Source organism: Tachysurus fulvidraco, chromosome 14, assembly GCF_022655615.1.
Source record: "Tachysurus fulvidraco isolate hzauxx_2018 chromosome 14, HZAU_PFXX_2.0, whole genome shotgun sequence".
Taxonomy (NCBI): domain Eukaryota; kingdom Metazoa; phylum Chordata; class Actinopteri; order Siluriformes; family Bagridae; genus Tachysurus; species Tachysurus fulvidraco.
Window position 1 is genome coordinate 16,650,157 of NC_062531.1, and position 144,179 is coordinate 16,794,335.

The 144,179-nt window shown below is 38.9% G+C and overlaps 1 protein-coding gene across 9 annotated transcripts; it reads left to right on the top strand.

Moving 5' to 3' along the window:
* The first annotated feature begins 6,033 nt into the window (after window positions 1-6,033).
* Window positions 6,034-111,519, top strand: pbx3b (pre-B-cell leukemia homeobox 3b). Of its 9 annotated transcripts, none has more exons than XM_027171035.2 (12): window positions 6,036-6,243; window positions 7,256-7,640; window positions 8,271-8,344; window positions 92,432-92,673; window positions 98,176-98,366; window positions 101,773-101,908; window positions 102,615-102,644; window positions 106,630-106,795; window positions 107,272-107,349; window positions 107,767-107,879; window positions 108,797-108,886; window positions 110,653-111,519. In XM_027171035.2, exons 2-12 carry the CDS (start codon window positions 7,444-7,446, stop codon window positions 110,743-110,745), a joined length of 1,410 nt encoding a protein of 469 aa, XP_027026836.1. In that variant the 5' UTR covers window positions 6,036-6,243; window positions 7,256-7,443; the 3' UTR covers window positions 110,746-111,519. The 9 variants fall into 9 exon arrangements, with proteins under 9 accessions (XP_047655694.1, XP_047655693.1, XP_047655692.1 ...); XM_027171034.2 differs by having other exon boundaries at window positions 7,415-7,640; XM_047799737.1 differs by lacking the exon at window positions 107,272-107,349 and having other exon boundaries at window positions 6,035-6,243.
* The last annotated feature ends 32,660 nt before the right edge of the window (window positions 111,520-144,179 follow it).

Genomic DNA, 144,179 nt, shown 5'->3' on the forward strand with positions numbered 1-144,179 from the left:
ACACAAAAAATCTCTTTTACTATTTCTCACCTTTCACCTGCCTGTGCAGTCCTGGATCTTGTGGGGATTTCCAACCCACTCATCAGTGGTATCCAGAGAAATTTTCTCAAAACCACATGCCTGTACAGACCTATTCAGGATAGCTTTGAATCTGGTCATGTGACTTCCACTTACAAATAGCAGTATCGGTGAGATACACACATTCTTCTTCTAGCATACATATCCTATTTCATGCACTTTGCTAATAACTCATCCATTTTTATCACCCTTCCCAGATTCTTTGCGCAAAGTCAACAGCTGCACCCTCCCTGGGGCCACCCTTCCCACAGACCACAAAAATTTTCTAAGCACAGACTTTGAGTATAACAGGTGTCTGCTTACCTTGTTTTAATGTGGCTGTCCTCTGTGCGGTCTGTTGGGGTGAATGGTACCGACAAGCCTTATGCCGACAAGCAAGACGGTCCGGGTTTCGGCACCAATAAAATTTAAATACTGCCTTATTGTGCTACTTGAAACAACAACAACACTTTTTTTCCAGAGGAGCCTATATTTCCGTCTAAGTTGTTTGTGGATTTTACTATACATCCCAAACAATTGTTCTGGCAGTAGTGGGTGAAATCTTTCTTGGTCTACCTGACTGTGGTTTAGTATTAACAGAACCTCTTATTTTCCACCACTTTTTTCAGAGATTGAACAATACTGACTAGCATTTTCAAATGTTGAGTTCTTTCGATATCACTTTCCTGCTTTATAAAGTTTAACTACCTCATTACGCAGGTCCATTGACAATTCTTTAGTCTTTTCCATGGTGCAGTATCCAGCCAAGTCAGTGCATCACCTCATGAGCTGAGAAACTCACTGACTATGCACATACACTAATTACAATTACAATGAGTCACAGGCATGGAAACTTCCCTTTAATGCTCTGTAACAATGTTCTAATAATTTGCACCTGATGTTATACACCTGCAGGTAATTTTATTTATTTTTTAGTACAAATAAATGTATAAATGTAGTAAAATGTCTTTACTTTTTCCTCACAAGAAATTGGATCTTTTTAAAATTACATTTTAAAGATAATTTTAAAAAAGTATTTTCTTTGCTTTGTTTGTTAAATTTCTTGAATCTTCCGATATTAAAATGAAGCTCAAATGCCCATAATAGTTTGAACTATTTTAGTCTTTAGTCTTTTCCATGGTGCAGTATCCAGCCAAGTCAGTGCATCACCTCATGAGCTGAGAAACTCACTGACTATGCACATACACTAATTACAATTACAATGAGTCACAGGCATGGAAACTTCCCTTTAATAGCAAATATTGTGGAACAATATACAATGTAATAATGTGGCCAAACATTCAGGGATATGTAAATTTTTCATCAGGGTTGCTTAGGTGATCATTCAGTTATCATTCGTTTTTAAAAAGGAGTCAAACAACTATGTGATAATAAATTACTTCAATGACCACTATCCTAAATAAGAAAAAAAATATCTTGCATTATCAGTCATATTTTCTAAATAAATGGCAATGATTGTGTTAACATATGTTTAGGATCATTAGTTAGATCATGAGTTAATGTTCTTCATTAAGCAAAACAATGGATAGTTTCCTTTTATACCTTAATAGGGCTAAATATGCCGGGAGATAAAAACATCAAAGTTAAAAACAACAAAGTGCACAATATATCTAAAAATTGTTATTGTGTTGAAAAAAAAGTTACTTAATTTGTTCCTTGCAACTGAATTAAATCATAAGTTAAAAACAGTTAACCATTACAGTTTTTTGTGAATTTATATCCATTTATATTTTATTCATATTGATAGAACATGATATAGTTGGTATTACTTAAAATTAATAATTAATCTAATAATAAGTGTATTTTTATTATTAGGTTTATTAAGTGTAACTAATAAAAAAACATGTAAACATTTAATTTGTGCAACCAACTGACATTAAATTTTTATTACATTCAGAAATCCCTTTGTGCTTACAACTTCTGCCTACAAAAACGAATTTAGGTAGCTAAAGAAATTTCAAAAGACCACTGCAAATGACTCCTGTGCATGTGATGAATAGTGTAATTCCACAATGTCCTATATGACCACATTCACAACTTTGGCTCTTCCCCTCTTGTCTTGACCTGAGTACAACACTTACAAAATGGCAAGAAGATGCTGTTTTGAAGGAACTCAGCACAACCTTGTGGCATATTTGGCTATGACAGTGATGTTCTCTCCTCTTTGTCAAGGGCATCAAGGTTCTCTTTCTCTCTGTCACACGCACACACGCACACACACACCAAAAAGTGTTGAACCGTAATGAAATTATTGGTTGTGGTCTAACACATCAATCCAATATTATTTCAAAATGATTGGTTAATTTTGAGCACAGTCACAAGCCCATTAAAAATTGTTCCCCAAAACATTTTTAACAAAGAGGTGTAGACATTTCATATTTACTGTATGGTGCTATGTTTTAAATACTATGCGACACGAGTTAAAGCAAGCACATTAGAAAATTTTATACCAGTACACTCTGTATATCTTTTGTAACTAAGTTATGATCTGCCATATGCTGTCCTACAAAGATTTACAGTTTGATTAATTTGTGTACAGTAATGTGAAAAAATTAGAACATCTCATTAAATATTAAGTTTTTTATTCAGAAATGTCAACGTCAATTTCTGATCTCGTTTCAATTTGTTTCTTTAAATGAAAATGATATCATTGCTTGTAAACAACAACAAAATAAATCAACAAAACAAATATTTCTACTGAAAAAAGTTGACACCCTATGCAATAAATAGCAATGAGACATTTCTTGTAGCCATCTACCAGTGTCTGAAGAAGGTTTCACCCACCCTTCAATGCAGAATTTTTTATCTGTGCGTTTGAGGGGTTTCTTGCATGCCCAGTCCATTTTAAATCACCCCGCAGGATTTAGATCTGGGCTTTGACTGGACAATTCCAGAATTCTCCATTTTTTACTTTTCAGCCAGTGTACCAATGTATGTACTGGTATGTTTTTGTTATGTTGCAAGGTCCAGTTCCACTTTAGTTTCAATTTCTTTAACAGATGGTCTAACATATTCTGAAAAAATGTAGAATTCATAGTGCAATGCATCCCCAAATCATAACACTTCCACCACCATGTTTCATAGTTGTTATAAGGTTCTTTTCCTGAAATGCTGTATTTAGTTTATGTAAAACATGCCCTCTTTTATAGTCTCTAAATAATTACAATTTATACTCATTTGTTCAAAGCACATTACTCCAGAAGTCTCTGCCTTTGTCTTTGTTTTTTCAAAAACTTCAGTCTTGTTGCACACCTCCCATGATAATTAAAGTTGTGCAGTCTCCTTCTGATTGTAGATTAATTCAAATTGACATCAACTTTAGCAAGAACTTGCTTTAGGTCCCGTGATGATATTTTAGGGTTTTTGGAGACTTTAAGCATCTTGCAGTCTGCTGGGGTGAATTTGCTTGAATAGCCTGACCTGGCCACACTGGCAGTTGTTTTAAATGTTCTCTACTTTTTTGATTTACCAGACAGTAGAATGGCTGATTACAAATTATTTTAAGATTGTTTTATATCCCTTGCCAGACTTACAAGTATTAACAATCTTCTATCTGAAGATCTCAGAGAGCTCTTTGGATTGCACCATGGTGATACCCCTCACTTCAACAATTAAGAGCAAACTAAACTAAATATCTGAGGTTTAAAAAAAATGCAATGCTCTGTAACAATGTTCTAATAATTTGCACCTGATGTTATACACCTGCAGGTAATTTTATTTATTTTTTAGTACAAATAAATGTATAAATGTAGTAAAATGTCTTTACTTTTTCCTCACAAGAAATTGGATCTTTTTAAAATTACATTTTAAAGATAATTTTAAAAAAGTATTTTCTTTGCTTTGTTTGTTAAATTTCTTGAATCTTCCGATATTAAAATGAAGCTCAAATGCCCATAATAGTTTGAACTATTTTAGAAAAAAAAAATTACTATTTATAAAAAAATTAAAAAACACAGGGGGTGTCCTAATTTTTTCACATAACTATAAATACATGTATATACATTTCAAATTGATGATATTCAATACCAGTCAAATGTTTTAAGCCATAAATGTGGAACTTCTTATTTTTTAAAACAGTTCCTTATTATATATATTTCATTACTATACTTTAACTATTACTGCCACATAAACAAAATCCAGAATAGCAGATAAATAAAGAAACTTAAATCTTTGTGGAACTTATTAACTGACATCATGTCATCATCTTCATCTTCATCATCATCATCATCTTAAAAATATGTAGTAATAGTTTAGATTTTCAATTTTTTGTCGAGCTTTATTCATTATTTTCTGTCCACTGATCAAATATTGAATACAAAGGTTATTAGGCTTTGGGCGTTCTTACTTATTTCTCTGAAAGTGTTGGTCTTATTTATTTTTAAATTTGAGTTTTGGCATATCTGATGCTTTGCCCTTTAGTTCTGCAACAGTAATTCTCCTTCATCAGTGATGAAGGCAACCCCATAGGTCATCGGATCCATTATGTTCATTCACAGAGTGGTGTTGATATGCGCTAGAGCGTTGGAGTGGTATCTTTCTAACTGCCTTAGTTTTTCTGTACCCCTTAGTTTTGATCATCAGCCCCATCAGCACATCTGTGATTCTTTGTTTGCTTCAGGGGCGGTTCTAGACCTTTTTTTAGGGTGGCTCCAGCCCCGTCTGTGATCTCAGACACCCTAAAACTATAAGTATAATTTTTACTTAAAAAAAAATGGACATGTCGTTGATGGGAAAGAAAATTATTTATCAGTTTTATCCAAGAGCGAATTTTTTTTACTTTACTTTTACTCGCGTGCGTTGTAGCCTTTCAAAAGTGCGCCATCAGCTGTCTGCTTTATTCGAACGGAGAAGCTCAGGCACATGCAGCGTGCACGCGCATTCAGAGCTGAAGGCATTTATCTATAAGGTTAATCGGCGGAAAGCCGCAAAGACGGCAACCAAAAGCAGTGAAATTTCACTATTCTTATCACCAGAGTTGATAGCACAAACAAAATATTAATGCAAACATTCCATTCAATATTAATTAAAAATAACATTTATTGATTTGGTCTTTGTCTTGTGAATCTTTTTTTTTTATTAATGACTGCATTCATTGTACACACTGTTTGTAGAGAATGCACACATACATGAACAGATTTAATTCAAGACTCTCATCATTACATCATGCATAAAATTTTGGTGTCCACTTTTGCCATTTTAAATAATACCATAACTTTTGGCTTACTATGTAGTCATATAACATAAATCTCTTCTTGTTTTAAATTCTCACTGAGGGCTAAGCCCCCCTAAAGATAAAATCCTAGAACTGCCCCTGGTTTGCTTGTTTGTTTATTCCAAGTGTCTTTTAAACACTCATATATTTTAACATTTTGTGTAGTTGATAAGTATAATTACATAAGAAAAAAAAAGAACACTTAGACTTTAAATGTAAGTATATGTGTGATTTTAAAATGACCCATAAAGCACACACAACATAAATCAATAAACAAATTTAGCTGTAGTAACATTTCACTCTGTTGTATATTATCGTAGGAATGTAATTTGCAGGAGTTACAATGCATATGTTGCAACAGTGATTGCCAAACGGTACTTATTAGTACTATATATTAGTACTAATTTAGCCAGCCTTATTACTTAAGACAGATGTATGTAAAATCATGAATCAGTTGAAATGGGTCAAACGGCAAAACGCATAGAAAGTCGACAAACATCATCTTCGTTTCGGTACAAAAAAGATCACGGTAACCTAAAAACCATGAAGTGTGCAAGAAAAAACCGTCAGTAGCACACCGTCAGATCTCGAGCGCGCCCGGCTCACAGACTAGTCTGCTACCATAGCAACTGCAGAGGAGCTCTGGCCAGAACCGCCTTCTTATGCCGTGCTTGTCATCCTAGCAACGGCCAATCAGAAGTTGCTATCTCACAGAGCAATAGCACCACGGCGCTAAGGGCGGACCCGCGTGGTTTCATTGGACGTTTTGGCCATCACATAGACGGTGAAAACACGAGCATTGGTTCAAAGCGTTTTCTTACCAATGTTATAAACATGTCCTATAGTCTGCAAGCAAGGCTTGGTAGAAGCGACCATACTTTGCTATAGTCAAGAGAAACGGGGAGCTAGAGCAATTTATTATCAGTTTAGCATCAACCAGTGTAAAACTTCGGGTACGTCTTTTCTATATATTATTGCAAATGTTCTTCTCATTCTTGTTGTGAGGGCATCTTGATAGAACGACTGCGCCACGCGCAATGCAGGGACTTCAGTTTTTTTTTATTTTTTTTTTATTTTTCAATATTCTTGAGTATAATTACTGTTATAAAAAGAAACATCGCGCGTTTTGTTTTGTTTGTTTCTGGACAGAAGTGACAAGAACCCAAACCCCTCCCCAGAAGGCGGAGCGTGCATTTGTGTCGATTTTTTTTTGTCTTATATTTTCGTGCAGCTTAAGATATGAGCCATCCACACTTAGAGAATGCCATTGAAACATTGTCAGTCTCGTACTACCGCTGCCATCAACAAACATTAAGCACACACCCCAAGCGCTTGCCTCATAAAATTGAGCAAAATATTTTTGCACAGTTTTTTCCGGGAGTTTTCCCGTTTTCTACACAATAGTCAAAAAAACGACAAACTGTATTTCTTTTAAAATATGATTACTAATTTTTAACTTGCCACACTGTAGGCTTCAATTATTGGTGCCGGTACTAATAATATATTTTCTTATTTTAACCCTAAAATAAAGAGGCAAACATTTTGGAATATTCTCTCATTTTTAGGTATTTTATGTATGTATGTATGTATGTATGTATGTATGTATGTATGTATGTATGTATGTATGTATTTATTCGTTTGTTCAGTCGGTTTACTATTTAACCTATTTGCTTACCGTCAGGTTAAAATTGTTGTTTTTTCTCTCTCTCTCTCACTCACACACACACACGAGCATGTTTTAAGAAGTTAAGAAAAAATCAGTGAAGTAGACTGCTAAAATTTAAGTAATCTCCAAGGGGCTTCAAAGAGAAAAGACAAAGTCAATTTAGCTTGCACTGTTCCGACTGTATTCCACGATCTACCGCTGTCACCCTAATCCTGAAGTTTAAACAATTACGCCGAAATACCACCATTGACTTTTACCGAACGGAACTATTCATCGCGGGCTTTTTTTTTTTTTTGCAGGACCTCACTGGACTAGCAATTCTGCTGTATCGCTGGCGGCGATTCATGCCGTTTACCTTCACGCGAAATTGTTTCACATCTCGGAGCCCATAAAACGCTGCTCACGCTGTAGTCAAGTTGCTTTTTTTTTTCTTTTGCATGTGCTCGTTCCCTTCTCAGAAGCCAATTGATTGTGTTCCGGCGATCTGATGGACGAACAAGCCCAAATCATGCAGACTCTCAGCGGTGTGACTCTGGCTGGCCACACGGTGCAGGGGGGCATGGCAGTTCCGCCTCCACATGGACACGATGGCTCCGAAGGGGACGGAAGGAAGCAAGACATCGGCGACATTCTCCATCAAATCATGACCATAACAGACCAAAGTCTGGACGAGGCGCAGGCAAAGTTGGTGCATTTATTTTAAATTCAGTTAATTCAAATCACATCAGTTCAATTGGCATTATTACATTGACTTTGACTACAAGTTAGACTGTAGCACAATATAGTATATAAAAAAACACTATTATTTAACATTCTAAATACACGGAATCACTTAAACTGACAATTCACTTTGGATTTATATGCTATTTTGTACTATGCTTTCCTAAACATTTTCAACGAATTCTATACAAATACCTTCGACAATAATTATATTACAAATGACTTTTAAACAGTAACTAACAGACAATATGTACATTCGGTTACACTCTCTCTCTCTCTCTCTCTCTCTCTCTCTCACACACACACACACACACACACACACACACACACACACACACACACATATATATATATATATATATATATATATATGAGAGAGAGAGAGAGACTTTTCACAGATGTTTATGCATGTTATTGTTAAAATGACGTTAACTTTCGTTTAAAGAATGTATACAAAAGGCTTCATCTCATAGGTTTAGATTCAGGTCAGAATGATCGCACCTTAAAATCTAAATCATTTAAAATATATGCAGCACAATAATTTATTCCAACTGACCAAATATCAATCTTTTATCCTTTTCAACGCTAAAACAGAAAGCATGGCCTGAACTGCCACAGAATGAAGCCTGCCCTCTTCAGTGTACTCTGCGAGATCAAGGAGAAAACAGGTAAGATTGTGCGCATGTTCAACTAAAGGGAAACATTGCACTCGCGCGTCTCGATAAAAAAATCACCCCTTAGCCACCAAACATTAACACACCGCCATCTTTACAGCTCGTCTTTTCTCGTTTTTTTCTTCTCTGAGCTTTCTTTTGGGTGCCGCTGTATCATTCACGCTGCACAACCTAGCGCTGCATGTACATTGCCAATGTTTCTGTTCTTAAAGAAAGCGCTAATTTGTTGTATTTAGTAACAAGATGCAACCATGCAAAAGCGTGCATTTACCTCTGCTGGTCCATCGATGGTACAAGTTTTGGCATTCACTTTATTTACACCACGTCACTTAAATGTTGCTCTAAATTAACTTCAAATGAAAAGTCCGAAAACACTGCTGGAATACATGGGGTGCATTGTTAGATTGCGCGAGCGATCGATTGGATAGATGCCTTTTTTTTTTTTGCAGACCGTTTGCTTAATTATTATAACCTCCTGGCTTTGGCAGACTTATTGTGCATCTTAAGGTGGTGATGGCAGTCCTGTATATTCTTAACACAGTTATCTGTTGGCGACTAATTATTGACTTATTTTTTCAGAAGGTTGTATTGTGAACGCACATTGGAATTAGTCAGCACACTTGTTAATAGCAGTCAAAGTTATGTCTTGTAGTTAGGAGGTCCAACGGGAAACTTGGTAGTATCAATGGAGTTAATATTTGATGCCACAACGTTCTAAAATGTATTTCTGAAATTGGCCCTCATACACTGTTGTACTAGTACTTGATCATAGTGAAATATATCTTTTTTATTATGTAGTTAATTTCCTATAAATATTACAGCATTTATCAATAGCAATATTATTTATATATTGTAATATTCCCTCACATTCCATGGTTTGCAACAGTGGAAAAATGGCTTTACTCTTTTACTCCATTTGCCTTACTCCGACTGCTTAACAGTAAATTCCGCATTTACAAAGTGACAGCATGATTTTATGCCATTGTGTAAGAAAAATCCCGTAGGTATTACTGTACTAATATATAGAATAAAAGGCTACCCAAGTCAATAATTTGTACAGTTTAATGTCCTTTCCTTGCCCTTTTTCATACGACATTAGAACAGGTGTTATCTTGTGCATAATATAAATAGAATGTCTTTAAATTTGCAAATATATTTCCATGATCTAACAAAAAGTGATGGTACAGAACAACATTTAAAGCCAGTTGAATGAGTTGACCAATAAGACCAAACACAGTGCGTTTTTTGCGGCTGGCATCTAAGTTTTACGTTTGAAATGTTTGCACTATTAAATTTTGGTATTTATTTTGAAATATTTAATTGTAATAATTATTAAGGGTTTTCACAGTTTTAGGGTTTTTACAGTAAATCATAGAAAACAGGTACTATGCCTGAATGTAAAATTTTGCAAGTTTTGCACCAGTGTGGCAATGAACAGTGTGGCAGTGTACTTTGCCAGATTTGGTGGTCTCTGTGTGTTTTTTGTGTGCCACAGACATGACTAAAGGAAGACTGTAAATTTTAATGAACTTCTGTGTGGCTAAAGCATTGCCGTGCTTTTCTTCCCAGTCTGCTTGAGTCACTCTTATGACTGTTCAGTGTAAATAGTGAATGGTGAGCATAAAGGTCTCAGTAGTAGCTTTATAGCATAATCTAAAATATAATAATTTTCTATTTTCTTGTTCTTTACATAAGTGTATACAGGAGATTTATTTATATATTTAGTTCATTTTTTAAATGTTCTTTATGCCTAGTCTATAATATTTGATACAATTATGACTCATATTGCAGCATATATAAAGATAAATATGCATGCAGTATCAAACTAATTATTTAGATGATCTTGCTTGCCATCTTAATTGCTCTAATCTGTGAATTTAATCTTTTGTTCTGCTCTTAACCCACCCAGGCTTCTTTTTATCAATTTGTTTTAAAACTCACAAATGAACATCTGCTTCACATTTGCCCTTGTTTTATTATATCAGAAATGAATCCTCTTGGTCAGAAAATGCTTAGAACTTTAAGGTCTTTGATGTAGACTAGGTTTAAAATGTAAGTGAAATTAAACAACTGGAAATAATAATGTTGTGACAGTGTTGTAATGATTCTGCAATGTAAATGGCTGGGAGAAGAAGCTTCTCTTTGTTTGTTAGAAATTTGTGTTTTCCTCATCAGCTTGTAGAAAGAAATCCTCTCTGGGCCATAATAGAGCATTCTACTGATAAACATTCTACTTTGTCTCCTCTTCTCTGCCAAATTTCCAGTTTCTCTCCACTTTTTAAAATTATATTTATAACTTTTTTTTTTGTTGTTGCAAAGTTCATATTGTCTTTGTTGGGACAGGAGCTGTGTGTTTGTTGTAGGATGCATGGCGATATGGCGATGGTGTGTATGTGTGTGCATGGCATGTGTATGCTATATTAATGAAAATGTACAGTATTTGTCTCGGTGAAATAACATTGTAGAGATAGGTTGGTAGATTTGATGTGTGGATAATGCTGTATAAATATGGAGATGTGATATATTGAAGCACATTTGCTGCCTTTACCCATGTGAGCTGGTGTGAATGTAAAATCCCTTTTGTCTAACTTTTTGCTCATGCACACTTTATCATTGTATGTTTGTGGCTAGTGGTCCAGGGTCACATGATTGCATCATATATTTTACTATGTACCCGGATATTTCAACCAAAATCTGCTTTCCGCGCTTAGCTGTAATGATGGTCCTTCTTGTCTAGCCTGTACTGGAGCTCATCTTGACTGCTTCTCTCTATCCCTCCTGCCTTATTCTCCACAGCTCAAATAGCACCCACTCCTGTTGTTTTAAGTTTGCCATCATCCCTTGCATCCCATCCCAACTTTTTATTTTATTTTGTGAATTAGGTAGATTTAAAAATAATTAATGGAGTAATACTATTTTTTTAAATTATATATATATATATATATAAATTTATATATATATATATATATATATATATATATATATATATATATATAAATTTATTTGTGTTACATGCATTCTCAATTACAGTGGATTCGGTAGATGTGCTGAAAATGTTGTGTAGCATTTAAAGAATATTCTGTGCCCAACAAAAATGATTTATAAGGAAGGTTTCATCCTCAAAAAGATTTAACTCTTTAAATATCCTTTCCTTCATCAGTGTAACTTTAAAATTCTGTCTGCACCATTTTCATGTACAGACCATTGTATCCACCAATTATAGGTTCACAATTGTTGTTGTTATAAAGGCATGTCTAGATTCATTTGTCTTTATTTATGGGTTTGTGTTGGCTCACTTTCTTTTTTTCATATTCTTATGAATTTGTTTTTAAATTAATGCCAATATTATAAAATGACTGCAGTAATAATAGAAATAATATAATAGTATAAAAATGGTAATAATAAAAATACCCCATTTCTGGCTTAGTGAATTTGTACGAGGGTATATTTTGATAGAAACTACAAAGTACTTCTGTTGTCACTTTAGATGTAAGCATCTGCTAGTTACTGAAAAAGTAATAATAAATAAGCAATTAATACTTGAGACAGTGTCATCAATATATAAACGTGCCATCATCCTTGCAGGAGTTGAGATTGCTCAAAGCAAGGTTTACGTTATACTCAAAATCTTTATACTAAATATACATACACCTTCTCCAAAATTAGATGATAAATATCAAATGTCTTGTGATCCTCCTACAAATGTAGGAGACAAATAACACTTTGTTGTTAATGTTCATCCACTACCTATCCAAAATCATGATGATGTAAGTACATTAAAATCTGATAAAAGCCAAATAAATGCTTTATATAATTTGGATAGTTTGGGCCTTGTTTTACTCTATTCTCATTGAGGTGTGCATGTGAATGTTTTTTCCCCCAGATTGAGCTTTTGACTGCAGCTGAATTTGCAACTGCTAAAATGACAGTTCTATTTAATGTAATTCATAGAATGTATAAATAAAAACAAAAAAATAGATTTTTCCACTTTTACCACAGTGATTTGCCAATGGTTATAAATAAAAATAAATATATATTATTAATGATGCATTTTTCATTTGTAGATACAATTTATAGATAATGTTGTAGGAAAAAAAAATCAGATTCAAGACTTCAGCTGTACTATGGTATATTTAATTTAATCAACACATCCTCTGTTAAAAATAGTTACACCAGACCATTCCATATATGGGATATGCCACTTAAAATTTCAGCACCCCACTTTGAGCTCATTTTCATTATTTCATTTCAACTCCAATCTACTGTGGTAGACAACTAAAATAACAATAACTATGTCAATGTCTAAATATTTGTAGCCTGAAAGAACAGTTATTCAAATAGACAAAGCTTGTTGGCACTCCACGAATATTAGAGGCTGGACAGATTTCCCCGTTGCTAAAGCCCTAGAAGTATTAATTCACTTGGATATGCTAATTAGAGGGCATTGTGGAAGAAATTAGATTAAGTGACAGCATGAAATCATTTGGCTGTCAGTAAATTGAGTGTTTTTAGCAGAAGGGATTTGTTTTTTCCCATCCATATTCACATGCTTATTGCATTTAAATGAAAGCATTTAAATTGAAGGGCATGTGCAAGAAAGACTTTATATTATTATGATTTCATACATATTGCTTGCTTGAGTTTTATAATATATATTTTTTTTCTCTTTTTATACATTCCTGGGCCTTGATTCAGAAATATTCTAAGAATAAGCTCAGAGAGCTCCTAATTTAGCTTAAACATTTCTAAGAATTGCTAATTCCAATATGACACATTCTTTCAAAGACTGTGATTGGTTGTTTAAAAAATCTTTTTTTAAATACAGTCTATTAAAAGCTTTCACTTTATTTTAAGATGTTTCAGGCTATATTGTGTAGGGATTACGTTTATGACTGATCATACAAAAGATGCGCTATGTAACAAATGTAAATGTAAACATCTCCGACACAGCACAGAAATACATAGCGGCAAATTACTTACTGTAACTACTGCCACTATGGCATTTCAGCTCAGTTTTTTAGTTGATCTCAAAATAATATATATGGCATTTGTGCATTGTGCCTGAGATCTTATCTGTAATATGATCACACGAAAATTATTTTTATATATATATGTGTGTGTGTGTGAGAGAGAGATCATATTAGAGATAAGCTCTTAGACAATAATAATACAGTGGTGTGAAAAAGTGTTTGCCCCCTTACTGTTTTTTTATTTATTTGCATGTTTGTCCCAATTTAATGTGTCAGAGCATCAAACAAATTTAAATATTAGTCAAAGATAACACAAGTAAACACAACATGCAAGGTTTTTATCATTAAGGGAAAACAAAATCCAAACCTACATGACCCTGTATGAAAAAGTGTTCAAGCATGGCAGAGTTCCAAGATGGAAACCGCTGCTGTGCAATAAGAACATAAAGGCTTGTCTCAGATTTTCCATAAAACATCTTGATGATCCCCAAGACTTTTGGGGAAAATACTCTGTGGACTGACAAGACAAAAATTGAACTTTTTGGAAGGTGTGTGTCCCATTACATCTGGTGTAAAAGTAACACTTCATTTCAGAAAAAAACATCATACCAACAGTAAAATATGGTGGTGGCAGTGTGATGGTCTAGGGACGTTTTTCTGCTTCAGGACCTGGAAGACTTGCTGTGATACATGGAACCATGAATTCTGCTAAAAAAAAAAAATCCTGAAGGAAATATGCAGCCATCTGTTTTTGACCTCAAACTGAAGCGATCTTGGGTTCTGCAGCAGGACAATGACCCAAAACACACCAGCAAGTCCACCTCTGAATGACTGAAGAAAAACAAAATGTATTTTAAAGGGGACACACCCACATTTCTAAGAATTTCTTAGAATTTCATCATAAGAAGCAGCTCTTTTCACTAAGAATTTTAATGAATACTGGCCTTGGTGTATATAAGAAATGTGTCCTTTTCTTAATTACTGCCAGCAAATTTATAAATTATAATTTGTCATTTCTCATCAAAAATATTATTATACTGACCATAAAATTCATTTTGCTACCACACAATTATATATTCCTGCACCCTGAAACAGTGATTTTTTATTTTTATTTTTTTGTCTACTGTTCAATTAGACATTGGCTTATTTATGAAGATAGATAAGATTTATTTTGTAACAGAATAGTGGCAGAATAGTAAAAGCATTTTTAAGTAAATGTGCTATGTAGAAATGTAGGATGAAAGCTGACTTTTAAGTTGCTTCCATGTATCATGACCTCTTATTTTATTGCTGTGCAATACTTGCCATTCACAAATTCAACTGACAAAACAATCCTCTGCTGTTCCTCTGGAGGTCTCCCTATTATGTTGTGTGCCATAATCTCGCTTTTTTTCCCTCTGAATTAATCAGTTTCCCATACTTCCCTCTTGCACAAAATCAGGACTTATTTCACAGCTTTTTTATGTTTCTCTAATTTGTCTCCAGATCCTGTCTTTTTGCTGAATAATGCTTTTCCTTGGTGTAGACTAAAACATTTCTAATAACTTCTAATCTAAATTAGTAATCTAATGTACTTTGCTTTGAATTACAATTAATCAATGTACACATGTATGAAGAAAATCAGCATTATCAAATCAGGTGGTATTTTCTAATTGATAAATACATAAAAGCAACTTTACTAAAGGACTGTTCGATGATGCTCATTGATGTAAAATGGTCACTGAGTGTGTAAGCATTTCTAGAACTATAGGGGAGCATTTATTTACCTTAACAGCAGCAATAATACATTAATTTATATAATTCAAATAAATTTACCTGGAATTTGGCTATATATTGAACACAACCTCACTTGTCACTTTATTAGAACTACTATATTAATACTTGCTAGGATCCCCTTTGGTATAGGAATATCCTCAATTCTCTATGACATGGATTCATGTTGTAATAGCTACAGATTTGTCAGTTACAGTCATACTATGAATCTTTCTTTTCACCACATCCCAACGGTGATCTGGCATAGCCACATGATTGGCTGAATGAATAAATGTATGAATGGACAGAGGTACAGGTGTATCTAATAATGTGACCAGTGAACTGGTGAGCGAATACATACACACTCAAACATTTCTTGTTTGCCTTCTCTTGTTTTTCATTACAGTGTGAATTGAAGATTAAAAATGAGTAGGCTGCAAAGGAAAGACATTCACCAGAAAGCTGACAGTAGAAACGTGAATTAAAGTGTGTTTTGCTTTTGCATCTGCCATCTATAGTCATATGCAGCGTCAGAATCAGAAAGAGCTTCATTGCCAAGTATGCTTGTACATTTAAGGAATTTGTTTTAGTGTCATACGTTTACAGTACACAGAGACAACAAAACGAGAATACAAAAAATACACGTAAAAAATTTAAAAATAAATAAATTGTATGTACCGTTGTGCTATAGATGGTAGAATGGAATAGAATAGGTTGAAATGCAGGGATGTGCTTGAAACTTGTGCCTGGTTGGGCTGGTTTTTTTTAGCTCTGTATCACCGACCAGATGGTAAAAGTTCAAAAAGTGGATGACTTGGAGGTGAGGGATCCGGAATGATTTTCTGAGCCCTTTTCCTCACTCTGGATATATACAGTTCTTGAATGGTGGGAAGGGGAGCACAAATAATCCTTTCAATATCCTGTCATTGGTCAAACATGATGTTTGTCACACAAAAAATTAATGGCACCACAAATAATTATGCTATATAATTATTTAGTTTTTTCTTGATTCTTATATTTAGCCAGTTATATTGTGCCATTTATAGTTAATGTTATGTCTCATTATTTATTCATCTTGATATTCAGCTTTGTTTTTATAGAATTATTGAAATTATTAATTTTGAATTATGCATATTTTATTGAGTTACACAAAGCTCTGTTCTTTTGTGTCAATGCTATATTGCTTGTGCATTTAATAGTAATGTAATCTAGTGATTTGTAGGGCTTAGTGGTTAGCACGTTTGCCTCACACCTCCAGGGTCGGGGTTAGATTCCTGCCTCCGCCTTGTGTGTGTGGAGTTTGCACGTTCTCCCCGTGCCTCGGGGGTTTCCTCCGGGTACTCCGGTTTCCTACCCCGGTCCAAAGACATGCTTGGTAGGTTGATTATCTCTGATTTCCATCTCTGGAAAATTGTCCGTAGTGCGTGAGTGTGAGAGTGTGTGTGTGCCCTGCGATGGGTTGGCTCTCCGTTCAGGGTGTATCCTGCCTCGATGCCCGATGACACCTGAGATCCCCGTGAACGGAGGTAGTTCGGATAAGCAGTAGAAAATGAGTGAGTGAGTAATCTAGTGATTTGTGACTTCTAGATGTGATCAGAAAATGCAATTTTCTTTCCATACTTCCTTTATCAAGTTCCTATATATCATTGTGAATACAGAACACAAGTGGAAAATGTGGAAAAGTCTGCAATGCAATGGATTTTTAATCAATGACTTTCTTCCTCGCTTCCATAATAATTTATACAATAATGAGGGCAATTGAGGGTTAAGAGGCCTTGCTCAGGGGCCCAGCAGTGGGAACCTGGTGGATGTACAGTACTGTGTAAAGCCTTTAGGAAGAAATGCTGTAATGTACGACTGCTTTCAAAAATACATACTTTAATTGTTTCTTTTTTAATCAATTTACAACGTGATCAAACCGAAGAAAATTTGGTGTGACCACCATTTAGCTTTAGGGGTTGGACAAAATAATGTGAACACCCTTTGTTGTAAGGGATAATATTATTTGTATAGGCTACTGTGAAAAAAATAAATGTTGTCATTTATTTCTTTTTCATAGTTATATATTGTTTGTTTTGCATTATAGTATAAACCAAGTTTAAGACATTGTTGAAATAGGTGACTTGTCAGACTTTCAAAGGGGCAAGCCTGTTTTGCAGGAGCATCTTTTACCTCTACAGACTGGAAAACTGGATGATATTGTTTGTTAAATAATATATATTATTCACAATAGTAGGATGAGTTTATGTATGGAGAAGCATACAACTTGGATTATCTGGTTCCAACTGTCAAACATGGGAGATCTCGGTGGCCATATCTTGTTTTCTTCTTGCTGGCCCCATCATTAGCCTACATGCTTGTGTTACTGCCAGCAAGCATTTGGAATTTCTAAGTGATCAGGTGCATCATATGGTCCAAATGTTTTTTCCAAACAGAAACCAGTGGGACCCAGGTATACCCGTCTACTGACTGGAGAAGTATGGCCAGAAGTGGTATTCGTGGAAGAATTGCAGCCAAAAACATATCTCTGACATGGAAACCAGACTAAGCATGATAACATAGAAACATACCGCAGAAAAATGGCAGCAGGTGCTCTGGTCTGATGAGACAAAATTTTAAATATTTGGCCATAGCCGGAGGCAGGTTGTTCCCAGAAAGACTGGATTGCATACAATAAGCTTGAAAATGAGCTTCTGCAGACAAAAGTAAAGCATGGTGGAGGTTCATTGCAGGTTTGGGGCTTTATTTCTTCAAATGGATTTGGAGATTTTGTCAGGATTTACCTCTTCCACTTGGTACAGCCCCTATTTTAGCTTAATATGTAAATCAGGTTCATAAACACACAAATCTTGAATGTATCTACACATGCAGCATACCAAAACAATGGGAAAAAACTAATCTATTCGACTGGAAACACTATCTTCCATTTGAATGGTTTATGAAGAACATAATAAACATGTCATACATACGAAATATACGACTCCTTAATCATCCATTACATGGCAAAATCAGAAAGCTGAGATTCTACAGAACCCAACTGTATAAGGATCATCACTGTGTGAACAATATTCACATAATTAGAAGGAAGAAATACACAAAACAAAATTACACTATGGCACTACAGTGCCATGACACTAAATTTGCTCATACTTTTGGTGTTTCAGGATTATAAATCAAATTCCAAGAAAAAAATCCTTTCGATTTATAAAATTGTATCTGTCTGCCACTAAAAGAAACTTCTGCTTATTGTCTCTGTTACTTCCTGAGTTTGTGAAAGAATTACAAAACCATGAAGTCCATTGGCCATTATTCATGTATCATTCCTGACACACTATCTTTACTGCCTTACTTATTATACTTCGAAAATATGATGCAAAATACAAGCTTTCCTTTTGATTCTATTGGTTTAGACTTTTAAATAGGTGGGTCAAGCATGAAAATACACCCGAGCCAGTTTTGCAAAATGGCTGTTTGAACAAAACAAAGTTTAAATCCTATTTAAATGCCCTGGACCTCTAAATACACTAACTCAACTTTCTACAGGATTTTTGCCTTTTTAAATGCTGAAAACGCACATAACTGTAAACAGTTGGGTTTACAAAACACACAAAGGTGGGTTTTCAAGACATAAACATTGTGCTAAACATTTTTAAACCCACAGATCATCTGAATGGCATACAGGAAAACCTTTGATCACCTGTAAGATATGTAACCAGGTTTATATTATGGATTTCTTTGTGTTTATTTGGTCCATATTAACACTGTTTTAAAACTCAGAAGTGGTGTGTTTTGAAAAGACTGGCACAAGTCGAGTTTGTCTTTTTACTGTAGGTAGTGGTGGGTAGATAGAAAAAACAAATAGTTATATTTGGATGAAATGAACACCTATTGTGACATATAAATCAATGAAATTAAGTTTTATATTTTGGTATCTGACAAAACTCTGAAAAGGAGATGTGCCAACCTGACACAGGAGAGTGTGCCTCTACAAAAACCTCTCTCTAAAATCTCTGATACACAATAGATAAATCAAACTTGAAACAGTTCATTGTGAGATGTTATAAAATTGATTTCTGACAGATATACTGTCTAACATTGTAATATTTTGTCAGGCAAAAGTTTATTTTTTTTTTTGTTTTTTTTTATTTTTGCTGTGTTCCATCTTCTCTTACTCTGATCTCGAAACATAAATACTTATTTTATCACTTCTGCAGCAATCTCACATGTTACCTTTATTTTGGTATTAGAATTATTCAAATACACCTTGTACTTTTTGAGATATACTTATTTAAATTAGAGCATGTTTTCAAAAATCAAGCAGAGAAATAGGGTGAAAAAAAATAGGCCTAGTAAATACAAGCATTTCAATATCCATCATGTCCGATTGACCCCAAATTTATTCTGCAGCAGGAAAATGACCCCAAACATATGGCCAATGTCATTAAGAACTATCTTCAGCATAGATAAAACAAGGAGCCCTCTAAGTGATGGTTTGGCCTACACAGAACCCTGATCTCAACATCACTGAGTCAGAAGGATTTGAGGCAGCCTACATCCACAGAAGATCTGAGCACAATCTACCTGCCGTGTTCCTTCAGAAACAGTGTGCATATGTACTTAGAAGAATTGATGCTGTTTTGCGGGCAGAGGGTGTACACACCAAATATTTGATTTGTATTTCTAAACACAAAATAAAAGAAATTCTAAAAGTTTCTCTTAGCTACTGGTGTTGTGGTGAGTTAAAAACAAATAGTGCTCAAATTTATTTTAAAATAAAATATTATGCCTGCTATAAACTTGCCAATCCAGATAGCTAGGTAACTCAACTAAAGCCATACTTTTTTGTTTTTAATGTTTGTTTGCAAATCTTATTAAACTTCATAGTAATGCTTTCTTTTCAATCAAATAAATAACCTCTGGTATTGTGCATGCCAAACGGAGCATTGAATGCAACAGAGTTCGAAGGCAGTGCTGACACTGTGTACAGTGTGCACATGCACTTGCTAATGATTGGGTGCTAACTGCCAATCATAACAGCTCAGTGGACAATGTAATGAACATAGTTTACTTTTACCTTTCCATTTTGTCTCTGTCTTTTTAGTTTTGTCTTTCTGTCTCATCTCTATTGTAATCTCTCATTAGCAATGGAAAGGTTCCAGAAACAGTGTATGAAATCATGGCAAGAAAGTTCATACCAGAACTTCTCCTTGCTGTGGGCCTTATAAAAGTGAAGTTACAATTCCTTTACAGTTAATGTCATAAGGAGTCCTGATGATTCTAGATTCTGTCCTTGTAAAAATAATAGCACCCCTATATTCTCCCTATATTCTTTGGGAAAAAGAAAGCTTTAGAAATGGCTTTTTATATTGTTGCCCAATTATGTGTCTCAATAGATTTTTAATCAGGTCTAATGAGTGATTCTTGGACTCGAAGGTACAATAGATGCTTTCAGAATAGTCAAACAAATAAAAATTGATCTACTTATACAGCTAGTTTTCTACATGTTGAATTTGTAATGCCCAGCATAACTGTTCAGCATCATGATCAATCAGTTAAGCTATACTGAAGGCCAAAGACAAAATTAAGCATTAGAACATATTTCAGTATTGCATAATTTAAGTAGAAGATACAATCTTTATAAAACTTTATTTTAATGTAAATTAATGTAATTTTATGATAAATAATAGATACTGTAGCGTCTGGTACAGGTCATTTAGATTTCATGTCCCAGGCACCCTAAACTTCGGCATCTACTCTTCAATCAACCGATGAGCAACCCAGTTTTACGATTTTATTGAGGATGCATTCCACAGTGGCACACACACACACAACTGGCTCCAGAATGTTTGGAGCCTACACAAAGTCCAGATAACCCCATGCCACTTCTCTGATTAAACTCATAGGGGCCCTCAACCAGAACACAGACACACACACAACCCAATGGGACATTCCTTTTACTAATAAAACGAGTGAATAAGATGCCCCACATCCCACGGCATTAAGCCATACTCGTATGTATCTCCTCCCCAATTATACTGATACTCTAAAATTCTTATTCTTGTAACCCTGTTGTAATGTGTTTCTTCTTTAAGGCTTGCCTGACTTAAAATATTTGCTCCTTACTTTCCTGACAAGGGTGTATTTTATTCATGTGTCAGAACACAACACTGTATTAACATCAGTTATACTTTGATTACTGATCTGCGTATGTAATGTACCGCTGCCTTTATACCGTCATTCCCCTTCATGTTTAGTATCCAAATGACCACAAAATTATCGGTTACTCATTTTTCAAACAATGGTGTATTTTATTTGAGCACGAAAGGCGCCATACCGTCTTAATACACCTTGGATAAAACTTTTAAGTCATCTAAAAGTTTTCTAGCTAAACCACTCCCACAGACACCTGAAACAAAGGGAGTATTTTCCTCCGAAATTTCAGGCTGTAATATTGGCCATCTCCCCAAAGATGGGTGGAGTTCGGGACCTTTAAAATGTCACAAACACCACTAATCCGTGGTGAGACTTTTGGAACAGCTTGGAGACGACTCCATCTTCCTTCAAAGCAAGCTTCACTTCCAAGAATGACAACTGCTCTGACCTTCAGGAGAACTTGGAAGAACGTCTGACCCCACCCCAACTGACTCTTCAGAGATTTCTCTGTTGCATCCGTACTCTTGTGCAGAAAGCCAATGCAAGTAACCATTTCCTTTACCCACCAATTTAGATGCGTATTTTAAGTATGAACCTTGTATTGAGTCTTAAGGTGAATTTAAGTTTCCGGTGACTATTTCCCAGTTAGGGTGTGATTTAATTTGGAAGTTTAAGCTTGCCATCCCTTTCCTTCCTTTCTCTAATTTCTTCTTTCCAGTCTTTTCCTCCCTTTCCCCAATTTTAATTTCTTTTGTGTATTTTTATTTTTATCTTCATTTTCTCTACTTCTTTTGTTTGTTTGTGTAGTTGGCTTTATGTTGTGTTTGTCTCATTCATTAAACGCCATATTTTTGTTCCACAAGTGATTGTCTCTGAGTATCTCTCACAAATGTAAGGTACCTGCAACATCTGGACTGAACTACATGCTCTATTAAGTTAATTTAATTTATATTATGGTATAAAGTAAAAGGGAAGTGCATCTTTCTCGGCCGGGAAGATACCGCCTTCATACAATTAATAGAGGTTACACGGCCTGTTCGCCGGACAAACAGACCAAATAAGTGTAACATTAATTCCATTACCGTTAATTTCAACTTAGGTTAAAATATGTAGGAGTCACTATAACGTGTTATAATTACTTATAAATATTTACCTTGCTTCGCGAGCCAAAATTGCTACATTACATACATTATATTATATCTAAAATATTATCACTTACTGTGTAATTGTTTTGCAGTGTTGTGACTCTTACTGCTGATGAGTGGTTTGCATTTTTTTTAGAATGGCCTCTAAATTTCTGCCTCTTAAAGTATTTTAATGGTGGATTGGTGATGATACTGTTGTTTTTTGCCTTTTATTTAAATCACTTACAATGTTTCTTTCATCAGCTTTTGTAGTCCTTGGCCAACCCATCTGATGTCTGGTTGTTAGTACACCAGTGGTTTCTTTACTTTTCAGTGCTTTCAAAATTGTTGTGCTAGCTATTCTTTTATCAAGTACTAGTTTCACTCCATTAGACAGTTGTTTGGTCTTAGTGGTGGTTTATCCTTTTTAACAACAAATCTTCACAAGCTAAACCCAAGGAAGGAAGCAAGAATAGATATATCTAGCTATTAATTATTTAAACAATTAATATGATTGGTGGAAATTGGTGGTCTTAAACAAAAATGACACTAGCCAATTGGGGTTGTGTTTCATCTCATTTATGTGAAAGAGAACAGTTTGAGCATTTCCCTATGTGTGGTATGCAGTGCTGTAGCATAATCAACATTTTGAGAGAATATGGTAGCATTCTCTGTCATAAAGGAAGCACTTGTCACTTTTCATCTTTCCCCATGTGACAAACAAATTTGAGAAAGGCATTGTTGCCATCTAGCCTGCAAGTGACAGGAGATAAAGTCAGCTACTACCATCTGCACCCCTGGCCTGTGAACCACAATTAATTTAAATGGCTGTAACACTCATTGGCAAAAAGTAATCTGTGCATTTGCATCCTTTATGTGGTGGAGTCACTGTAGGATAGTGTGGCCTGAACAGAGTGTAAGTGGACATCACAATAAACAGCATTAGCATAAATGTGCTTATTTGATATTAAAACAGTTCTTCCATGCAGTTTTTTTATTCCAATGTTTTTTGGGCACAATGGTTCCAACTCATCTCTCTGCCAACAACATTGCCAGAGCAGCACAGACTTTCTCAGACTAGTGTTTGAAGAGATTTCAGTCAGGACCACTTGAGTCAAAATAAAGACAATTCTTTTTGGACAAATATTTAATTTTTTTTTTAATTGCAAGCTTGTTAAATTTACATTTAGACAAAATCCCCCCCAAACAGACCATACCAGGCAATCATCCCTGGCTCTTCCTACTAAACCGAAGCCAGCATAGGATTAAAACGAGCGTTTCACTGACCAATCTTATTAGTAATAATAATAATTAATATTAATAATTACTTTTAATATAATAAAATAGTATTTCAGCCCATTAGTTACTGAATAAATTTTTTTAATGTCGATTTTGCTAGAATACTACACATGTACTTGGCTGCTGAATGCAATAAAATTGAAGGTCATTTCTAATCTATAACGGTTTGGTTGAAAGAGGGTAGACCAAGCTGGCTGGCGCTGAATCCGGACACAGGAGGTGGAATTTCTGAATTTCAAATCGAGAAAGAGAATCAGCGATTTGATTATTTAAACCTGGAATGTTAACTAGCCAAGTACAGTAAGGCACCTGACGAATCTGTGGATAATATTAATAGTTACCTCATTGTCACAAAAAAACAGAAATTGTTTCCTAAACCATTGTTTTCCCCACAGAATACAAACTATCACTATGGGATATAATTCCAGAGCAGTGGACATTATCAGGCACAGAAAGCAGTTCCTTTGGCCAGTGGTGTAGTCTATGTGATACGCTGAATGCAATAATAAAATGAAAAGTGTGTTATTTTTCAAAATATCATCTTTTGTGTTAAACAGATGAAAGAAACTCATACAGTTTTGGAACAAATTGAGGTTGAGGAAATAACACAGTTTTCATTTTTGGGTGAACTATACCTTTAAGAGCTACATTTAGCCTTAAATGTTATATGAATATGGGACCTGGAGCACAGGTTTTATCAGCTGACCTGTCTTGTTGCTTATAATAAATTGGAATGTTGGTAACACATAAGCAGTCTTTAATAATGCTCTAAATTACATGTAGATGCATATTTTATGCAGTAGTGAGTGTAGTGGTGCCTATGGGGTGTCGCTCTAGGATGGGTGCATATGAGACTGGGGGGGGGGGTCACAGTATACTCACTACAAAAAAACTAGACTACACCACTGCCTTTGGCCATTTACTAGCAACCACTGACCATTAACCCCCCCCAAAACCAACGGAAGGCACAGCATCTGTATATAATTTGCAGAAGACTCCAGAACATCAAGATGAGAGAGAGAAAAATAAATAAATAAATAAATGCCATTCCAATTCTTCTAGGAGCACAGACCAGAACCTTTTTTAACATTTCACTCCTGGTTCAGCTACCTTTAGGGACAGCAGCAGAGGAGAGCTAGCAGCAGAGGAGAGCTAGCAGCAGAGGAGCGCTAGCAGCAGAAGAGAGCTAGCAGCAGAGGAGAGCCAGCAGCCGAGCTAGCTCAATCACAAACAGAACACAAGGCTACAACACCACAATTTAACGTTTTACAGCTAGCGAAATAACTGACTGTAACATACAATACAGACCCCCTTTCCATTTAATGTCAAATAAATGCCACTGTGATGGATGTAAAGGCATGTGAAGGCGTCTGAAATATCTACATTTGTGAGCCAGGCACCCCTACCTGCTATCTTAATCATTTTAATTGCGTTGTCAACGTTTGCATAAAACAGAGAAACTGGAGCCAGAGGAATAAGACTGCTAATACTCTGCGCAGCATCATTATTAGGTGCGGACAAGTAAAAAAAATTAAGCGCTTCTTTCCTGAATTTATTTATTTATTTATTTATTTATTTATTGAGTAGCTATCCCTCTAGGATTAATCCAACAATTTGAGAAAGGAGATTTTTCAAAAGGCCCAATAAGAACTACTTTCTTAACTTCCTTTTCCAACAAAGAATCGACAATTTCAGGTTCTTTAACAGCAGAAAGCAAATTATTACAGGAAAAGAATGAGTAGGCAACCAAGACAATCCTGCAAAAACCTTGGATAAGTCCAGTTATTAAATAATTGACAACGCAGCGGTTAGGATGCTTCCTCAGTGCCTTTCCCAGCTTTGGAACATTGATATTTTTTTCATTTTTTTTGATAAACCAGAGTTATGTTTTAAAGGTGGGGAAAACACTTTTTCACACAGGGCCATGTGGGTTTGGATTTTGTTTTCCCTTAATAATAAAAACCTTCATTTAAAAATTGCATGTTGTGTTTACTTTGTGCTATCTTTGACTAATATTTAAATTTGTTTGATGATCTAAAACATTAAAGTGTGACAAATGTGCAAAAAAAAAATCAAGAAGGGGCAAACACTTTTTCACAGCACTGTATATATAGTGCAATTTTGGCAAATGATAAGCATTTTGTGCAGTCATTGATGCAAGTTTGTAGCGATGGGTGGGTGGTGATGATTTACTTATCTGTAACAGAAAGAATGAAAATTAGGACATGCACTACTTGTAATAGTGAATAAACTCTGAATATATAAAGATTGCATAACTGTAGATGTTAATTTAGTCTTCATTACAAAATTACAAATCTGAAAAGGAAACATTTGTGTGACTGCATTCTGTGCCTGTGTTAGGATGAGTATGACATTAGGGTGCATGCTAGAGATGAGCAGAAACGAATATCCGGAACGGATAAAGCACTTCTACCGAGTATGAGTATTATACGAGTAATTGCTCGGATTGAATGAAAATCATCATTTGGTAGCTGATTGTGTCAGCATTCTGTGATAGGCTAGTCACAGCGCCCCTCCCCTACACACATACAGATGTATTGTGTTGCTGTGTCTCGCTCTGCTCACTCACAGTCACACAAAGAACAACTCTCTGTCTCTCCCCCAGTCACTTGGGTTCGCAGGTCTTTTCTGTTAACGTTTAGGGTTTCTTCAGCTTTTTACTTTGGGTTGTAACATTAATAATAAGTACTTACTAACCAGTAGAGTTCTGGTAAACGTGGGTTCGTTCAGACGTGGTGCTTGCTTGGTAGAATGCGACTTGCATTGTGTCTCTGCCTTTCGGAGATTTTTTTCTTTTTTAAACCTTCAGCTGTCTCTAACCTGTAACCAGACACTGAGTGTCTGACACATTTTTGCTGTATTTCATAAAAACATAAAGGTAGTAAGCTAGTGATAAATATTACAAATTAATTATTAAGCTACACACACATACAATCTCTCTCTCTCTCTCTCTCTCTCTCTCTCTCTCTCTCTCTCTCTCTCTCTCTCTGCCGGTCGTCAGAGTTTTTTTTTTTAAAGTCAGCTGGCTCTAACCAGTTTTTTTTTGCTTTACGCACTGAGTGTCTGACACTTTTTGCTGTATTTCATAAAATATAAAGGTAGTAGTGGTATAAATATTACAAATTAAGCTACACACACATGCACAAACAAACACTATCTCTCTCCCTCTTATGATCGGTGATACAGAATAATGAGTGATACAGAGAATACTTCAGCTGACACTGAACCAACTGTCAGAGTTTGCTTAACCTTGCAGGACAGTGAGGGTCAAATCAGTGACAATGAAAACAGTGGCAGTAGCACCCACATTTCCCCCACTGAGACCAATATTGCATCTGGTGATGGAGGTCCTTCTCCACCAAAGACCAAGAGGACTTCTGCAGTATGGGACTATTTCACTGTTTCTGAAAATGATCCCTCCAAAGCCATTTACAAGCTTTGCAAGTCCAAGCTAAGCAGAGGCAGAGATGAAAAACATTACAACACAACATCTCTACATAACCATTTGCTATATGTCCATCACATGAGAAAGCACACTGTATCAGCCACCTCCTCTCCTCTTCCTTCTCAGGTCACTGGTGTTCAGCTGGGTGCTGCTAAGGGCTCACATTCATCTTCCTCTTCACCAATACTCACTGCATTTGCAGCAAAGCAGCCATTCTCAGCAAACCATCCCTGGTCAAAACAAATTACAGAGATGATTGGTAAAATGATCTGCACTGATCTTGAACCTTTCTCTGTGGTGGAGAGGAGAGGCTTCAAGCAACTTGTTGACTTTTTAGAGCCCAAGTATAAGATCCCATCCAGGCACTATTTCAGTCGAACTGTAGTGGCTGAGCTGTATGAGGCAATGAGAGGGGAGTTGGTCCAGTCACTTAAGGCAGCTGAAGGAGGTGTCATCAACTTCACTACAGATCTCTGGACCAGCAATCACAATGCACATGCATATCTCTGTCTTACTGGGCACTGGTGTGAACGTGTAGGGGAAGCTTCTGTACAGAGGAAAGCAGGGCTGCTAAATGTTGGTGTGCTGGACATTGAGCACACATCAAACAACATTCTGTGCTGCCTTAAGGAAAAGATGAGGGAGTGGGAAGAGTCTGTTGGTCAGTCTGTCACAATACGGTTGTTGTTTCAGATAATGCAGCCAACATGGTGAAAGCTTTGACTGAATATGGGCACATTCGTTGCGTGTTCCATACGCTTCACTTGGTGGTGATCAAAGCACTGGAGAAGAACAGGTTTGTGACATCCCTTCTCTCCAATGCCAGGAGCATATCTGGCCATGTTCATCGCTCAAGCAAAGGCAGCAACAGACTACATGAGCTGCAAACACAATTGAACCTCCCCCAGCACACGCTCATAACAGATATAAAAACAAGGTGGAACTATACGTTCTACATGCTCCAGTGGCTGGTGGAGCAGCGCAGGGCTGTGCAGATTATGACACAGGAGTCTAACATGGGTAGAGCTCCAACAATCATCTATCCAAATGAGTGGGGGTTAGCATCAGACATGCTCACTGTTCTTAGTCCTTTTGAGGTCACACGGGCACTCTCAAAACACAGCGCCTCTGTCTCTGAGGTCATCTCCCTCCTGCATGGCCTCTGCTTCATCATCAGGTCACTGCATGTGGGAGGTCTTGCAGCTGGTGAGGAATCTGAGTATGAATCTGATCAGTTCATGGCTGATGATGATGATCAGAATGGCTTGGTCAAGATGTTGCAGCTGAGTCCAGGGAAAAGTTAGGCACAGCAGCAAGGAAACTGGCAGCCAGTCTGAGCAAAGAATTAGAATGGTGTTTCGAACCAATTTTTGCAAACTCCACATTTCTGCTTGCCACTCCCCTTGACCCCAAATATAAGGTCAGCTGTTTTCCAAACAATGTTGATGTGGAGGCACTGAAGAGGACATTACTCCTCAGGATGGAGCTCTGTGACCCTGTGGCTACACCTGCAAGAAACACAGAAGAGACACCTGCCACCAGCAGCACTTCAGTCTTGTCTTTCCTGCAGAAAAAGGCAGGCTTCAGTGCTGGCCCAATCTTGCACGCTTTGCACTGCAGCATCTCAGTTGTCCACCTACAAGTGTCCAGTCTGGGCGTGTTTTTATCACAGCTGGAAATGTGGTCAGTCCACAGCGTGCAAACTTAGACCCTAGCCATGTGGAACAATTGGTCTTCATTAAAGTCAATGCAGATCTGAAAAACAGCGTCGGACTATTTGATCCGTAGAATACAGTCCCCCCGCGCTCTCTCTATCTCTCTCGCTCTTCCTCTTATTCATTCTCTCTCTAACACACACACACACACACTCACACACATACACGCACCTGGTGTGGAAATAAAAAAATAAAAATGAACTAAAAAAAAAAAAAATCACACTGATCATAAAAAAATTAAAATTAAAAAAAAAAGTTATGTTGTTCATTACATTTTACTTCATAATTGCACTGCATTGTTTTGTTTTCATTGTTGCAAAACTTGTTCTGTAATATAGTTCGTTTGCTATCGTGATCAAAACCATTGATATGAAGCTCAATCCTGATGCTGTCTTGTAAATATTTTTCTAATCAGCAATAAATATAACAATTTGTGATCAACCCATATCAATTGCATGCTTAAAATAACATACTGGTTAAAGCCACGCCTGTTTCAAGACAAGCCCCGCCTACTTCCGTGTTAGACCTCACCCACTCCGAGTACAGATACAGATACAGATAATTCATATGGTTAACAGACACAGATACAGATAATGCTGCACTCGCTCATCCCTAGTGCATGCTATTATATTTTAGCCGGAATATTTGTCTGTGTTTGTCAGAAATGTGTAATTTCAGGGTGCAGGCTTCATAGTGACAAAATATTCAAATAAATCGCTGTCAACATGCCCAGTGCGAGCTTCGGTGATTTTTATCTGACATCTATGAAACATCATCCTGACAACAAGTGCTAGGAAATCTCAACCTATTGAGAGATACAGAGAGAGAGATCCATATAATACCCATCATAACTAGATTTTACAGCATTTCTGAAACCCATGATGTGAGCTTGTAAGTAGGAAAAAGATTGAAGATTTGTATTTCTTTTAATATTTAAATTTATATAATTTTAAGATTCATATTTTTTATATATGTATATCCTGCCTCGATGCCCGATGACGCCTGAGACTCCCCGTGACCCGAGAATTTTGGATAAGCGGTAGAAAATGAATGAATGAATGAATGAATATTTTATATATAGGTGCATCTCAATAAATTAGAATGACATGGAAAAGTAAATTTATTTCAGTAATTCAACTCAAATAGTGAAAGTCGTGTATTATATATAGTAGGGAAAATAAGTATTTGATACACTGCTGATTTTTCAAATTTTCCCACTTACAAAGAATGGAGAGATCTGTAATTTTCATTGTAGGTACACCTCAAGTGTAAGAGACAGAATCTAAAAAAAATATATGATTTTTAAATAATTAATTTTCATTGTATTGCATGAACTAAGTATTTAATACAATAGAAAAATAGAACTTAATATTTGGTACAGAAACTTTTTTTACAATTACAGAGGCCAGAAGCAAAAGGATCCCCTAGCAAGTATTGAATACATATACAGTAAATGAACCTACTTTTCAGAAGGCCAACATTTCACTATAATTTTTTTTATTGCTCTTATGAAGTATTAATTTTTTTTTAGATAATGAATAGTTTTTGTTAAATGTAAGCACAAATCATCACAATTCAAAGAACCAAATAGTTAAACTTCTTCAGTCTATGTGTAATGAGTTTACAATGGAGCAAATAAGTTTTTGGTGCACCGCTGATTTTTCAAGTTTTCCCACTTACAATGTATGGAGAGATCTGTAATTTGGTGAGAAGGCAACAACTGTTGGCACAATTATTAGAAAATGGAAGAAATTCAAGATGACTGTCAATCTCCCTCGGACTGGGGCTCTATGCAAGATCTTGCCTCATGGAGTATCAATGAGCCTGAGAAAGGTGAGGGATCAGCCTAGAACTACACAGGAGGACCTGGTCAATGACCTGAAGAGAGCTGGGACCACAGACCCAACGGTTACCATTAGTAACACACTACAAAGTAACGGATTAAAATTCTGCAGCATGTGTAATGTTGCACTGCTCAAGGCAGCACATGTTCAGGATGATCCGGAGGAGGCAAGGGAGAAGGTCTTGTGGTCAGATGAGACCAAAATAGAACTTTTTGGTATAAACTCCACTCACCGTGTTTGGAGGAAGAAGAAGGATGAGATGGGGTGCTATTCTGCAAAGTGGAAAGGATGAATGCACTGTTTTGAGGGGAGGATGGATGGGCCATGTATCGTGAGATTTTGGGCAACAACCTCCGTCTATCAGTAAGATCATTGAAGATGGGTCGTGGCTGGGTATTCCAGCATGACAGTGACACCAAACACACAGCCAGGACAACTAAGGAGTGGCTCCGTAAGAAACATTTCAAGGTCCTGGAGTGGCCTAGCCAGTCTCCAGACCTGAACCCAATAGAAAATCTATGGACTGAGCTGGAACTCTGTGTTGCCCAGGGACAGCCCCAAAACCTGAAAGATCTGCAGAAGACCTGTATGGAGGAGTGGGCCAAAATCTTTGCTGCAGTGCATGCAAACCTGGTCAAGAACTACAGGAAACATCTGACCTCTGTAATTGTAAACAAAGGTTTCTGTATGAAATATTAAATTACATTTTTCTATTGTATATATTAATTGTGTTTTTGCTATTGTTACAAGCTCATACAACTATCTTTTCGAACAACATCGGAATTATTCTGCCATTTTTATATATATACAGGCTGCTCAGGTGCTTGTGCAGTCTCTTACCATTTTGAGACATGCCTACTTTCTGCTGGCTGGTCTACCTACAAATCCAATTTGTTCTCTGCATATCATCCAAAATGCTCCTGTGTTCTCCCTTGCTGTTCTCCCTCCACTTTCTTCCAATAGCGGTACACATAGGATTCAAACCACTGATGCCTACAAAGTCAAAAATGGACCTGCACCCTCATACATCAAAGTTCTTGTCACTCATCGCACTGCAACTTGTTCCCTCCAATATACTAGCACTGCATGACTAATGACTAGTCACAATATCTCCCAGGGTAAAAGGTAGGTATACATGTATTATTTGATAATGAATTTAAAGCACTTCTGTATGTTGCTCTGGATAAGGGTGTCTGGCAAAAGTTTTAAATCTAAATATGTAAGTACTGTACTGTGGACTCTTGTATCTGGGTTTGTTTGGGGTGCTGATTTCAGTGTCGAAAGGCAGGGATAGAGATATGCGACTAGAGCCAGATCTTGCAGGATTACTTACAGCTTTGCAAAAGAAAATTCTAGTAACTATATGATCTATGTTTAAGTGAATACTATTTTAAAATAGGTAATGTTAAGATAAAGGTAACTGACTGACTAGGTTATTTAGCTAGCTGCCTAGATCACTGACGATAAAAAGTCCCTGATGTTTTTAGCTACATGTATTGTTACTTGTCTTGAGAAATGCCCCTGAAACATTATCCTTAGCATTATCTATATGCTGTAGCAGCACTCAGTTATGTAATTTGTGAATGAAAAATCACTTATTTTTTTATTGCTCCTGGGGAATAGGTGTAAGGAAAAACAAAATAAAAACCTCTTGTCCATAACATGGCAACTTTTGGTTTAAATCAGAATGGGATACCAAATTAGTAAGCACTGTAGATAGATAATTTGAGAGTGCTCCTAATCTCAGCTTGTTGCCTGTATAAAAGACACCTAGGAGTCAGAAATCAAGCATTTTTTCTGGATTTTTGTTTGTTGTTATTCTGTCTCTCACAGAAAAAAAATGTTTAAAAAAAACATCCTACCATTAAAATTAAAGTCTGTTTCTTTGTCAATGGGCAAATGTACTGTTATGCAAGACACAGAGGAGGAAGCCCGAGTGAAAGTAAACAGAGTTTATTGCCAAAAATACCGAAGTAGCATTATCCGGTGGTGCACAGTGGAAGCGCGGCCCACAAAGGTCCAGAGTTATAATGGCAGTCTGTGTTATTCTGTGGTGCGCGGTGGAAGCGCAGCCCACAAAGTCCAGAGCTAGGGGAAGAAAGGCAGTCGGTGAAATACCCAGGGGAGCGCTTAGGAGAAGCAAGAAGCTGAACACGAACACTGGAGTGTAGAGGAATGAACAGCCCAACCATGGATAATAACTGACGGTGAGTGCTGGTGAGAGAAGGGATTATATATGATGGCAAATGAGAGTGGAATGAGAGTCAGGTGTGTGCAATTAGTAAGCCGGCGAGCCGCTCCGTGTGGGCGGGGCACGCACTGGAGAAGAGTCAGAGAGCTCCCTGACACCACCCCCTCCCCCCAGGGGCGGCACCGGACGACCTGACCCTGCGACGAGGATGACCCCTTGCCCTGGGTGCCGGGACGGCACGGGTGGGCAGCATGGAACTCCGCCAGCAGACTTGGGTCCAGCATGTCCTGCCAGGCCACCCATGACCGATCCTCTGCACCGTAACCCTCCCAGTCTGCCAGGTATTCGAGGCGACCCCCGCGCAGTCTGGAGTCCAGGACTTCTCCCACCGTGTAGACGCCAGGCTGAGCCACCACTTCAACCTGGATGGGTGCCACGGGGTCACCTGGAGGGCGAGAAACAGGCGAGACACAAGGTTTAAGCAAGGACACATGAAAGGTGGGGTGTATGCGGTACCTTGACGGCAGCTCCAGCTGGTATGAAATGTCGCTGATCTGCCTGGAGATCCTGAAAGGCCCAATGAACCTGGGGCTAAGCTTGCGGCTTGGCAGCTTCATCTTCAGGTCCTTAGTGTAGAGCCACACCCTATCCCCGGGGTGGTAACGAGGAGACTCTAGACGCCGAGCGTCAGCGTCTCTCAGCGTTGCGGAGAGCCCGGCTCAGCTGGGTGTGTGCCGACTCCCAGACCCGGTGGCTCTCCCGGTACCAGGCGTCCACCGATGGTACGTCGCTAGGCTCGTCCGACCATGGGAACAGGGGCGGCTGGAACCCCAGCACGCATTGGAAAGGGGTGAGGCCCGTGGCGTCCTGGCGGAGCGAGTTCTGAGCATATTCTGCCCAGGGCAAGAAACGAGCCCAATCCCCCTGATCCTGGCTGCAGTAAGTCCTTAAGTAACGGTTCAGCTCCTGAATCTTACGTTCCGCCTGGCTGTTGGACTGCGGGTGGTACCCTGATGTCAGATTTACCGACACCCCTAGGAGATGGAAGAAAGCCCGCCAGCCCCGAGATGTGAACTGGGACCCACGGTCTGAAACTATTTCCTCCGGGAGGCCAATGTTCCTGAACACATGGTGGAACAGGGCCTCGGCAGTTTCGAGGGCTGTGGGCAGGTCCTTCAGAGGCACCAAGCGGCAGGCCTTGGAGAAGCGATCCACCACTACCAAGATGCATGTGTTACCTCCTGACCGTGGCAGGTCGTTCACGAAGTCTATCCCTAGGTGTGACCAGGGGCGCTGAGGGATGGGAAGCGGCACCAACTTGCCGACGGGCAGGTGGCGTGGTATCTTTGCCATGGCGCAGGTGGCACACTCCTGGACGTAGCGGGTCACCTCCTCTGCCATCCTCGGCCACCAGTAACGCGCCTGAAGGAGCTGAACTGTCCTCCTCTCTTCTGGGTGGCCCATGCCCGGTCCCTCGTGGACCGACCGGATTAACTCACGACGGCAGGAGGTGGGGACAAAGACACGTCCCTCAGGGCACCCTCCGGGGGCCTGGATGGAGTCAGCCGGGGGCCTGGATGGAGGCAGCCTGGATTTCGCTGTCCACGTCCCAGACAATAGGCCCCACGACGATCGAAGGAGGAAGGATGGGGTCTGGATCGCTGGGTAACCTTTCTCTCGTCCATCTGTATACCCCGTGCACTGATGACGTAGCCCAGAAACTGCACCTCCTCACGGTGGAACTCACACTTTGAGAGGTTTAGGTAGAGCTTTTGGGAACGAAGTGCCCCTAGGACCTCACGTACGTGGGTATGATGTTCCTCCAGGCTCTTGGAGTAGATCAGTGTACACCATGATGAAACTTTGTAGGTAGGGTCGGAGCACTTCGTTCATGAACCCCTGGAACACAGCTGGAGCAATGGATAGGCCGTACGGCATGACCCGATATTGGAGGCTGTTTTCCACTCGTCTCCATTCCTGATGCGCACAAGATTATAAGCGCTCCAGAGATCGAGCTTGGTGAACACGCGTGCCTCCCTTAGGGCCTCGAGAGCTGCTGGAACAAGCGGGAGAGGGTAAGGGAGAGGAGAGATCTGGGCATTCAGCTGTCGGCAGTCTATGCAGGGACGAAGGCCCCCGTCCTTCTTCCCCACAAAGAAAAAGCTCCAGGCAGCCGGGGAGGATGACTTGGTGATGAACCCCTGCTGGAGAGCCTGCTGGACGTACTCCTCCATCGCTCGATGTTCTGGAGCGGAAAGGGGGTAGATTCGGCCCTTGGGCAGCTTAGCCCCAGGAAGCAGGTCGATGCAGCAGTCACCAGGCCGGTGAGGGGGGAGACGAGTGGCCGCCTGAGGACAGAACACGTCCTTGAAGGCCTGGTACTCCTGGGGGATCTCTGCCTGCTTTGACGTTGTGGCTTTTTCTACCCTGGTGGCGCCTACCATGGCCTGGGGGATCCTTACGGGAAGCTTGGAGATGCAGTGCTCCAGGCAGTGGGTATTCCAACGCAGAAAGTCGCAGGGGTCCCAGGAGCATGCTGGGGCATGTTGGCTTAGCCAGGGCCTTCCCAGGATCACGCTGACAGTGGAATCGTCGAGCACCATGAACCGGATTTCCTCCGGGTGGAACAGTCCCACCTGTAGAGTCATTACCGGTGCACAGTACTTGACCCAGCCCCGACCCAGTGGGCATCCCTGGATGGTCTGGGAACCCCTCTCTCGAGGGAGCCGTAAGCTGGTGAGGCAGGCTTGCGAGATGAAGTTCCCTGCCGAGCCGGAGTCCACCAGAGCATCCATGGAAAGAGAGAGAGCGGGAGTTAGAAGTGTCACGGTGAGTGTAGACAGAGTAGATATGTCTCTTGGAAACTCTACGGTACTCACCGCTGCTCGAGGTGGGCGCGTGGGACATCTGGCGATGGAGTGACCTGGGTTCCAACAATACAGGCATTTACCAGATGCCAGGTGGCTGTTCCTCTATCTCCGGGACAGTCCCTGAGAGCCCAGCTGCATACGTTCGGTGTCTGAGGCGGTAGTAGGTCCTGGTGGGGCCCCTGGGGTTGGTGACATGGGATGGCATGCCGCCAGGCACTGAGAAAGGCCAATGGACTTCTTAATGAAGTCCTACAATCCAGTAGTGTCCTCAAATACCGCCATAGCTTGTCTAATTTCTGGAGACAGACCCTGCCGATATACCCTCAGTAGCGCCGACTCGTTCCAGCCACTAGATGCCGCCATGGTGCAGAAACGCAAGCTATAAGCAGTGATGTCATCATTACCCTGACGCAAGCCAAGCAGCTGGTCGGCCGTGGATAGGACCCCGGAAGCGGCGTTGAAAACCTCGATAAAGTGCATGGTGAAATGAGCATGCACATTTATCATCGGGCTGGCCGAGTCCCACAACGATTGAGCCCAAGCTAGCGCTCTCCCGGACAGGAGTGAGATGAGGAACGCTACCTTGGACCGCTCAGACGGGAAGCGCTGCGGCTGCATCTCGATATAGAGGTTTACCTCAAGTAGAAACCCACGGCATGCTGAAGCTTCCCCCGAAAAAGTTCCCGGAAGCGCCATGGGGCTGCCGGTGACAGCAGGGGGGTCAGGACGAACCGCGGTGGAGGGAAAGGCGGCTCGAAGCGCGGTGACGAGATCCCGAACCGGGTCTGAGGAGGTGCTGGGTCGGTTCTCCATAGTCAGGTAAGAGTGGAAAGGTCCCTACCTTTAATTTTTGAAGGTCAGTTATTCTGTTATGCAAGACACAGAGGAGGAAGCCGGAGTGAAAGCAAACAGAGTTTATTGCCAAAAATACCGAAGTAGCGTTATCCGGTGGTGCGCAGTGGAAGCGCGGCCCACAAAGGTCCAGAGTTATAACGACAGTCTGTGTTAACCTGTGGTGTGCGGTGGAAGCGTGGCCCAAAAAGTCCAGAGCTAGGGGAAGAAAGGCAGTCGGTGAAATACCCAGGGGAGCGCTTAGGAGAAGCACAAAGCTGAACACGAACACTGGAGTGTAGAGGAATGAACAGCCCAACCATGGATAATAACTGGCGGTGAGTGCTGGTGAGAGAAGGGATTATATATGGTGGCAAATGAGAGTGGAATGAGAGTCAGGTGTGTGCAATTAGTAAGCCAGCAAGCCACTCCGTGCGAGCGGGGCACGCACGGGAGAAGAGTCAGAGAGCTCCCTGACATGTTCAAAATCAGCAGGGGATAAAATATTCTTTTCCCTTGCTGTAGGTGAAGTTCAGCAACATTTAAGCTGTTTTTTTTTTTATTGCTTAAACCTCACCACATGTGTTTCCTTGCACACAAAACTCTTCTCTATAGACAAACTACTATTAGTATATTAAGTAAAGTTCACATTAGCAAGGACTGTCTTGACAACATATGTCAATATTCTCTCATATTAATTTGAAGAGTCTAACGTGTCTTGACTGCACTATTTTATCTTGTAATGAGCTGTCATGAGTGTTTTAGCTCTAGTATAGGTATATTTAAATACGAGCAATAAATACCAGCAACTACAATCACACTAACCCATTGTGGTTAAAACTGGGCACTCCTGAGGATGGATACTTATGTATACTTTACTAGCCATAAGACCCATAATTGTGAGTTGCAACTGCACTAATGCCTAGAATGTGTTTTTTATGTACTAGTGTTAAGATTTCATTTGACAATGCCCTCATGATAAGTCCATAAAGACATGGTTTACCCAGTTTGGAGTGGAACTTGAGTGCCCTGCAAGAGAACTCTGAGATGAATTATAGCTGCATACCAGGAAAAGTCCAACCTCTTGCTGAATCCAAAATCTAATGGTATGCCTTCTCAGAAGAATGGAGGCTGGTATACTAGTAAAGTGGGAACAACACTGTGTTAATAACCAAGGTTTTGGAATAGGTGCCCGTATACTTTTGACCATTTACTGTATTTGATTTAATGCTGCTCTAACAAATGATCCGCATTTTCTTGCATTTTGTGAGCAAAACTCATTGGGATTCAGGAACTATGCCGTGTCATCTGGCAAGATGTGCTGAAGCAGGAGATTGCAGTCTTTGTGCAAACTGAAAGAAAGTGGAAAAACCACCCTCTTGCTGCATTTTGGACACTTGCCCTTTTGGTTCCCCATCCCTAACATCAGCGGCCTAGGCAGAAGTTTTATTTTACACTGTCTTTGATTACACAACATATTGTCTTCTCCCATTTAAGATTTATTTTTTTCCCTGTATCATTAACAACATGGGCATGAGAGTGTTACAACAGTTAAAAAAAAAAGTTATTTACAAACATTTTACTTGTGAAGTGCTCTTATTTAATGGCCCATACTTGCACAGGTGCTTGTCATTATCATTAAATATCATGTCATTCTGGATAACTGACAAAAAAAAAAAGGTATCAGTTATAAAGAAGAAACCCAGTGTCTGACCGTTTATAAACCTCAGGAGATAATTGGTTTCATTATTGCAGCTCCAAGTCACCAAAATAACAAAACAAAATAGAGACTAATACTGTATACACAAGATAATATATACACAAAAATGTAAATAAATCTAGCATTTAAATTACTATACCAGTAAAGGTGTATTGTTGCACAGTGAGATATGTTGTTGCACAGATGAATTATACAGTTTGATGGACACAGGTAGAAAGGATTTCCTATGTTGCTCTGTGGAGCACCTTGGTTGAATGAGTCTCCGACTGAATGTACTCCAGTATCCATCCAGGACATTATGGAGTGGCTGGAAGATGTTGTCTGAGACCGCCATCAGACAATCCAGGTCCATCCCTACAACATCACCTGCCTTACAGATATGTTTGTACATTCTGTTGGCAGCAGCAACCTTTAGTCTGCTGCAACAGCATGTAACATCAAAAAGGTAGCACTAGCTACCACGAACATTTTAAGCATTATATTGCAGATTTTGAAGGACCTCAGCCTTCTTAGAAAGTCGAGATGGGTCTGTCCCTTCTTTGTTTCTTAGTTTGTTGTTAATGTGAACTTCAAGGTATTTGTAGTCTTCCACCGTGTCCAAAGAGACCCCATAGACGGGTCATAGGTGCCTTAGCGCTCCTCAGGTTGACCACTAGCGTCTTTGTTTTTGTCACATTAAACTGTAGATGTTCCACTCACACCTTATGATAAAATGATCCACTGTAGACCGGTACTGAGTCTCGTTAACACCGCTAATGCAACCAACTATAACTGAGTCATCAGAAAATTTCTGAAGATGTCAGGACTCTGTACAGTAGCTGAAGTCTGCAGTGTATAGGGTGAAGAGGAAAGGCGACAGAATAGTTCCGCGTGTACCTCCAGTGCTACAAACCACTCAGATACACAGTGCTGTAAGCATATCTACTGTGGACCACCAGTCAGGTAGTTAACAAGACAAGAGGGAAGCATCTATGGGTTCTACTCTTCAGGTTGTATTTGCCTGAAAAGGATTTTCAAGGAAGAATGAAAAAAAAAATATATATATATATATATATATATATATATATATATATATATATATATATATACATATATATATATATATATATATATATATATATATATATATATATATATATATATATATATATATATATACTGTTTAATTTTTTAATTATGGTTAGTTTGTCCAATTATCTTTGGTCTCTTAAAAGGTGTAGATATTGGTTGGAAGGAGAGATTGGAGGCCTTGACATAAATATGTGCTTTTTGCATGTCTTACTTTTATCCCCCAACTTTTTTGTTATAATAAATTCAACTCCTGGGCTATCTACTAGATTTTAGAATGTGGCTGTGTGGATTTGCCCAAAATAGCCACAAGAACAAGAGAGATCAGGCACTGATGTCAGGTAAGGAGGCATGCAAACATATTGTATTTCTTCATACACAAAGGTGTTTAGTGCAGTTAAAGTTCTGTGCAGCCTACTCAAGTTTTTCTACACCAACTCAGGCAAACCCTGTCTACAGGGATAAATATTATAATAAACAATGCAAGTGTGAATTAACCTGATTTATTCACTAATTAATTTATTCAATCCTGATAAGCAACTGTTTGATTATTTTGTCTAGGAGATTGGGGTCTGTTCTGTAAAAGGGAAGCTGGTTTTGTATCTTACTGGATGATAAATGAACACTATAATTGCAGTGAAATGTGTAGGGGTCAGTGCATCCATTCCTTTAATAGTGTTAACACGGGTCATGGTATGCTTTGTGACATTCTTGGGGAATCTACAGCTGCAAAAATAATTGCACATTTCCTTACTTTTCTCAAGACAGACTTCTATCACATCAGATGCATTTAAGTCTGACTACTTGTGAATATGGGATTGATTTTTTTTTATTTCTTGGTATATGAAAAAGAGTCTTTCAATTAATAGAGGATGGTAATTTTCAAAATGGACTCTTTTATCTAAAAAAGATACAGTATCTTTTTATCTAAAAATACAGTTTCGACAGTGTGTCAGTTATCCATAATTTTTCCACTGTATACCACCATATTGGATTTGAAATGAGGCAATGAAGTTGTGATTGAAGCATAGACTTTAAGATTAATTAATTAATTGAAGGTATTTACCAGAAACTGTTTAGGAATTACAGCCATATTTACATAGTTCCCCCATTTTCACTGGCTCAAAAGTTTCTATTTGCTCATTATTTCATGGTAAATTAGTGCGGTACCCTAGTAGTTATGGTGTTGGCCTACAAATTATAAGGTTGTGAGTTTGAATCCCATGTCCACCAGGCTGCCACTGCTGGGCCCCTGAGCGAGGCCCTTAACTGCTTAGTTGCATAAAAAATGAAATAAAAATTTAAGTTGCTCTGCTCTGCTAAATGCTGTTAAATGTAAACATGTAAGCATCCTTATAAAAGTCTAGTGTCCATTTGAAAGCTGAGCCTCAGAAATCGTATTTAACAAGTATTAATTTCAGTTCAAATATGACATAACACAAAAATGTTGAAAAAAAAAACTGTGAAATCTGTTACCATGGTGGCCAAGCTGTACGATAGTTCAGAAGTCTGTCCCCCCCTCTGTCTTCCTTCACCAGACCAGTGAGGAGAAAGTCAGAAATAAAGCCAGTCCCTTGTCATATTAACTCTAAGGACCAAGAATGTGTGGGTTCAGCATGCAGAAAATAAGGCAATTAAAGTTTTCCCCAATTTGCTCAGACTTGATCTTTCTTTCTTTCTTTCTTTCTTTCTTTCTTTCTTTCTTTCTTTCTTTCTTTCTTTCTTTCTTTCTTTCTTTCTTTCCTTCTTTCTTTCTTTCTGGCTAGCTGCCTGGCTGGCTGGCTGGCTGGCTGGGTGGGTGGCTTCGATTGTCATTTCAACCATATATAGCTGGACCATGGTGCCACACAAAACAGAGCTAAGGACCTAGTAAGTAGTCCTAGTCCAAAAGGCTTAGACAAAGAATTACAAGACAATACACAAAGACATTACACAAGAGACAATAGACAGAAACAGCGTTGACCAGTGTAAATACTGTATGTTCAGACAATATTAATTTATACTGGGATGTAGAAAGGTATACAAAGATCCTAAACACTAATAGTGTTCTGTCAGAAATAATCAACAACCACACCATGACCAAAATACATCATCAAAAGCACATAATGAAACAGAGAAAAGAGAAAGAAAAGAAAGGGAAAATATATCAATGCTTCAACAGTTTTTTTGTGCCTATCCCCATTTCATAATTGAAATAGAAAATCAATTGAATTGTGAGCAGATAATTGTTTTATCAATATTCCCTGCCTGATCTACAAGGGGTTGTGGTGAATGATGTGAAGCAAGTATATGACAATGAAAAATGTGAAATTGAACAACTAAAAGACAATAAATTAAACCTGACAAGAAAGAGTGACCATCACAAAGCCAAAGCACGTCTGGTTTTGCACATAAAACTGGCTTGGAATATGTTTGTATCTTAAATATATATATATATTGTATTGTTTTTTTGTATGTTATTTTGATATAATATTCTGTGCATATGCTGTAGCATTTAAATTAAGTTTGTCTTTGGGCCAGAATTAAGATGCTTGTATAGCTCTTTGCCAGACCACCAGAGGGCGGCCTGACAGGTGTTTCCTTATCGCACGGCCACCCCTGTATAAACTCTGGCCACCCCTAGTGTGAATTTGAATGCATAACGAAAATTCACAATAGTTCATGAAGTGAAAAATAAATAAATAAATAAAATGAAGCACACGCTGCAGCCACCAAAAAAGATTGTAGATTGATTGGCACCACCAGAGTAGTTGTTTCACTGCCCCTCCTGCTCTCCATCCCTCTCCAATAGGCCAGCCCTATTAAAAGTTTCTGGGGCGCCACTGCGCATGCGTTGTGTGTACGGTTCAGGTGTTTTTTCATGTAACATGCCACCTCTAAAATATATATATTTGCCAAGTAATGTTATGTTAAAAGTTTCTGGGGCGCCACTGCGCATTCGTTGTCGCGTTTATGTGGCGGTCTCATGTCTACCCGTCTCATTTTTCCCACCATTGCACCCGTTCCTTGTGGACTGTAATTAGATGCCATATATATATATATATATATATATATATATATACGGTTCAGGTGTTTTTTCATGTAACATGCCAACCTCTAAAATATATATATTTGCCAAGTAATGTTATCACCATGTCAAGATATGTTTAGGTCTTATGTTCGTAGTAAATTTGTGTTAGTCTCGTGTTTTGTTAATTTCCATCCACTAGTTAGGACTCCATTATAGAATGGCACCTACCCAAATGCTGCAACACAATGTAACACACTTGGAGGAAAGTGCTGTCTGCCCCTTTAACATGCATATCCTCACAGAAAATGGAATTACAAATATTGAACACGCTTACTTAAATGTATTTAAGATGCCTCCTGCCACTCTTCAAATCTTGAAGGATCTTTGGGCCTCTTCCATGAACTCTGATGTTTAGTTCTTTCTATAGATTGTCTATTAGATTCAAGGCAGATGATTGGCTAGATGCCAGCTAATTTTTATTTTATTTATTTATAATTTATTATTTTAATTTTTTATCAAGAATGTCTTACTACATTTTTACATTCATCATTCCTTTAATTAAATATAGTGTGCCAGTGCCATATGCTTAAAAATGGCCCACACCATGATGTTCCCACCTCTAAAATTCACTGTTGATTTGCTTTTTTTCTGGTGAGGTGCAGTGCAATTTGACCTTCAAGCATGGTGTATATTTTGGCAGCCAAAGAGTTCAATTTGGGTCTCATCTGATCAGACTATATTCTCCCAGTATTTCATAGTTAGATTCTCTAAGTATTGTGCAGCAAACTTTTGCTTTTTCTTCAGAAATGAGTCTTGCATGGTTGGCGTGAATACAGGCCACTGCAATTGTCTGCATTATTTTCTTTGAAACGATTGTACCTGCTAATTCTAGGAGAATTCTAATTCTTTATGAAGCTCTCCACATGTTGCTTGGGCAACTCTGCTGATAATTATTTTCACTCCTCTGACAGAAATCTTGCAAGCACCTGGTCGTGGACAGTGTATTGTGAAATGATGTTCTCTCCTCATCCAGAACTTCTGTAAATAATACAATCAGTATGTTTTATAACAATAAGTTTACGAAGGTCTTGAGAGAGCTCTCTGATTTTACCCATCATGAGAGGTTTCTTGTGTGACACCTTGGTAATGCGACACCTTTTTATAGGCCATCAGTTGGCACTAAAACAGCTGATTTTCACTGTCAAGGGGCAGGAATGCTTTCTAATTACTGATAAATTTCAGCTAGTGTCTTGGCTTTCCATGCCTTTTTGCACCTCCCTTTTTTATGTGTTCAATACTTTTTCCCCGTGTCATTTCTTTTAATTAAACAAACACAGACAATAACACATAAATAATAATAGCACATCATCTTCATCACTCATGAGATTGCATTTAGTAGGCAGTTTGTATGAACTATACTATTAGTAAATTAAATGTTAATTTGAGATGTAAGCATCTGTGAGCATATTTTGTAGCCATATCAAGTTGCTTTTTGCACTGTGCCTCTTGTCTTGTAAAGCACCTACATTAAACTTTTGCCATGCTTAATAATATGCTGATCTCATATATTTTGCTAGTGATGCAGGGATAAAAGTAAAAATTTCATTTTGATTTAAGCATTGGGTGTTTGGGAATTTGCACCAAAAAGTGTCTGTGAGTGACAGTCATTTGAGGTTAGAGAAGCTGGGAACCAGTTGGCAGTTGTCTTCTAATGTAGGCCCCTCTGATTGAACATTACTGCATTGCTTATGTAAAACAAAATTATTATTAAAATTAATTATTAAAATTATTTATTCCACTATTATCACACTATTAATACATTTTTTAGTAAAAACAAAAGTTTACACTCATAGAGTATAAGTCTCAAGCCTGTAGAGAGGTGCTTTTCTAGTAAAATTCCTTCTCTTCTATTTTGCCTTTTGTTTTTTGGGGTTCTCTTTATAAGGCAGTAGCCATATGCTGATTCTCTCTTTAGCTGGGATTATGCTACTATTATTGCTGATTAAAGGCAGGGTATCTGATTTTTGAAAGCCAATGTCGGCATTTGAAATCACCAAAACAAACTCTGACTCCAATATCACCCCTGTATTGATAGCTCCACCCACACATACATACGTAACCCAGGCAACTAATGGAAAGAAATGTGTCTGTATCATAGCTGAAGGGAAGAACAATATGATTGCAGATAAACAAACAAGCAAAAATGACACACAAGCATAATCATGCAAAGGATGGCATATATTAGTTCTGTGAAGCTAAGCAAAACCAACGTTACTCACCTATTGAGAAGGAAAAAGCAACCTCTGCATCTTAAGTAAAGTTGGCCGCATATTCACAGATTGGAGTTTCTTGAGTCAATAACTCCTGAGCTAAACGCTGTTACTAGCAAATCATGGTTGTAGCTGCCTCTCTACATTACTCTGATAGAAAACAGGTGTTATTTGTGTAGTAACAGCGTTTAGCTCAGGAGTTATTGACTCAGGAAACTCCAACCTGTGAATATGCGCCAACTTCCTGCTCCTTGTCAATGCTAAAACCGCTTTCTGCTAATGTCACACATGCACACTGAACACTCTCTCTGCCGCATATTGACAAGACCCACCTCTTTCTGCTCATTGGCTACATGTTTGTTTTGATTTTTGTTTATTATTTGGCCCGACCCAGTTTTCTGAAGCATTTCTCAAAAATCGGAGACCCTGCCTTTAAGGCTGTTTACAGACTTGGCATGGTCTTGGCTCTTGGAGTGCCTGGAAGGTGCTACACTGAGTTTGGTTTATGCCAGATGCTCTACACTAAGTCTGACTCTGTATGCTCTGCTGTTGTGTACACAGGATCTTAGCTCTGCATATTTTTTATGTTGGTATTCCCTGTACATATGTTTGTTTTCAATATTTGGTTCATTTTCATTAATTTCCCTTGCAGAACACTAAAGTATTCATTAGTTTAATTCAATCAACAATCAGGCAGTACTGGATTAAAAACTAGTGTGCATCCTTGTAGACTCAGCATCATGTTTAACAGCTTAGTACCTACATCACTGGATGACCTAGTGACCTTGGCTTGAAAATGATAATATAAACTGGCTAGCTATTCTTTACCTTTGCTTGTTAGATGAATTTGCACAAAAATGGCATCTAGCTGTTTCAGTAGCAAAGCCAGATAGAAACAGAGCATCTATGCAAATTCAGCCACATCTACCATCCAGGGTTGGCCTGGCTCAATGTATTAATTGGCATAAAAGTAATAAAGAAGTTTGAGTATGCACATTTTTAGCTCAGGTTTCCCTGTGATGCTTGTAGTGTTGCCAAACATGTTTTCTAATTCCTCTACTAAAATAAGTACGTACTTTTCAAGGCTCTTTGAAATGGTGGGATGTACACGTCACTTCAGAGATGGTAAACCCAAGCGAACATTTCTGTTTCATAGGTTTTAGAACATAATAAAATGAAAAATAAGTATGAATAGGGTTGAAGTGGAGAGAAGGAAGTTCAAGTTAATGATGCATTTACTTTTCCTGTTGGTGTTTGGGAATTATTGTAAAAACCAGGCCCAACCACAGGGATAGCAAAACTTAATTAACAAAATAGCAAGGGTAACAAAGAAAGGAAACTCTCTGTAGAACATAACTGAACTTATGAAATGAAACCCAAACTCAAAACCTCATAACAGAATACACAGACTGAAGGCCTGTGTATTCATTCTCAGTCGGCCTGTGACCTCATTCTCAGTCGACTGCCATGTTGAGCGATTCACGGTCAGCGAACAGGACAGAACACGTGAATTTGACTCTGTTTTAAGTTATGATGGATGTAATTGGTGAAGTTGTTGACGACATGATAGTCGCACAAAAGACAGTACCTTTTCTACTGATTACGTCTTACAAAAACCATATACATTATACAGGTTAAGTGAGTTTGTGACCTTAATAAATAGCAACATTAATAAAGTTGTTCTAACCAAACTCAGTGAAGTGAATGAAAGGCTTTCTGTCTGTATATTGAGATGTCTTTTTCAGAGCTTCAGCAGCTGGGAGACTGACTTTGTATTTTTTTTTTATTGATTTAAAGGATCATAACATCAGTCAGGGGTATACTGAATAAACAAAAGTGAAATACAGAAACAAGAATATATAAATTAAAAAGAAGCGCAAAAGATCACATATATAACTAAAGTCAAGTCAAAAATGTGACAATGCTTACAGATTGAATTACATTTTACAGCTTATTTATTACTTAAACATAATCAATGCATTTAAATATTATTGAATTTCTGCTTTTGTTTTGTCTTGTAAACCAAAAAACGTACAGCATACAGCAATATCACAATTAAATCTGTTTACAAGATACTAATTGCAAGGATAATACTTATAGCTGAGCTTAAAGGAATTTCTTTGATTTTGTTAGTGATTAAGTATTTATGGGAAAGTTTACAAATTTTACTAAATAACAGGTCATCAATAAAACCATTCCAAAATGAAATAATTGTAGGGCTGGGGAAAATAGCCCTCTCTGTTCTAAAGATACTTAAAAATACCTGCTCTAAGCATCCTGCATACTCCTTGAATCGTGCTGATTCTGAAATTGGCTTAGGGCAGGTATTTTTAAGAAGTATCTTTAGAACAGAGGGAAAAAGCATCCATAACCACAGCATAGTCTTTAGGAGAAACTAGAATACTATATTTAGACAGAAATTCAGATTAGGTTGCCATTACACTGTGTTAAAGAATAAATAACCACTGCCCCGGGTGTGTGTTCACGGTGTGTGTGTGTGTGTTCACTGCTGTGTGTGTGCACTTTGGATGGGTTAAATGCAGAGAACGAATTCTGAGTATGGTTCACCATACTTAGCCGTATGTCACGTCAAAAAATAAATAAATAAAACCGACGCGATTGCACATATTCTGTCCGGGCCGGCGGTCGAATGCGAATGATGTCACTTCCAGATTCAAACCCTCCCCATCATATAATCCCACCTCCCAACAATGATTTTCAAGTGTAGGCATTGAAAACGCAAATGCAAAGAGAATTGCGATTACATTTGAGTTTTGTCAGGCTCCGTAAACGAAGAAAGAGGAAGTGAAATAGCAAATGGGGAATTGCTATTGAGATTAAAATATGGCAGGTTCATAACTTAAAAGACATAAAAAATTCAATTGCAGATGGACTTTGCTTTTCTATTTGAAATTTGGCATACATTGTGTGTTTGCATACACAGAAATGCAAACGGTTTGCATTTGCATTTGAATTATATTATATGATTTTTAAAACAACAAATAGGAAACGCAATTGAAATATAATTTGCCATTCCATTTCAATATTGTCCGTGAAATCACTTCATACTTATTTATGACCCTGACAAGGAAATTACTTAAAATACTGTAAATGCACTGTGCTGCACTATACATTCATGTTACTAAACATTTTCTTCATTCATTTTAGTTGCTTCCCAATGCACTTCCCTAGATTTGATCAGATACTAAGGCCATCCTTAAAAATATTCTTGTTTGCCGTAACCCGACCGACCCCGTCAATTTAAGACCGGCTCAAATTTTTTTTTGGCTTTAAGTCCGACCGACTTGCCAGTTGTAAATTTGCATTAAGACCGACCAATTTTTTTTTACTCTTCAAACAACTAATACAAAAACAACAAAATAATATTAATTATATTTTAGTAAGTATTGTAAATATATAAATTGCCTAGGCCTACATACAAATTAAGGCTACGTTCTTTCTTTTATATAAAAACCCGTGACGTCATCTATGTTTACACTATTGGTTACCGGATGTCACACTATGGCCTGTGCGTTCGCTTCGTCTCATACTCTCATTCACTGTCAGAGTCAACGGTGTGCGCTTGGTAATGATGGCTGTGGCTGCGGCTGCAGTAAACAAAATGTTCGCGGTCACTGTTCAAAGTCATACGCGTTCAGGCACCATAATACATCTAAAAAAATCATTAAATCATCTCGACACTGCTTTAACTTGGCACGAAGTTCTAGAAAAACTGTGCCCAGCATCAAAATGGGGTTTGCAATGATGCGCCCGAAGGCACTGGTTGAAGACCCAGTCAGTGATGTCACGATATGCTAATTTCTTTAAAGTCATAACTACGTAATCATCATCACCAAAATTTTACTTTTTTTTGTACATTGAAACTTGGGAAAAAAAATATAGACCTACCTACCGACCCTTTTTTTTTTTTTTTTTTTACTGTTACTGCAAACGAAAATATTTTTAAGGATGGCCTAAATCATTCATTTTTTTGGTAAGCTTAAAACAAACAAGCAAATGAAAAACAGAGCATATTCTACAAGAAAAGTACAATATCCCATTATGAATTGCTGAATAAATGATATATTCAATCAAAATATTGTTTGTATTCAGTTACAATCTTGCTGGCACTATAAATGAGCCTTAAATGTTCCGAAAGTTAAAATCCTGCAAGATTCCTACAGTCCATACTGTTCTTCCAAATGAATTGAGGGTGAATTGGTTGTAAACCTTGCATACCTCATCATGAACTTGTAAGAAAAAAATGTGTTGTGTAAAAATAAGACGATGATGTTGAAGATCTTAATAAAGAACAAGAAGTTATTCCAGCATAGCAGTGACAAAAATGGCATACTTTGGGTTCGTCTGAGTGAAAAAGAACACGAACCCAGAGCAAATCCTGCTCACGCATTTTATACTGTTTTCCTCTTTGTAGTTTAAATGAGATTCTACTTTGAAGTTGTATTGAGCATAAGATCTGAGTGTCTCCCAAATGGCTGGATCACACCTTGTTATCTAGCCAGATGTCTTTAAATGTTAATCACGGTCACGTATACCTTGTCTTGTTATTGTTAAAGTTATCAACCAAATGCTCACTTCAAATGGTAATCGCAGTCACGTAAACCCTTTGTTCATGGTGATCCTTGATGTCCTGCTGCCGTTCCCATATTTCTAAACGAATCAGGTTTATATGTTTAGAGTCCTAAATGTATTACCTTATGATACTTGAACCTTTTTTAGGAATTAGCTCTTTTAGATGTGTACCTTGGAGTGGAATTTAGGTGCAATTTCTGTAATTTCTTACAAACTGTATATAGAAATGGAACAACTCATTCAACCTTTCACACACAAATTTAATAACTAATGCACTCAACCACATCACATATGTCTGAGCATTGCTCTCGTTGTGCTTTTACCATTCTGGAACCCAGCTCCCTTCTGTGTTGCCTTTTTAAAAGCATTTCAAGTCTGTGTCTTTCCCACCTTCTCTCTACAGTACACAAACACCATACAGCATGGGAAAGCCCTAGCACTGCAGTAGACCCTTTGAATAATTGTGGTGAAGCTAGATTCAGGTGAAATGGTAGAAACAAATGCCTCGACATTGCAGCCGATATGAGTGTTTCAAGTCAAGTCAAGAGTCAAGAAGCTTTTATTGTCATTTCAATCATATATAGCTGTTGCAGTATATATTGAAATGAGACAACGTTTCTCCAGGATCATGTTGCTACATAAAACAAAGACAGGGATAAGAACTTGTACAGTAAGTATTCTAAGCCACATAAAGTGCAACTGTGCAACCTGGTGCAAACAGTGCAGGACAAGACAAACAAGACAGACAAGACAGTGCAGGACAAAAGACAGTGTAGACAAAACGTTACAAAACAATACAAAAAGTACAAAAAATACAATACACAAAAGACAATAAACAGTAACAGAAACAGTGCCGACCGACCAGTGTAAATACTGTATGTGAATACTGAATGTTCAAACAATATTTCGTGCAGCAACATTTGAATGAACACAGTTTCTTAGTAGCAGGTCCTTTGGATAATATATAGAATTGTGCAAAAAACAGCCAATGACTGAAATATTGTATAGTATGTGCAAAATAGCTGAGATATTGTACAATATATGCAAAAACGGCTGAAATGTTGGACAGTTTTTGCAAAACAGCAGAAAAGTGTGCGAACAGCAAGTAAACAGTTTGATGGATTGTAAGCAGCATGTAAACAGTTTGATGTGTCAGTGTGTGTGTTTTGTGAGGGTCTGTGCAGTCTATACAGATGATGTGTGTGTATGTTGTGCTCAGTACAGTTCAGTTCAGTTATTGAGAAGTCTGATGGCTTGTGGGAAGAAACTATTACACAGTATGGCCGTGAGGGCCCGAATGCTTCGGTATCTTTTTCCAGACGGCAGGAGGGTGAAGAGTATGTGTGAGGGGTGTGGGGTCATCCACAATGCTGTTGGCTTTGCGGATGCAGCGTGTGGTGTAAGTGTCCATGATAAAGGGAAGAGAGACCCCAATGATCTTCTCCGCTGTCCTCACTATCCGCTGATAATATGATTCGATCTGTGCATTGCTGCACAGTCATGAGTCAGCAAGGTGAACAGCAGTGGACTGAGCACGCAGCCCTGAGGGGCTCCAGTGTTCAGTGTGGTGGTGCTGGAGATGTTGTTCCCGATCCGGACTGACTGAGGTCTCCCAGTCAGGAAGTCCAGGATCCAGTTGCAGAGGGAGGTGTTTAGTCCCAGCAGGCTCAGCTTCTCAATCAGGTGCTGAGGGATGATTGTGTTGAATGCTGAACTAAAGTCTATGAACAGCATTCGTACATATGTGTCTTTATTGTCCAGGTTGGTGAGGGCTAAGTGGAGGGCTGTGGCAATGGCATTGTCTGTGGAGCGGTTTGGACGATACGCGAACTGTAGGGGTCCAGTGAAGGTGGTAACTGGGTCTTGATGTTCCTCATGACGAGCTTCTGAAAGCACTTCATAACTATGGGTGAGAGTGCAACGAGACGATAGTCATTGAGGCAGGACACTGTAGACTTCTTTGGGACAGGAACAATGTTGGTAGTTTTGAGGCACGTAGGAACAACGGCGCTGCTCAGGGAAATGTTAAAGATGTCAGTAAAGACATCCGCTAGCTGTTCTGCACATTTCACCTGCTTCAGAACCGGTGTTGAGCATCTGACAAGTGGTCTGTATGCTGGGATTAACATAACAGAGATGTGGTCTGAGTAGCCGAAGTGCGCCGGGAATGTTTGTGTAAACAAGATCCAGCGTGTTTTCACCTTTCTTAGCAAAGTCGACATGCTGATGGAATTTAGGGAGCACTGACTTGAGATTTGGGGGATTGAAATCTCCGGCGATGATAAAAAGTCAGTTCGGGTGAACATTCTGTAGGTTGCTAATAGCTCCGTATAGTTCACTTAGCACCTCTTTAGCATTAACGCTAGGTGGAATGTAAACTCCGACAATGAAAACAGTAGTAAATTCCCGTGGTAAATAAAAATGCCCTGCATCTAACAGTCACAAACTCCACTGACGATGAGCAGGAAGTAGAAACAAGCACAGAGTTCTTGTACCATTCCATGTTGATATAAACACACACCACCACCGCGAGTCTTACCGCACAGAGCTGCATTTCTGTCGGCTCTAAATGAAGTTAGCTCATCCAGCTGAATGGCGGTGTCCAGAACTCTGTCGCTGAGCCACGTCTCCGTGAAAACAAACATGCAGGAGTTTCTAATCTCTCTCTGTGTACAGCGTTGGAGTCGGATGTAGTCCAGTTTATTGTCCAGGGAGCAAACATTGGCTAGTAGAATGGACGGCTAGGGTTTGTTATTAGCCTAGCATCGACACCCGCCCGCTTACCGCGCTTCCGCTTCCTCGTGTCCCCTCCCCTGGTCTCCGGTATCAGGCGACACCAAGGACTGGAGGCCCTTTTTCTGTACTTTATTAGGTCCCGGCTGTCTCTGGCATCCATGTATTAGCAATGGTCGGGCTAAAAACCGTAAATAAAAACTTAAAAAAACCTAAATAGCACCGTATTTAATCCGGAGAGGCCGCTGCGTGCTACTGCTGTGCCGCCATCTTCATTTTTAATAGATTTTGATTTTTAATGTTTCTAACATTTGCTGGCATGACATGACTACTAACACCTACGTGTAACCCCTTCCATGGATGCCCAATTTAAGGACCTCTCAAAAGTAGGGTGAGCGTGAAGCCAAGCTCAAATTTCACAGGCAGGAACATATCGTCATCCCAGTGAGAAGTACACAATCTTCAATATACTGGAAGCATATTTCAGCTTTTGAACTACACACACATTCACATTCACACACACTGCTCTGTGTGCTATGCTGTCTATGTCCTACTCTGGTCTCTCTCACTTTTATCTCTCTAACTAGTTCCCAAATCTCCAATTTACTGGAAGCATTTTTCCCCTCATGATGGACATGTTATCGTTTGGAGATTTTGGGACAGGAAATTGAATGTGGGCTTGTGAACTCAAAAAGCTTTCTTTTATTTTGACTTGTGCTTTTCAGGTTTTGAACTACACACATGCACATTCATACACTGCTCTGTGTGCTATTCTCTCTCTGTCCAGCTTTTGCCTTTCTCATTTTTATTTTTCGCACTTGATCCCCTTTTCTTCCTTCTTCATTCATAAACCTGCACTCAGCCATGCCCCCGCTTGGCATGAGAAATCATCCTAATATAATTTATGAAGGACCTCTCTGGCCCTCCATTCCTTTTCGCTTATGTTTGTGACCACATCTTGAGTTGTCTTACATGTGAATTCACCAGAAGTTAATCACATGGACAGGGGCTTAACCACTAGGCCAGCACAATGATACAGTAGTCTTGCTGGCAATACATATAGCCAATAGAGTCATGTTTGCACTCTAAGGACCATTTGCCCACACATGTCAATTTGCTAAAATCCGATTGAATAAAATTGGAAGGCTCGTGATTCTGGACCTGAACAAATCTTCTGGGACAAGTCACAGGGGTTCATGACAAACCTAATAGTCTACTAGCCCACCCTAACTACTGCCAGAAACTGCACAAATACTTGTCTAAACTATTCAGAAAAAAGGAAAATGTTTGCACATTGTTCTCTTTTCTTTTTTAATTTTTTCATGTGAAACAAGTTATTACTGTATTATTATTTGTTGTATGTGGATATTTTACACAGAATCTGGCAACCCTGTCAGACTTACTGTTTTTTCCCCCATATCATCTCCAGTGTTAAGAATGTCAAGTGCATAATAAGATTCATTTTATTTAAAACAAACAAACAACCCCAAAGAAAAAAAAAACTTATAGGAAAAAAAAAACACACAAGTGGCAATCATCAGGGCACTTTTGTTTAGATTTAAAGGATCGTTTCACCAACGTAATATAATATATTGAATTTTTTAATTATTTGAATATTTTATGTGACCACATGGCTGAATAATCTGCAAAAAAATCATGAAAGAGAACAAAAATGTCAAAGTTCTGAAAGTTCTAGTATTGTGTGTTTGAATGAACTGTTTTCAATAAACATGCTTATTTACACAAATGTATAGCCCGATGCTAGCATTGGGTGGTGTAATATGATATTGCACATTGTTGGTATTGAAATGACCTGTTTACATGAACTGATTATATTACTGGGTTGTCCATTGTTGCACATACTGTACACCACATCTGGCATGACACATTAGCATGACATTTTCAATAGATATGTAAAAAACTGTAGGAAATGAGAATAGAATGAAAAGGTACTATTTTAAAATCTGAGCTTTAAACAGTACAGCCAAAATTGCTGGAAACACTGCCTGTTCTTTTGTTATAGTTTGCATATTTTTAAGGTTTCAGCAAAAATTTCTAAATTAATAAAAATTTTAACTTGATTATTTTTCATGAAACAGGAATACCCCCCCAGTGACCAATGTAAGTTGCATTGCATAAGATTGTTGGGTTCCAAGCCATACTTACAATTGAAGTTTTATTGAAAATATTGACCAAAGCTTAAGGTCTTGTGGTCTATAGTGCCAGTGCAATTTGAGAATTAAATTTTTCTGAGTAGTGTTTCAGATACTTTACCCAAGATTAAAGTTTGATTTCAGTAACCTTTTATGGTTTATTTCACATGATTTCAGAGGTATACAGTATCTCACAGAAGTGAGCACAACCATTACATTTTGGTAAATATTTTATCTATTTATGTGACAACACTGAAGAAATGACACTTTGCTACAATGTAAATAGTGAGTGTACAGCCAGTGTAACAGTGTAAATTTGCTGTCCCCTCAAAATAACTCAACAAACAGCCATTAATGTCTAAATCGCTGGCCACCTAAGTGAGTACACCCCAAAGTTTCTGCAAAGCTTTTTTTCCTGTGAAACAAGGTTGAATATTAATAAAAATGTTAGATATATGATTCCATTTGTTTAGTTGCTTAAGGAAGTTTTGAACCCTTTTTAGGGTTGCCACAGCACATTGGAACTGCCAGGGGGCAAGTCGTCGCCTAATGGTTAGAGAGTCTGACTAGTAACCCTAAGGTTGTGGGTTCGAGTCTCGGGCCAGCCACAACTGAGGTGCCCTTGAACAAGGCAACGAACCCCCCAACTGCTCACAGGGCATAAATGGCTGCCCACTGCTCCGTTTGTGTGTGTGTGTGTGTGTGTGTGTGTGTGTGTGTGTGTGTGTGTACTTTGGATAGGTTAAACGCAGAGAACAAATTCCGAGTATGGGTCACCATACTTAGCCGTATGTCACATCACAGATTATTTGGTTCTGCACCCTTGATTTGGCACAAGTTTTTGGTATGAATGTCCCTACTGATGCAACCATACCATTTTATCCAGGCTTAGGACCGGCACTGAGAGTTATCTCTTCAGAGTTTCAGTTAGCTCCCTGTCTGGGAATCTAGTCCAGGCCGTGGCAATGAGTGTGTGGGATCCTTCTGCTGGACCACCAGGGGACCTAAAATCTTAAAAATGCTTTGTGCAATTGTTCAACATAAGTGTTGACTGACATGGAGAGCAACATATTTTTGAAAATTGAGTAGCATGTGGGTTTAGTCAAACTCTCTGAATGCTTGCACAGATTATGTGTTTGCATGTAAGTCTGTGCATGTAGTTAGCATGTATGTGTATCATATGCTAACTACATGAACACACACTTTTGCTGGCTCTCGCTTGTCAAAGGCCACTCCCATAGCAGTACAGACTAATCCAATTATTACTCCAAAATCCTGTAAACAGCAGTTCTGGCCCAATTTACACATAAATACCATACATTTGTTTAGAAGCTGGAATTGCAGGGCATGGGGGGGTTGTTGTTTCTGTGTCCCTGTCCTGTCTTTGATTTCAGAACCATGATTCCATCTCTATCTCTCCCGTCTCTCTCTCTCTCTAACTCTCTCTCGCTCTTTCTCTCTCTCCTTCTGCACAAAACGGTGCTATACTGACATCATATTTAATGTTTAAAGCAATTTATTTTTTCCTGGGCTCACAGATAGACTTTTGTTAAATTCCAAAATGGAATTTTGTTTTTCCTAAATTCCTAAATCCCAATTCCTAAATGCACTGTTTAAATAAGACATTAAATATAACATCTTGTACCTCGTTCATGACTGGAATCCACTTGTCTTACCTTGTCTTGTTTTGTCTTCTTTTTCCAGACAAGCAGGCTGCATAGTGCTGAATTACAGCCTGCATCTTTACTGTAACTTCCTCAATCATTACATCATGAAACAGAACTATGCATGTGTGTCAAGCTCAGACATTACTTCAAACAATATAATAATAGAGCAATTCACAGATTCACTGTTTATGCTCTTCTATGTCCCCACTGATAACAGACATTCTGTTCTATGTTGTGATTGTATGGGTGTGTAAGCACAAAAGACTAAGTAGCCATTGACTATCAGTTCCTTAGGTCATTAGTTACTTACACATGCACATTCAAGTTCAAGTTCAGTTCGTTTCTTTATTGTCATTCTGCTACATTTAAGGCATGCAATGGAATGAGATGTCGTGTCTCACAGGTCAAACGGTGAAACATCCATACAGACATAAAACATAAAACAACAACGAAGCAGGGGACAGATATGGACTATGCCACCAGTACAAAAAAAAATACACTCATAAACATAAGTATGTAGACTATACATATATAGGTTTGAGTTCAGGGCTCTCACATCTTGGGAGAAGTAACTCTTCCGCAGTCTATCAGAGCGGGCTCTAATGCTCCTGTACCTTCTTCCTGATGGTAGGAGCTGAAAGATTGTTGGAGGGATGGGTGGGGTCCCCCACCATGTTATCCGCTGATAGCTGTTAGCTGCACTGCAGTTCCCGTGCCATACAGTGATGCAGTTCATCAACACACTCTCAATGGTTCCTCTGTAGAAGGTGGTGAGGATGGGTGGAGGGAGACATGCTCTCTTCAGGCGGCGGAGAAAGTGCAGCCGCTGATGTGCCTTCTTGGGGAGTGACCGTGTGTTGGTGGACCAGGTGAGATTTTTCGTGATGTGCTGCTAACCCTCTGAACTATTGTGTTGTTGATGGTCATTGGACGGTGCTCAATGGAGTTTCTTCTGAAGTCCATCATAACCTCATTTGTCTTTTCTACATTGAGGGACAGGTTATTTGTTTCACACCATTTTGCCAGCTGAGCCACTTCCTCTCTGTAGTGCGTTTCATCATTGTTGCTGATGAGACCAATCACAGTTGTGTCATCAGCAAACTTGACAATGCGGTTGGAGGTGAACTTTGAATTGCAGTTGTGTGTCAGCAACGTGAAGAGCAGTGGGCTGAGCACACAGCCTTGTGGTGCACCTGTGCTCAGTGTTGTAGTGCTCGATGTTGTTTGGCCGATACGCACTGGCTGAGGTCTTCCAGTTCTAAAGTTCTGGATCCAATTACAGACGTAGTTGCTTAGGCCCAGAAGTTGCAGTTTATGAATGAGCTGTTGTGGAATGATTGTGTTGAATGCTGAGCTGAAATCTATGAACAGAATTCAGGACATGGGGATTTTTGTTTTCAAGGTGTGTGAGGGCTAGGTGGAGGCTAAGCGCAATTGCAAATTGCAAATCGTATGTGGATCGGTTCCGTCGATATGCAAACTGGAGCGGATCGAGGGTGTTGGGGAGACTGGTTGTTATATTTTTCATGACTAGCCTCTCAAAGCACTTTTGACGATTGGAGTCAGTGCTATGGGACGCTAGTCATTCAAATAGGACACAGGTGCTTTCTTTGGAGCCGGTATGATGGTCGTGGACTTGAGACATGTGGGGACAACTGCCTGGCTCAGTGAGGTGTTAAAGATATCTGTAAGGACGTCAGTCAACTGTGCCGCACAGTCTCTCAGTACCCGGCCTGGTATGCTGTCGGGACCGGCAGCCTTGCATCGGTTAATCCTGGATAGGGTCTTCCTTACATCAGCTGGGGAGAAATAGAGCACCTGGTCGTTGGGCAATGTGGGCAGTTTTTGTGCAGGTGTGTTATTCTGCATGTCAAACCGCGAGTAGAATAAGTTCAGTGTGTCAGGGAGTGATGTGTTGTTTTCAAAGGCCTGTGGTGGGGGCTTGTAAAGCAATAAATTAGAAATGCTGGATATGAATTAGAATGGTAATACCACTTGCAGTTACAGTCCACTGAAAAGAATGCAATACCTGACCTACCTTGATTGAACTTGAGTTTAGAATCTTTATAAAAACCACAATTATGTGTTTTTGGTGTGTGTTAACATTTAATAGAGAGGGTGTGAGAAAGGGAGAGAGATGAGGTCAATTTAAACAGCAGGAGGTAGTTTCCTTTTTATATATTTATGACTCCCTTGACTGATCGAAGTCTACAATAACATTTGGTGACATTGTCATCTGGAAGCTGAAAGGGTAGTGCAGTGTGGCTAGAGTCACAATCCTACCAGAGGTGGGGATGAATATTGTGTTGGAGAGAAAGAAAGAAAGAGACGTGCTAATTTCTATGCTGATGATATAAACAGCCCTTCTTATTTCTTTTGTCTACAATAGAAGCTCATCAACTGACAAGAGGATAAAGAATGACTAGTGAAAATAGCCCTCTGGTTTTGTCTTTAATTATTAAGCAGATTAAGGTTTGGCCATTACCAAATCATCAGATTTATTTGAACTGCAAATGTTTAAATATTACATTTTCCTAACATAAAAATAAAAATCCTTTGTGAATCCTTTTGTCTGAATTCACATTGGATGTAAATTGCACAGAGGGTAATGTTAAGTCCTCAGTCCATTCATGCTGGGCATGTTTCAGCTGCATTTTTATATAAACCTCTGGGAGAAAATGTGTTGTTTTGGAATGTTATAGGGTTTCTATGGAATTTACGCATTACTCATGCACATGTGAAAAAAATTATTAGGCGAAAATTGTTGTTTCTCTGACATACCTCTCATGTGTTTGATATGAAATAAAATGAATTTGATAAGGATTTGAACCAGGATGTTACACTTGACTTGATGCTATGACACTTGATTCCATATGCATGTTGATTGGCCTTTAGTCTTTGCAAAAAAAAAAAAAAGACAAAAAAAAAGCTTTAGACTCAGAGGCCAATACTTTTTTTCAGAGGCTAATAAATCCATTCTTATCAATTTAAACACTTTAATTTAGCAACAACATTTTATGTATAGATGCTGCACACTACTCTTATTGACTTACAGGTGCATTGTAGGTGTTGTAGCGTCTGGTACAGGTCATTTTAGATTTCATGTCCCAGGCACCCTAAATTTCAACATCTACTCCTCAATTAACCGATGAGCAACCCAGTTTTACACACACACCTGGCTCCAGAATGACTGGAGCCTACACAAGGACCAGATAACCCCATGCGGCCCTAAACGACTCATAGGGGCCCTAAACCAGAACACACACACACACACACACACACACACACACACACACACACACACACACACACACACACACACACACACACAATGAGACATTCCTTTTACTAATAAAACCCGTAGATAAGATACTCTAAGGTTCTCATTCTTATAACCCTTTTTGTAATGGTTTCTTCTTTTAAGGAAGGCTTGCCTGACTTAAAATTATTTGCTCCTTACTTTCCTGACAAGGGTGTATTTTATTCATGTGTCAGAAAACAACATTGTATTTAACATCAGTTATACTCTAATTACTGATCATGGCATGTTAATGTATACCTGTTCTAATGCTGTATGCCCCTTTATGTTCTGATGTCAGAATGTATACGAAGCTATCGTTTTCTTTTTACTTCCCTAATGAAAATGCATCTTGTTTTATGTTTAATTTTTGTTTCTTTGCCTTTATAAGAACACAAAAACGTATTAACATCAGTTACCCCTCGATTACTGATCTGTGTATATAATGTACCGCTGCCTTTATACCGTCATTACCCTTCATGTTTAGTATCCAAATGACCACAAAATTATTGGTTACTCGTTTTTCAAACAATGGTGTATTTTATTTGAGCACGAAAGGCGCCATACCATCTTAATACACCCTGGATCAAACTTTAAAGTCATCTAAAAGTTTGATAGCTAAACCACGCCCACAGACACCTGAAACAAATGGAGTTTCTCCCTCCAAAATCCTGACCGAAGTATTGGTCATCTCCCCAAAGATGGGTGGAGTTCGCGACCTTTAAATTGTCACAAACACCACTAATCCTTGGTCAGACTTCCAGCAAGCTTCACTTCCAAGAACGACAACTGCTCTGATCTTCAGGAGAACTTGGAAGAACGTCTGACCCCACCCTAACTGACTTTTCAGAGATTTCTCTGTTGCATCCGGACTCTTGTGCAGTAAGCCAATGCAAGTAACCGTTTCCATTACCAACCAATTTAGATGCGTAATTTTAAGTAGGAATCTTTCATTGAATCTTAAGGTGAATTTAAGTTTCTGTGATGATTTCCCAGTTAGGGTGTGATTTAATTTTGAAGTCTAAGCTTGCCATTCCTTTCCTTCCTTTCTCTAATTTCATCTTTCCAGTCTCTTCCTCCCTTTCCCCAAATTTTAATTTCTTTTGTTTTATTTTATTTTCATCTTAGTTTTCCCTATTTCTTTTGTTTGTTTGTGTAGTTAGTTTTATGTTGTGTTTGTCTCATTCATTAAATGTCATATTTTTGTGCCACAAGTGATTGTCTCTGAGTATCGCTCACAAATTAAGGTACCTGCAACATCTGGTCTGAACTACATGCTCTATTAAGTTAATTTAATTCAAATTACGGTGTAAAGTAAAAGGGGAGTGTACCTTCCTGGGCCGGGAAGATACCCCCTTCATAGAATTAATAAAGGTTACATGGCCTGTTCGGCGGACGAACAGACCAAATAAGTGTAACGTTAATTCCATTACCGTAAATTTCAACGTAGGTTAAAATATTTAGAGTCACTATAACACATTACAATTACTTATAAATATTTACCTTGCTTCGCGAGCCAAAATCACTACAGTGTTGTGTGAACTTTGGAAACGAAGCTTCCAGAATTGTATTTACACCAACTAACACAAAGTGTAATTAATCTACAAGTGTTAATTGAGAGTCAATAAATGAAGGCAACTGTGTGCCCTGACAGATGAGAGAAGTGGAGACATTAATATGATGATAAATAGGAGTGCACAAATTATGATTGTGATGCATGTTGAGAGATCAGAGAGGTGTCAGTGTGTGTATGCATGTGAGTGGAGGAACAGGAATTAAAAATACACAAGCACTAATTATATAAGAATTATTATCTATAGTATCTGATTAAAATCTAAAAAAAACAGTACAGCTTATTGATCTAGAAGAAATTTTAATTAAAAGTGGAACTTAAATGCAGGCTTTTTTTTTTTAGTCACAGTCTTTTGGATTTTGTGTGTGTGTGTGTGTGTGTGTGTGTGTGTGTGTGAGAGAGAGAGAGAGAGAGAGAGAGAGAGAGAGAGAGAGAGAGAGAGAGAGAGAGAGAGAATGACTTCATATGATGGATATTCCTGGAAACAGTTTACAACAGTGTGTAAATCATTAATGGGCCAGCAGAAGGCCTATTAACATAAATGTTTAAATCAGACAAACAAACCTATGTACTCAAATGAAAATGCTTTCATACATTAATTTTTAACAGAAGGCACTAGCAGAACAATTAAATCATCTCTGGAACACCCCATTCGTCTTTATATTTATATTTAAAAGGACAAGAACAACAGCTTTTCAGTCTCTTGTCAGTGCTAGGCATTTCCTTTCGGTTATTAGACATTTATCAATCCATCTTTCTAATTGTCTATGTTTTGACATGGAAATAACCAAACTGAGAAATGTGTCTTACCTCAAAATTCAGGAAGATTCTGTGTGATACAGTAGTTTAGCTGCTTGAAACAGTGCAGTGTGTTTATCTATGGTTAGCATGGCAGCTTTCAGAAGACATTTACTTCATGATTTGCGATGAGCTTATGTGTGAATAATTAATGGCAATTAATCCTTAATTACAGTAATTAGGCACGTCACAGGAAATTAAACTACAGCTGGAGTATCCCAGCATGTCATATGGAAGAAGAGATGGGAGGATGCATGGGTAAGCATGGCAGAGTGCTGGCACTGGCACAGCCAAGGATGGCATGGGTAGCTTGGGCATACGTGCCTAGCTGAGGCTGACAGCCATAATCATGGCTGAACACAGATGCTCAGCAGTCATGAAGAGACATAACAATTGCAAGTCATTTACAATAAGAAAATATCCTCATCTACTGTGAAGATATTTGTCAGCTTTCATTATTTGCCATTTCTTCTGTTTCTCTGAACTGTTCATTCACCACTAGCTGGCAAAAAGTCTCAGCTTTACTTTCACACATTACAACAACTTTTCTTACTTCCATCCAAAAATGTCATGAAGTTTATCTTAAGTGATGTATAATTCGTCTTTATATTTACTTAACAGTTTAGAGCATTTGAGATCTGAAGTATGTAGTCTGTAACTTCACTGTAGATCATGTTCACTGAAATGACAGCTACAAGCAAAATATTTACAGTTATGAAATTCATAGTTGCTTGTTAATGAACAGCTGGTTTAAATGTTGACATATATTTTCTTAAGAAAGTCCATAGTTCAAATTACGTATTGAGAATTGATGAGGATTGCTCTCGAAACATAAGTAAAGAATGTCTGAAATTGTGTGAAAGCCCAATGGCTGAGGGTAGCCATTTTTAGAAGAAACCCAATGGAAATGAAGCAAACTAAATTTTAGCTCTGTTGGCTTGTGGAAAACAGTTATTTGAACATAACCGAACCCCTTAATAAAATCCTTACCCCAAACTTCCTTGCACATTCTTTATAACATTAGACTGAATATTCCTTTTAGAATCGTACAACCAGTCATCAGTTGCAGCTGTATTGATAAATCAAGCTTTCCCCTAGTAGAATATGGGCACATTTGCAATTGGTACATTTTACTCATTTGATAATAAATGAGTAATAGACCGTATTAAGTAATTTAACACTGATTTTGTTAAAATAAGCCAAAAATTGTAGAATTAGTTTGCAAAAATAATTGAGTATATATCGATACATGATTCAAAGGACCCATTTTTGTTTTTAATCAGAAACAAAATGATTATCATCATTAATAACTTGGAGATATACTCGTTTTTTTTTTGCACACAGGCTAAACATCTCCAAAAATTATAGGTTTTTTGAACCAGAGCAGCCAGGTCTAAATGTTTCAAAAGGCAATGTGTCTTTTCACTGATAATCAAAAAGCTTTTAGGTCCACCATATTTTAAAACATTTATGTACAGAATCACAAATTTCCCAAGGATTTAACTTTTAGCAAAACAGTTGAACATCATGTTTGTTGATGAAATTTATTTCAGAAGTAAATGTAAGAGCTGTTGACCTTTTTCGTATGTACTTCAGTGTGGAGTGTAAAAGAGACATTCCAAATCGTAACAAGATTCTCAGGTGGGTTGAAGCCTTCAGAACAACAGAGTCTGTGATGAAGGGGACACAACCTACCTGGCCTTACCACATCTGTGTAATTCTGAAAAATGGAGAGAGTGAGAATGGTCATTCTCAAAAGCCAGAAGCGTTCTGTCTGAACCCAGGGTTTAGCTACTGAAATTGCATCAACTATACTGCGTGTCACGATGGAGTGAAATATATATGACCTTATTTAGAATATTTACATATTCACATTTTTATATCTGCTTTAGTGAAAATACAGTAATTAAAAAAAGGAAATTCATAACAATAATGAAAATGCACAATTTCGTCTACATACTATATGAAGCAAGATATCTGATAAAATATCATGTTTCAGAGCTGAAGATGCTTTGCTTTTAAACATTATAGAATTTGTTTGCTGTGCACTCTTTGTGTACCTCACCAATTGCTGAGCATTTTACTTACTTACATGTACAAGCACCTATGATATGCTGTTGTATTTGGTTTGATGAGTAGTTTTTCATGATTTTGTGTTTTTGTAGGATTTGTATGGGTAGGAAATCGGGCAGGCGTACGGAGCAGATAGAAAAAGTGTGTGGCTGGATAAGCAGTGATGACAGGATAGGTTTAAATCAGTGCAAATATAAATAAGGGGAAAGTGCAGGGGGTTAGCTTGTGACTGTAAATATCCATACTAATATATATATATTTCAGGTTTATTTGTATAGAGCTTTTTACAGTTGGCATTGTCTCAAAGCGGCATTACGAACATAAACATATTGTAGAACAAAAGGCTAATGTAGAGAATAATATAAAGATTGATAGAATACAGAATTCAAGATTAATATTAGATAAATTTAGTTCACAGTGTGTATTTATCCCCTATGAGCAAGTCTGAGCTGACTCAGGCAGCAGTGGCAAGGAAAAACTCCCTTAGATGGTAAGGAAGAAACATTGAGAGGAACCAGGCTCAAAGGGGAACCCATCCTCATATGGGTGACACTGGAGGGTGTGATTATATACAGTTTAACAAATGTTGTATTGTTGCAAAATATCACATGGAGTTCATAGTTCCTCTTAAGTACCGCAGTCTAACTGGAGCTGGTAGATCTCTAGATGCCTCAGGATTCTCAGAGTCGGCCTCATCTCAGTGGAGGTCCAAAATCTTCATCGCATGGAAGACGATCTGAGCTGGTACAATTTCTGGATGCCTCAGGATGGGTAGAAAGCGAGAAGCAGTGGAGAGGGTTTAACATATCTGCTATTCATAATATTTGCAAGTCTGATGTAATAGTGCACAATACTGTGGGATGTATTAGGTGTATGCCTGACTAAAGAGATGAGTTTTTAATCTACATTTAAACAGGGAAAGTGTGTCTGAGCCCCGAACACTATCAGGAAGACTATTCCAATGTTTGGGAGCTAAATAAGAAAATGCTTTACCACCTTTGGTAGTAGACTTAGATATTCTGGAAACTACCAGAAGTCCTGAGTTTTGTGATCTCAGAGAGCATGAAGGATTGTAAAGTGTTAGAAGACTTGTTAGATACATGAGAGCTAAACCATTGTACCTTGAAGCAATGTAGGTCGCAGCAGTTTGTAGTCAGTTTGAGTGAGAGAGATTTATGACCAAAAAATAATAAGGGAAGATGAAATGCTTCTAATGACAGGGAATGCCCAAAGCGGGTTGACGGAAGCTCTACCGCTACACCAGGCAGGCACGGACTCCTCGCTCTACGGGAACGGCGATTTGCACTCCAATACAGGTTACCATTCTGGAACTCAATCAAACCTTCTTCTCAGACTCCTAGTGGTAATCTTACCTCTCAGAATGCTGTGCGCTCTGATATGTATGACTATGTGCACAGGCTGAGCACTGAAACTCTTGGTCTTAAATAGCGGCGTGTTGCTAATTGCAACTATGTTACAGTACTGTTACAGTGTTACAGTTCCCCCACCTGTAGGGATGGCCCCAGACGGTCCCAGGCTAGTTGTTTGGTCTCTCTGAAAAACCCTAACCAGCTCAGGGTCCAGGATGTGTCTTGCAGGGACCCATGAGCGTTCCTCCAGACCATAGTACTCCCAATCAACCAAATACTGGAAGACCCTTGTAGAGAGTTCAGAATCTGCTGGACAGTAATGGCCAGGGCTCCATTGACAAGACAGGGTGGGGCCGGGGCCTGGTCAACAGGGTGTGCTAGAGGGTTACAGAGGACCAGCTTTAGCCTGGAGATATGGAATTTAGTGTTGATCGTGGCACCGGGCCAACATTTGTTTTGCAGTCAGAACCCCTAACTCCCCCTCCTGCTCAGCAAACATGCGGGGGGGGGGGGGGGTAACGGATTGTGGCCCCCAATCCGAGACTAAGTCAGAGGGGAAGCTGTGTGTCTGTACGACATGCTGTAACACGAGTTCCACCATCTTCTTGGCTGAGGCAAGTTTGGGCAGTGGAACAAATTTACCCACCTTAGAGAACTGGTCCACTACCTCCAGGATCACACTCATTCACTGGGAGCGAGGCAGGCCGGTGATGAAGGCCAGAGAGAGGATGGTATAGGCAAGGGCTGGAGCAACCCCTGTGGGTGCGTCCAGGGCTCTTTGTTCCGGGCGCACGTATGGCAGGCAGCCACAAAAGCCAGAACGTCCCGATCCATAGAGGGCCACCAGAAACAGCAGGTTTCCAAGGTTCTCACGATTCCCAGGTGCACTGCGAAAGGTGAGGCATGGACTCGGGTGAGCTCCTGTGGTTGGACTGGGTTTGCGATGTAGAGCCTATTGGATGGACTGTCGTCTAGGCTGGGCTCCTGTAGTAATTCACAGCAGACCGCCTCTTCGAGGCCACAACATACAGGTTTCACTATCCTCAAAGGTAGAATTATTGGTTAGGGCTTGGGTTCCTCTGCTGGTGGGAGAAGGTGTCTTGTTTGACGTTCTTCGAGCCAGGTTTGAAAGAAAGGGTAAAATCAAATCGAGCGAAGACCAGGTACCCTTGGACTCAGCCACAGATACTTTCCTCTCATCTCTTTCCTCAACTATGGACTTCCTCTGCCCTATGTCCACTAAACCCAAGAAAACTTCTTGTTCTGCTCCTTGGCTTTCAGTGTGCTGCGCAACAATCGAAGAGAGCTAAGATCCCTGGTGTCCCACAGGGCTCAGTTCTTGGTCCTTTTCTTTTCTCCCTGTATACTCACTCTCTTGGTGAAGTTATTTCCTCACATGGGTTCTCTTACCACTGCTATGCTGATGATACATAACTTATCTTCTCTTTCTCACCCTCAGATACCAGAGCTTCTGATCGGATCTCAGCATGTCTAGCAGAAATTTCATCATGGATGACTGCTCATCAGTTAAAGCTCAATCCTAGCAAAACTGAACTGCTGTTCATCCCAGGTGATTCATAGCCAGGTCATGACCTTGCCATATCCTTGCACAACGATCTGATCTCCCCTTCAGCCACAGCGTGCAGTGGAGGTATCACAGCAGCGGGGTGGTATGAGAGAACTTTGGCAAGTTGAAAACAAGCCGGGCAGCTGCATTTTGGATCATTTGCACAGGATGGATTGCGTTCATAAGTAGACCTGCCAGCAGTGCATTGCAGTAATCCAGTCTGGAAATGACAAGAGACTGATCAAGTACCTGAGAAGCCTGTGTGGACAAAAATGGCTGAATCCTTCTAATGTTGTAGAGAAGAAACCAACATGAGCAAGTCACATTAGCAACATGAGAGGAAAAGGACAGTTGATTGTCCATGGTTACCCCAAAGTTGCGAGCTGTGGCTGAAGGGGAGATCAGATCGTTGTGCAAGGATATAGCAAGATCGTGACCTGGGGCTGAATCACCTGGGATGAACAGCAGTTCATTTTTGCTAAAATTGAGCTTTAACCCTCTGGGGCCAAAGGGTATTTTTGGGCCTGGAGAAGATTTGTCATACCCTGACATTTGTGCTTTTTTCAGTTGCTTATGAAGATATAAATGGCTAAAGTCTAATATCACTGTAATCAGCACAAACTGGACTACAATAATATGTGAGCAGCATGTATGTACATGATTGTGTTTTTGAGAAAACAATGTTTATGCATGGTTAGTGAAAAATGAAACTTTAATACATACAGAACATTAGTTCACAGGACTTTTGAGAACTGGATCTTGTAGCCTAGAGTTTTAGCTTCAAAATTCTGTGCAAATCATGTTGTTTACTCACTCACAGAAAATAATATATTGATTTAAATCTTTTGTTTGTAAAGGGCATATGTGAGTAGGCGTCAACTATCATGCATATTAATGTAATTCACACCTGAGAAGACAAAGGCCCGCATAATGAGCTGCATAATGAGCCTTTCAGGTAAGTGTGTGACTGAGAAAGGAGTTACAAGAAAGAATGTGAAGACAAAATAAACGTGTATATTTTTTGTTTGTAGTTTATTTATAATAGTTAACTAGTGCAAACAGTGCCAGACAAGAGATAAGTACTAAAGAAAATCCTAAAATCCACATAAAGTGCATGTGTACAACCTAGTTGCAAACAGTGCCAGACAAGAGACCGAGCAAACGGACACTATACTACAAGACAGATGCTTAAAATAAATAATAAAGTAACAATATGTATACAAGTAACAATATTGTAAATGACCAACACAATATGGCTCTGTTAAAATCTTTAATGGAATCTTTAATGGAATCTTTTTTAATCTTTAATGGAATCTGTATGTCATGTCACTTTAAAACTTTGTGCTTCTTATACCATTGTTTGGGGCGTTGATCTTGTTTGCATAGCCCACGTCAGGTAATTTCCATATGAATGGCGCACACGCGGTAGGTGGGATCACATTAGCGCTAATGAGGTCGAGCCAGAAAAACTGTACCTCTCTTTACTTACATACAGATTACACAAAAAGACAATATTTGCTTTCGATTTTAATTACCCCATTTAAAAGTAGACATTTCAGGCTTTCGTTAGACATATGTATCATGTTCGTGTGATAAGTATTGGCGGAGTTATCAGTTCATGTTTGTAACGTGTTTCAGGAAGATGGTCAAGGAGACAGAGATGACTGAATGCACACCCTGGTTATTTTCTTTATTTGCCAAAAGCACAGAGTTTTGTTGTTTTTATGAAGGCACTCAAATAAAAGTAGACACTTCACAGTTTTGAACGATGTATTACATGTATGTGTATGATTATGAATGATGGAGTATTTTAAGTGGATTTCACGTTGAAGAGGAAAAAATGCACAAAAGAAGCGGGGGCGTGCCTTTGGACCCCAGAGGGTTAACTGATGAGCAGTCATCCATGATGAAATTTCTGCCAGACATGCTGAGATCCGATCAGAAGCTGTGGTATCTGAGGGTGGGAAAGAGAAGATAAGTTGTGTATCATCAACATAGCAGTGGTAAGAGAACCCATGTGAGGAAATAACTTCACCAAGAGAGTGAGTATACAGGGAGAAAAGAAGAGGACCAATTACTGAGCCCTGTGGGACACCAGTGGAGAGTCTGCGTGGAGTAGATGTCACTCCCCTCCATGTTACCTGATATGAGCATCCTTCCAGGTAGGAAGCAAACTATTCCCAAGCTGATCCACAAATCCCAAGACTCCTGAGGGTGGACAAGAGAGTGTTGTGGTTGACCGTATCAACCGCTGCTGAAAGGTCTTGGAGGATAAGGACGGATGACAGTTTGGCAGATCTAGCAGCATGTAGATTCTAAGAGACATCCAAAAGGGCTGTCTCTGTGGAATGAGCTGCTTTAAAGCCAGACTGGTTGGGAACTTGGAGGTTATTCTGTGAGAGACAGTTGATTGTTCTGAGTAATGGGATGAAATTACTTCAAGCCATTCTGCATGACTGATTAACAGTAACTGGAAATCTTACTTTTTCTACCACTGACACATAAGAATTACATTTGTATAATTGTGTTCACTTTGTCTACTTTTAGGATTTGTGTGAAGTTATGAAGTTTTAGGTCATATTGTTGCAGAAATATAGGAAAATTCTAAAGGGTTGATGAAGGTGATATGTGACCGAGTTGACTTGGTGTAGTAGTTTAAATGGACCAATGAATCTGGGGCTGAGCTTACGAGATAGTAAATTCAGGCCATAGACTTATGTCCATTATCTGTATAAAATTGCCAGGTGGTACCATGGACATCATAGAATTGGTAGGGCCTCCAGAAAACCTGCAGGACTTCTACATGGGGTCTTGGATTGTGTGCATATTGAGCAAGCCTTGAAAAAGGCTTCAATGTTGTAAGCCAGGGAAGACCACCAAAAATGTGATGGTCCTATGAATGACAGAGTGGTTTGAGCTGTGGGCTGCATAGACCTATTGGATGGTCCTAGGACAGTTGCTAGTCAGTAAATACAGTTTTGTAGGTCAGCATTGTAGTGGTGGTGCTTCTGTCTTGTCCTCCATCATATCCCAGAATATGGGGGCTATGACAATCAACAGGGAAATATCTGATCCGGTCACAGGATCTGGGTTTATGGATGGAATCATGGAGGTTGAGAGTGGCCTGTATGTGACAGTGAATTTGAAGCATTTAAAAACAATGGCCACCTGGGCCCCCTTGCTGGAGGTTGAGGCGTTTGGCATTCTTTATGTATTCCAGGTTTTTGTGGTCCATTATCACCTGAAATGGAAACTTTGTTTCCTCTTGCCAATGTCACCATTCTTCCAGCACATCCTTTATTAATAGTTTACAGGTCCCATGTAATAATTGCCTTTTTTGGGCATTAGTTTGTGAGAAAATAAGGTACATGGGGAAAGCTTGCCTGGGTTGTCAAGCCGTTGGGAGTGTATTACTCTGCAACTGGAGTCTTTTTCATTGTCTTCTACCATGAATGGGTGGTCAGGGTCAGGATGCTTCAGAATGGGGCTGTGGTGAAGCTCTGCTTGAGTTTATTAAAGGTTGTATGGTTGACTGATATATGGTTGACGCATATCTTAAGAAGGCTATTAAATCTTGATGAAGCTCACATTTCTCTCCTTTCAAGAGAGTAGGTGGGAGAGAACATTTTATTCATGGTTCATGTGGGTTTCCTTGGTTTTTGTCTACATTCACATTTTAATCTGCTCAATCACACGGTGGTTAATTAGGTTCGTAAAAGTCTCATTCACAAAGTTCTGGCTGGCAAGTTGGTCAGTCCATATGGCATCACCAGGTATTCATAGTAAGCCCTAGTGGTGTGCAAGGTGGTTTCAACTTATCCCTCTCCCTTAGAAGAATTCTGCAGTGACAGGTGACCTGGAGGGATGAATGAACCCAGCTGCCATAGTTCCTAAATATAATAAAAGTCTTCCATGGCTTGTGTCTCTGGTTGGGAGGTGCAGAGTTAGTTAGTAGCTTAATGGCACAATCCCATGGCCAGGGGTGGTATTCCACTCCCAGCCAATACTTCTGATGGAAGTAGTGAGGCAAAGGAACGTGACATTACCTTGCAGGCAGTGGCTGTAAGAGAATGAGTTCTGTATCCTACCATGACAGCTTGGGGTTGTTCATCTGGAGCCATTGGAATCCTAGAATAATCGGCTTGGTTAGTGAGAATATGATTAAAAACGATCAGTTATTTAAAATAAAAATGTTGAATTTGGAGGGTTATGGGAGCCTTTTGATGTGTGATCTAGCCCTCTCCTATTGGCTGGTTGTCCACAGCAGTCATCTTGAGCGGGGAGAAGTAAGGTACAGTTTGGAGGTTGAGATCCTTGACTAGCTGATGGTGAATGAGATTTATGGCAGAGCCAGACTTGTTGTGTCATGGTGTAGCAATACTGGTATGGTAAATTGAAGGGACATTTGCTTATGCTCACTTTGGTGACTCATATTTAAATAATCATGTATCAGGGCACAGCTGGGCAACAATATACACCTCCCATTAATATGTTCCAGTACTTTAACAACTTAAAAATTAGTGGGTTCAAACTAAAGTTGGCATGTTCTAAGTTGTTTAACACATCTATGTGTGCTCATATTTATATTTTAAATTCCAACCTTGAATGTCTCCAGTGTATCAAAAAACAAAAGAATTGGCTTTGTCACATTTATACACATGTACAAGACTGCATTCGTGATTGTAACATTCCTATGTGTTACCATTAGAGAAACTCATGGCTTTGTAATGTGGCACTGAGATTTAAAATGTAGTAATCCAACTTTGAGAAAAATTAGATTTTACATCTTCTTTCATCATTATGATGCCTTCTTACAATTAAAATATAGTGCCCATTTAGATATTGTATATATTGTAATTCCTTATAAAAATCTAAAAAAAAATTCTATAAGGTGTTTATTATTTAATGAGTTCCTGCAATGGAATGAATGAACTTTCATTCTATCCACCCATTATTACATTTTCTTTCTTGCTTATCCTACATAGGGACTCATGGCACAAAGCCAACCTACTGCTTGGCACAAATGTACATACACCTTCACACCCATGCACACTATGGACAATTTAGAGATGCGAATCAGCTTACAACACATAGGCATGGGAGGACAAGCATACTTGACACAACACTGGAGGCAAGAGGCAAATATGTTAACTACTAACCCACCATACCCCTTGTGAACTATTACAATCTAGACAATATAGATTCCTATCTAAGTATTTTCTGATTTTGTTTTAAAAGAAAAAACAGATATGTTCTGTTTGAGGTTTTGTGTGTGTGTGTGTGTGTGTGTGTGTGTGTGTGTGTGTGTGTGTGTGTGTGTGTGTGTGTGTGTGAGCTGTTTGGGATTCTTTGCCATTCTTTGCAGCCATGCAGCCACCTTGGTTTGTTGAGGCTGTTTCTCCCTAGCCCTCAAGGCAATTTTAGTGACAGCATCTCCGGTGCTATCAGGACCATAGGGCATAAGACCATCCCTTTCAGGACTCCTTATTCTTCTCCATGCTGAAGATAGTTCTTAATGACATTGGCTATATGCTTGAGGTCATCGTCCGGTTGCAGAATACATTTTTGGGCTAATCAGACTCTTCCCTGATGTTATTGCTTGATGGATAATTATCTTCCTGCATTTCTCAGCATTAAGGACACTATTAATCCTGATCAAATCTCCAACTCTATAAATGCAGCCACAAACCTGCAAGGAACCTCTACCATGCTTCACTGTTGCCTGCAGGCACTCGTTATTTTAATGCTCTCTAGGCTTTCAGTGAAGAAATTGCCTCCTTCTACAGCCAGATATTTAAAAATTTTGTTCATCAGTACAGAGCACCTTCAACCATTTTTCTGCACCCCAGTTCCGATGTTTCCATGCATAGTTGAGTCATTCAGCTTTTTTTCCATATAGGAGGTATGGCTGTTTGGCCTCTTCCACGAAGACTGATTTCTCTGGACAGCCGATGGATGTACCTGTGTCCAACTTGTTTCTGGCAGTTCTTTGCAAATGGTACTGCTGGATAACATCTGGTGTCAAAGGGAAGTAAGCATGATGTGTCTTTCTGCATTAATGCTGCATTAAGTTTCCTTGACCGACCACCAAGTCTATTATCAGCAACATTGCCAGTTTCTTTGTGCTTATTCAAAACAGCTTTAACAGCACATCTTGAAACCCAAATCAGCCTTTAAATCTGTGGGAACCTGGGAGAGACTGATAGTGTAGTATAATTACATTGTGTCTTGTTGCTGTTCTCAGTTTTGCCATGGTTTGTGACCGTCTTCCACAACCTCATGGTGGTAGCAGATTTTGGGTGTTTCCTCACCTAGTTTAATGCCTCCTACACATCTGTGTGTGTTTTAGTTAATGACTGTGTTTCGACCAACATATGAAATCAATGATCACTAGCACCTGCTTGATATAATTGGTTAATCATAAACCTGACTCAGATCCTACAAAATTCCTGACTTTGTACAAGTGTACAAAGTGTACACAAAGCTGGTTTGAAGCCAAAGTACTGTTGTGTGATATACCCAGAGATCAGTAGTTACTGAAATACTTTTAAATCCAGTTAACCCTCTGGAGTCTGATTTGTCACCGGTGCCCAAACGTGCTTTTTTTCAGATGCCAGCAAAAAGAGCTTAAACGGCTGTCATATTTGATCAAACATGTCAAAGTAATACATCATTTAAATCTGTAAAGGGTCTACTTTCATTTATGTATGCTCACTACATAAACAAAATGTATTTTTTTTAATCGAATAAAATAATCAGGGTGCGTCATTCACACGAAGAGTCACACGCCCCCCGGACAGTGGCATAAAACAATGAGATTCCCCTGAGATTATTACACATTCAGCTGCATTTGAAAGATGACACGCTGTTACAATACTACACAGCACAGCACAAAACAATGAAGTGGTACAGAAAGATTTTTCTACACTTCTTGGTCATCGCTGCCACCAACAGTTTCATTGTGCATAAAGAACTGTATGTTGACTTGTCCCATAAAGAATTTATGGAACAACTTATTGCCGAGCTTTGTAGCGTCACACAGAAAGTAGTGCAAAATAGACATACTCTGATCATGTACCAGTTCCATGAGCTGAACTGTCCTCTGATGTCAGAAATGTTGCCACTACTGGTCACAAGAGCATTGCAAAACATTGCATGGTAAGCACCACAAAACACCATGGAAATGCCTGGCATGCAATGTTCACCTTTGTCTTCAGTTGAACAGGAACTGCTTTCAAGAGTGGCAAAGGGATTTTGCATAATATTGTAGTGCATGGTTTTATTGTTATTGTTGCATTTTTTTTTTAAATATATTTATTTAATTAGAGCCGATCCTGACCTCCCTGGGGCCCTAAGCAAAATTCTGCTAAGGGGCCCTCCTACCTGACCTCACACTTGACACCCCACTGCTCCCACTACAAACCTCCCTCCTTTTAAAAAAGTTTGCTTCATCTCTTGGTCAAAGAGTAAAACAATACAGTTCTGTCAGGACCACTTTGTCACAAAGGAATTTATTAGATAATATGCATACAGTTAGTGTTAGCGGTATGGTTCTGTTCTGGGCAAGAATCCACATGCCTGTCCATGCTCATGCATAGAAAGAGTGGGGAGAGCAGTGACTAGAAAATAGAATAGACCCCCCGTATAACAGAACCACTAGCATGCATAGTATTCACATGCTCACTAACACGTTTTTGGAAAGTAATAAATGAATGGATAGTGTAGGGCTCTTAGACGGGACACGGAAGAAGAGGCAGAGAGACTGGATCAAGGTTTAACAGAAGTGAAGTGGAGTTTAATTTTTCAACCACTGAAAGCAGAACGAAAATTAGGAAAGCAGTGAAAGCAAAAATAGATCCTTCCTCTAGGGGGCTTCTGGGCAAAGGTCCAGGCTCTCAACCTAGACAACAGGAGGAGGGCGGCAGGATAGCGGTGAAGTAGCCCTCTCCAGGAGCGTAGTGAAGGCTCAGTCAGCAATGAGGAGTCCTGGGTCAGCTGGATGTCTCTGTAAAAAGATATAAGAAAAATGACAAGCATTAGTCCCATTTGGCATGCCCCCTTTTTCCCTCTCCAGCCGCTGAGCCTTGCTTCCTGCTGTGCTTTCCTCCTGGAGGGTGAATGCTCCAGCGGCGCTCCTGATTGGTCCGTGATTTTTGGAGGGAGTTTCGGCTGCTCCGCCCTGCTCTCGCTTGCCTCGGTGCTGGCCATGGTGCTGGAGATTGGGAGCTCGCGGTTAGCGCCGCTGGCCAAGGTGCTGAACCGCCGCCTGTTCCACGCTCCCACTTCCAGGTTGCCGATGCAGTGGGCGAAGAGCGACTTTACCTCCGTGTGTTTGCAGTGGTGCACGTGCCGCCTTCACAATAGATAGATAATTAAATAATTAGAGAGAGAGAGAGAGAGAGAGAGAGAGAGAATACTGGTACAGCAAACACGGGTTCCGGCATGGTGGAGTTGGGGTTGGAGGAGGGAGTTTTGATTGTGGCAGCAACGAAGCGCTAGAACGGCTCTATGAATGGGAATTTAAATGGACGTCGTAACCGGATTGGATTAACAGCTGATGCACGCTTGACGACGTGGCCTGCCAGAACTAACGCGATGCTTGATAATTAAATGAGGTATAAACAAATCTTTATTGAATGGAATATTTTAAATAGAATTTTGAGTTTAATTTAAGCAAGTGAATTTAAATGGAATTCCTGATATCCAAAATATGGTTAATACTAGAAATAACACTCATAATATTTACATTTTAAGTATTAGTATTTAAGTATAAACTGAATCCTTGATATCAAAAATCCATATCATGTGAATCTATGAAAGCTAAAATGGCTTGTCATACTATATCACTGTTTTATAGTATGCATGAGAGCAATACTTGATCCCTGATGGTTATTATTTACTGAGGGATGTGCATTCATATTGACCTGGTATTATGCCCACTCCAATGTAAATCCATTGGTTTCCATATTGCATTAACGTTGTAACCTTGATTGAGAGACTATAAACACTGTCATTTAGGAGTGTTATCACGCTGCTTTTTGTACTGGTCCCCACACAGATGTTGCTGGAAAGCGAGCGTGTCATTTCGTGCATGATTGCACGTGCATATGAACGCATATGAACGCATATTCATGCACGGTTATCGAGCTGCCGTTTATAAACACCATTGCCCTTGGGCGTTTATTCACGCGAATGTTCACGTAATAAACTGTTGTGTGACAGACAGGCCAAGAGATGCACTGGCAGCACTGCATAGCTAATTTAGCTAGTCAGATAGAGACTAGAGACAGAATCACATCAAGTTTACTGTTATTTGCTCTTGCTGACATCAAACTTGAAGAGAACACAAGTTTGCCTGATTGATTTTCTCGCATTTCATTCTCATTTTGTTTCCTTTTTTCTTTCATGGCCAGATGGATAGCTCCGCTTTATATTGTCATCTACACAGTAAATATTAAAATGAGCTGTAAAATGAGGCAGGAGGAGGCGGGGCCTTGCATAATTTGTTGAACAGGAACTGCTTTCAAGAGTGGCACAGGGATTTTGCATAGTATTGTAGTGTATTTAATTTTTTTTATATATACTGTACTGAATTGTTTTATTGTTACACAATTCCCTTTTTAATGCTCTAGTCCTTGCTAATGTGTATTTTAAATAAACCACAAAGGAAGCACATTCTTTCTTGTAGTACTCTACTTCTCAGATCCTGGCTCAGTGATCCACAGCTCATTATGTGACCCATTATGCGACCCTACAAAGCTGTCAGTCACAGCATGTCGACGCCTCTTCGCATATGGCCTTTCAGAGTAGAAAGTGTCATTTAAATTTTAAATCAATGTATTGTTTAATGTGAATGAGCAGGCAGGATGATTTTCACATGATTACAAAAAAAAACCCTACATTTGAAGATCTGTTCTCAAAAAGTCTTGTGAAAACTAGTGCTGCACGATTAATCATATCGCAATCGCAATCGCGATATCAAGCCTGTGCGATTATATTATGCAAAATGCTCCAATTTTATGAAATAAATGGGTTGTCATGTGTGGACATGACAACCCATTCTCTCTGAAAGCTGTTTGCCTATTTCATCCACTACACCGCTATCCGCTAAACTAGTGAGTTTCAGTTTAGGCAGTGGCACGTGTGGCGCGTATGGTCATGTGACTTTTTCCGGTGTGCAGCGCGGAACAGGTGAAGATGGATGCCGAGCAGACGGACACTGAACTGGTGGCCAGAAAAAATGCTACCTCTGTTATATGTAGTGTTAATTTCGTCAGACGAGACAAGAAGAAATATGTTCGAAAACCTTTTTTTCATAAGACGAGACGATGACAAGACTGCATCACTGTCCAAAACGCTAAGACTAAATTAACATGTTGTTGATGAAAAAAGACAAGACGAAAATTTTTTGGATAAAATAAAAAGTAAGATAAAATCTATTCATTTTCGTCATGTTTTTTCATCAGCTGTTAGGACTTTAAAATATTCAGAACGAGTTCGCGGCTTCGCGCTGTTGCTCGTTACAGGTCTCATACGCCTGTTTGTATACACCTAATTGTTATATATATATATACATACATATATATATATATATATATATATACGTATACATACGTGTATATATATATCTATATATATATATATATATATATATATATATATATATATATATATATATATATATATATATATATTAGTGCTGGGCAACGATTAAATATTTTAATCGCGATTAATCGCATGATTATTCTGTGATTAATCGCGATTAATCGCAGCATGCGCAAAATTCAATAATGAAATCAAAAGTAGTGTATTGTGTAATTCTATTCTTTCAAAGTACTGCTGTATGAACAAAAGTGCAATAACATTTGGTTTGTCAAAACTTTAAACAAATAAAATGCTTTTTTTTTTACAGCAGTTAGAAGTTAGTAGCAGTTAGCACTTCTTGTAAATCTTAACTTAAACATTAATGTAATCAAATTAAATATAACATTAACGTATAAATAAAACATTAAAACTATAATAAAAAAACATTAACGTTTTAATTTAGTTTGTAAAAAAAAAAATAAATATGTCCAGAAGATTTCAGTACCTTTTACCATTTTTTTTTATCTGTCCGCACCAGATATTTTCTGTTTCGCGCTGTAGCTCTCTTAGGCACACAATAAATGCTTTCATTGGTTGAGACGCGTGATGACGCTCATCCCAAGCAGTAGTAGCCTACTGATAAACATCCCACCCCTCCTGTGACCCAGTCTATACAAATTTCAGCATTATCAGTAATCTGTGTGTGCATTTTCCTTGAGAACCAAGCAAATTGACTCATGATACCATTTGTTTATTATATCGCAATCGCAATATTGACCTCAATAATCGCAATATGACATTTTCCCCAAATCATGCAGCCCTAGTGAAAACATGTTTATTATAGGTTTTGTGGCCTTGTTTCAGTGAGGTTTTTTTCCTTTTTCTTTTTCAAAAACCACGCATAAACCTTATTTTGTCAAAAATACAAACACACATATAAGTTGTTTACATATTATGGTAGCCCAGTTTGTGCTGAATACAGTGTAATAGGTCTTTTGTCAATAATATATTTGAAAACAACTAAAAAGAACCAAATGTAAGATCTCTCAAGGGGACCAAAATACCCTCAGACTCCAGAGGGTTAACATGCACCTACACTGTTGTGCTTATTAATGTATTAATGTAATTTGCTTATTGCTTCATTCTATTTTGTTTTCTACATGTTAATTTATTGCCATTAATTGCGTTTGAATATTTTATTTTATTTAACGTTACTTAATTCAGGTTGTTTAATATATATATGTAACCCCTTTTTCCACCCGTGATCATCACCTGAAACATAGGCAACAACGGCCCGTAGCTAATATCACCTGACTAGCTAGATATTTAGGGTTAAACTACAATATACATAACAATGGCACAGCAGGAGCCTGGATTCTCAGCGGTGGAATGGTGAACTGGCTGATCTCCCTGCACTTGCATAGAATTACAATAAAACCCGGAAATGTAATTGAGGTGGCTAATGAAGAAACTCCATTAATATCCAGTAGCGCGGTGCCTCCACTGGTGATTACTACACTTACTGGTAGTGAGCAGTGCGTAATGTATATCACCAGAACATGAAAATACAGTAGCTGTACTATGTCCTAAACTTGGTGTGTGCGGGTATGCGTGCGGTGTATGTGAATGAGATGCCACTACACCCAGTTATAACAACATGTTTATTATTTATCTCCTGCAATACTCAGATTGCAGCTTCAAGGCCAAAATTTCAGAAATATAACACCTAACATCAAACCTATCCTTTGTAAGGCCTTTAAATAAAATGAAGGTCGTGCAGAACAATACTATCGGATATCAATAAAACAACAAATGTAATAGTTCTCAAAGTGCTTGTCGTTGGTGCACGTTATTTAACTCACCAAGCTGGAAAGTTCAATAGCTATTATTTAGCTTCTCACTCACTACTTTCTGGTCCTCTGCTTCACAAAATGCCTCACAGCCGAAGCAATGTCTCGTGGTATCCTTTTTGCCCGCGAAACTCCAGCTCACCAAATGTGGCTCACAATCCGTGTTTAGCGCGATGCTCAAGCTCGTGTAGCTAGCTTGTGTAGCTAAGCATTGTTAGCATAAGCTGCCATGTACGTGAAACATCCGCTGTTTGCCGTTGAGACCGTGATATTCGCGAACGGCTCCACTCAGTTTATAGAGTCCAGAAAAATGTTAGAACTCAAATAGTTAGAACTCATTTTCGTTATCAAACAATTCCTTTTTTCTTTATATTTCTCCAGCTCGCCCCTCGTGCGCACTTCTCCAAGACTCACTCCGTTCGCGCGCTTCCTCGTTCTCTCGGCCCTGCCCCCCCTGCATTCATTTGCGGATGCTTCCAATTGACTCGTGAAACAAATAAACCTGATGGGATGATGTACACATAGTCCCACATCATATCAGATGCTCAAAAACACAAAGCATTCATGTACATTAAAGCAAATGCAGCAAATAAACATACAGGGCAACAAAATTGACAGTTCAATACTGTTATCCATACCCCTACTTTACAAGTGCTTATATATATATATATATATATATATATATATATATATATATATATATATATATATATATATATATATAAAATATACACACACACAAACACAAACATTCATGCACTTTGACCAGATGTGATTTTAATGGAATTGATGAATAAATGCCATTCAATTTGCATATACAAATTTTTTTCACACACTCACAGATTTTATTCTTGCACATATGATAAAAATGACCCATTATGCATAGTGGATGCATTCATAACTTTCAATATCTGCAGTACCTACACAGTATTAGTGTAGTACTAAGTACTTCCCCAAAATGGCAGGTTGTGTTGGGTGTTCCTGATATGCAGTGGTTAGCACCTGTCAAAAGTGTTCAAATGAAGCACATGGATGCCCAAGGTTCACTGATATGGGCTGGGAGCAAATGTTAGCCCATCTGGTCTGATCACACAGAATAGATTCGGACAGCAGGCACACTCCTACTGTTGCCCACATCCCAATGGCTCTAGTCTAAAATTTCAGTTGTCTTTATCCCAGACCTGCTAAAATACAGAGAGTACACCACTATTCTGGTCATAATAGATAATTAGTCTTAATTTCCAAATATTCATGGAACAGGCAGTCATAACATAGTTTGGTTTAATAGTTCAGTTTATTAACACACACACACACACACACACACAATATCAACTGTATGGACTGCTTTGACCTACAGTACACCAAGTACACACTCTTCCAATATACATCCTTGTATACAGCACCACCCTTATTAATACCCTTATATTCCATCCCAACAAATATACAGTAACTACACTCTCTCCCCTGCACATGTTCAAACCATCTCAATCTAGCCTCTCTGACCTTGCCTCCAAAACAGCCAACCTGAGCTTTGATGTGTTCCTTCCCAATCCTGTACTGTACATCCTCATCACTCCTAAAAAGAACCTCAAATTCATCTTCCCTGCTACCTCCATCTCTGCCTCACCTGTTTTCATCACTGCTACACTCTACATCAACTAAAAAACATCATGGATTTGATAAACTGGTCTCTCAACGAAATTGACACCATCTTCTCGACAAGAAGCTTGCGTTCGTGGGAACCTGACTGCCCTATCGGAACGTTCGCAGCTGACTATACGATTGACGCGTGGGAGAGGTGGCGGGTCGTGTGTCTGGTGGCTCTTTCCGTGGAGGACATTTAATTGAAGACATCTACCTATTTGGAACCATGATAACAGGAGTTATGCTGATTGGATTAGGCGTTGCCCTGGTTTATCGAGGAAATCAGAAAACAGTGACAGCTGTCCAAAACCTCCCAAGGCTGCCTGTCATGATTGATGCAGTGGGCAGTGCGGTCAGCACTGAGGCTGGGACTATAAACCGCAATATGGATAACATCACGGTGAGGCTCACTGCTTTGGATACTGTTAACATCATGGAGAACTTTGAAAAGAAAAATGGATCGATTTGGAGACCAGAATAGACTAAGAGAGTAGTCATGTAAATTGGAATGTGTCTACTCGCCCCAAGACCAAACAAACCCAATCTTATCTGCTTTCGGCTCCCCTCAACCAACACTGGCCTCGGCCAAGTCCGCTGCTGGAACAACAATTCCCCTGGAAGAGCACTGCAGCGAGACGCTCTTGCGTTCCTTCCCCCATTTCCATAGACACCTGCGAATTGTTGACTCTGTCTGGGACCTGATCAAGGCTGTCTCCATGCTATGACAATCTTGCGGACTGAGGCACCGAGATTTGATGCCGGGAGCAACGACTCTCCAGGCCTATACATACATACATACACACACACACGCACATATATAAAGATATGTACTCAACCCCCACCCCCCATCCCACGCCTTCGCCGCTTTTTACCGCCAGTCTGACAAGCGGGTCTGTGACCAGCGCCGAGGATAAAGGTTGCAGGACCTGATGGCTGCTTGCCTGTGCTGGATTACCTCCACCCCCCCCCCCCCCCACTCCCCTCCTCTTTTGCAAGTCGTGTGTTTATGGTGTACTGTTTATGTGCTTATGTTGCTGAGGTGTTTTTCCTGTTCCCACACTGTACTCCCCACCGGAGCATAGTCTGGGGGTTGTTTTCTTCTCCTCCCTTCCCTCATGTTATGCTGTATTTCTTTTCAATTCCCTGTCTTCCTGTCCTGTCCCCCCCTTGTCATATTGTATGTTTTGTATGTATGGACAGGTTGATGGCTAATTGCACGGTACCTGTGATCAATGACAATAAAGGCTACTACTACTACTTTTTTCCACCCACTCCAACCTGCTTGCACTCATCTCTTCACCTCTTTCCCACACTCGCTATTGCACTGGACAGTTGACCCCAAATACTCCTGCACCTTCTTGACTTCAGCCCCCTGTACCCTGACTTTTATACTTTTCCTTCCCTCTCACTACAGATCACAATGTCATCCGCTCCTCTCTTGGTACACTGCCATAGGCTTTCTCTAAATCCACAAAGACGCAGTGCAGCTTTTTCTGACCATCTCTGTTCTGACCATCTCAGAGCAAAATTGCATCATTAGTGCTTTTTCTGGGCATAAAGCCATAATGTTGCTAACAAATAACCACTTCCTTTCTTATTCCATTCTGCTTCCACTATTCTTTCCTATAGCTTGATTGTGTGCCTCCACAGGTATGTCATCTGGACCAACAGCCTTTCTAATCTTTGCTATTTCCTGCTCTTCAATATTCACCTGTTTTTCCAGTCTTTCCCTCTCATCTTCCTCATTCATCAGATTCTCAAAATTCCTTAAATCTTCTCTGCACACACCTGTTAGCACATTTTGATCTCTATCTTTAATCACCTTTATCTGTTGCACATCCTTGATTCCTTGTAATCCTGTCCATTTTCTTCAGTCCTTTCAACATCCCACTTCTTTTATTTTATTTTCTCCTTCCATAGGACACACCTAGCACTCTCCTACTGTACCTGTCTTACTGATCATTTTTGCTGTAGTTTCCTAGTCATTTAGAAACTCTTCCTGACCACCCAGTGCCTGTCTCAGTTTCTTCTCACAACAGTGTTCCTTATTCAACTTCCACCACTTAATCTTCTTTTCTATATTTCCTCTCCTCTTTTTCCTGACCTCCAGAAACATCTTACTCATCAATATCCAATGCCTACCACTATCTCTAATCTCTCTCAGATTGCCTCCTCTACATAGAATGTAGTCTACCTGTGTACTGTTCTCCTGCCTCCACTCTTATATGTAACTCTATGTTCCTCTCTCCTCTGGAAATAAGTGTTAACTAGAGCCATTTCTGTCCACTTAGCAAAGTCCACCACCATCTATTCTTCTAGGTTCCTTTCATTAACAACAAATCTGCCCATCACCTTTGTATCCCTCACCAACATGGACTTCTGTTTGCAAATGCACACTGGAACAAAGATTTTACTTTTTGGAGGTCTGATGAACCAAAAATGGAACTGTTTGGCCATAATGATTATCAGTGTGTTTGGAAGAAAAGGACTAAGGCTTACAACCGAAAGAACACCAGCCCATGCAGCATTGGTGTGGCAGGATCATGTTTTTTGAGTGCTTTGCTGCAGGAGCCGCTGGTGCATTTTCACTAATAGATGTCATCATGAGAAAAGTGGACATATTGAAACAACATTTCAAGACATTGGTGACTGGTCAATGATTGGTCACAAATGGGTATTTAAAATAGGCAATGATCCCAAGCATACCACCAAAGTTGTGGCAACATGGCTTAAGGACAACAAAGTAAAAGTATCTGAGTAGCCATTACAAAGGCATGAATGCATTTTAATTTGTGAGCAAAACTGAAATAGCTTGTGCAAGGAAGCCTACAAATCTGACTCTGTTATTACTTTTTTCTGGAGGAATAGGCCTAAAATTTTGTGGAAGGCTTAACTTCAGTTTATTTTAACTAAATATAAAAAAAAACACTTTAAATAAAATATACATGATGTAAAATACAAAATGTAAATCGATATAATGTACACAAAAATACATAAATTAACAATAGTATAGGTGTGCATAAGTTTACAGTGTGCAAAGTAGTGAACATACTGTACATGTGCTATAAGATGACACTGCACTATGCTGTGAAAAAAGTCTGGGAAGATAATTGCTTCTGATACTTATTAATTGCTAACTTGTACTCAGCTCAATGAAAATATGAATGTAATCTAATCTAATGTAATAATAAAGGTGAGAATGTTTGGGTACATTCCAAAACCCCTAAGCTTTTGTAGGAAGTATAAACACTGCTTGGATATTCTCACCACTGTAAGAGTTTGGACACATATATTGAGATTGGAATTTAAAACAGCTTTTCCACTGTTTTTTCCTTGAGGTGAATAGGGACATACTTGCCCTACTCATTCAGTAGACTGCAATCATCTCCTTTGTTTGCTAACATTCTTGGAAATGTATATGAAATGTTCCAGATCTGACCTTTTTGAAGGATTGTCTCACAGTTCCTGCTGTTGGAGCTATTGTGGAGATAGATGGTTCACAGCTGTGGAGGTTCTGAGTTAATCTCGCAGTGAGGTAGAGCTTCACAGTTGCTGTTTTGCTCCCATTGTTCTCGTCATACCATGTAGACCAGTCATTATACTCTGTTGGTGAGAGCTTCCGAGCAAATTAAGCAGTATCTTTATTTGCAAACAATGTCTAACAGTATGTTTTTCCCTAGCTGTTGTATATCTTTATAGATTTAATGGTTTAATTGAATATAGTAGAGCTGACATATGTAGCTGTTGAGTGAATGTCCGGTGGAATTAGGTTAAGCAGTCAGTAATGTGGTTGCCATTTTTGTGTTTTTGAAAAGAACCAGCTTATATATGTATTCCTTTCATACAGTTGCCTCAGTACTGGCCAAAATCATGGTGTTTTTAGACCCATTTTCTCTGGCTTGGGACTTTCAGATGCATTAATCTAAAGTAATATGGCATACAGTTTTTTGCTCTTTGCACATGCTGTCCTTCACATTTCAGTCAATTGTTGTTTTGCACTGTACATTAAAATACCTCATGTAACGGCTGTTATTAATTTAATGTGTTCATTCCAATATTTCTGCACACGCAACATTGATTGAACATACAGTGTTCAGACTGGTTGGTGCTGCTTTTGTTTATTGTCTTTTGTGTATTGTCTTGTATTTTTTGTTTCACTGTCTTTTGTCCTGCACTGTCTTTTTGTCTTTTGTCTTGCACTGTTTGCACCAGGTTGCACAGATAAACTTTATGTGGCTAGGAATACTTATTTAAGTCCTTTTTATTTTATGTAGCACCATGGACTCATTTCACTGTGTACTGCAACAGCTATATATGTTTGAAATGACAATAAATGCTTCTTGACTTGACTTGTTATGGTTTTTGTGGTGTAAAAAAATTAAACAAAGATCATTCTTGTCAGGACCACCTTTTTTAGACCTTTGATATTTAATATTAAACATAGACATTTAATATTTAACATTAAAATGGAAAAAAGATTAAATAAAAAAAATGTACAATAACCGGGTTGCACAATCTTTAATAATATGCCAACCTATCCTAACCCTGTTCATTATCAACCAACTGTCTGTGGTACAAACATAGTGGCAAGACAGAAGCCTTTTTTAACTTAAAAAAGTTTGTAGAAAAAAAAAAAAAACTCCTATCTCCCCAAACCATGTGAAATAGTGTTATGGTCTGCTGAGACTAAGAACTTTCGAACTTTTGGCCATAATACCAAAAGATATGTTTAGTCCAAAAATGAATTGCCCAATTTTTAAGTGAACCATTGTACTGACTATTGTACATTTACTTTTACTTTTACAATTACTGTGATGAGCATTTGCACACTCATTAACCTAAAAGTTCATTAGAGTTGATCTATTGTATTTTTGTGATAAGACAGTGCATATCAATGTAAATCATGTCTACACAATCCAAACATCAGTTGAGACAAAACATCTAAGGTGTAACCATGTCTCTAGCTTTATTGTGAACCCTCTTTTCACAGCAAAGTTGCAACTGGTAATTACTGTAATTACCTCCCCTTCCCTTCCCTTACTTGGTGGCAAAACCCTTGTTGGCAGTCAAACTTTTCTTGTAGTTGGTTCTCAGGTTTGTACACATCTCAGGAGTGATTTTGTCCCACTCCTCTTTTCAGATCCTCTCTAAGTCATTAAGGTTTGTATGTTTGGCAGCTCAAGAACCTTCAGCTCCCTCTACAGATTTTCTATTGGATTAAGGTCTGGAGACTGGCTAGGCCACTGTGTTTTGGGTCATAGTCATGCTGGAATACCCAAACACAACACATTTTCAATGCCCTGGCTAAAGGAAGGATGTTCTCACCCAAGATTTGATGGAACATGCCCCTGTCCATCTTCTCATTGATGTGGTGAAGTTGTCCTGTCCCCTTATCAGAAAAACACTGCCAAAGCATAATGTTTCCACCTCAATGTTTGAAGCATTCCTCCTCCTCTAAACATGACGAGTTGAGTTGATGCCAAACAGCTTGATTTTTCTATCATCTGACCACAACACTTTCACCCAGTTCTCCTCAGAATCATTCAGATATTCATTGGCAAACAGATTCAGATGGGCCTGTACATATGCTTTCTTGATCATTGACAAGATCCTCCCAGGTAGTTCTGGGCTGATTCTCATGATCGTTAAAACCCCATGAGGTGAGTTTTTGCATGAAGCCCCAGATTGACAGTTATTTTGTGTTTCTTCCATTTGTGAATAATCACACTGACTTATCACCTTCTCACCAATCTTGAATCTCAGCTTGTTACCTTTATAAAAGAAACCTGGGAGCCAGAAATCAAAATGCAAATCAATTTCTTACTTTTTTAAAATGCGTTTGTTTTTGTTATTCTGTCCCACTGTTATAAACCTACCATTAAAATAATAGACCGATTTCCTTTTCAGGAGGAATATGTACAAAAAATAGCAGGGGATCATTGTAACTTTGATTAACCTTCCAGCTAAGGAATGGCCTGTGTTGTGTACATGTTGAAAGTTACACCTAAATATGAATTTGTAGTGTACAACAACAGTAATAAAAATATTAACAACAGTAGTAATTCTAATGTAAATACAGCACAAATATTACAGAACCTGACATGTGTGTGAGCATCTTGACCACAAATTAAGGCTTAAACTATAATACATAGTGAGTCAATGATTTAAAATTGGTTTATGAATGATAATAAATAGAACTGATTTTGGTATATAAAGATGTTAAAATATACAGTGCACTCTTTACTGCAGTTCTCCATCTTTACTGTGCATAAAAATAGGGCTATTTTGGATTTGGAATCAATGGGTAATACTTTAATTAGACACAAAGACTAAACAAATAATTAAATAATAGTAAATAAAAATAGCAAGAGTTGTTTAGCCCCAAAAGACAAACCCATATGTCTACAGTGCATAGAAAAAATGGATCAAAATTTCACCTTTTGATTTTTATATCTAAATGAGTTCCAAATATGAAACCTTTTGTTTGAACACACGTTTTTTGAGAGATACAGGAACATGTAACTTTTTAGGTGGCGATATCATCTATGATCAACAATTTAGTAACATTGTTGCACCAGCATACAATGAGAATGTGAAGCATCTCCCAGAATTATGTATGAACAATAACAATAGGTTACTTTCATAACCCTGGTTCGCTGAAACTTCGAGTGGAGAGATCCACCTTTGGGAAGGGCATCCGTTCCTGACCTCTACAGAAGCATCCAATTGCACCAAGTCTGGCTTGACAGACAGGAGCGCATGCCAAAGGCAGGTAAGGTAACGCCCCTTACCCGAGTGCATAATGCACCTGCACGTGCTACCTTTCCTCAGTGAGCATATTCGCTTCTCGTGCAGCAAGTGGGGCAAACTTGGTGGATCTCTCCGCTCGATGTTTCAGAGAACCGGGGTTACGAAAGTAACCTATCGTTGTCTTTCATCATCTCATGTTTGAGATCCACCCATGGGAGATATAGACAACTCCCCGCTTGCCCAATACACTCACAGCGAGGCCCTGTAAGCCAGAGGATGGCCAAAAAGGTGGTGCTCGGCACGTCACAAAGCAGCAGACATAACATGCCGCGAGGGGTAAAAAGCCCAGCCAAAGAGAAACACGACATGTGGTAGCATGCATGGAACATATTTATAAACATGTGAATGGAACAACCTGGGTGTCAGGAGGGGGCAAGGCCATATGCTTGAAACATGCATAGCCAGGCCGGGCAGACAGGGTTGAAAGGAGTGCTGGACTAGTAGCACGTGGCTACGAAGAGCCCACACTCAAGACCTCATGAGCCACCATGGTACGGGTAACATCAAGCCTGTAGTGCCTAACAAAGGTGTGCGGAGAGGACCAGCTCACAGCGGCACAAATGTCCTGCAAGGGAACTTCCCCAAACAGAGCCCAAGAAGCAGCCAAGCCTCTAGTGGGGTGAGCCCCGAGGCCACCCAGAGGCTGCACGCCCCTAGACTCATATGCTTAGGCGATGGCTTCAACAAGCCAGCGAGAGAGGCGTTGATTAGAGATGGGTTTCCACGTGTTCGGCGGGGCCCAATAGATGAAGAGCTGGTCGCTCCCTCGAAAAGAGTTTGTCCTGTCCATGTACGCCCGTAGAGCACTCACAGGGCACAAAGCATTCAACCTCTGGTCCCCCACAGAGGAAAAGGGGGAGGGTGAAAAGCGGAGAGCTCAATCACACCATCAGTGAAAGCTGGAAAGCACTTAGGCATGAAGGCCGGGTTAGGCCTAAGTAAAACCTTATCTCCACTGAGTGAGAATTTGGTGCACGAGGACTGAACCGAGAGCGCATGCAAATCACTGACACTTTTGGTGGAAGCGAAAGCCAGGAGGCAGGTTGTTTACTGAATGATTGAAGAGTGTTACAATAATGAAGGTTAATGTTTTTAGTTAATGTGATTTAATGACTGTCATTTATAATTGGTTAATCATATACCTTACTGGGGTGGGGCACTATGGCTTAGTGATTAGGGGGGTTCGATTTCCACCTCTGCCTTGTGTGTGCTGAGTTTGCATGTTCTCCTCGTGCCTCGGGGGTTTCCTCCGGGTACTCCGGTTTCCTCCCCCGGTCCAAAGACATGCATGGTACTTTGATTGGCATCTCTGGAAAATTGTCCGTAGTGTGTGATTGCGTGAGTGAATGTGTATGTGTATGTGTGTGTGTGTGTGTGTGTGTGTGTGCCCTGCGATGGGTTGGCACTCCGTCCAGGGTGTATGCTGCCTTAATGCCTGCTGACGCCTGAGATAGGCACAGGCTCCCTGTGACCCGAGGTAGTTCGGATAAGCGGTAGAAAATGAGTGAGAGTGAGATTGACTATGGGAAGAAGGCACACCAGTGGAGCTGTTCTGCACACCAGTGGAGTAATGTTCTGCTGCCAATTAGAGCGAGATCCCGGCATTCAACTGGATGTTACTTTGACAAGTACCACCTGCCTAAACGATTTAGACCATGTAATTTCCTTCATAAAACAGTATTACCTCATGGCAATGGCTTCTTTCATTATTTCAACTTCCAGTTGCTAATACATTTATTATCTTGCTGCAGTGAGTGCTGGTAGACTTCAGACATTTTTCTTTTCTCTTCCAACAAACTGTGTGTGGAGTACATAGAAGGGACCTGTGTGTGTCTATGTGTGTGTGGGTGCATGTGCAGATAATGCAGTGGAGCAGGGTCTCATAGTTTCAGCTGCACCCTTGTCATAATATGCTGACACCGCAATGTTCAGAATGGCCAAATGGTGTGTTCCACAAATGACCTCATTCATCCTTGGCCTCACAGTCCATTAAGCTACATGGCCTCATACCTAGGACATACAAACACTTACTGATGGGTACAATCTCTGGCTTATACTTTGGTTTGTATATTTATGGAGTTAGCTGTATGTGGTATCCTGACACTGACAGAGGATGCTTGTGGTTTCTTTAAAGTATTAGGTGGTTATATATACTCATAAAAAACATTTTTAACCAACCAATCAAAATTTCAAGTCATCAAAGGTTTCAGAAGAAGAAGATCAAGGACTGTCAGGGCCAAATCTAAATCTCAGTGCACAGGGGATCTTTTTGCAGTTTGTTAGATCTGGAGCATAAGTGTAATAAAATTGGCTAATTAGGATTTTCTCCTCTAATAAAGTTGTAAAAAAAAAATATTTTCTTTAATCTTTCTTATTTAATTTTCTTGGTTGTTCTATCACATTTAAGGTGAAAGTAGATTTCACCAAATAAAATTGAACAGGGGTGTTTATGGACATTTTACACCCACTAAAGGTGGTGTCCCCTACAAGTATGCTTTTATTTTAACAGGGAGTATAAAGAACAGATTGCATCTCTCTCTCTCTCTCTCTCTCTCTCTCTCTCTCTCTCTCTCTCTCTCTCTCTCTCTCTCTCTCCATAAATGCATGCACACACACACACACACACACAGAGACACAGCATATGCCAGATGCATATATTTTATTGTCTGAATTTTTCACCACAGTTTTGCTGTGAATGTAGGTCATGCAAGCTACTGCTTTACTAAAGCAGGTTTGCATGCTCCATTGTTTAGTGAGGACCTATTAGGAGTCACTGAAAGATAGTTACAGGAGAAAAGAAAGAATATCACAGAAAGGTGATGAGCCATGAAAACAAATGCATAAGGCATCAGGCAGAAACCAAGCAATATTTCCTTTTCAGTCTCCTTAGATCATTGTCATAATCAAATATATGTTACAGTCTTGATTAAACTACACTACAATAAAGATTTCTTACCCTTTCCCTGGTTCATTATTTTCATGCGTGGATTGTATTCATTACATAGATTGAGAGAAAATAGAGAAAGGACTGGTGCCAGACACTGATGAGGAAGACATCAATCTTGACGGCTCTTTACTATTTCGAGGATCATAAAAATTATCATTGAAACATAACGAGCAATCATTGCTTTTCATATTGACCACAGATTTACATGTGTATGGAGCAGCCGACTCCGTGCAGAGCTACATCATATAACACACACATACTTAAGGTAGTTGAGCAGCAGCTGTGCTTTGACCCCACATATAGACACACAAAATTAGCCATTTTGCTGTTTAGTGTGTCATTTGTTGTGTGCCACTGTCATGCTGGATGGTAAGTAAAAACATGGTATCTGCTTTGTGCTATATAAATAGGAAAAGGCAACACAGTGAAATAGAGGGAAAGCAAATTCATACCTAGAGGCTCATTCAGCATACCCTCAGCACTGCAAGCCTCTCTCTGTGTTTGACTTTGTTTTATATTATTTTTTACAATTATATCATCCACTATCATCATTTTGAGCCACTGTCATAACATTTGCTGTTTAAAGGGCATTCACTAAAATGCTTAACACACTGCCTCTATTGTAAGAAGGGATCACCCTTATGTGAGCCATTCTTTGCTTTTATTAGGGTATAATAAGGTCTTGGGCATCCATTTAGTTCCATTAAACAGGGTTCTCTTTTGAGGGAACTCAATCCTGCATCATGGCTGACACTATGGGAATGCGTAATTGAGGAAGTTGTGTCTGAATCTCTGTGTGCACACATCAATTTAATTGCCCAGAAAGGCCATGTGACAAAGGGGATATATGCCATCTACATCAAATTATTCCAGCTTTTTTGTCTTCAGGAATCTCTCTGTGTATGTTTGTGTCAATTGTTTGTTCAGTCTGTCTAGACTAGGGAAAAAGGAAGATATTTAAAAGTCCATTGCCAAGGTTCCCAGGATGGCAGGTTGTCTGGTCATCTTGCAGGCTTTCTGTCCTAATCCCAATGAGTCAGCAGAACAGGAGAGGCTGCACTTGCTTTGCCTGGTAAGGGCTCTGAGAACTTGTGTCTGCTTGAGCTCGTGGCGTATGACCCCCTCTGTGTTTTGTCTGTTTGGGAGCCAGAACAAGGGACGTCTGCTCTCCAAGTAGCCCCTGTTGCACTGGGTAGGAGAGGCCATTACCCTTGCTTATGAAGTGTATGGTATTGCTTTGGCTCAGGGTGTCAAAGCTCCCTCCACTAGGGGTATCGGCTCGTCCAGTGCCCTCTCCAGGGGTGTCCCCCTTGAAGACATTTGTGCTGTGGCAGGCTGGTCCTCTTCGGACACCTATATCAGGTTCTATAACCTGGACCTAGACCCCACTCCTGGGTCACAGATACTTTAGGGATAATTGCTGTTCTGTTTCTGGTTTACTCATGCTCTTTCATGGCCTCTGAGACAGTCATTGACTGGTGTGGTGTGGTGTGGGTCAAGTTCTCTCAAAAGGGCTACATACTAGGTTACACTAGGTTACATATGTAATCCCATTCCCTGAGAAAGTAACAAGGTTGTGCATTGGTTGCCACACCCCAGGCATCTAGTTGTGTTTCCTCAGACAAGTAGAAACTGGAGTATTGTGACGTGGATGCCCTTATATGAACTTGTTGGTGCGTATTCCCTTCATCAGGTGTCATTTTTGAGCCATTAAATTGGTGTGTGAACAAAGAGCTTCTGACACAACTTCCATAATGAAGCATTCTCATAAAGTTAGCCATGCAGCAGCATCCCCTTCCCTTATCAGGGAACCAGGTTACATACGTAACCTGGTGTAGTTTTCAATCCAAGTGCTCCAGTACTTCCTCTGTCTTTAATCACTTTACTCTGCTCATGACTGATCAATAAGAGGATGATCTAAATAATTATTGAAAGTGCATGGATGCATAGGTTCCATACATCTGGCAACTATTTCCTTAAAAACTAGATAAAAGAAAGTTTAATTTCTAAGAATTACACTTAAAAGGTGCATGAGAAAACCAGTGCATGAGAAAACCAGATCCCAACCAGGTCAGCCGCAATTCTCTCGATCTAGTAGATGCACCGGATGATTCATTAGGATATTTGTGTCTTTCCAGGTCTGAGTATTCGAGGGGCACAGGAAGAGGACCCTCCAGATCCTCAGCTTATGCGTCTGGACAATATGCTGCTGGCAGAGGGGGTGGCTGGCCCAGAGAAAGGCAGTGGATCAGCCAGTGTGTCAGCAGTGGCAACAGCATCAGGAAGCCCTACTGACAACTCTATTGAACACTCAGACTACAGGGCCAAACTCTCACAGATCAGACAAATCTACCATACAGAACTGGAAAAATATGAACAGGTCAGGATCAGAACACTGGATTGATTCTTGGACAAAGCATTACATCTGTGTCTGAGATATTGCCTGGTACTTATTGGCTATTGTTGACTGTCTGAATTAACATGTATAAAATGAAGGCAACTATTTGGCTTTTAACATGTGGAGTCCCTTCAAAAATTAATGGAATAGCAATGGCAATTCTTTTGTTTTTGCTATACACTGAATTCGGGTTTGAGAAAGATTGAAAAAGATTTATATGAGAAAATAAACCAATGAACTTTCATACCTAATATATACATATAGATGTGTTAAAAACTGTTTTTTCCACATTTTTTCCATTTTTCCAGTGACAAAAATATTGGCTCATGCTCAGGTGTGCCTTGTTAGACAAACCATTATGAAGACTATTTTGAAGCTGAGAGAAGAGGGTAAAGTAAATAGGAGCCTACATGCATAATATATATATATATAATGCTTTTCAAGTCAATTCTGGAGAGCTTTTATTGTCATTGTCACAGTACTACATAAAACACGAAGCTACATAAAACAACACAGAGCTTAGGACTTAAAGTAAATTACATAAAGTGCATCTGAGCAAACAGTGTGAGTCATAAGACAGAGCAAGCAGACAATACAAAACACTACAGGACAAATACACAAAATACAAAATAGTGCTTAATGTATATTATACAGTAGATTCTAACAAGAGGGTTCAAGTAAACATATATACACTTATGTAATAGCATTTCGATAAGGTAATGAAATTTGTTGTGTAAAACAGCTCTGAAACAAAGTTCTGTGCAGTTCACACAATGAGTGTGAGTGTGTTTGGTTTAGTTTAGTTCAGGTTCTTAAGAAGTCAATTGGCTTACAGGAGGAAACTTTTGTCTGTTTTTGAGGGCCCCAATGCTTCAGTACCTTTTTCCAGATGGCAGGAGGCTTAAGAATGTGTGTGAGGGGTGTGTAGGGTTTTATTGCTGTTGATACCCACCATGGTCGTGTCATCGAACTTGATGATATGGTTCAGGCTGTGCATTGCTACACTGTCATCATTCAGCACAGTGAACGGCAGTGGACAAAGCACACCTTTCTAAGGGGCCCCAGTTCTCAGTGTGGTGGTGCTAAATGTGCTGTTCCTGATCCGAACTGACTGAGGTCTCCAAGTCAGGAAGTCCAGGATCCAGTTGCAATGGGAGGTGTTTAGGCCAGCAGGCTCAGCTTCTCAGACAGGTGCTGAGGGATAATTGGATAATTATTGTCCAGGTGGGCTGAGGGCCAGATGGAGGGTCGTGGAAATGGCATTGTTCGTGGAGCAGTTTGGTTAATATGCAAACTGCAGTAATTAAAAACAAGCACGGAGTTCTTGCACCATTCTGTGTTGAAGTAACTCAGCCACAACTATGAGCCTTCCAATCTAGTAGCCAAGTAGTCTTATAATCCACTACACCAAACAAGAACAGAAATATAGATATAGCCATATCACAAGATGCAAACCACACATCGGCAGCAAGAAAAGAAAACCAGACTGAAATATTGCCTTCAGAGATGAAACAGAAAAGATCTGCTCCAAAACATACAAGCTCATCATTCAAGCATATTGGAGGTAGTGGCATGGCTTGGGCTTACACTAATTCTTTTGGAAAAGGCTTTTTGTTGATGAGGAAGCATTGTTAAAAAGCATCACAAAAGAAGAATGCAACAGTTTGCTTATGTTATTGGGTTGCAGGCTTAATGCTACAATTACAACCAGTAGATGACAAAGTAATATATAAGTGCTGCTTGATTTAATTTACTTTAACCCTTGTATGTTGTTCGTATTTTTGCTATTCAGCCAGTGTTCGTGGGTCTGGTGGATCCGCTGCATTTTTGGGCTTTTAATTCAACACAATCAAAAATTGTATTATTATTTTAAATTTTATTAATTTATTATTTATTATTTAATTATTTAAATACTTTACAGATGTTTGCTTAATCCCAATTACAAGCAGTATAAACAGCATATATAGTTAATATTTACCCTTTACCTTTATTACATCACATTTTTTAACATTTTTGTTGTTTTTTAATAAAATGTAATAACAATAGAAAATCGAATCGAATCAAGTTATGAGTGGGAAAAGATCAACAAATATGTTTATGAATATGGGTCCCACAGACCCGAACAACATACAAGGGTTAAATCAATTTGCTCTAATACCTAAGAACCTAAGAAATTGGTGCCACATTCTCAGTTGTTTAGAACATTCAGATAATGTTATTAAATTAGTAAATATTAGGGAATTAAATCTATTATTCATTTCATATTCATCTTCTGATCTCAAACCTTAAAGCTTTAGGTTTATAGCCAAAAACAAACTAATTAGCCTTTCCATTCCTGTACTTTCAGAGGGGATTCTGAAAGTATATCTGGTCTCAGATAAATGGCTGTTATAATCACATTGGTCATACTCTTGGCCCATGGTATATGAAAAATGTAAGCACAAAGCCAGGATGCCCTCTTCTGCTGCTTAACACAGGTGTCAATGAACAAAATCTGAGCAAACATCTTGTGTTTTATTCTGACATTTATCACAGTTTAATTTCATTGTTTTTAAGTAGCTTTGATTTGTAATTATTTGGACTAAGCTCTAGCTGTCTAGACATTGTTTCATTATTATTGAGCTGACTCTTTGACTCACTGGGTCACAGATGCACAGAATGCAGATGCTGTGAGATACTTCTACATTATACAGTATACTTTCTTTACCAAATGTTTCTACTGTACTTATCAGAAAAGTAAGAGTATGTTCAGAGTTTAACATTATATTTTGGTATTCTCAATGTAGGACTAGAACTAAGTGCATTCAGTTTAATAACAAAGGAGTGTTAAATGGACAGAACCTTTCTATATATTGTGAATTTACCTTGTTATTTCATGAAGCTAGATTGCTAACCGCAAAGTTAGTTTAACTAATGAATGACAAATGTTCACTACCTACAGAATATACACTACATGCCCAGAAGAAACACACAGTTAAATAGGATGTCTTTGTATTCTGTAGCATTACAGTTTTCCTTAGGGGAAAGTTAATAAGTTCAGTTAATGCCTTTGTGCACAAAGTGAGGCCCATGAGGACATGGTTTGCCAAAGAGTAGAAGTATTGTACAAAGAAAAGTTGTTTTAACAGTAGTCATGCAAGGTCAGTGCTCTGGCATTTTTGTCAGCCCACAATCATCTCAAGCAAATTGCATTGTCCCTAGTTCCTTTCTAATGGTCTCTGAAATGAAAGAAGTTCTAAGTGCCAATTCAGCATTAGCGTATTTAATTTACTAGTCTGCTCAGGTGCTCAAAGCTGTCACAAAGAGCATAAACTCTCTTTTTCCAAGATCAAACAGTGTAAAGTGTATTGTTAAACATTAACCATTCATCAGTGGCATAATAATCTACAGCATAATTTGTTTATAAATTATTTTTACAAATAAATATCTGAAAAGTGTGGCATGCATTTGTATTCAGCCCCACGGGGTCAATACTTTGTAGAACCACCTTTCGCTGCAATTACAGCTGCAGGTCTTTTGGGTTATGTCTCTATCAGCTTTGCACTTATAGAGAGTGAAATTTTTGCCCATTCTTTTTTGCAAAATAGCTCAACTCAGTCAGATTGTATGGCGAGCGTCTGTGAACAGTGATTTTCAATTGGATTTAGGTCTGGACTTTGAATGGGCCATTCTAACACATGAATATGCTTTGATATAAACCACTCCATTGTAGCTCTGGCTGCATGTTTAGGGTCATTGTCTTGCTGGAAGGTGAATCTCCACCCCAGTCTCAATTCTTTTGCAGACTTTAACAGGTTTTCATCTATGATTACCCTGTATTTGGCTCCAACCATCTTCCCATCAACTCTGACCAGCTTCCCTGTCCCTGCTGAAGAAAAGCATCCCCACAACATGATGCTGCTACCACCATGTTTCACAGGTGTGTTCAGGGTGATGTGCAGTGTTAGGTTTCCGCCACACATAACGTTTAGAATTTTGTCCAAAAAGTTCAATTTTGGTCTCATCTGAACAGAGCACCTTCTTCCACATGCTTGCTGTGTCCCCCACATGGCTTGTCGCAAACTGCAAATTGGATTTCTTATGGCTTTCTTTCAACAATGGCTTTCTTCTTGACACTCTTCCATAAAGACCAGATTTGTGGAGTGCATGACTGACAGTTGTCCCGTGGACAGATTCTCCCACCTGATCTGTGGATCTCTGCAGCTCCTTTAGAGTTACCATGGGCCTCTTGGCTGCTTCTCTGATTAATGCTCTCCTTGCACGGCCTGTCAGTTTAGGTGTACGGCCATGTCTTGGTGGGCTTGCAGTTGTGCCATACTCTTTCCATTTCCGGATGATGGATTGTACAGTTCTCCGTGAGATGTTCAAGGCTTTAAACTTCTCCACAACTTTATTCCTGACCTGTCTGGTGTGTTATTTAGTCTTCATTATGCTGTTTGTTCACTAATGTTCTCTAACACACTTCTGAGGTCTTCACAGAACAGCTGTAATTATACTGAGATTAAATTACACACAGATGCACTCTATTTACAAATTAGGTGACTTCTGAAGGCAGTTGGTGTCACTGGATTTTAGTTAGGGGTAACAGAGTAAAGGGGGCTGAATACAAATGTACACCACACTTTTCAGATTTTTATTTGTAAAAGAAATTTGGACACCATTTATAATTTTCATTCCACTTCACAATTGTGTGCCACTTTCTTTCGGTCTATTTCATAAAATCTCAATAAATAAATTTTTCTTTGTGGTTGTAACATGTCAAAATGTGGAAAAGTTCAGTGGGTATGAATACTTTTGCAAGGCACTGTATATATATAGGGATACATATAAGGATTACCATCCAACACGGCAATGATCCTAAGCACACAGCCAAAATAACACGGTAGTGGCTTAGGGCTAATTTTGTGAATGTCCTAGAGTGTCCAGCCAGAGCCCTGACTGTTGACCAATCCCTATTGTACATCACTAGAGAGACCTGAAAATGGCAGTGCACCAAGGGTCTCCATCTAACCTGACTGAGCTTGAGAGGATTTGCAAAGAAGAATGGCAGAAAATCCCCCAATCCAGGTGTGCAAAGGTTGTTGCCTCATACCCAAAACAACTTTCGTCCTGAAAGTTGGAAGCACATAATTGTCTACAATTTTAGTATTTTTTTAGGATTTGTCCAGCAGATATCCTTTCCTCATATTTAAGGTGCCTATCCCAATGTGTTCCAGCATGACAATGTCCCTGAACACAAAGTGAGATCGATGAAGATCTACTAAAGATCTTTGCTGAATGGGCACAAATCCAATCCATAATGAGCGTTACAACACTCAAGTATCCACATACTTTTGGCCATATAGTGTATTACCATGGAAAGTATGGTAATACTTGAAACAAAGTAAAAAGCTTTGTCCAAGGTCAAATGGCTCATTTCTAGCTATACAACTACTCATAAAAGACATAAATATTGCAATCATTATTCTCTGATCTCTACCCCAGGCATGTAATGAATTCACGACCCATGTGATGAACCTGTTACGGGAGCAGTCACGTACACGGCCCATCTCACCCAAAGAGATTGAACGTATGGTCAGCATCATCCATCGCAAGTTCAGTTCCATTCAGATGCAGCTTAAACAAAGCACCTGTGAAGCCGTCATGATCCTGAGGTCTCGCTTTCTTGATGCCAGGTCTGTGTTTGAATGAAGCACTGTGAGTGTGAATCTGAATTTTGTCTTGAAAGCCTTCAATCCAGTCCCCCACCCCCACCATCCTCAACACACACACACGTCTAGTTGCTACTGAAATGATATAAAATACATGGCAGTGCTGCAGATGGCCTGAGTACCTTTAGATATCTGCAGTGAGCCATAAGTCATTTGTGTTTGCTGGATAGGAAGGCATCAGCAGGCACTTTAGTTCAAAACTTTAGCTTATACTAGGGGTCCATGGCGGGGGTCAAAGAGTGATTTCAAGGGGTTGCGTGTAAGTGTAAGTGTCAGTATATTCTGATTACAGTAAATATTTTAATATTATGAATAAACAGCACAAATACATATTTTCTTATTTAAAAGACAAAACTGATTTAATTGTTTTAAAAATAACTTTATATAATAATATGTAACTTTATCTCAAATGAATGTGTTCCGATTAAGTTCACAATACATTTTACTAAAGAAATCTTGCTTATTTTAAACCTTTTGAGGTTTTTAGTTTTATTTGGAGGTGCAAAGAGTCAGTATCAGAAACTAAATCTCTGCATTCAAACCACAAGCCGATAAAATTTATCAGGCATTTAGTCATAGTGAAGTGTAATTCAAACATATCGCATTACAAATTAATAATTAACTAACCCTATTGAACTAATAAAACATTTAATTTATCTGTTTTGCCCAAGAATTATAGAAAGTAGCCTAATTATGGAGGCCTATTAGTTAAGTAACCTAATATGTAAATTTATTTATATTTCTTTGTTGAGATTCTCAATCTCTTAGTAGTTTTTCAAGTAGAAGGGTCCTGCACTTTCTAGTTCCAGGATGAATTTCTTCTCAATATCTTCAATTTCTCCATTCATCTTCTGAAATTTCATCACAGAGTGTTTTCTGTCAGGGGGGTGGACATATTATTGGGTCTTCCAATGTAATAGGCTGGGGATAAGGTGAAAATACTATATGCATAGTATACATTTGTTTGTATGCCTTTTTGTGTTTGAAATTTCCAAGGAAAAAAAAATCCAACATAAATAATCTAGGTTATTTGCTAAGTTTATACACACTGTAATATGAACAAATAATATGGTGAATATCTTTAAAATGATATTTTTTTGTTGATGCTATGTGATTTTCATAGTACTGTACCATTTAAGCTCATCTTACAATATAATGAGATCTTTAAAAAAAAATGACTAAAACTACTGACCATCAATAAATTTAACATTTATAACATTGTAGAATTTAAAACACAAACCAGTGAGACCTGTGAGATGACATTAGTATAGCATGCAATATTATTGTCACATGCGTTGAAAGATGAGGCAGATAATCCAAATGCAGGTAGAAGGTTTAAAAAAAAAAAAAGTGGAGGCACTGTCTGGTGCGTCATATAGCATTCACGGTGGCTGAAGACTCTGGTATAACCTCCTTAAATGCTAGAGATTCTGGAACAATTTCCATTACTGCTGAAGGCTCTGCTGAGGCAGCCACCTTGGCTGAGGGCTCTGGGACGGTAGCCATTTTGTGGGAAGGCTCAGGAGTGGTGTCAATGTTGTGACCAGACACTTACCTGATAGACATAACGTGAACAGACTTTTGTTTGGCAGGCATGTCATGAGCAGACTTTAGATTAGCGCCACGTACATTAGATCCACTCAAAATCAAAGCAAAGTCTATGTATTGATCCATAATCCAGTTCAGGGTACATGATGGAATTAAACATGAAATTTTTATCGATAAAACAAATCGAAAAATAAGGAAGAGTTGAGTCATTAAATTCTACCTGATAGAAAAGTTCAAAGAATTCCTCCACAAAGTCTGCTATAGGCCGATTCCCTTGATGAAGGTGTAAAATCCTCACCACTGGATCCATAGCACTGTCGGTTTTTCTGTCACATGTGTTTAAACATGAGGCAGAGGGTCCAAATTCAGGTAAAGGATTTTAATGAAACAAAAGCACAATGTAATCTAGGCAAGGGCGATGGCAAAACAGGATGAGAATCATGAGTACACAAAACAGCCATTACAGACAACCAACAAACAACATGGCAAACACTCAGGGTCAAATACCCAAGTGGAACTGAAGGAAACATGACTACAACAACCAATCACAACATGGCACATACACAAGGCAGGATAACATGAGGGCAAGGGAAGCAAGACACAAAAGATAAGAAACTGGTTACAAAATAAAAGACATGAAAAACAGAATACAAGACAAAACCCAAAACCTGTGTTAAACATATACAGCTAGCAAGTCTATCTCTGTTCTGTATTTCCCACATCCAAACATCAAGTAGGATAATACACATCTGGGCTCGAATATGGTAATGTACTTAATGGGTTTGTGAGCTTAATAGGTACATTCACCCTATGACATCTCTGTGTGGCAACTAGCTTGGTATAACTAAAACACACAATTGCATGTGAAAACCATATTCACAGTCATGAATAAATTTGTAATTCTCAAATCTAATAATGCTGAGGACCTAATGAATTGTCTGCCTAAGTTCTCTGAAGCATATACTAAGAAGAAAAGCAAGACCCCATCTGATCAAAGTAGAAGTATGGATTCACTTGCTTTATTGTCGACACTGTACCTGATCAATATGTAATCTGTTCAGAAGTGTTTGCCCATGAAAGTTTGAAGTGCAAAAATGCAAAGACATCTGGAAACAAAGCATCCCACTTGCGTGGATGTTCGATGTTTCTTATTGATGTTTCTTTGCTGAAAAATATAAGAATTACAGACAAATATGCATAATTGCACAACTAACCAAACTCACTAATGCTCTGGAGACATCTTATGAGGCATCATACTTAATAGCACTCAAAATTGTGGAAACCGTGATAATGCTTACTGTTGTGCTGTGTCAGGCCATGTATGGTGAGAAAATAGAAACTGATCTTTTGACAGTCCATTGTCAAATGACAGAATAATATTTCAAGTACATGATATGGCCAAAGGTAAGTACATGATATGGCCAAAGGTAAGTACATGATATGGCCAAAGATAAGATATATATAGGTACTGTAGGGCTTCAACAGTCATTTGAATATAGCTGTGACTCAGCTGTCCAGACCCCTAGGGGAAGTTTATTGGTGCAAGTTGTAGAAATGTCAGTAGTAAGACATCGAGAGTTAAACAGTAGAAACTGCAGTTAAGTATGGAAATAATGCTCAAATATCTCCTGGCCATAGCTGATGCCTATTTAAAAGGTCTTATAAAAGGTGTTTTATCAGCAGCAAGCCTTAGGCAAGGATAAGAGACACAGATGACAGAAAAGGCACCATTCAGAAGAGACAACAATGTTTAGCACTATCATAAACTAATAATTTATTTGTTTAACCTTTTTTCTTCTCATCTTCATTCATCCCATCTCAGACGAAAAAGACGTAATTTCAGCAAGCAGGCCACAGAGATATTGAATGAGTACTTCTACTCCCACCTTAGCAATCCCTACCCCAGTGAAGAAGCCAAAGAAGAACTGGCTAAAAAGTGCAGCATTACAGTATCACAGGTGAGACCTTGCCATTCCAATCAGTTTCCCACTGGCCTAAACATACAGACACCAAAGATGCACCAAGGTTCACAGACATAATGACTAAGTAAATCCCCAAATGCCAAAACAGTATGCTGCTTATAAGTAAATATTGTAAAAAAAAAACAATTATATAAATTAGTAACTCAGTAAGAAAGATTATGTAAAAGCCTGAATAAGAATGGAGACCGTTTGAAAGCTGGTATGTTTGAGAGTCTGAATTTAAGACTGGACCCCAAAACTGTACTCTCATCATTGAGCTGCACTGAGATTTGAGGGATGACCAGCCTGTAGCCATAGGATCCCATGCACCACTGTTTGTAACATCCCATATGAGCTGCTGTGCCTTTCACATGAGTGCATTACTGCATGTGTGTGGCTGTTTGTAAAAGTTACAAAGCAACAGGTGACTCGATGAAATATCACAACCAAAGTGACTCTCCCACTCCAAAATCCTGAAGGCAGTTGTGTCCCCTCATCCATTTCCCCACAGAGAAAAATTGTTTTAGCACATGAAGCCACATTTGTGGTCTTATATTATTTCTAATATTAGCCAGGAGGTACCAGCATGTTCTACAGAAATTGTTTTTGTCATGTGTAAATGTCTATTTTTTCTGTGGGGAGGGGGTTGTGGAGGGCCACTGAGGAGTCTGATACTGTAAAAGCCATTTTTTTTTGCCTTCAGGGGGTGGGAAGCACCATCACAGTGGCACAGGTATGTCAGACTTCTCCTGTTCCACCTCTTGTTCTGGTCTGTTGTATGTGTATATATATATATATATATATATATATATATATATATATATATATATATATATATATATATATATATATATTTGTGTGTGTGTACACCACTTTTTATGAACACGGATTAAATCAGATTAAATTAGCTATCAAATACTGCATATTCCACCTGTCACAAAGTAGCAGTTTATGTTTCATAATTGTTACACATTGTCAATAGGAGGTACCTGTGTTTAATTCCACTAGAAAATATTTTATGTATTTGAGTGTTAGTATCCATATTGAGTAATACTATTTTTCACAAATACGATGCCATAAAACGGCTGGGTCCTGGGAACTGTTGCATTGCAATGTACACACTGAATTTAATGCCTGTTGTTAATTTTTTATTTTTGTACTGGAGAGGTCTGTCCTTCTAAACATGCCATAACCATAGAAACAAACCAATCAAGGTACAGTAATACCTCAAGATACAAGTTTAATTCGTTCTGTGACCTTGCTCATATCTCAAATTGCTCGTATCTCAAAGCAATTTTCCCCATTTAAATTAATTGAAATCCCATTAATCCGTTCCAGCTCGCAAAATTCCGCTCCAGTTGTTTTGTTTGTGTTTTGAATATGAAAAATGTACAGTACCTGTATTTATAAATGACAAATAATGTATAAAAATATATAGTAATAAAAGAGAATGTTAAAGGTGGAGTAAACAGGCAGAGGAGTTAGGAGGAATTACACCTTCACTTTCGTTCACTTTCTCGCTGCTGTACACTCTTAATGCTACTTTACACTTAAATGGAACTTAACCAAACTTATCTGAAATTCTTTTAACTTAACTGAACTTAATTGCTACAATTTCTGATTTTTTTTTACATTAATTTTGCTTAATTTTCTTCATTGCTTTTCTCTTCACTTGTTTTTGCCTTTTTTGTCACTCTTTCCTCATTAACATCTAACGTCGTTTTAATAAAAACCTGTCCAGCCGGCATATCGGATGCGGTGTAGTCGCACAAGTTCAGATTTTTTAACGGATCCAACACTCAAAACGGATCCGAAAATTATGGATCCGCAGATGGTCGGCACCTCACGCAGCCCCTTTGCGACTCTCCATAGGAAATGAATGACTTCCGGTTCATCAGTCATCGTTTGTCGTGTGCAGCGGAAAGGTGGCTTTAATCGAGTGAGACGCGGGAAGCTGAGGCAGGGGAAACAGAGCACACGTTATTGTTGGGGATCTTTGTTTCGACCGTGGCGGCCCGGATGCTCGTATCTCAAAAATTTGCTCATATCTCAAGCCAAAAATTTGATCGAATCACGCTTGTATCTCAAAAAATTCATATGCCAAAGCACTCGTATCTCGAGGTATCACTGTACATTAGAAATTTAGGTGGCTCTGATGAAATTAAATTGAACTTCCACAAGAAGATCAAGCAAACATTTATTAAATCACACTATTTTTCAAAAAAGCAATGGCTAGAACTCTCATATGGAAATTTTTTTATTTATTTATTTTGTAATGTGTACAAAGTATAATGTATGTGTTTATCTATCTACTTTATTTACTTGGATAACAGTAAAATGTACTTATAAAAACATATTTATTTCTTTATTAATACATTTTATTTAAAATCCAGTAGGTAAGGTACATATCCCAAACTTTTCAACATGTTTTACACAAATTAAATAAAAAATTGAAAGTATAAATGTTTCCATATTAAATATATTTTCAAAGTGTTAATTATTGGATGATTATTATTATTCAGAGATTGTTATAAATGCTAACCCTTTTACAAATTCCAAGCTTTAAAGTTTCTTATTTTAGTGACATTATGTTTTTCCTCGAAATAAATGCTTACATTTCCAAAAATTCAATAGAAAAACTATTTTAAGTATAGTATCCTGTTTTTTTAGTAAATTTGCAAACTGAGCTGACCTAAAATGTTTGGCCGTTGGAGTTAAAACAAATAAAACTCAGTATTTCAACTTATAAATGTAGCTGAGCTATGTGGTAATGTTGTATAATGATTTATTATTTAACATTCTGAATAAATTATTTCTTATTTAACAGCTACTCAATACAGTAGTATGAATCTGTTTGTAAATAAGCCTGTCCATATCTGTTGAAATAACTTGAGCAGTTTCTGGAGCCTGACATTTTTATTTTTTTTGTATGAAGCCATTGCTATTTTCTGCAGCAAATATAGTGTAATGTGTTTATCTGATTTGAAGTATTTTCAACATCACTATTTTGATTTAAATTCTCATTTAAACAATTTGACTTATATTCTGCAAACAGTTTTAGGGGTGTGTATTCACTTAGTCAATATTATGCGAATCTTTTTATTGCCATTACCTTCTTCTCTCTTGCACAATTTGCTTAAGCCACGGATAATTTTCCATATAGATAATGCATACTCTTTTGTCAGTGCATGGTTTCAAATGAATCTGAATCTGATCATTTCTGATGTAAGAATCTTTATTGTATACCATATTTATATAATGGATGCACACAGGAAATTATCACTGACTTGGCCTTCGGTTTAGTGTACTAAGCACTGGCAGACATGAATACCTTTAAAACAAATATGCTCAAAAAACACAAGTAGACTGACCAAGAGCAAACATTTGTAGTATTATCCTGTACACCTCTTTATAAATTCTTACTTTTTACATCTAAATATATTTGTCATTCAAAAAAATCCTATTTATAATTATTTATAAATACAAACTTCAGACATGTATTCTGGGGCACAATATACAGTAAGAGAGATATTGCTTCATTTATGTAAATAATTAGAGAAGCATCTCAGTATAAAGCTTAATACCTAAATGTGAATTTTACCCTGTCCTTTAGAAGCACTAAGCAGATTAGATAAAAAGGCTGTTGCTTTTATTATATCTGATTAAACCTTGCTTGTTGGGTTAACCTCTAGGTAAACCCATCAAACAATTGATGTCCAGGCAAATGGCTGCAAATGGGTGGGGGTTTTGGCCAAGTGGTCATTAATTTTAATTGCCTAGATATTAAAAATTTAGAAACACAGTAACATGGTGAGGTAAGACTGATCAGATGCCATGCAAATTCACTAGCTTTGGTATAGCATGGGTGCAACTCTTAAAGATATTAAACAGGAAATGTAGAGGAGGAAAATAAATAAACCTTCATTACAGGGTTTGGGCATTCTACCTGGCCCAGTCATTGTAGCATTATGACAAAGCACTATGCTTAGTAGAATATGTACAGGACTATTAAGGAACAATCTATAATCTCTTTATCATTCCACAGTTATTGGTATGCAAGCATTGGCACTTCTGGTGTCCATGTGACCAAGTTCTTATTGTTTTCACTGTGCCCCATATTTGTATTATTGTAATAAATTTATGAGGTACATTTCTTCCATAATTTTTGAAGTGGTAGGAACACACTAATGTTTTCTACATACAGTAGTTTATTGTGAAACTTTATTAATTACTTTAATGTGTGTAATATAAATCTAAGTGCCTGTGTATTATTTTAATATACAAGATAGTATGATTATAATTAAATATTTAATAATTAATTTAATATTTTTAAATTTAAACTATATATTACTAATACCATATTTAACTACTGAGCTCAACATTGTCATAAGTCTCTGGTGTTTTGGTTTTGTCTAGAGACAAACAGAGAGCAGGTCATGTTCTTATTCATAATAGTGCCCAAGCTCTGTCTGATAATCACTTAATTAATCTGTGAGACAAACGGAAATTACTGCAGGAAGCTGTGTATTGCACAGTGTTTTGTCCACCTTGACATCTGATTCCCTTACCTCTTCTCTTCCACGAACTCCCACACCACTCTGCCCCACCCCCTCTTTCTTTCTTCTTTCTTTCTTTCTTTCTTTCTTTCTTTCTTTCTTTCTTTCTTTCTTTCTTTCTTTCTTTCTTTCTTTCTTTCTTTCTTTCTCCCCCTGCTCCAGGTATCTAACTGGTTTGGCAATAAGAGGATCCGTTACAAGAAGAACATTGGCAAGTTCCAAGAGGAGGCCAATCTGTATGCTGCCAAAACTGCTGTGAATGCAGCACACGCTGTGGCCGCTGCCGTGCAAAACAGTCAGACCAACTCCCCCATTACACCCAATTCTGGTAAGCATCACCAAACCTCGACCATCACTCCCTAATTCTCTGTCTCTTTTCCTGGTCCCTAGCTTGTCTTCTTAACATTCCTGGAAGTTCTACGTTGCCTTGTACTTTTACATGTGTAATGACAATAAAGTTGAATCTAATCTAATCTAAAGAATTTCACTTTACTCTAGAGCCTTCTACAACCTGCATGTACAAGCCAAGTATATAGTGAAGCTCTGTTGTGTATAGTATATAGTGAAATGAGAAAATAAAAATTATCTCCTTATTTAATCCCTCTTATTGTCTCCAACACCTGTGCATAAATTATAACTATTGGAAGATTGACATTGATTGACAAGTACCATTAAGTTACCATTACCAGTATACCACAGACACTAAAAGAAAATATTAGGCAGCAGCATGTTTTGTGGATATGGCCAAGTCCCGGGGGATTGTGGGCAAGTCATTTAAAGGGATCCCGTTTTTCTTGCATCCAGGATTCCAGATGAAAGATGAAGAATTTCAGCTGGATTCTGCAGAGAACAAAAACACACTTTTAACCAGCATGTTTACTGGTACTGACTTTTTTTTTAATCAGCTTCTGTCTGTTTATTTTGTCAGTACATGAACCCTTATACACTATTCCATTAGAATAGCAGGTACCTCAAAACACTGTGGCAGGTAGACTACTATTCCCATACATACGCTTTGGGTGTCTGTTTAATATTAGTCTATTTGTTTTCTTTTTTGTTTGTCTTTGGTTTGTAGGTTGAATATTATATAGTATATTTAATATACTGTAGGGTTTTCCATTTCTTTTATTTTTTTATTCTCCTTTTATTTGCTGACACACACTGCTGTAGTTGCTTGCATTTTTGGATTTATGTAGTCTGTGTGGCTTGTTGCTGTAGTGTGTGTGTGTGTTTATGTAAAACCCTTTCTCTTCCTCATGGCTATAAAGTCATTTAGACACTTACATCTTTCCTTTCCAGGTTCATCAGGTTCTTTTAACCTCCCAAATTCAGGGGACATGTTCATGAGCATGCAGAATCTGAATGGGGATTCTTACCAAGGGGCACAAGTCGGAGCCAATGTGCAGTCACAGGTAGGCTCTACGTTTAGGGACTGGGACTGTATAACAGAACAGCAAATATATTAATTATATTTTTATCCTTAGTGCAGCCTCAACAAAATTTACAGATAATCACATTCACAAATCTTGATTTGTATGCCCTCTCCCAAGTCCCATTTTAGCAAAAGATTAATCATTGTTGCTAACTCATAGATGGAACGGCTATATCCAGAAAATCTGAACAATCTGTAATTGCCTTTTAATTAATTATCTTTTTTGTTTTAGCTTCCAGTAGCCAATAAAAGCACATTATTCGATCAGTTTATTTAATAAATTGATCCCACATCTGGAACAAATCCCATTGTAAGGTTAATGTTGCAAATGCAATTGGCTCTGACTTTCGCTTTTGGGTTGGTATTCAGTGTTGGTATGTAAAGTTCATTGCCTTTAAGCATATGTACCTATCTCGTTTAATTGTTTTTGTCTATATTTTATTTACTTTGTTATAAGTCTCATTGTCCCCAGAAAAAAAAGCGAAGGAGGGTACTACTACTACTACTACTACTACTACTACTACTACTACTAATAATAATAATAATATTAATAATGTAACAAATGAGGCTTCAACATGTTCTTCCAGACCTCAGAGCACACATTTATGTAGTGCAAATATTTGTAATTCTAGAGCTTTGAAAGAAATGGTACAAAAGGTCATATTAATCTACACTTTTCACATAGCTGCATACTTAATTTACTCAAAACATATTCATAGTAGAGAGCGAGTTAGAAAGAAACATTTCACTTCAGTGGCTTAGTGAAATAACCAGCATAAATATCATGCCAAAATGGTAGACCATGGAAAAAAATCAAGATATTTTTGCTGTACTGTAGGAATCTTTAATTTGATGCAGAAACATTTTAGGGTTGACTTCCTGTTGTGTCCTCTGCAGGTGAATACCCTGCACCATGCTATCAATCAGACGGCAGGATACAATAATGATCTGGGGGGCAACTCCATGTACAATCCACATGGCTTGAATGTAAGTGATTTCTGACACACTTCTCCTATTGTATACATTTCACTTGCATAGGGTTATTCTTGTACAGTACATATTAGTGACATCACAGGCTTGATGGATCTCACCAACATAAATTCATATACAGTCCCCTCTGAAATGGCAAGGTCACAGAGTAGCTACTGGAGTAGCAAGGCTAAATCTTTAGTTTTTAGTCCTGAAGGAATTTGTATTTGAGATCAAAAAATGAATATGAAAGATCAGAATTTCAGGTTTAATTTCTGTGCCATCACAAGAGATGATCCAAGAAGGGATGGAATGGTCAAAGATATAATAAAGAAAACATATGCTCATGACCAAAGCCTCCCACCTCATTAGTCAAGCATAGTGAAGGTAATATCATGGTTCAAGCATGGCTGTATGTGGAAGTCTTGATAATCTTTATCGATGATATAACTTATGGTGGTAGGAGCAAAAGGAATTCAGAAGTCTACAGAAACATTATGTAATTGGGAGAAATTTCATCAAGCAGCAAAAGAATGACCCAAAACACATCACTTTTGTGACTGGGTTAAGATTCAGCTCTAGGTAAAAAATTTAAGTATTGTAATAGCACCATAATCATATTAAACAGTTGTGTCCGTATTTCTACATTTGTACATGTGTATAATCTTGTTTATAACTAAATAATTCTACAGATGCACCAGAAGGTGTCAGTGTATACAGTACTTCAATAGAAAGGGACCAAAAACATCTCTCAAATGCCCTAAATAAGGTTCTACATAAGGTTTGCATGTGTAAAAACAAGAGATGTACTAACACAGTAAACAGAAAATTACATAATTCAAATGCCTACAGTAACCTGCCATTCATTTTTGAGTGTTTAGAGTGTAGTCTATGATGTTTCTACCTAATATGTAAAATACAGGGCAATGTCATTATAAAACAATTAATTTTGCACCTGCAATGCAATTTACTAAGTCACTTTGGGAATAGCGACTGTAAAGGCTAATTTATTTCACTTACTGTTAATAATGGAAATGTATAATGAGGTTCTGACTAGCAAAATAAACTAACTAAATAACAACATAATTTAACAAACAAGAAACAAAAATCTCGAAATGATTAATCAAGAACTACAGTAAAGATTCATAGGCTTCCAAATGTTTGATGCCAAAAGAACCAAAAGTGTAGCCAGCTAAATGTATTTATTAACCTATTCTTTCTGGGAACTCAAATTCAGACGCAGAAAATGACCTCCCCAAGCACTCAACACACACACACACACACACACACACACACACACACAGTGATTTTGGAAAACAACACAACTTAAGGCAAATAGTTTTTTGTTTTGTTTTGTTTTTTTGTTTGTTTGTTTTTTTTAATACAGAAGGCAACAAAGAATTACAGACTAATATTTAAAGGTAGCGGAATAGCTGTCAGCATAATCAAGTGCAACTTCAAAAATTTCATGAAAATTTCATAGGAACAGGCATGTCATACATCCTTGGATCATGCACACAGACAGTTATATATCAGCATGTTCACACCAACACACATTCTCCTAAACATGCACCCCTCAAGCATTTTCTTTTATATAATTCCAATGGCTATGTCCATGAAAATTTTGTGCTTTGACCTGATGTGTACGGAATTGATAAGGGACAGTGTGTAATTTTATCAACATTGCTTTGATATTTCCATTTATCATTATGTTGCTTCATATATGTCACTTTACTTTTCTAAAGTTTGTTAATTAATTCTATTTATTTTGTTTTCTGCTGCAGGCTAATAGGGGGTGGCAAGATTCTATGACCCCATCCTCTGTGATCTCCCCTACGGAAGGCCCTGGTAGTGTGCACTCTGATACCTCGAACTGATCTATGTATTGACACACTGACCAATCAAAGACTGATCAATCAGAGACACCACAAACTACCATCTTCAAAAAATACATTCAGCAGAACATTTGATTTTTTTTAATTGAATCTTCTGTACATTCTTCTGTACTAATGCATTCTCAGTTTTTTTTTTGTTTATTACACAGTCATTTATATTATTTTCTGTGAATGTGCAAATAGATATGTTTCATATCTCACATACATTTGCAAGTACACATTTTAGCATTTAGAACATAGGAACATGACAGTAAATAAATCCCATTTATTTTCAATAGCTAATATGTTACTTGGCATTTTAGAGAAGGAATGCTTTTCATTATATTCCTTTTTTACTCTAAACTCACTAAATTAGGTAATGAACTTGAGTTTGGGGATAACTTAAAAATAATGTAAGTTTGGGAAAATATTTTTTCATCATGGTGTTTCACATTCAGTGGTATATACCTTTTTATATAACACAAAATACAAGTCTTACAATTAATCCAGTATGTATGAGAACTCTATTTTGGCATGTCTCCATTCAGAGGCATAATGAAAATCATTCTTGTATATAGCTTAAGAGTATTTATATGTTTCACAAATCGACACATGGCTTCATTAACTCATACTTATAGAATTCCAGCATTGTTACATTTCTCTAGATTAGAGTTCTCTCACTGACTACCTCTCTTACAATCTTACCACCATTTTAGCTGTTCCATATTGTCATTTTTTTATTTATATAAGGTTATTTGGGTGCATCTTTTAATACACTCCCTCTAATATAATGTAATGTAAAATACATAATAATAATAATAATAATAATAATAATAACAATAATAATAATAATAAACATGTATTATTATTATTATTGTTATTATTGTTATTATTATTATTATTATTATTATTATTATTATTATTATTATTATTATTATTATTATTATTATACATGTATAAATATAATTGTGTATTGTGGAGGAACATAGGAAACTACTATAAGTAGCACTATACACATAAACTTTCTAAATATGACAACAAACAAAACACCCAATCAATCAACAAATTAAAAAAAGATGAAAAATAGTGTAATGTATAAATGGTCTGGTATGACAGGACCCCGATTTCTTTTATCATTTTTTTTGTATTGTATTTGTTCTGAAACTGATTTTAAAAGATGATGAGCATTTATTTGTGGCTGAAATTCTAATGTATTATTGATGTTTTGTGTTTCTTTCTAACCAGACTACACCTTGGACTGAATAGTCTTCCTTGTGGTAGTTATGTGTAATTTTGAAAAAGAATAAATACCTTTTCCTTTCATTATGGTACACATTTGTGATTTAAAAAAAATAATAATTATAAAAAATAATAATTATTTAAAATAATTCTTTCCTGCATATAAAGCCAGATGTGCAACGGAATTTAGTAGATGCTCTTTTCCAGAGAGAAATGTCTCATTTATACAACTGAGAAGTCAGAGTATAAGACCCCAACAATGGCAACTTCTTTTTTTTTCAGTGTAAATCCATATTGACACACACCATGATTTTTTTACTTTGTACTCATAAATATGAACAAATATTAACAATATGAACAAATATCCATTGATAAGTGTACACAAAGGCAAAACATAAGTGAAAAAAAACATATTTCGTCACCGCAAATTAACAAAAGTAAAAAATACATCCTCAATTTCTCACTTTCCATATGACAATTGGGAGGTCATCACAAACTTCTATTAAAAAAAGTCAGGTGGCATTAATTTTCCAAAAACTAATCCAACACTCAGCTACCAGGTGGGGAAAAAACAAGTACTCCCTCTTAGTTCCATAATCATTAAAACAGTAATAAGGTGTTACTAAGGAACTGCAGAAGATTAGATAATCATTAAGCCTAACTATAAAAATAGGGTTTTTTTTGGCAGTCTGGTGTTCTGGAGCAGAGAAGCAATTGTTGCTGCTCATTAATCTGGGAATGATTATATATATATATATATATATATATATATATATATATATATATATATATATATATATATATATATATATATATATATAAACATTCTCTAATCTACAGTGAGATGTATTGTTTACAAATGCAGAGCCTTATGAGTGGGGGAATTCAGTCTAAGATCAGACCATTGGTGGTCAGATCACCGATACAAAGAAAACCCCAAGACCTACAACATGTGACCTACAGGCCTTCTGTAAGCATGTTTAAATGCTCATGATAATTTTCAAGTAAACACAATAAGAAAAAAACTAACTAAGTATATCGCCAAAAAAACCTTATATGAACTGTCAAGCATGCCAGTGGAAGGTTAATGATTTGGCCTTGTTTTGTTGCCGCTTGTCCTGGCAAAGTTCGAGCCATTGGTACAATGCTGAACTATAACACTTTATACTATGATATTTCTGGGACAACTGCGAGGCTATCTATCCGGCAGCTTAAGCTGGGACAATATTGGTCACGCAATAGGGTAATGATCGGAAACACACCAGGAAATTGACATTTTAACAGTAAAATATAGCTGCAAGCAGCGATGGCGGGCCCTCGCATGTTTTTTTTATCGCTATATGGTGCCGCCCATAAAACAATGCACGGTGGGCAAGCGCATCAAGTGGGTAAATATCAGTGGACTATTTTATGTTGTTACTGACCCATTTGGGGACTGTAGGTAAATGAAACCCCACGTTTTAGACAAACGGGGGCACTATTGAGCCACTTAAGAGACACACCTTTGTCCGACCTTTTTGTCCACACTTAACAGCCGACGAATGTGATATATGTGTCAAATTTCAAGTTAATCTAAGCACGCTAAAAGCCTTAAATATGCCTAAAATAAAAGTAAACTTTGACACGATGCCATTGCAACAGTGTTTGCGATATCAAAAATCCCTTTGCAATTCAATCGCATGAATTCCCTAGGGGGACTATTTAAAAGTTCATTGCATGCAACTGTGAAAAAATCCAAACATTATTTAGTTTCTCTGAATTCGCCATAACTTAGTCGCCTCGCCATGGCAGCACCGTTCAGAATTTAGCAAGTGCAATGTCTCGGCATCATGTTCACCACGTTTGATGTCAATCGCATGAATTCCCTAGGAGGACTATTTAAAAGTTCACCGCATGCAATTATGAAATAATCCAAAATGGCCGACTTCCTGTTGGGCGGAGCTCATAGTTTAGAGCGCGAAAGTTGTTCGGGTCAATGAGATCTATATGTGTACCAACTCTCGTACATGTGCGTACATAATTGCCCGATCTGTGCACAAATGTTTGTTTTTGCATTACAGGGGGCGCTACAGAGCCCCCCTGCCACGCCAGTATTCCAGCCTTTGCCCAAGCCTAGCGTCGCCCGACTCTGACGTGTGTGCCAAATTCCAAGAGTTTTCGAGCATGTTAAGGGACCCCAATTGGCCAATGTGTGCAAAAAAAATAAAAAATAAACCCGAGCAAAAACAATAGGGCTTCGCACCATCGTCGAGACCTCAACCCACTGAAATTCTGTGGCATGTTACAAGATCTGTCCTTAAACAATTCTCTGAAATATTAATGAACTGAAGCAATGTTGTAAAGAAGAGTAAGAGATATGTGAGAATGACTCTTACAGAAACAATTATTTCAAGCTAAACAACAACAGCTAAACATGGTTTTAAATACTACTGGATTAAAGGGTGCATTTATTTTCCTAAGTGGATGCACAATGAAATTTGTTGTGGGTTGTTATTGCCATCACAAGATATTTGTTTGTCTATTTGTTTGCCTGTGAGGCCCACACAATTGTTATTTAGGCATAAAACCTGTAAATTCCTAAATATCCTTAAACTGTATGTTAACAATTGCAGCTTGGAGCTATTTTTAGGAACAAGTTAAGAATTATTTTGACTGTTTCTTGGCTGATGAGATTAAAATATTATATAATATGTAAAGATATTATTGTTTGCAGAGAAGCAGACACATGTGCACTGGCATGGTGTTCTTGGGATCATATGCACTATACTTCTTTCTCCAAACATAAAATTTCTGTCTTTCTTTCTTGTGTCAGTGGGCCTCATATATCACTCTTATCAAAGATGTGTAAATTGTCTGCCTGATTCACAAGTAGATATTCTTTATTCTTTTATGCTTTATGCTTATTTTGAACACTTGTTGGTCAAAAAGTTCAAGTGCACGGACAGCTTGGATCATGAAATAAGTGATGAGAGTAAAAGCAGAGAGGTAGAAGCAGAAGTTAATTTGACTCAAAATAAATATGTAAATGGATACTCAGGTACTCAAAAAGGATATGAACTTTTTCCAAATTTATTTGACATTCATCATGAGCTGACAGTTGTCACTTACTGCACTGTCAGAATTACAAGCATGCAGGTAGAAGCACTGCCTATAAAGCTTCAAGCAACACAAATGGTGCTAATTTACTCCAGGCCCCATATTTATGATTCTAAAAATTATCTCAGAGAGTTCCTAATTCAAATTTATCTTTAAAAAGTAGGAATCTTAGCTTAAGAGTGATTCCGGAACAACTCTGAGATCGGTCAAGTAAAAGGAAAGCAAGGAAAATACAAAAACTTTTATCTTAGAGTGGAGGTGGGGCTGACCCCATTTAATAGGTATGACACATTGGTGCGCGATTGGTTTGTGATGTAGCACACATGGTTCAGGTTAAATAAATACACGAGACAGTTTGGTAAGTTCTTTATTTTGTGTTTGTTTTACTTTAAAAGCAGTCACATGGAAGTTGCACATTCCATGGTGACTGCTAGCAATGTAAAGCAAACAATGGAGAAATCAATAAATGTTTGTATATTAATGTGAATGTTTCTGTGTTTACCTGTTCTGGAAAAGCCTAAAAAGGAGTGGCCCGCAAAAAGGAAACCAGTTTTATAGCATCCCGAAGGGGAGGAGTTGCCTAATTAATGCATGCATAAAAAATTTCTTGTATGTATATATCTTGGTGATTTATTAAAGCATGCCTTTATTATAAACAATGCCTTTGATTACAGGCAGACTTTAATTTGGTGTGACTTATAAAGTGGGAAAAAATCTGTGAAGTGTAAAATATACTGTTGGTAACAAATGGAGTGTTAAGATTGGTCCAATTCCATGACTTAGCAATTGGTGAAAGACAGCTTGTCTGGATTCATTCAGTGACATCGTGGAAAGCCAACAAAGGATAGTGAATTGATAAGTGGTCTGTGTGGAATCTTGCTGTCAGAATTCTCGAGTTCATATCAGAGAAGTATTCTGAGTTGCGCTGCTGCCACTATCTCTGAGCTGATATTAGGGAACAGACTGTCAAACATGCAGAGACACTGACTGAAATGCAAAACTCTTCAACTTTTACTGAGAACAACAGGAAGACAAAACAAAAGACATCTGCAGGAACATACATGCTGGTTGATGTGTTATTGGCAGTTTGGCTTGTTTATTATGGATGATATAAACCCTTCTAGCTGAGGGTGTATTAGACTAGATTCAAGTGTAAGAGCAAAGAAGATAAATGAGACAATACCAAGTGGGACTAAGTTAAACTAATCTGTATAAGAATAGAAAAAATTACGCTCACTTGGGGCCTAGATACACACTGGTAAATTTCATTGGGTTATGGAATCATTTATCACCAGTCATTGTCATGACTCAGGGCTGCTCTGTATTAGCAGGAGGAGACAGAAAATACAGCTGAAAGGAAGCTGTGCAGACACCGTGCCATGCCACCCCCAGCTCTGAACCTACTACTGCTGGCAGCTGGGCTCACAAGGTGTGGTGTTTCGACAGGCACATTTGCATTCCCGTATTGGGTCCCTGCTCTGTGTACCAAGAATGAGAAGTCCTGCAATGATAACAACCACTGAGTTACTCTAGCATTAGTGCATTTAGTTTTATCAATCAACTGAAGGGGGCATGGTTGGTCACCAGAGTGAAGTGTCACCTAGCTAGTAGGAGTTCCTCTCTGGCTTCACAGCATCGTAGAATCACTTGACTGGGCTCAAATTCCTGCTGATCTAGTGGACTGTGTGCTCCTCCTATTCAGAGTATAGGGAGAGGACAGCGCTGACTCCTGTGTCCAACACATCCATGTGCACTAAGAAGGGGAATCTGAAGTTGAGGATCCATAGCACCACTGACCTGGTAAAGGCATCCTTCAGCTGTTGGAATGCCTGCTCTGTTTTGGTCGTCCAGAGCACCCAGTCTGGCTGGCCTTTTCTTTGTATTATCTAAAAGGGGGAAGCTACAAAGAACACCCAGCCAGCCACAGAAAGACATGTAGAATAGAAGTGTGTAAATTAGTGAACGTGATGTCTGATGCTGTTGTATGCTATGGCCCTATCCAAACAAACAACCTGAGAAGGGATTGAGATGCTCCGTTACGTGCCACACTCCGGGCGTGTACTCACGCTTCCTTCAGAGACTATGGATCATTTTAATATCCAGCTCATATTCTGTCATACATACTCATTATGTATGGTAAACACTCAGATTGTTCTGTACAGTGTGTGAAGTGGCTTCTGATATCTGCATGCATCAGATTCAAAACACTGATGTTTGCCTACAAAGCCAAAAAAAAGGCCAGCTCCCTCTTATTGAAACACTTAAAAAAGCATTTATTTACTGTGAATATTCTTGCACCACAGTACCTGAGCAAACTTTAGTTTTTTTATTATCCACCATGCCTACTTCAATAAAATGCCTACTTCTGTTGCAGGCTGTATTATTTTTCTCAACTAGTAAAGGCTACAGGAGAGGGAAGAGCTTTTTCTTACAAAGCCCTGTGGTTTTGAAACAGCTTTCCAAATAGCTTTTGAGACTTATACACAGTCTCAGTATTTAGGTCCAGTGTTGTAAAAAATCTTAGTAGAAATAATTAAAGTATTATTCCTTACAATACTATAACCAAAGTAAAGTATTAGGCCTTGCATAAGACATATGTAGGCGATGTTGTAGGCCAAAGATGTTTATTGTAACCAGATTCGGGGCTGTCAGGCCTAGTCAGTCTGAGCACATTTGTAATAACAAATACAAACTTGTTATGTAGAATGGAAAAGACATTGGTTCCCAGACCTTAGCTCATAGCGATAACTTGTTATGTAGAATGAAAAAGACATTGGTTCACAGACCTAGGCCCTGAGAACTAAGGGGAGGAAAATCCATAAATGGGCATATGGGTGAAAGGTAATGGGAAATAAGGGGAAATTAGGTCAGTGTGTTTTCCACTTTTCCACCGGAAAGAACGGGTGCTGGTTCAGAGCTAGCGCTAGTTCTGGTTCAAAGTTGGTTCCACTGGCGAACCTTCTAAGAACCGGTTTCCTTTCCACCGGCTAGAGAGCCATCACAGCGCCGAGTGTGACGTCACTGTATACGTGTCACGTGTCCCAGCAACGTTAGCGCAGCAGCGGCAAACACAAACACAACAACAATGGCGGATGTTGCTTTACTGTTAATGCTCATGGCTTTGCGAACCTACATTGGCATCCAAACACGGCGAATAAAACGTGTACGTGCAGCTCTGTGTAATCTGTATAAACGGAGGTTGTAATCGATAAAGTACAAAACGTTATTTTATCGTTAACACAGAAAAAATGTTAGCCTTAGCATGTAGCTACCTACTATCATGTGTGCTGATAATGTATCATATCGCGGTAAAGTAAAAGTGTATTAAACATTAGTATACTTAAGGTACATTATGCACTAACAGTAGCCCCGCCCCAAGCGGTTCTTAAGTCTAGACCAGCAACGTTTTGGTGCTACTTAAGAACCACTTTTCCTGGTTCGGAGCCGGTGCTTTGGTGGTCGAAACAGAAAGAACTGGTTCTAAATTAGGCTCTGGCTCCGAACCAGCACTCGAATTGCCTCAGTGGAAAAGGGGCATAGGAGCGCCAGGGTATATATTGAGAAGATATCTGGGGCTCGGGGGCGAAGGTGTGTGTGCGCGTGGGTGCGTGTGGGCGCGTGCGGGCACATGCGCGTGCGCGTGGGCGAAGGTGTGGGTGTCAAATTCTTCTGGCCAGATGAAGGAGGCAGCCCCACGCGCACATGTTTGTGTGTCTGCGTGTGGTGTGTGTGTGCGTGTGTGATGTGTATGCGCGCGTGTGTGTGTGTGGTGTCTGTGTGTGTTTTTTTAATTTTTGCAAGAACGTCGCAAGAGTTCTTGTTTTTCTTGATTGATTTTTGCATGACATGCTCTTTTTGGGGGTTTTCATTTGTTACTTTCAATTTGGCAATTTCTCTTAAAAGATTGTTGGCTGATTGACCACAATAAAGAAGTTTGCTCATTCTCATCCAGGTCTGAGGAGTTTTCTCAGTATTTTTGTAGTAATTATAGAGTTAACAGTTAAGTCTAACTAAAACAGTCTTTAGTAACCAAAAAGTCTAAGTGTGGAGATCACCCTGCGATGTGTCGACTTGGAGACCGGCTCTGAGTTACGACACCAGCCTGAAAACACTGCTGTCTCCTTACCACCCTCACAATTCGCTCAGGTTTTCTGACTCTGAAGTGGTTGGACACAAGCATGCCTAATATTCATTCTCTCTCTCTCTCTCTCTCTCTCTCTCTCTCTCTCTCTCTCTCTCTCTCTCTCTCTCTCTCTCACTCTGCAAGGGATACAAAATGGCTCAGGTTACACATGTTACCCAGTTGCGGAACATGCAAATATTACTGGCTGAAAACGTGAACCAGTGATGTAGCAACGGGTGTCAGTAAGCCCATAAAAGGGCATCTACATCACATAACACCAGACTCTGATAGTCTGATGGAAGATGCTAGGCATGTATATCTTGTTCCCTTCTCAAGGACCTGGGTTACATACATAACCTGAGATGTTCCATTTTGAGGCAAGTAATGCTGCATGTTATGGGAATACAACAGCAACACCACCACAGAAGGAAGGTATACTATCCTGCAGAGCCATGTGAATTGGCACGCTTCTTTGCGGAAGTTGTGTCTGAAGAGAGCATCAGTAAGACCATAAAAACCCACCTTCATTACATTACTCCAGCTTCTTTGTCTTCAGGAATTACTCCAGCTTTTTTTCTTGTTTGTCCTGTCTGTCTAGATTAGGGAAAAAGAAGTTATATAAAAAAGATTGGTAGAGATGGCAAGCAAGTTCAGAAAGTGTGTGCATCTGTGTTCCCATTAAATTATGGGGATTACACACACTTTCTCTGCATTAGATAAGCGTGCATGTGTGACTCTCAAAGGAGCTGAATGCATGCACTGCAAAACCTCTGTAATCTCCATTCTTGCTTGCCTGTGCCTATGCCTCGTGGCTTGGGTTCCGTGTTTGCAAAAGCAGCGTGCCAACCTAGATCAAGGGTCTTGCAGGCTGAGTAACCGGAGGTGGAACAAGGGACATGTGATCCCCCTTCTTGTGTCCTCTCTCCCGACATGGATTTTCCCACTTCGTCTCCGGGAGCTCCCTTTGCCATTTCTTCCAACACAAACAAGTAATTAATTGTCTTAATCAGACTTTCACAAAAATTCCGGTTCAAGTCCTGAATCTGTTGAAAAAGCACCAGGCTCAGTCATGGATTTATGCTTTCGTGAATCCCTGTCTGTCATCATCTCAACTGACCCTACACCTTCGCTTTAGCTCTGGGAGCTCGATTTGAGATTTCTCCTGACCTAAATGAGGATTATAAGGTAAACTGCATAGGAATCAGAGGAACTCAATTTGCGAAACAAGGAACACACATCACTTGAACTGCTACCACATTTTGTTGTGGTCAAAAAGCTCCTGGAGGTAATTACATATGCAGAAAAGCTTACTGTAGGTTAGATTGGCCCAAAGAAAGTTTTGTGTTGTCTGCTCTGGGCTTAACGACCACAGGCATCTCCTTTTTTCCCCCAAGACCTCTACACTGAGGTATTAAGTGTAGTGTCTTGTACCAGTCATTTTAGATTTCATGTCCCAGGCACCCTAAATTTCAACATCTACTCCTCAATTAACCGATGAGCAACCCAGTTTTACACCCACACCTGGCTCCCGAATGTCTGGAGTCTCCACAAAGACCAGATAACCCCATGCGGCTCATTGGGGCCAGCAAACAGAACACACACACACACACACACACACACACACACACACACACACACACACGACACAATGAGACATTCCGTTTACTAATAAAACCCAAGATAAGGTACTCTAAGGTTCTCATTCTTATAACCCTTTTTGTAATGTGTTTCTTCTTTTAAGGCTTGCCTGACTTAAAATTATTTGCTCCTTAATTTCCTGACAAGGGTGTATTTTATTCATGTGTCAGAAAACAACATTGTATTTTAAAATCCGTTATACTCTATCATCATATCTTACTGATCATGGCATGTTAATGTATACCTGTTCTAATGCCGTATGACCCTTTAAGGTCTGATGTCAGAATGTATACGAAGCTATTGTTTTCTTTTTACTTCCCTAATGAAAGTGCATCTTGTTCATGTTTCATTTTTGTTTCTTTGCCTTTATCTTTGCCTTGATTAATGATCTATGTATGTAATGTACCGCTGCCTTCATACCGTCATTACCCTTCATGTTTAGTATCCAAATGACCACAAAATTATCGGTTACTCATTTTTCAAGCACTGGTGTATTTTATTTGAGCACGAAAGGTGCCATACCATCTTAATACACCCTGGATCAAACTTTAAAGTCATCTAAAAGTTTGATAGCTAAACCACGCCCACAGACACCTGAAACAAAGGGAGTTTTTCCCTTCAAAATCCTGACCGAAGTATTGGTCATCTTCCCAAAGATGGGTGGAGTTCGTGACCTTTAAATTGTCACAAACACCACTAATCCATGGTCAGACTTCAGGAACAGCTTCAAGACGACTCCAACTTCTTTCAAAGAAGTTCCAGCAAGCTTCACTTCCAAGAACGACAACTGCTCTGATCTTCAGGAGAACTTGGAAGAACGTCTGACCCCACCCTAACTGACTTTTCAGAGTTAACTGACTTTTCTCTGTTGCATCCGGATTCTTGTGCAGTAAGCCAATGCAAGTAACCGTTTCCTTTACCAACCAATTTAGATGCGTAATTTTAAGTAGGAATCTTTCATTGAATCTTAAGGTGAATTTAAGTTTCTGTGACGATTTCCCAGTTAGGGTGTGATTAATTTTTGAGTCTAAGCTTGCCATTCCTTTCTTTCCTATCTCTAGTTTCTTCTTTCCAGTCTCTTCCTCCCTTTCCCCAATTTTAATTTCTTTTGTTTTATTTTATTTTTCATTTTCGTTTTCCCTATTTCTTTTGTTTGTTTGTGTAGTTAGTTTTATGTTGTGTTTGTCTCATTCATTAAATGTCATAATTTTGAGCCACAGGTGATTTGTCTCTGAGTCTCGCTCACAAATTAAGGTACCTGCAACATCGGGTCTGAACTACATGATCTATTGAGTTAATTTCATTTAAATTACGGTATACAGTAAAAGGAAAGCGAATCTTTCTTGGCCGGGAAGATACCGCCTTCATAGAATTAATAAAGGTACGCGGCCTGTTCGCCGGACGAACAGACCAAATAAGCGTAACCTTAATTCCAGTACCGTTAATTTCAACTTAGGTTAAAGTATTTAGAAGCCACTATAACACGTTATAGTTACTTATAAATATTTACCTTGCTTCGCTAGCCAAAAACGCTACATAAGGATGTGGAATAATCCTTAGTAGGCCACTGCTATTCAGCCATTGTGGGCATATATGAACATGGGTATGTGGCAATGCTGAGGGTTAAAAAGATGCTCATGAGCCGACATGGCCGTGGACCAAGCCGGTTAGGCACTGCACACAACAATGGTTTTGCAGGCATAACAGGCTGGCCTGGTAAAAGAGCTTATCTGTCGTAAGGGGCTCACCAATAAGGTCTGTCTGACGACAAGCTACCCTAGAATGGTCTAAATATATTATTAGTATTCTTAAGAACAAAAACAGTTTGCTATTATAATCTTTAAAGATGTAAAATAATCAGGTTAACTAGTTTAAAACTTAGAAGGTTATTATTCATAAAAAATCACGCAGCCAGAATCAGTGGTGGAGAATCAGCAGGCAGGCCTGGGTCAAAATCAAGATATTCAGGAGAAGCTGGTGAAGTAGGCGAGTAGGAAGGAATGTAGGAATGGGTAGATGCAGGAGAGGCAGGAGTTTCTAGATCAGAGCAGCAAGGGCCCACATGAGGGCACACTGCTCTGAATTAAAACACAGAGTGGTTTGGGTGGATTCATTGGAATTAAAGGGTTTCCTCACGATGTGTGAAGGCATGAAAGGACACTCAGGCACTTCAGTGTCATTGAGATCGTCCAAAAACCTGATGAGCTTGCTTGCCATGTAAGAAAGCTGCCAACGAGGTTATGCTGATAGAAGTCCAGCTTTTTACACAAAGTACATTAACTATAAACAAAAACTTGCAGAATTAACATGGAATCAAAGAATAACTATGTATTAAAATAGAATAAAATAAAAGATGAGGAAACTTACTCATTGCAGATGCAAAGGCAAATAATCCATAAGACCTCTGATAAAATAGTTGAGTGGCAAAGTGTGATAGAACAAGGAAATACAGTGCTCTTGAGCACAGTTTTTTAATATCAATGACGAGAAAGGTCAGAAATAATAAGAAACCAAATAGGCAGGAAAATCCATGAAAAGGCATATGAGCAATGGGGAGGCTTCTATTCCTGGAAATTAGGGGATTTCAGAAAACAGGATATTAGGTCATAAAAGAGGTGTATAAGGCATTTCTGGGAATTAAGGGGAATATTGAGAAGCCATGTAAATGAATAGGAGGGGCTTCAGGTACAACTCTGGAAATAATGGAAAATTGTCTGAAACTATGTAAATTAAAATAGGAGGCACTCAGAGCCAAGGTATATATGAAGGGGATTTTCCTGGGAATTTTAGACCATGTATGCGCATATGAGGTGATTGTAGCCGGTTGTGGGTATTTTCCTTGAGCTCAATGGAATTTGTTGGCGGTTGACTGCAATAAAGGAGTTTGTTCCTTCTCATCCAAGTCTGGAGAGTCTCTTCATTCTTTTATTCTTAATCTGTTTTAGTTAGTTCAGTAAAGTTAGACAGTTTAGTGAACATTTGACACTAGACAAATTGCCCATGTGTCCAAACAAAGGATGGCTTTGAGTTCTGATGTATTTCTTGGCGTCCAGTTTGAGGCTCAAAAAAGGCTGGCAAGATCTGCACCCAGAACTAGGACCGTGCACCCAGAGGGCTACACAGGCCAGCAATAATAAATAAGGTAAGCAGACGCCTGTTATATTCAAAAGTCTGTGTGTAGTAAATCTGTTGCCTGATAGTGGCCCTGGGAAATGGATGAAGACAGCTGGCTTCTGGCCAAGAATCTCAAAGGGTGAATAAGAACTGGATGAGAAACAGCAAAAAGAGAAAACCCCTACTAGAAGGAGGGCTCAGCTGTGTATTTGTGTGAGTGTAATCCTGTCTGTGTGTGAGAAGTCTCAAGGGTACTGCTATTTATAGTTGTGTTAAGCATGTGTGGAAGTTCTCTGAATAGGCCCGAATAGACAAGGTTTTGTAGACCACCAGTGTGTGTGGGTTGTTAAACAGACAGACAGGGGCTGCACAAGCAGGTGTAAAGAAATAAGAGTGTCCCAAGATACCACTGTTGGGTGAGACAGGGCTACTTGGTAGTGTTGGTAGGGATGGGGACCCTGGATTTTTGAAAATAAAAAGGAAAAGTCAGAGTTAGAGACAGGAGTGAAGTAGAAAGGTGTCAATCTGAAGGACAGATAGCAGCTATATTATGGTCCTTGACAAAGTTTGAAGGGTTGTGGGCATTATAGAGTTTCTTTCAATATAAGAACTGGTATGAGAAAATAAAATGAGTCTGGAAGCCCCGACTGTTGATCCCAGTATTGTGAGCCCTTGTCAAAACTCCTGAGCCTTGACAGGCTGTCATATCATTGTTTGATTTTATTAAAGACCCGTTTGATGAAGATGATGAACCTCTGGTAGAAGTTTTTGCTGTGAGACAAATCTATTTATTGGTCAGGACTGATGTCGGCACTGGGTCGGTAGAAAAAAGAGTGGTGCGGTGGGAGAGAGGTTTTGTTTTTCTATTTTATTAATAGAATAAATTTCATACTTTCATACTAATAAGATTCATACTACAAAAAATCCAGTAAAACCGTGTTTAATGGTAAGGTGGATAATTAAGTTGGTCAACTGCAAATAGAAATCCAGGATCGAGCGACAGTGCAACAAGGGTGAGACAAGGGTGCATTATGGATAAAGGGAAAAGTTTATTTACACCTGCCACCATTATAATGATGAAACAGAGGGGAGCCAAGAAGGGAAAAAAGAACTTGAAGAAATGGCATGACCGGACAAAAGGGGAGCTGGAGTGGCCTGAAGGAGGAACATATGATAAGGGGATTGTGTCATGGGACATTCATGGATGTGACTGAACTAAGAAAGAGACTGCCAAATGTATGTGAAGGAGCGCAACACCTAGCCAATAATAATTGGTCATCAGGGGAGTTGCTGCACATGTAATACTCCCAGAGAAAATCCAAGGGTGGTATTAAGTCAGTAGCGCAGTCTCCCACATCATTCTGATGGCCGGACAAGGTTTTCAATTTAAAGATTTATAGCCCATGATGAAAGAAGGATGATATGTTTGGAAACCCAAAAGTACATATCTCTAGAAACAGAATGTTTCTAAAAATTACATATGTGGGCATAGAACAATGTACACTCATGTACCTCAAGGATATTGTGAGAGTCCCTCAGTATTTAACCAAATATTGACTTTGGGTCTCATGGTTCAGTATGTCAACCATCAATCCAAATGATCAAGTTTGCCAATGACATGACTGTGGTGGGTCTCATCAGCAAGAGCAATGAGTCAGCATACAGAGAGGAGGTGCAACAGCTAACTGCCTGGTGTAGAGCCAACAACCTGTCTCTGAATGTTGATAAAATCAAAGAGATGTTTGTTGACTTCAGGAGAGCACAGAGCAACCACTCTCTGCTGAACATTGATGGATCATCTATAGAGATCGTCAAGAGCACCAAATGTCATAGTGTTCATCTAGTGAACTTCACCTGGTCACTCAACACCAGCTCCATCACCAAGAAAACATTTCTACTTCTTATGAAGTCTAAGAAAGGCACATCTCCCTCCACCCATCCTGACCAATTTTTACAGAGAGAACATTGAGAAAATTCTGAGCAGCTGCATCACTGTCTGCTTTGGGAACTGCACCATCTCGGATCGCAAGACCCTGCAGCAGATAGTGAGGACAGCTAATATCATTGGACTCTATCTTCCCTCTATCATGGACAATTACACCACACGCTGCATCCCAAAGCCAACAGCATTGTGGATGAACCCACACACCCATCACACACACTCCTCACCCTCCTGACATCTGAAAAAAGGTACCGAAGCATTCGGGCCCTCAGGACCAGACTGTGTAACAGTTTCTTTTCACAAGCCATCAGACTCCTTTATAACTGAACTGAACTGTACTGAGCACAACACACACGCACATCAACTGTATGTACTGCACAGACCTACACCATATACACACACTTCCAATATACTGTATCTTCAACAAACTGTTTACATGCTGTTTTGCACACTGTTTTTTGCTCTTTGCACATGCTGTCTCACATTTCAGTCGATTGCTGTTTAGTACAATCCTTTTCAATATTTCAGGTAACTGCTACTATAATACAGTGTTCATTCCAGTATTTCTGCACAAGCAATATTGTTTGAACAATCAGTATTTACACAGGTCGGCGCTGTTTCTGTTTATTGTCTTTTGTGTGTTATCTCGTATTTTTTGTTTGCACTGTCTTGTTTGTCTTGTCCTGCACTGTTTGCACCAGGTTGCACAGATGCGCTTTATGTGATAAGACTACTTAGTAAGTCCTTAGCTCTGTCTTTGTTTTATGTAGCACCCTGGTCCTGGAGAAGGTCATAAGGAGGCATATAAGGCATTTCTGGGAGGCACCGTGGTCGATATTTTACATTTTAGACCATGTATGTGTGTATGAGGTGATTGCATCAGGCCGTGGGTATTTTTCTTGAGCTCAATGGAATTTGTTGGCTGATTGACTGTAATAAAGAAGTTTTCTTATTCTCACCCAGGTCTGGAAAGTCTCTTTGTTGTTTTATTCTTAATCTGTTTTAGTTAGTTCAGTAAAGTGTTATTCTGCTGAAAGAGGCCCTAGACATCAGATAATACAATTTCCATTAAAGGGTGTACATGATTTGCACCAATGCATAGGTAGACGTTACCTGGCAAAGTGAAGTGATAGATACTAACTATTGCAGACCAGGAAAGCCTGAAAGAGCTGCAGTTTTGGAGATGATCTGACCCAGTCCTCTAGTCATCAGAATTTGGCCCTTGTCAAACTTGCTCAAATATTACTACTAGCCCATTTTCCCTGCTTCTAACACCTACTTTGAGGACAAAATGTTCACTTGATGATTAAGATAAAAAGTGTTCTGGTTCTCCAAGTAGCCTAGTGCAAAAAAGACATCTCTAGAATTAATTTAGTTCAGTTGGACAATGGACGCTACAGTTATAAAGTGGGCGTCTGTTCCATTTAGCAGCTGCAGCACAGAGAAGGCGTCTGTGATATTATTCGAGTGGCGCGAGCAGCCTCTCCTGTAAGACTCGATGACTGACATGAAGATGATAGATGAAATCTTTTGTTTGTATTATTTGCTCTGTTCATTTCTTCCTTCAGTTGTTTTTTTTTTTTTTTTACAAAAAAAATATGGAAACCTATTACCCTATTAACATAATAGGTAGACAGTGCCTTGCAAAAGCATGCATACTGAACTTTTCCACATTTTGACATGTTACAACCAAAAAGAAAAAAATATTTTATTGGGATTTTAGGAAATAGACCGAAAGAAAGTGGCACATAATTGTGAAGTGGAATGAAAATAATAAATGGTGTCCAAATAGATGGTGTCAAAGAAAAGTGTGGTGTGCATTTGTATTCAGCCCCCTTTCCTCTGATACCCCTAAATAAATTTCAGTGAAACCAACTGCCTTCAGAAGTCACCTAATTAGTAAATAGAGTGCACCTGTGTGTAATTTAATCTCAGAATAAATACAGCTGTTCTGTGAAGCCCTCAGATGTGTGTTAAAGAACATTAGTGAACAAACAGCATCATGAAGACAAAAGAACACACCAGACAGGTCAGAGATAAAGTTGTGGAGAAGTTTAAAGCAGGGTTAGGTTATAAATTAATATCCCAAGCCTTGAACATCTCACGGAGCACTGTACAATCCATCATCCGGAAATGGAAAGAGTATGGCACAACTGCAAGCCTACCAAGAGATAGCCGTCCACCTAAACTGACAGGCCGTGCAAGGAATCAGAGAAGCAGCCAAGAGGCCCATGGTAACTCTGGAGGAGCTGCAGAGATCCACAGCGCAAGTGGGAGAATCTGTCCACAGGACAACTATTAGTCGTGAACTCCACAAATCTGGTCTTTATGGAAGAGTGGCAAGAAGAAAGCCATTGTTGAAAGAAAGCCATAAGAAATCCCATTTGCAGTTTGCGACAAGCCATGTGGGGGACACAGCAAGCATGTGGAAGAAGGTGCTCTGTTCAGATGAGACCAAAATTGAAGACAATGACCCTAAACATACAGCCAGAGCTACAATGAAGTGGTTTAGATGAAGGAATTTAGGCATACCTAAATCCATTTGAGAATCTGTGGCGAGACTTGAAAATCACTGTTCACAGACACTCGCCATCCAATCTGACTGAGCTTGAGCTATTTTGCAAAGAAGAATGGGCAAAAAAATTCACTCTCTAGATGTGGAGAGCTGGTAGAGACATACCCCAAAAGACTTGCAGCAGTAATTGCAACAAAAGGTGGTTCTACAATGTATTGATTCTGTGGGGCTGAATACAAATGTACGCCACACTTTTCAGATGTTTATTTGTGAAAAAAATTTGACAACATTCATCATTTTCCTTCCAATTCACAATTATGTGCCACTTTGTGTTGGTCTATCACATAAAATCGTAATAAATACAATTTGTGGTTGTAACGTAAAAATGGGAAAAGTTTAGTAGGTATGAATACTTTTGCAAGGAACTGTAATATGTCTCACTGATTTACCCATTTGAATGTAGAAAAAGTTTTGGATTTAGGATGCTTTTCATGAACTCACTCCATGACAATCTAATCGAATAGCCCTGTTGTAGACTTTGATAACAATATGCCCACCTCCTTGATGATATCATATTGATAACATATAGATTTGGCCACACCTAAAGGTTTTGCTTACTGTCTGATATGTGTGTTTTGGATTTTCACCCTAATTATCACCTGGATCACTTGCACTGACATTTACTTAGACCACATATGGTTCCCTTGAATAGCTAGCAAATGTAAATTCAACACTTGGAGGACCTAAATAAAGTTACTGCTATTATTTTCCCCCCTAAGATCAACCCCCTTATGGCACTTCCATGCAGTTTACCCTATCTAAGGTACTGCACTCATTCCAAATATAGTTTTTGTAGCATTTTCAATATTGTCTGTTGCTGGATCAATAAAAAATCTATTACAAATTCTTCCAGAGATGATGGAAGAATAGACCAAATTCTTTCCTTTAAGTGCTTACCAGTTGTCTTATTGTATTTATTATATTTTCCAGCAATAACTAATTCTTAGATAATCTATTATATCTGTCTTTAACAACTAACTAAATGAAAACAGCTTACTGAATGTGAATTAGCAATCAAATTAGATCAAAAGGCGCTCTAGTTCTGAATGTCTGAGGATGGGAGAAGTGGTGGCCTTTTACAACTAAAGATTAAGATTAAAATCTCTTCTTCTTTTTCTTTCAGCTTTTCCCTTCAGGGGTCACCACAGTGAATCATCTCTCTCCACCTATCCCTATCTTCTGCATCCTCAACACTTGCACCCACTAGCTTCATATCCTCATTACTTACATATTGTAGGAGCCATAAAGTCAAAATGTATTTAATATTGTAAATATAATCTTTACTATCTCAACGTTCATGTTCACTTCTTTATGGTGTTTTCTGCTCCCCCTGTGGTGAATAGGAAGAGTTGCACCTGCATTGGCACTTCCTGTAGGTAGCCATATTAGACAGGAAGTTATGTGGCAAGGGGAAGGGAGACAGTTTTTTGACCAACATACACAATATGGCGTTGGATGTATCTTTTGACTGGGAATTGAACTCTTTTGAATAAATCATCCTCATTTCAACTATGGAGTCAGCTTTACTTTACCACCAGAAATGGCTAAACTCAAAAGGAAGCCATAACATTAGTCAAAAAACTCCCAAGAAGGACATGCATGCATGCAGAAGGTAGGCCCAACCAAGGCCTGCATTTGAAATAACCAAGCCATCTGTGAATGTTCCTGTACAAGTAATTCATCAAGTTTGTGAGTAACCACTGGGAAATTTATCTTTATCAGAATGCTGTTGCTGAGAATGGAGAATGGCTTTAATCAAGGAAATGCATATGATATAAGAAGCTGATGCTTATGTGAATGGTGGCCTGCTGTTTCAACGGATGTCATGTTTGATTGAATTGTCTGTGTCAAGTATGGATCATGAGGGGTCTCAAGGCGAGGTTCCTAAGCAAAATGTTGCATTTCTCAGTGCTATGCGTAGAGGGAGGCTTGGTGTTTGTACCCGAAGGACGAATGAACTGAAAGCATTGTTTGTTCATTGTTATGATGCTGAATTGCTGAAAAGCCCTTTGGAAGCATTTTATAGTGCACTTGAAGAATTTAAGGAAACTTGTAGGCTTGTGCAACAGAACTTGCCTGATGATATCAGAGAGAATGAACGCATTGATTGGTTTGATCCCAAAATGGCTACGTTTGAGAATGGCTACATCGTGAGGCAGTTCCCCTCATTGTGCTGAGTGTTTTGATATGTCACATGTCCATGTTGTGCAATTTTTTTTTATTTTCACATGACGTCACGTGACATCATCAGAATACACGTGAGGAAGATCCCCTTATTGTTCTGAGTGTTTTGATATGTCACATGTCCATGTTGTAAAAAGTTTTTTGATTTTGCATATTTCGGGGGCAGGGCTGCGGCACAACCGAAAGGCATGTCCATACACCAATTTAAAACTTTGGTCAGAGTATCACTTTAAAGGAGCTGGCCGAGTTTGGTGTAGATAGATAGTTTGAAAGCTTGCCAAGTTATACACCTCCAAAGTTTATAATGGGAGTCTATGGGAAAACACTGAGACTCGGTACCGGAAGTACCGGTACTCGGATCGCTTAGAAAAGTAATAACAAACTTCAGACCAGGGTCTACAACATTTCCGAATTTTTGTTGCATGTGGCTCGAAAGCCCTAGGAGGAGTTACAATTAATACATTTTTGTCCAAGCTTAAATAGGAAAACAGAATGTTGGCTTCTACAAAGCCAACATAAAAACAGAATGTTGGCTTCTTCAAAGCCAACATAATTAGAGATGTGGAAGCATGGAGATATTGAAAAGGATCCACAAGCACTCATAGGGCCAAATGACAGTGCCTTGAATGTGTCCAAAAGGTCACATAAATCTCATAGATCACATTGTTCGAATATGTCGTCATCGGTGTCTTCATTGAGGATTAAGCCAGCTGCTGATAAAGTGGCCCTTCTTGCTGGTAAAGCTCATTGAAGCAGAAGCATGCTCTTGAGATGGAAAAGGCTGCTCTTAATATGAAACTGTAGTCAATTTGGAATTTGGAATGTGATTTAGCTGCAAATGATGCTAAACTAAAAGTTCTGGAGAAATTTGAAATTTCTGCAAGTCCAAGTCAACAAATTAGATCTGTTGTCATATCACAATCATCTGAACCTAAGGTTAGAATGAATTAGTATTTTTGAAAGCAATGTATCGATCATTCTAAGCAGCTATTAACTCTGGATCAAATGTCACCTGGAACATCACCGTCTTCTGAATTTGTCCAACTTGGAGTTATTCCAAAAACTCCATTGAAAAGAATTCTTCAAGCCCCAAAACCGATGGTTTCAAAAAGAAATTATGAAAACAAGGCAATGACATCTGATAAGTTTATAATAAATATGCCAAATCAATCAAGAGTAATAATGAAGTGGGACTTACCAACATGAATCTTTCAAATGTGATGCACAGGCAGGATAATATCGCAGAACTTTTGATCCTTCAGCAAAAGCACACTTTACTCCCCTAAATGGGATGGAGACCCGTTAAACCTATATTCCTTTATGCAAGCCTTTGAATATGGCATAGAAGACAAGACGGATAATTGCAGGGAGAGACTTTACTATCTGGAACAATTTACTTCTGGCCAGTCAAAGGAGCTGGTCAAAAGTTGTTTACATATGAATGTCAGAAGGGGTTATGCAGAAGCTAAAAGGCTCTTGAAACGTAATTTTGGTGATGAAGTGAAAATTACCAGTGCTTATATAGAGAAGGCCCCAAGTTGGTGCAATATCAAGGGTGAAGATGGAAAGGCTCTTAATGCTTATGGACTTTACCTAAGAGGCTACTGTAATGCTGCAGAAGATCTTCCTGATATGTTTGACCTTCATTTGCCATCAAATATACATATCAAAGCTTCCATATAAATTAAGGGAAAACTGGAGGAATACAGCCTGTGATCTTTTTGAACGAATGCACAATAGAACCAAATTAAAGGATGTGGTTGTCTTTATTGAAAAACAGGCCAAGATCCTTCAAGATCCACTTTTTGGCAATATTCAAGACTTGTAACAATGGGACCTAAAGCTAGGACTGAGTTTCATCCCACAAAGCTTGGGAGTAAGAAACGTTTTGCAACTTCTATATCACCATTGACTTAGAGTACAAGAGACATGAAGGATGTAAAAAACTTAAGTGCAGCACTGCAGACCCCTTGTATGTTCTGCTCTGGTAATCATGCTCTGGAATCATGTAATCAGATAACTGTAAAGGCTCATGAAGAGAAGGTTGATTTCCTGAAAGGAAAAGGATTATGTTTTGCCTGTCTTTTGAAGGGGCACATGAGTAAAATGTGCAGAAAACGTTTAGAATGTAAGATTTGCCTCAAAAGACATCCAACAATCCTATGCTGAGAACATGAACCCTAGAGAGCATCAAGCTTACAAAGATAAATGGAGGCATTCCTGTTATTATTGCTGTGGTGTCAACAAAAAAGGCTGGTTCCCTTGACTATAAACTGGCTATTTTGCCTGTGAAGATCAAAGCCTGCAATAGCAGTAAAATCATTGAGACCTATGCTTTTCTTGACCCAGGAAGTTCTGGTACTTTCTGTACAGAAAAACTAATGGAAGATCTTCAAGCAAGGGGAAGAAAAACAGAAATTCTTAGGACTTTGGGACAAGAGAGGACAATTTCTACATTCAAACTGGATAGGTTGAAAGTAAGCAGCCTCAACAGTAATAAATTTCATGCCACTGCCAGAGGTTTTCACTCAAGCTACTATTTCAAGGCCCTACCTTTAATGATGTTCGCTTGAATACCATTGATGCAGAAGTTAATCTGTTAATTGGATTTAATGTTACAAAGCTTATGGAACCATGGAAAGTCATTAATAGCCAAGGAGATGGACCTTAAGCAGTCTTAACTCAACTAGGATGGCTTATTAATGGCCCATTAGGCAAAGGCCTTCCTGTTAGTAGAAATGACAGACGAAAAGTGTTCTGTAATAGGATTTCTCTCACTAATTTAGAAGAGCTTCTTGTGAGTCAGTTTAATTATGATTTTCCTGAAAAGGCATGTGATGAGAGATCTGAAGATTCCATTGAGAATAAGATTTTCCTGAAAATTGCAGTAGATCTTGTAATCAAGCAAGATGGTCACTATCAATTGCGCCTTCCATTCTGTCAAGATGACATCTACAGTATTTGCTTAACAATCGAAGGATTGCGGAACAGCGAGCAATTAATCTCATGAAGAAATTTCAAAGGGATCATGTATTCTTTGCTGACTACAAGAAATTCACACGTGATGTTTTGGATAAAGGGCATGCTGAAAAGGTGCCACAAGATCATTTACCTGGAACCCCTCCAAATACTCCATCATGGTCTGTACCATAAGAGAAAAAGGAAGATTAGGGTTGTTTGATTGTGCATCCACGTTCCAAGGTACATCTCTAAACCAAGAGCTTCATCAGGGCCCTGATCTCTCAAATAGCCTCATTGGAGTTCTCCTTAGATTTCGTCAAGAACCTGTAGCAATCATGGCGGATATCGAAGGGATGTTTCAGTGGTGACACTAGTCAGCCATTGGCAGAGTATCACATGCTGGTCCATTTGTTCGGTGCCATCTCTTCGCCAAGTTGTGCAAACTATGCACTCAAGAAAACAGCAGAGGATAATGAGGGCAAAGTTTGTGAAGAAGTTCTCAGTACCAATCAAAACAACATTTATTTTGATGACTGCCTAGTTTCCTTACCCAACGAGGATGTAGCTAGTGCCAGGATTTGAGAATTAAGAATGATCTGTGCTTCAGGTGGATTTAGACTTACAAAGTGGACTAGTAATTGTCGTTCCATTCTAGCATCAGTTCCAGAAGAGGAGAGAGCCAAATATGCTAAGGAGTAAGATCTAGATGGAGATAAGCTCCTCGTTGTTCAATGGAGTACTGAAATAGACTCCTCTTCTTTCAAGATATACTTGAAGAATGAAGAACCTACCAGAAGGAGTATACTTTCTACTGTTAGCTCCATCTATGATCCCATTGTATTTCTTGCCCCACTAATTCTTCCCGCAAGGAGAATTCATCAGGAACTTTGCAGAGTTAACTGTGGATGGGATGATAAGATCCCAGATTGATGCAGTCTTGGGAGGAATGGTTTTTAAGGCTTGTTCAAACTGAATGATCTGAACATCTGTAGATGTTTCAAACCGCTAGATCATAGGTCACTAACAGGTGGACCGTGGTCTGGGTCCGGACCCAGAAGCTGTCCAATCTGGACACGGACCTACAGCAAAAACAAAAGGTTACGATTTAAAACTTGACGAAGCGCTTCTATTTTAAACGGCTCAATTTTTGCAATCTTTATGGTAGTGGTAGTGGAAACGCACAGACCAATTGCGAGTAATCCATCCCACGTGATACCACTCAGCCAATCAAGTCTGTGTATTCCTGAAGTACACTGCGACTCAACAGTGCAAGACAGATGAGAGAGAATTAAAGTTACACAAGAAAGAAAGATAGTGATATGTGTAGAAAAGATAGATAGATAGATAGATAGATAGATAGATAGATAGATACGACTTTGTCATTGCATAGTACAGGTACACAGCAACAAAATGCAGTTTGGCATCTACCAGAAGTGCAAAATGTAGCAGTCGTTCAAAAGTGCAGATATATATCTAGTATATTTACAGCAAGTGGTATATATGAAAGCGTATACAGTAAATAAATATTACAGAATTACAGAAATGGTTCTAAGGCATTGAAGAGGAATGTACAGAGTGAAAGGATAGAAGATTAATGCCATTAATGAAATGAGTTAGCAAGCTGAATAAACAGCACACACATACGCATAGATGAATGTGAAATGTTGGGCAAAATGTACAGTAATGATATAAAGATAGATATATATATATATATATATAAAAAAAAGTACAGATGTAATGAGTAAAAAGTATAAATAATGTAATATGTTTATGTATTGTACAGAGGTTATATACAGTGGTTTGTTTTGAGTTTGTTTTGTAGTGATCTAGCGGTGTAGTGTGATGGTGGATGGAAAAAAGCTGTCCCTGAACCTGCTGGTTCTGGTGCGTAAGTTCCTGTATCTCCTTTCTGATGGAAGGAGGTTAAACAGTTTATGACTGGGATGTGAATAGTCCTTGATAATGTTATGAGCTCTGTGCAGACATCTGCTGAATGTGTTCAATGGCAGGTAGTTGGGTGCCAGTGATGCGTTGGTTGGTTTTGATCACCCTTTGCAGGGCTTTAAATTGGTCATGGATAAGCAATACGATGATGGAGTTGGTCAGGATGCTTTCGATGGTGCAGCGGTAGAATCTCGTTAAAATCCCCAGGGACAGATGAGATTTCTTGAGACTTCTCAAGAAGTACAGGCGTTGTTGTGCTTTTTTAACCAGAGCTGACGTGTACTGCTGCCAGGACAGAGCCTCAGAGATGTGAACTCCCAGGAACTTAAAGCTGGAGACTCGCTCTACCTCAGTTCCATTGATGTTGACTGGTAGATGTCTCCTGCTGTTGGATTTCCTCAATGAGCTCTTTGGTCTTTGTGGCGTTGAGGGTCAGGTTGTTGTTGGCATACCATGCTGACAGATTTCGGATCTCTTCCCTGTAGGCCGATTCGTTGTTGATTTGGCCAACTATGGTGGTGTCATCTGCATACTTGATGAAGATGTTGAGAAAGGGAGAGTAAACAGACAAGTGAGACCGAGAAAGGGAGAGAAACAGTCGAGTGAGACGGAGAAAGGGAGAGAAACAGTCGAGTGAGACGGAGAAAGGGAGAGAAACTGTCGAGTGAGACAGAGAAAGGGAGAGAAACTGTCGAGTGAGATGGAGAAAGTAAGAATAAAACAAATAGAAAAGAAAAGTAGACAGCAAAAATAGAGCATTTAATCCAGAATGGACAGACTCATTTCTGTTCATAATTCCCACTGGGAGCACTAAACCAGTGTGTCTCATATGTTCAGAAACCGTGGCACTTATTAAAAGTGGCCATATGAAACACCATTATGAGGCAAAAATACGGTGGCCAAGAAGTGCAAAACAAATTAACAAATCTGAAAACACAACAAGTCAGACAACCCGGAAACGGTAGGTATCGTTTTTGAATGGAAACTTACCGATCATTGGACAAGACACTTGTCACTCAAGATATACAGGTATGGAATCTTATGTGTAATGTGTAAAGTTCTCCGTTTAAATATAAGGAAATAACAAAATTAATCCACAGTAATCCACAGTAAGGACAATACATTTTGTATACTTTTACACATACATTCCAACTTTTCCCTGTGGCAGACTGTTGTACTGCCTGTATACCTTGAGTGACAGGTGTGTTGTCCAATGATCGGTACGTGTTCCAATCAGAAACTATACCAACCTCTTCCGGGTTGTCTGAATTGTCGTTGTGTTTTTGGATTTGTTAATGTGTTTCGTGCAACGATTCAGACAACCCGGAAAAGGTAGGTATAGTTTGTGAATGGAAACTTACCGATCATTGGACAAGACACCTGTCATTCAAGATATACAGGTGAATGACAGGTGTCTTGTCCGATGATCGGTAAGTTTCCATTCACAAATTATACCTACCTCTTCCGGGTTGTCTGACTTGTCGTTGGGTTGTCTGACTTGTCGTTGGGCTTTCGGATTTGATCATTTGTTTTCGGATTTGTTAATGTGTTTTGCACTTCTCGGCCACCGTACAAAACAAAGGTTTTGAACAAACATATCCTCTGAAATCTGAAGTGAGATCACAGCAAATAAGTAGTCTCAGAGCCCAATATGACCAGTCCACCAGGATCCTGAGCCATACATTCACTGCCCAACATCGTGCTCACGAGTGTTCCCTCAGAGTTGCTTGGATTTATGATCTGTGATTTTGTTTTCCTCATCTGATGGAGGGGTTGTCAAAGAATGCATGAGTGCAGTAGCTGAAACACTACTTGAGAGAAAACAAAAACAAGAGCTTTGTGATAAATAAAGCAAAAACCAATGTCGGCATCATCTGCCACAAAGAAAAGTATTAGCTCAGAATGTGCTAAACCAGCTAGATGAAGCCATGCATAAGGCATCATGTGTAGGCTTAGCTGTGTATGAGTCCACTGACATGTGTGACAATGCTCAGCTGTTAGTGTATGTCAGATTTTTCAAGAACAGAAAGCATTCTGTGAAGACCTGTTGGGTGTCACTCCCCTTCAGACCAGTACAAGAGGAGAAGACCTCTATCTGGCCATTAAGGAGATGTTATCAAAGAGAGGAATAGAGCCAAAACAAGTGGTATCCATAACCACAGATGGAGCCCCTGCTATGACAAGGAGAGAGAAAGGAGCTGTAGCAAGGCTGAAAGAGGACAATCCTGAGTTCATAGCTTACCATTGCATCATTCATCAATCTGTCCTCTGTTCCTCCCTGTCAGATGATCATGCTGAGGTGATGAATACAATGATGAAAATGATACATTTCCTCAGGGCATCCTCTTCCTATCAGCATCGCATGATTAGGGAATTCCTCAGAGAAGTTGATGCCAATGCTGATGATCTTTTGCTGCACAACAATGTGAGATGGCTCAGCAAAGGGAGAGTGTTAGCATGCTTTTGGTCCATCAGGAGGGAAGTAGCATCTTTTCTGGCAGAGCTAACAAGTCAGAAGGCAGCACAGTATTCTTTATTTTTAGAAAATGAGAAACAGGTGGATAATGTGGCCTTTTTGGCTGATATCACTTCACATCTGAATGATCTAAATTTGAGGCTACAGGGAAAGGACAATTCAATTTGTGAACTGATGACAGCTGTCCGATCCTTTCTGAGGAAACTTGAGGTGTTCAAGGAAAACCTGCAGGGAGACTGTGCACACTTCCCAGCAGTGCAGGAACAAGTTCAGGGACAGACAGATGTTTCTTCTTTTGTTGACTTTATTCATAAGCTGACTGTAAACTTCAGCAACCTTTTTGACAGTATCAGCTTTGGACAGCAGCTCATCATGTTAATTCAGAACCCGTTTCTCATCACAGATGTCAGGGGGTTCTCAAAAGAAGTCACACCGCACTTTAAATGGGTAAATGCTGGGTATCTCCAGATGCAATTGGTTGATCTCCAAGCAGATGTGGCCCTGAAAGAGCACTTTGTAGGAACTGACCCTTCCACTTTCTGGCTCCAAATCACCCCTGACACAGATTTTCCAGGTCTGAGGAAGGTAGCGCTATACACCCTGACCATATTTGGCTCTACATACAACTGTGAGTCAGCGTTCTCTACAATGAACATAATCAAATTTAAATATTGTTCCAAACTCACTAATGAGCACCTCCACGTGTGTATGAGAATGGCCCTGACTCCATTCAAACCCAGGTTTAAAGCCAAGCAAGAGCTCAGTTCTCTCACTAAGCAAAAAGTGGGGGAGAGGGATATAAAAGGGAAATTTAAGCACTTTATTTAAATATACACAGTTTTCACATTTTATTTATTTTCTCTTATTTTGAAATGTAGCCCTACTTTTATTTATTTAATGAGAGAATCTTGTACATATTTACAATAATACATATGTTCAGTTCTATGTTACATGACAATAAATATTGTGAAAAAGTTTTTGAATTGTACGGAAATTTATTTGATTTGACAGTCAGGTATTTGCTTTCAGATGTTGATACAACTACTAGGCTACTTAAATATTTCACACTACGGTAACTAGTTATAGACATTATGATCTTCCGGACCTTTGCTTCAAAAAATTCCTCTTACTGGACCTCTTCAAATTTTAGTTGAATACCTCTGTGCTAGATTATGGCAAGGTAAAAGAGGCCCTAGTATGTTTTGTCCAGCAACGGACTTTCAATTCCAAAATTATGTCTCTGAAGAAAGGACAAACTGTTAAGAAAACCAATAGTATCTATAAACTTGATGGATGGACTTTTTTGATGGATGGTGTTTTGAGAGTTGGCGGGAGGCTACATAAAATATCTATGCGGATGAGGATTTGAAACATCAAGTAATCCTAACCAAGAATAGTCAATTGTCTACACTACTATTGAATCATATTCATCAAACAGCAGGTCACTGTGGAAAAAAATCAAATACTCTCAAAGCTTCTTCAGAGATACTGAATAGTTCATGATAATTCTGCTGCCCAGAATCTAGTAAGGAGCTGCTTGCACTGTAGACGTCGGAATGCCCCATTGATGAATCAAAAAATGGCTGACTTACCCTTAAGTCATCTGTCCTGTGATTCACATCCATTTACATGTGTAGGTACCGATTATTTTGGTCCAATTGAGGTGAAGAGGGGCCGGAGCTTGGTGAAAAGATATGGTGTACTGCTTACTTGTCTGGTGAGCAGAGCAATTCATCTTGAGATGGCCTATTCATTGGATATGAATTCCTGTATTCTGGCCTTGAGAAGGTTCATATGCAGGAGAGGCCAAGTTCAAGAAATCCTATCTGATAATGGAACTAACTGTATGAACAGAATGGGAATTAAGAGAATCTCTCTCTCTACTAAATCACAGTAAGATTAAACATGCAATGTTGAATGTAGGAATTAAATGGTGTTTTAATCCTCCCTCAGGAGCCCATCACGGAGGAGCATGGGAAAGGCTTATCTGTTCAATCAAGAAAACTCTGTATTCTGTTCTAAAGCAACAAGCTTTGCATGAAGAGGGACTACAGACAACTTTGTGTGAGGTAGAGGCCATATTAAATGATCGTCCTATTACTACCATATTTGATGATGTGAACAATCCTGAGCCTCTCACACCAAACCATCTCTTACTGTTAAAGGGAAAACCAACTCTTCCGCCTGTACTTTTCAACAAAAATGACTTGTATTCAAGACAGAGGTGGAGACGGAGGTGGAGACACATGGAACACAACTTTTCATTGCACATTTCACACTTGCACATTTGTACTATGTTTACTTCAATTGCACATTTCACATTTGCACATTTCATACTTGCACATCTGTCTATGCACAATTCATACTTGCACATCTGTACATACAGATTGTCTATACTGTTTACTTCAATTGTACATTGCACACTTGTACATACAAATTGTACATATTTTATACTTCAATTGCACATTTTTACACTTGCACATCTGTAATTACTAATTGCCTAAAATTGTATATTTCAATTGCATATTTCAATCTGCACATGTGTACATACAATTTTGCCTATATAGTATACGTCATTCTGTTACACTGTGGAGCTTCTGTCACTAAAACAAATTCCTTGCATGCGAAAATATGCCTGGCAATAAAGCTCTTTCTGATTCTGATTCTGAAGTCCAGTATATTTGTGAACTCTTTTGGAAGAGATGGACAAAAGAGTACTTAACCTTAATGCAAGAGAGACAAAAATGGCATGAAGTGGAAAAAAAAACCTGAAACCAGGAGACATAGTTCTTATTGTAGATGAAACATCACCTAGGAACTCTTGGCCTATAGGAAGAATTAACAAAACGTTTCCTGATGCAAAAGTATATGTTCGTCGTGTACTTGTTAGAACAAAATCCAGTACCCTGGAACGACCCATTAACAAGTCGTGTCTTCCCCAGGAGTAACTATATATCATCTCCAGTACTATCTTCCTAATGGACTGAATGACTTAATATGTGGAACTGTCCCATGCATGACTTTGAGGGTTTCTATTGGACTTTATTCTGATTCATGCAGGGACTATATATTTGCTGAATTTAATGGACATTGGGCCAAGTCATTTTCTTTGGCTCCTTTATATGTATTTTATATAATTGTCTTAATATAAATTATTGCCAATTAAGGGGCCGGGATGTAGGAGCCATAAAGTCAAATATGTATTTAATATTATAAATATAATGTTTACTATCTCAACGTTCATGTTCACTTGTTTATGGTGTTTTGTGCTCCTCCTGTGGTGAACAGGAAGAGTTGCACCTGCTTTGGCACTTCCTGGAGGTAGCCATATTAGACAGGATGTGATGTGGCAAGGGGAAGGGGGAAGGGAGACCTAAATACACAATATGGAGTTGGATGTATCTTTTTGACTGGGAATTGAACTCTTTTGAATAAATCATCCTCATTTCAGCAATGGAGTAATGTCAGCTTTACTTTCCAACCAGAAATGGCTAAACTCAAAAGGAAGCCATTACACATCCATATACCTCCTCTTTGGCCTTCCTCTTTGCCTCCTGCCTGGCAGCTCCATGTCCAACATTCTCCTTCCAATTTACTCACTCTCCCTCCTCTGAACATGTCCAAACATCTTAATCTGGGCTCCCTAACTTTGTCCCAAAAACGTCCAACATGGGCTGTGCCTCTGATGTACTTATTCCTAATACTGTCCAATCAACATCTTCAGCTCAGCTACCTCTAGCTCTGACTCCTGTCTCTTCTTCAGTGACACTGCCTCTAAACCATACAGCATGGCCGGTCTCACCACTGTCCTGTACACCTTCCCCTTGATTCTCGCTGATAATTTCCTGTCACACAGAACTCCTGACACCTTTCTCCACCCATTCCAACCTGCCTGCACTCGCTTCTTTACCTCTTTCCCACTCTCTCCATTACTCTGGACTGTTGACCCCAAGTACTTAAACTCCTGTACCTTCTTCACCTCTTCACCCTGTAACCTTACTGTTCCACTTCCCTCCCTTTCATTCACACACATGTACTCAGTCTTACTACGACTGACTTTCATTCCTCTTCTCTCCAGCGCAAACATCCACCTCTCCAGGTTTTCCTCCACCTGCTCCCTGCTCTCACAGATCACAATGTCATCTGCAAACGTCCTCGTCCAAGGAGACTCCTGTCTGACCTCCTCTGACAACTGGTCCATCACTATATCAAACAGGAAGGGGCTCAGAGCCGATCCCTGATGCAGTCCCACCTCCACTTTCAACTCCTCTGTCTGACCTACTGTACAGCACATCTCACCACTGTCCTGCTCCTCTCATACATGTCCTGCACCACTCTGACACTTCTCTGCTACTCCTGACTTCCTCATACAGTACCACAGCTCTTCTCTTGGCACCCTGACATATGCTTTCTCCAAGTCTACAAACACACAGTGCAACTCCCTCTGACCATCCCTATACTTCTCCATCAAAATTCTCAGAGCAAAAATCGCATCTGTTGTGCTCTTTCTAGGCATGAAGCCATACTGCTGCTCACAAATTTCCACTACCTTCCTTAACCTAGCTTCCACTCCTCTTTCCAACAGCTTCATTGTATGGCTCATCAGCTTTATCCCCCTGTAGTTGCTGCAACACTGCACGTCACCCTTATTCTTAAAGATCGGCACTAACACACTTCTCCATTTCTCAGGCATCCTCTCACTCTCTAAAACCCCGTTGAACAAACTAGTTAAACATTCCACTGCTGCCTCTCCTAGACACTTCCAGACCTCTACCGGGATGTCATCAGGACCAACTGCCTTTCCACTTTTCATCCTCTTCAAAGCCTTCCTGACTTCATCCTTTCTAATCTGATCTACTTTCTGTTCCACATAGTTCACCCCCTTCTACTATTTTCCCCTCTCGTTTTCCTCATTCATCAGCTCCTGAAGTATTTCTTCCATCTCTGCTGTACACTCTCCTCACTTGTGAGCACCCTTCCATCTCTATCCTTAATAATTCTAACTTGCTGCACATCCTTCCCATCTCGATCTCTCTGCCTAGCTAACCTGCACAAGTCCTTCTCTCCTTCTCTAGTGTCTAACCTAGTGTACAACTCGTCATATGCCTTCTGCTTGCTTAGACAACTCCCTCTTCACTCTGCGCTGTAACTCTTTGTATTCCTGTCTATTCTCTTCAGTCCTGTCCATGTCCCACTTCTCGGCTAATCTCTTCCTCTGGATACTATCCTGAACTTCCTCATTCCACCACCAAGTCTCCTTATCTTCTTTCCTCCTTCCAGGTGACACACCCAGCACCTTTCTCCCTGTCTCCCTGATCAGTTCTGCTGTAGTTTCCCAGTCATCTGGCAACACTACCTGACCACCCAGAGCCTGCCTAAACTTCTGTCTAAATTTCTCACAACATTGCCTCTTTTTCAGCTTCCACCACTTGGTTTTCTTCTCTATTTTTGACCTCTTTGTCTTACAGACCATCAGAGTCATCCTACACACCACCATCCTATGGTGCCTGGCTACACTATCTCCCATTACCACTTTATGGTCAATAATCTCTTTCAGATTGCCTCTTCTACATAGGATGTATTCTATCTGTGTTCTCCTACCTCCACTCTTGTAAGTCACAAGTATATGTTCCTCCCTCTTCTGAAAATAAGTGTTAACCACAGCCATGACCAGCCATGTCCATCCTCTTAGCAATGTCCATTTACCATCTGTCCTTCAAGGTTCCTTTCCTTAATTCCAAACCTGCCCATCACCTCCTCACCATCTGTGTTCCCCTCCCCAACATGTCCATTAAAATCCGCTCCAATCACCACTTTCTCAACCCGTGGGAATACTCTCCATCACCTCATCTAATTCACTACAGAATCACTCTTTCTCCTCTAACTCACAACCTACCTGTAGGGCATAACCACTAACAGCATTCAGCATCAACCCTTCAATCTCTAACTTCAGATTCATCACCCTGTCTGACACTCTCTTCACCTCCAGAACATTCCTCACAAACTCCTCCTTCAGAGGGGGGCGTTCTATGGCAGCAAGGCAGTAAGTCACGTTTGGCAGGGCTCCTGGCATGTTTACCTAATGTAGTGTTTTTTTCTTAAAGTATTATTTCGAAACTCGACACCAGAAGTTTTAGTACTGGAC

Excerpts from the sequence above, each read along its gene's own strand:
- pbx3b (XM_027171035.2), top strand. The coding sequence starts at position 7,444 with ATGGACGAACAAGCCCAAATCATGCAGACTCTCAGCGGTGTGACTCTG. Across the intron at positions 106,796-107,271 it reads CCCCATTACACCCAATTCTG|GATTCCAGATGAAAGATGAA; the intron begins GTAAGCATCACC and ends TCTTGCATCCAG. Across the intron at positions 107,350-107,766 it reads TTTAACCAGCATGTTTACTG|GTTCATCAGGTTCTTTTAAC; the intron begins GTACTGACTTTT and ends TTTCCTTTCCAG.